The sequence below is a fragment of the Budorcas taxicolor genome, chromosome 3 (genome assembly GCF_023091745.1).
Source record: "Budorcas taxicolor isolate Tak-1 chromosome 3, Takin1.1, whole genome shotgun sequence".
Classification (NCBI taxonomy): domain Eukaryota; kingdom Metazoa; phylum Chordata; class Mammalia; order Artiodactyla; family Bovidae; genus Budorcas; species Budorcas taxicolor.
This window is the reverse complement of record NC_068912.1, coordinates 32,560,743-32,704,921: the sequence shown is the minus strand read 5'-3', so window position 1 is coordinate 32,704,921 and position 144,179 is coordinate 32,560,743. Positions and strand designations below refer to the sequence as shown.

At 39.9% G+C, this 144,179-nt stretch overlaps 3 protein-coding genes across 5 annotated transcripts; 1 reads left to right on the top strand and 2 right to left on the bottom strand.

The window, feature by feature from the left end:
- Positions 1-52,666: 52,666 nt before the first annotated feature.
- DRAM2 (DNA damage regulated autophagy modulator 2) lies at positions 52,667-80,403 on the bottom strand. 2 transcript variants are annotated; one of them, XM_052636946.1, is made up of 8 exons: positions 80,337-80,403; positions 71,706-71,850; positions 67,598-67,665; positions 64,889-65,028; positions 55,540-55,717; positions 54,932-55,014; positions 54,216-54,308; positions 52,667-53,700 (listed from the first exon to the last, which is right to left on the bottom strand). In XM_052636946.1, the coding sequence occupies exons 2-8, from the start codon at positions 71,834-71,836 to the stop codon at positions 53,593-53,595; spliced, it is 801 nt and encodes a 266-aa protein (XP_052492906.1). In that variant the 5' UTR covers positions 71,837-71,850; positions 80,337-80,403; the 3' UTR covers positions 52,667-53,592. The 2 variants fall into 2 exon arrangements, with proteins under 2 accessions (XP_052492906.1, XP_052492907.1); XM_052636947.1 differs by lacking the exon at positions 80,337-80,403 and adding an exon at positions 79,900-79,938.
- On the top strand, positions 80,398-119,495 carry CEPT1 (choline/ethanolamine phosphotransferase 1). 2 transcript variants are annotated; one of them, XM_052636944.1, is made up of 9 exons: positions 80,398-80,578; positions 88,239-88,648; positions 93,846-93,993; positions 96,844-96,985; positions 102,222-102,306; positions 116,657-116,788; positions 117,311-117,469; positions 117,960-118,085; positions 118,781-119,495. In XM_052636944.1, exons 1-9 carry the CDS (start codon positions 80,398-80,400, stop codon positions 118,898-118,900), a joined length of 1,503 nt encoding a protein of 500 aa, XP_052492904.1. In that variant the 3' UTR covers positions 118,901-119,495. The 2 variants fall into 2 exon arrangements, with proteins under 2 accessions (XP_052492904.1, XP_052492905.1); XM_052636945.1 differs by lacking the exon at positions 102,222-102,306 and adding an exon at positions 109,194-109,278 and having other exon boundaries at positions 80,554-80,613.
- A 2,995-nt stretch (positions 119,496-122,490) lies between these two features.
- On the bottom strand, positions 122,491-141,874 carry DENND2D (DENN domain containing 2D). The gene is made up of 12 exons (XM_052637906.1): positions 141,817-141,874; positions 136,804-136,979; positions 135,834-135,946; positions 135,083-135,152; positions 134,324-134,401; positions 132,867-133,007; positions 130,610-130,758; positions 127,201-127,378; positions 124,078-124,119; positions 123,631-123,715; positions 123,060-123,299; positions 122,491-122,620 (listed from the first exon to the last, which is right to left on the bottom strand). Exons 1-12 carry the CDS (start codon positions 141,872-141,874, stop codon positions 122,544-122,546), a joined length of 1,407 nt encoding a protein of 468 aa, XP_052493866.1. The 3' UTR covers positions 122,491-122,543.
- Positions 141,875-144,179: the final 2,305 nt, after the last annotated feature.

The following is a 144,179-nucleotide window of genomic DNA, read 5'->3' as shown; positions in this document are numbered from 1 at the left end:
GGCGTTACTGACAAAATGGAGGCATGGCCCCCAGCTCCCTCTCCTCATTTTGTAGGCACAGACTGCAATTCTGACTTGTAATTCTGACTTGTCTTTCCCTCTCCTCGGCTGAGTTGACTGAAAAGGAATATTAAGGTGCTTATTGTTCTTGAGAGGAACATGAGAAGGCACAAAGCCTTCTGCAGCTGTGCTCAGAAAATAATCCATAAAGTTGATCACTGACAGTGCAGGCAGCTGCGACTGGTGCACCAAGCTCGGCCGAGAGGAGCTACCCCACGTCCAAGGTCAGGGACAGAAGCCGGGAGGACCCCATGCCTGAAGAGCGGTGGCCAAGAGCAGTTACCACATGACCGAGGTCAGGGGCAGCAGCCGAGAGTGCCAGGTTGTGATGGCGCAGGAACAGCTGAGAGGAGCCACCCCGCATCCAAGGCCAGGGGCGGTGGCCAGGAGGAGCAACCCTGTGCCTGAGGCCAGGGGCAGAGGCCGGGAGGAGCAACCCCATGTCCAAGGAGCGGTGGCTGCACAGGCGCAAGAAGGCCTAGAGGAGCCATCCCACGTTGAAGGTCAGGAAGGGTTGTGGTGAGGAGATACCCCTCATCCAAGATAATGAGCAGTGGCTGCGCTTTGCTGGAGCAGCCGTGAAGAGATACCCCATGCCCAAGGTAAGAGAAACCCAAGTAAGATGGTAGGTGTTGCAAGAGGGCATCAGAGGGCAGACACACTGAAACCATATTCACAGAAAACTAGTCAGTCTAATCACACTAGGACCACAGCCTTGTCTAACTCAATGAAATTAAGCAATGCTCAAGGGGCAACCCAAGACTGGCGGGGCATGGTGGAGAGGTCTGACAGAATGTGGTCCACTGGAGAAGGGAATGGCAAACCACTTCAGTATTCTTGCCTTGAGAACCCCATGAACAGTATGAAAAGGCAAAATGATAGGATACTGAATGAGGAACTCCCCAGGTCAATAGGTGTCCAATATGCTACTGGAGATCAGTGGAGAAATAACTCCAGAAGAATGAAGGGATGGAGCCAAAGCAAAAACAATATCCAGCTGTGGATGTGACTGGTGACAGAAGCAAGGTCCGATGCTGTAAAGAGCAATATTGCCTAGGAAGGAATGTCAGGTCCATGAATCAAGGCAAATTGGAAGTAGTCAAACAAGAGATGGCAAGGGTGAACGTCGACATTCTAGGAATCAGCGAACTAAAATGGACTGGAATGGGTAAATTTAATGCAGATGATCATTATATCTACTACTGTGGGCAGGAATCCCTCAGAAGAAATGGAGTAGCCATCATGGTCAACAAAAGAGTCCAAAATGCATACTTGGATGCAATCTCAAAAACGACAGAATCATCTCTGTTCATCTCAGAGGCAAACCATTCAATATCAGAGTTATCCAAGTCTATGCCCCAACCAGTAATGCTGAAGAAGCTGAAGTTGAACGGTTCTATGAAGACCTACAAGACCTTTTAGAACTAACACCCCAAAAAGATGTCCTTTACATTATAGGGGACTGGAATGCAAAAGTAGGAAGTCAAGAAACACCTAGAGTAACAGGCAAATTTGGCCTTGGAATGCAGAATGAAGCAGGGCAAAGACTAATAGAGTTTTGCCAAGAAAATGCACTGGTCATAGCAAACACCCTCTTCCAACAACACAAGAGAAGACTCTACACATGGCCATTACCAGATGGTCAACACCAAAATCAGATGGATTATATTCTTTGCAGCCAAAAATGGAGAAGCTCTATACAGTCAGCAAAAACAAGACCAGGAGCTGACTGTGGCTCAGATCATGAACTCCTTATTGCCAAATTCAGACTTAAAGAAAGTAGGGAAAACCGCTAGACCATTCAAGTATGACCTAAATCAAATCCCTTATGATTATACAGTGGAAGTGAGAAATAGATTTATGGGCCTAGATCTGATAGATAGAGTGCCCGATGAACTATGGAATGAGGTTCGTGACATTGTACAGGAGACAGGGATCAAGACCATCCCATGGAAAAGAAATGCAAAAAAGCAAAATGGCTGTCTGAGGAGGCCTTACAAATAGCTGTGAAAAGAAGAGAAGCAAAAAGCAAAGGAGAAAAGGAAAGATATAAGCATCTGAATGCAGAGTTCCAAAGAATAGCAAGGAGAGATAAGAAAGCCTTCTTCAGCGATCAGTGCAAAGAAATAGAGGAAAACAATAGAATGGGGAAAACTAGAGATCTCTTCAAGAAAATTAGAAATACCAAGGGAACATTTCATGCAAAGATGGGCTCGATAAAGGACAGAAATGGTATGGACCTAACAGAAGCAGAAGATATTAAGAGGTGACAAGAATATAGAGAGGAACTGTACAAAGATCTTCACAACCCAGATAATCACGATGGTGTGATCACTCATCTAGAGCCAGACATTCTAGAATGTGAAGTCAAGTGGGCCTTAGAAAGCATCACTATGAACAAAGCTAGTGAAGGTGATGGAATTCCAGTGGAGCTATTTCAAATCCTGAAAGATGATGCTGTGAAAGTGCTGCACTCAATATGCCAGCAAATTTGGAAAACTCAGCAGTGGCCAAAGGACTGGAAAAGGTCAGTTTTCATTCCAATCCCAGAGAAAGGCAATGCCAAAGAATGCTCAAACTACCACACAATTGCACTCATCTCACATGCTAGTAAAGTAATGCTTAAAATTCCCCAAGCCAGGCTTCAGCTATACGAAACCATGAACTTCCTGATGTTCAAGCTGGTTTTAGAAAAGGCAGAGGAACCAGAGATCAAATTGCCAACATCCGCTGGATCATGGAAAAAGCAAGAGAATTCAAGAAAAACATCTATTTCTGCTTTATTGACTATGCCAAAGCCTTTGACTGTGTGGATCACAATAAACTGTGGAAAATTCTGAAAGAGATGGGAATACCAGACCACCTGCCCTGCCTCTTGAGAAATCTGTATGCAGGTCAGGAAGCAGCAGTTAGAACTGGACATGGAACAACAGACTGGTTCCAAATAGGAAAAGGAGTACGTCAAGGCTGTATATTGTCACCCTGCTTATTTAACTTCCATGCAGAGCACATCATGAGAAACGCTGGACTGGAAGAAACACAAGCTGGAATCAAGATTGCCGGGAGAAATACCAATAACCTCAGATATGCAGATGACACCACCCTTATGGCAGACAGTGAAGAGGAACTAAAAAGCCTCTTGATGAAAGTGAAAGAGGAGAGCGGAAAAGTTGGCTTAAAGCTCAAGATTCAGAAAACGAAGATCATGGCATCCAGTCCTATCACTTCATGGGAACTAGATGGGGAAACAGTGGAAACAGTGTCAGACTTTATTTTGGGGGGCTCCAAAATCACTGCAGATGGTGACTGCAGCCATGAAATTAAAAGACGCTTACTCCTTGGAAGAAAAGTTATGACCAACTTAGACAGCATATTCAAAAGCAGAGACATTACTTTGCTGACTAAGGTCCATCTAGTCAAGGCTATGGTTTTTCCAGTGGTCATGTATGGATGTGAGATTTGGAGTGTGAAGAAAGCTGAGCACGGAAGAATTGATGCTTTTGAACTGTGGTGTTGGAGAAGACTCTTGAGAGTCCCTTGGACTGCAAGGAGATCCAACCAGTCCATTCTGAAGGAGATCAGCCCTGGGATTTCTTTGGAAGGACTGATGCTAAAGCTGAAACTCCAGTACTTTGGCCACCTCATGTGAAGAGTTGACTCGTTGGAAAAGACTTTGATGCTGGGAGGGATTGGGGGCAGGAGAAGAAGGGGACGACAGAGGATGAGATGGCTGGATGGCATCACTGACTCGATGGACGTGAATCTGAGTGAACTCTGGGAGTTGGTGATGGACAGGGAGGTGTGCTGCGATTCATGGGGTCGCAAAGAGTCAGACACGACTGAGCAACTGAACTGAACTGAACTGAGGGTTTTTATCTTCTGTGCTATATGGACGGAGAAGTCTTAAAGCTACTGTAAGAGAAGGAGCAAATCCAGAAGCAGGAGGCTTAACTCCAAAACTTTAGACCATTAGAGAACTCATGACTCCAGGGAATTTTAATAGACAAGAGTTCACCCAAAAGTCTCCATACCTACACTGAAACCAACCCCCAACCAAGAGTCAAGTTCCAGTGCAAGACACACCATGGTAATTCGCCAGGAAAACAGGTGTACAACCCAGAACATTAAAATAATGGCTTCCCAAAGCTATGCCAAACCCATAGACCACCCAAAATTGACTACTGGATACTTCATTGCACTCCAGAGAGAAGCGATCCAGCTTCACCCACCAGAACATTGATGCAAGCACACACCCCCCCCCCCAAACAGGAAACCTTAACAAGCCACTAGTCCAACCCCACCCACATGGAGCAGACTCCACAATTAAGAGGAACCATGAACTTCCAGTCTGCAGAAACGGTACCCCAAACAACAATCTAAGCAAGATGAAATGGCAGAGAACTATCCAGCTGGTGAAGGAACATGATAAAAACCCTCCAAACCAAACAAAAAAGGAGAAGATAGGGAGTCTACTTGGAAAACAATTCAGAATAATGATAGTAAAGATGATCCAAAATATTGAAAACAAAATGGAGTTACAGATAAATAGACTAGAGACAAGGATTGAGAAGATGCAAGAAACGTTTAATTAACAAGGACCTAGAAGAAATAAAGAAGAGTCAATTGATAATGAACAACACAATAACTCAGATGAAAAGCACTCTGGAGGGAACCAACAATAGAATAACTGAGGAAGAAGAGAGGATAAGAGTGGAGGAAGATAGAATGGTGGAAATAAATAAAGCAGAGAGGGAAAAAAAAGACTTAAAAGAAATGAGAACAACCTCAGACACCACTGGGACAATGTTAAACGCCCCAACATTCTAGTTATAGGAGTCTCAGAAGAAGAGTCTCAGAAGAAGAGGCATGAGAATATACTTGAGGAGTTATTAGTCAGAAACTTCCTTAAAATGGGGAAGGAAATAGTCAGCAAGGTCTAAGAAACCCAGACAGTCCCGAACAGAATAAACCCAAGGCAGAACACCCCAAGACACATATTAATCAAACTAACAAAGATCAAACACAAAGAGAAAATATTAAAAGCAGCAAGGGAAAAGTAACAAGTAGCACACAAGGGAATCCCCATAAGTATAAAAGCTAATCTTTCAATAGAAACTATGTAGGCCAGAAGGGAATGACAGGGTATACTTCAAGTGCTGAAAAAGAAAAACCTACAACCAAGATTTCTCTACCCAGCAAGGATCTCATTGAGATTCAAAGGAGAAATCAAAAGCTTTACAGACAAGCAAAAGCTGAGAGAATTCAGCACCACCAAATCAGATCTTTAACAAATGCAAAAAGTATCTTCTCTAGAGAGGAAACACAGACAAGGTTTATAAGAACAAAATAAGTGGTAATGGGACCATACTTATCAATAACTACCTTAAATGTAAATGGGTTAAATGCTCCAACCAAAAGATACAGGCTGGCTGAATGGATACGAAAACAAGACCCCTATGTATACTGTCTACAAGAAACCTGCCTCAAACCCAGGTTCACATACAGACTGAAAGCGAAGGGCTGGAAAAAGATATTTCATGCAAATGGAGAACAAAAGAAAGCAGGATTAGCAATAGTCATATTAGATAAAATAGGCTTGGAAATAAAGACCATGATAAGAGACAAAGAAGGATACTACATAATCAATAGATCAGTCTGAAAAGAAGATATAACAACTATAAATATATATGCACCCAACATAGGAGCAACTCAATATGTAAGGCAAATACTAACAAGTATGAAAGAGCAAGTTAACATTTACAATAATAGTGGGGGACTTTAATAACCCACTCACACCTATGGATAGATCAACCAAATAGAAAATTAGCAAGGAAACACAAGTTGTAAATGATACAATGTACCAGTTAGACCTAATTCGTATCTATAGGGCATTTCACCCCAAAACAATGGAATTCACTTTTTTCTCAAGTGCACATAAAACATTCTCCAGGATAGATCACATCCTGGGCCATAAATCTAGCATTGGTAAATTTTTTAAAAACTCAAATCATTTCAAGCATCTATTCTGATCACAATGTGGTAAGATTAAGATGTCAACTATAGGATAAAATAACTATTAAAAATATAAACATATGAAGAGTAAACAATAAACTACTGAAAAACCAACAGATCCCAGGAGAAATAAAAGAGGAACTCAAAATATGCATGGAAACAAATGAAAATGAAAATATGACAACCCCAAACCTATGGGATTCAGTAAAAGCAGTGCTAAGATGAATGTTCATAGCAATATAAGCCTAGTTCAAGAAACAAGAGAAACATCAAATAAACAACCTAACTTTATGCCTAGAGCAACTAGAAAAAGAAGAAAAGAACCCAAAAGTTAGTAGAAGGAAAGAAATAATAAAAATCGGAGCAGAAATAAATGAAAAAGAAACTAAGGAGACTATACCAAAAATCAACAAAACTAAAAGCTGGTTCTTTGAGAAAATAAATAAACAAACCATTAGCCAGACTCATCAAAAAAAAAAAAAAAAGTTAAAGTATAAAACTAATCAAAATAGAAATGAAAATTGATAAATCACAACAGATAACACAGAAATACAAAAGATCATAAGAGGTTACTATGAGCAATTATATGTCAATAAAATGGACAACGTGGAAGAAATGGACAAATTCTTAGAAAAGTATAACCTTTTAAAACTGAACCAGGAAAAAATAGAAAATCTTAACAGACCCATTGCAAACATAGAAATCAAAACTGTAATAAAAAATCTTCCAACAAACAAAAGCCCAAGACCAGATGGCTTCACAGGTGAATTCTACCAAAAATTTAGAGAAGAGCTAACACCTATGTTACTCAAATCCTTCAAGAAAATTGCAGAGGGAGGTAAATTCCCAAACTCACTCTATGAGGCCACCATAACCCTAATACCAAAACCAGACAAAGATGCCACCAAAGAAGAAAACTACAGGCCAATATCACTGATGGACATAGATTCAAAAATCCTCAACAAAATTCTAGCAAACAGAATCCAACAACATTTTTTAAAGATTAAACATCATGACCAAGTGGACTTTATCCCAGGGATACAAGGATTCTTCAATATTTGCAAATCAATCAATGTGATACATCATATTAACAAATTAAAAAATAAAAACCATATGATTATTTCAATAGATGCAGAGAAAGATTTTGACAAAATTCAACACCCATTTATGATCAAAACTCTCCATAAAGCAGGCATATAAGAACACACCTCAACATAAAAAAGCCATATACAACAAACCCACAGAAAACATTATCCTCAATGGCAAAAAATTAAAAGCATTTCCTCTAAAATCAGGAACAAGACAAGAGTGCCCACTCTCACCACCACTATTCAACATAGTTTTGCAAGTCCTAGCCACAGCAATCAGAAAAGAAAAAGAAATAAAGGGAATCCAGATTGGAAAAGAAAAAGTTAACCTCTCATTGTTTGCAGATGATACGATCCTCTACATAGAAAACCCTAAAGACACCACCAGAAAACCAGTAGAGCTAATCAATGTATATAGTAAAGTTGCAGGATATAACATAATTAATACACAGAAATCCCTTGCATTCCTATACACTAAAAATGAGAAAACAGAAAGAGAAATTAAGGAAACAATCTCATTCACCATTGCAAAGAAAAGAATAAAATACTTAGGAATAAATTTACCTAAAGAAACAAAAGATCTATATATGGAAAAATATAAAATACTGATGAAAGAAATCAATGATGACACAAATAGATGGAGACACATACCATATTTGTGGACTGGAAGAATCAATATAATGAAAATGAGTACACTACCCAAAGTAATCTATAGATTCAACCCAATCCCATCAAGCTACCAACAGTATTTTTCACAGAACTAGAACAAATAAATTCACAATTTGTATGAAAACACAAAAAAACCTCAAATAGCCAAAGCAATCTTGAAAAAGAATGGAACTGGAGGAATCAACCTTCCTGACTTCAGACTATACTACAAAGCTACAGTCATCAAGACAGTGTGGTGCTGGCACAATGACAGAAATATAGATCAATGGAACAAAACAGAAACCCCAGAGTTAAATCCATGCACCTATGGACACCTCATCTTCGACAAACGAGGCAAAAATACACAATGAAAAATGACAATCTCTTTAACAACTGGTGCTGAGAGAACTGGTCAACCACCTATAAAAGGATGAAACTAGAACACTTTCTAACACCATACACAAAAATAAACTCAAAATGGGTTAAAGATACAAATGTAAGTCTCCAGAAAATAGAAAACTCTTAGAGGAAAACATAGGCACAACACTCTCTGACGTAAATCACAGCAACATCCTCTATGACCCATCTCCCAAAGTAATGGAAATAAAAATAAAAATAAACAAGTAGGACCTAATTAAACTTAAAGACTTTTGTACAACGAAGGAAAATATAAGCAAGGTGAAAAAGGCAGCCTTCAGAATGGAGAAAATAATAGCAAACAAAACAATTGACATAGAATTAATCTCCAAAATATACAAGCAGCTCATACACCTCAACACCAGAAAAATAAATGACTGAATCAAAAAGTGGGCCAAAGAACTAAACAGACATTTCTCCAAAGAAGACATACAGATGGCTAACAAACACATGAAAAGATGCTCAACATCACTCATTATTACAGAAATCCAAATCAAAACCACAACGAGTTATCATCTCACGCCAGTCAGAATGGCTGCTATCAAAAAGTCTCCAAACAATAAATGCTGGAGAGGGTGTGGAGAAAAGGGAACCACCTTACACTGTTGGTGGGAATGCAAACTAGTATAGCCACTATGGAGAACAATGTGGAGATTCCTTTTTAAAAAAAATGGAAATTGAACTGCCACACAATCCAGCAATCTCACTGCTGAGCATACACACTGAGGAAGCCAGAACTGAAGGAGACAGATACACCCCAGTGTTCATTGTAGCACTTTCACAATAGCTGGAATATGGAAGCAACCTAGATGTCCATCGACAGATGAATGGATAAGAAAGTTATGGTATGTTAACACAATGGAATATTACTCAGCTATAAAAAAGAATGCATCTGAGTCAGTTTTAATGAGATGGATGAAACTGGAGCCTATTATACAGAGTGAAGTGAAGTGAAAGTTGCTCAGTTCAGTTCAGTTCAGTTCAGTCGCTCAGTCGTGTCCGACTCTTTGCAACCCCATGAATCGCAGCACGCCAGGCCTCCCTGTCCATCACCAACTCCCGGAGTTCACTCAGACTCACGTCCATCGAGTCAGTGATGCCATCCAGCCATCTCATCCTCTGTTGTCGCCTTCTCCTCCTGCCCCCAATACCTCCCAGCATCAGAGTTTTTCCAATGAGTCAACTCTTCGCATGAGGTGGCCAAAGTACTGGAGTTCCAGCTTCAGCATCATTCCCTCCAAAGAAATCCCAGGGCTGATCTCCTTCAGAATGGACTGGTTGGATCTCCTTGCAGTCCAAGGGACTCTCAAGAGTCTTCTCCAACACCACAGTTCAAAAGCATCAATTCTTCAACTCAGCTTTCTTCACACTCCAACTCTCACATCCATACATGACCACTGGAAAAACCATAGCCTTGACTAGATGGACCTTTGTTGGCAAAGTAATGTCTCTGCTTTTAAATATGTTGTCTAGGTTGCTCAGTCGTGTCCAATTCTTTGAGATCCCAAGGACTATACAGTCTGTGGAATTCTTTATGCCAGAACACTCGAATGGGTAGTGTTTCCTTTTCCAGGGAATATTCCCAACCCAGGGATTGAATCCAGGTCTCCTGCATTGCACGTGATTTCTTTACCTGCTGAGCCACAAGGGAAGCCCCCATACATTCTGAAGTAAGTCACAAAGATAGACACACCAATACAGTATATTAATGCATATATATGTAATTTAGAAAGATGGTTATGATGGTCCTATATGCAAGACAGCAAAAGAGACATATGTAAAGAACATTCTTTTGGACTATGTGGGAGAAGGCAAGAGTGGGAAAATTTGAGAGAATAGTGTTGAAACATGTATCTTACCATATGTAAAACAGATGACCAGTGTAAGTTCAATGCATGAAGCATGGGATGGGTGAGAGGTGGGAAGGGGGGTTCAGGATGGGGAAACACATATACACCATGGCTGATCCATGCCAATGTATGGCAAAACCACCACAATATTGTAAAACAATAAGCCTTTGATTAAAATTAATTAATTAAAAAATCAACATTCATTCATTATAAAAAACAAACAGAAAAAAACCGTCTCATCAAAGTTGATATAGAGGGGCTATAACTCAATATATGAAATTGATTTAATGAAAACTCACAGCTAGAATCATCCACAGTGGTGCAGTTAAGATCAAAATCAAGACAAGAATGCTCACTATTGCCACATTTATTCAACAGTGTTCCAAGACATAGCCATAGGAATCAAACAAAAAGAAATAAAAGAAATCGAAGCTGAAAAGGAAGAAGTAAGACTGTTTTTGTTTACAGACAACATGATATTATGGATAGAAAAGCCTTATAGATATTATAGATGTCACCAAAAAACTATTATTTGAATAAGTTACAGGATACCCAACTAATATTTAGAAATCTGTTTAATCTCTGTACACTAACAACAAACCATCAGAAAAAGAAATTATGGAAACAATTTCATTTACATGAAAAAGAAGAAAATATCTACAAGTAAACATACATAAGGAGGTAAAGGATCTATACCTGGAAAAATACAAGATACTAATAAAAGAAATCAAAGATGACACAAACTAATGGAAAGGTACACCACATTCATGGATGGAAGAATTAATATTTTTAAAATAACCATACTAGGGAGTTCCCTGGTGGTACAGTGTTAGAGTTCAGGGCTCCCACTGCCGTGGCTCAAGTTCATCCTCAGTTGGGGAACTGAGATATGTAAGCTGCCTGATGCAGCCAAAATAAAGTTAATAATAACATTACTACCTAAGGCAAACCACAGATTCAATACAATCCACATCCAAATACATATGGAATTTTTCACAGAAGCAAACAAATAATTTAAAAATTTGTATGGAAACACAAAAGAACCCAAATAGCCAAAGCAAATATTGAGGGGGTGAAAATGCCATACTCAAAGTATCATGTGCCCTGATTTCAGACTATATTACAAAGTTACAATACTCAAAATGCTATGGTAGTGGCACAAATCAGAAATATAAATTGATGGAGCAGAAAAGAAAGCCCAGAAATAAACATATGTACTATGGGTGAATTTAACTCAGATGACCATTTTATCTACTACTGTGGGCAAGGATCCCTTAGAAGAAATGGAGTACCCATCATAGCCAACAAAAGAGTATGAAATTCAGTACTTGGATGCAGTCTCAAAAATGACAGAATGATCTCTGTTCATTTCCAAGGCAAGGCATTCAATATCACAGTAATCCAAGTCTATGCCCTGACCGGTAATGCTGAAGAAGCAGAAGTTGAATGGTTCTATGAAGATCTACAAAACCTTCCAGAACTAACACCCAAAACGGATGTCCTTTTCATTATAAGGGACCGGAATGAAACAATAGGAAGTCAAGAAACACCTGGAGTAACAGGAAAATTTGGCCTTGGAGTACAGAATGAAGCAAGGCAAAGGCTAATAGACTTTTGCCAAGAGAATGCACTGGTCATAGCAAACACCCTCTTCCAACAACACAAGAGAAGACTCTACACATGGACCTCACCAGATGGTCAATACTGAAATCAGATTGATTACATTCTTTGCAGCCAAAGATGGAGAAGCTCTATATAGTCAGCAAAAACAAGACCAGGAGCTGACTGTGGCTCAGATCAGGAGCTCCTTATTGCAAAATTCAGACTTAAATAGAAGAAAGTAGGGAAAACCACTAGACCATTCAGGTATGACCTAAATCAAATCCCTTATGATTATACAGTGGAAGTGAGAAATAGATTCAAAGGATTAGATCTGATAGACAGAGTGCCTGAAGAATTATGGAAGGAGGTTCGTGGCACTGTATAGGAGACAAGGATCAAGACCATCCCCAAGAAAAACAAATGCAAAAAAGCAAAATGGCCATCTGTGGTGGTCTTACAAACAGCTGTGAAAAGAAGAGCAGCGAAAAGCAAAGGAAAAAAGGATAGATAAACCCATTTGAGGCAGAGTTCCAAAGAATAGCAAGGAGAGATAAGAAAGCCTTTCTCAGTGATCAGTGCAAAGAAATAGAGGAAAACAATAGAATGGGAAAGACTAGAGATCTTTTCAAGAAAATTAGAGATACCAAGGAAAACTTTCGTGCAAAGATGGGAACAATAAAGGACAGAAATGGTGTGGATCTAACAGAAGCAGAAGACATTAAGAAGAGGTGGCAAAAATACACAGAAGAACTATACAAAAAAGATCTTCATGACTCAGATAATCACAATGGTATCATCACTAACCTAGAGCCAGAAATCCTGGAAAGCGAAGTCACGTGGGCCTTAGGAAGCATCACTAAGAACAAGCTAGTGGAATTCCAGCGGAGCTATTTCAAATCCTAAAAGATGATCCTGTGAAAGTGCTGCACTCAACTTGCCAGCAAATTTGGAAAACACAGCAGTGGCCACAGGACTGGAAAAGGTCAGTTTTCATTCCAATCCTAGAGAAAGGCAATGCCAAAGAATGTTCAAACTCCTGCACAATTGCACCCAAGTCACATGCTAGTAAAGTAATGCTCAAAATTCTCTAAGCCAGGCTTCAACAGTACATCAACCATGAACTTCCATGTGTTCAAACTGGATTTAGAAAAGGCAGAGGAGTCAGATCAAACTGCCAACATCAGTTGGATCATCACAAAAGCAAGGGCGTTCCAGAAAAACATCTATTTCTGCTTTGCTGACTGTGCCAAAGCCTTTGACTGTGTGGATCACAATAAACTGTGGAAAATTCTTCAAGAGATGGGAACACCAGACCACCTGATCTGCCTCTTGAGAAATCTATATGCAGGTCAGGAAGCAACAGTTAGAACTGGACATGGAACAACAGATTCGTTTCAAATGGGAAAAGGAGTACGTCAAGGCTGTATATTGTCACCCTGCTTATTTAACTTATATGCAGAGTACATCATGAGAAATGCTGGGCTGGATGATGCATAAGCTGGAATCAAGATTGCCAGGAGAAATATCAATAACCTTAGATACGCAGATGATGCCACCCTTATGGCAGAAAGCGAAGAAGAACTTAAGAGCCTCTTGATAAAAGTGAAAGAGAAGAGTGAAAATGTTGGCTTAAAGCTCAACATTCAGAAAATTAAGATCATGGCATCTGGTCCCATCAATTCAGTTCAGTTGCTCAGTCATGTCCGACTCTTTGTGACCCCATGAATCACAGCACGCCAGGCCTCCCTGTCCATCATCAACTCCCGGTCCCATCTGCTGCTGCTGCTGTCACTTCAGTTGTGTCTGACTGTGTGTGACCCCAGAGACGGCAGCCCATCAGGCTCCCCCGTCCCTGGGATTCTCCAGGCAAGAACACTGCAGTGGGGTGCCATTTCCTTCTCCAATGCATGAAAGTGAAAGGGAAGTCGCTCAGTCGTGTCTGACTCTTCGCGACCTCATAGACCACAGCCTACCAGGCTCCTCTGTCCATGGGATTTTCCAGGCAAGAGTAGTGGAGTGGGGTGCCATCGCCTTGTCCGCTGGGTCCCATCACTTCATGACAAATAGATGGGGAAACAGTGGAAACAATGACTGAATTTTTGGGGGGAGGATGCTCCAAAATCACTGCAGATGGTGACTGCAGCCATGAAATTTAAAAATTTTGCTGGGAAAAACAGAAGGCGTGAGGAGAAGGGGACAATAGAGGATGAGATGGTTGGATGGCATCACCAAGTCAATGGACATGAGTTTGAGTAAACTCTGGGAGTTGGTGATGGACAGGGAGGCACATGGAGTCACAAAGAGTAGGACACGACTGAGCAACTGGACTGAACTGAATGGGCAATTAGTCTACAACAGAGGAGGCAGACTACATAATGGAGAAAAGACATTCTATTCAATAAGTGGCACTGAGAACACTGGACAGCTGCATGTTAGAGAATGAAATTAGAACACTCTCTAACACCATATACAAAAGTAAACTTGAAATGGTTTAAAGACCCAAATGTAAGACTGGCAACCACAAAACTCCTAGAAAAAAACATAGGCAGAAGACTCTTTAGCATTAATTGTAGCAACACTTGCAGGGGATCTGTCTCCTAAAGCAAAGTAAACAAGACGAAAATTAACAAATGGGATCTAAATTTAAAAGCTTTTACCTAGCAGGGGAAACAATCAACAAAATGAAAAAACAACCTATTGAATGGAAAATATTTGCAAATGATTTGCAATTAAGAGGTAAATACCCAAATTATATAGACAGCTCACATAATTCAACATTTTAAAAAACAATAATTTAAAAAATTAGACAGAAGTCATGAATTGACATTTTTCCAAGAAGACATATAGATGGCCAACAGGCACATGGAAAGATGCTTAATATCACTAGTATCAGAAAATGCAAATCAAATCCACAATGAAATATCGCTTCACATCTGTGAGAATGGCGAACAGCAAGAAAACAAATAATAAATGTTGCCAAGAATGTGAAGAAAAGGAAACCTTCATATACTGTTGGTGGGAATGTAAATTTATGTAGCCACTGTGGAAAACAGTATGGAGGATTCTCAAAAAAGTAAAAATATAACTATCACTTGATCTAGAAATTTCACTTCTGGGTATATATCCCAAAAATCAAAAACACTAATCCAAAAAGACATACACATCCCAAAGTTCATAGCAGTATTATTTACAATTGTCAAGATATGAAAGCAATTTAAGTGTTTAACAAAAGATGAATGAAGAAGACATGGTATATATTTACAGTGAAACACTACTCAGCCATAAAAAGGAATGAATTTTGCAGCAACATTGATGGACTTGGAGGGTATTAAGAAAGAGAAAGGCAAACCCTGTATGATATCATTTATATGTGGAATCTAAGAAATACAATGAACTAGTAAATATAACAAAAAAGAAGCAGATTCATAAATATAGGGTACAAATTAGTGGTTACCAGTGGGGAGAGGTAAGGGGAGGTGCAAGATGGGGTAGAGAATTAAGAGCTGCAAACTAATATGCATTAAGCTACAAGGATATATTGAACAACATGAGGAATATAGACAATATTTATAGTATCTATAAATAGCTTCTAACCTGTTGGTGGAAATGTAAATTGGTATAGCCACTGGTAAAGAATATGCCTGCCAATGCAGGAGATGCAAGAGCCGTGGGTTTGATCCCTGGATTGAGAAGATCCCTGGAATAGGAAATAGAGACCTGCTCCGGTGTTCTTGCCTGGAAAACTCCATGGAGAGAGGAGTATGGCAGGCTACAGTACATGGGGTCACAAAGAGTTGGACACGACTGAACAACTGAGCACACAGGGTTTTTTGTTTTGTTTTGTTTTGTTTTTTGATGAGCTGGTAATGGGATAATTTCCTTAAGCTCCCTTTCTGATCATTCATTGCTAGTGTTTAGAAATGTAACTGGTTCTATATATTAATTTTGTATCCACAACTTTACCAATTTCATTGAAGAGCTGTATAAGTTTTTTGTTGGTGTCTCTAGGATTTTCTATGTATAAAGTTATATTATCTGCAGACACTGACAATATTACTTCATTTCCAATTTGGATTCCTTTTCTTTGTCTTCCCTTATTGTCATAGCTAGGACTTCCAAAACTATGTTGAATTAAATTGGCAAGAGTGGATATTCTTGTATTGTTAATGATCTTAAGGGAAATGCTTTCAACTTTTATCATTGAATATGAAGTTAGCTGTGAGTTTTCATATATGGCCTTTATTATATTGAGGTGTGTTCCCTATATTCTCATTTTCTGGAATTTTTTTTTAATCATAAATGGGTGTTGGGATTTCTCAGACACTTTTCTGAATCTAATGAGATGATCATGATTTTCATCTGTCAGTTTGTTAATGTGATGTATCATATTACATCCCTGAGCTAAATCCCACTTGATCATGAGATATAATTCTTTTAATGTTTGTTGGAATCAGTTTGCTAGTATTTTGTTGAGGGTTTTTGTGTCTGTGTTCACCAGTAATATGACCCAACAATTTTCTTTTCTGTGCTATCTTTATTGGTTTCTGGTATCAGGGTGATGGTCTATCCTCTGTGATTTTTTTGGAAGCATTTCAGAAGGATAGATGTTAACTCTTCTCTAAATGGCTGACAGGATTCGCCTGTGAAGCCATTTGGTTATGTACTTCTGTTTGTTGGGAGTTTTAATATCACAGTTCCAATTTCAATATTTGTGATTGGTCTGTTCATATTTTCTCTTTCTTCCTGGTTCAGTCTTGGGAGCTTGTACCTTTCTAAGAATCTGTTCATTTCCTCTATATTTTATCAGCATATAGTTGCTTGTATTACTCTATTATGATCCTTTGTATTCTGTGGTTTCTACTTTAACTTCTTCCTCTTCCCTTCTAATTTTGCTGATTTGTGCTCTCTCCTTATTTTTCTTGATGAGTCTGGCTAAAGATTTATCAGTTTTGCTTATGTTTTCAGTAAACTTGCTTTTAGTTTTATAAATATTTTCTATTATTTTTGTCATCTATTTCATTTATTTCTGCTCTGATCTTTATTTCTTTCCTTTTACTGACTTTGGGTTTTGCTTGTTCTTCTTTATTTGCTTTAGGTGTACATTTACGTTGTTTATTTGAGATTTTTCTCAGTTCCTGAGGTAAGTTTGTATTATTATAAAATTCCCTCCTAGAGCTACTTTTCGGAGAAGGCAATGGCACCCCACTCCAGTACTCTTGCCTGGAAAATCCCATGGATGGAGGAGCCTGGTGGGCTGCAGTCCATGGGGTTGCTAAGAGTCGGACACGACTGAGCGACTTCACTTTCACTTTTCACTTTCATGCATTGGAGAAGGAAATGGCACCCCACTGCAGTGTTCTTGCCTGGAGAATCCCAGGGATGGGGGAGCCTGGTGGGCTGCCGTCTCTGGGGTCGCATAGAGTCGGACATGACTGAGGCGACTTAGCAGCACCAGAACTACTTTTGCTGCATCCCAATAGGCTTTGAATTGCTGTGTTTTTATTTTCATCTGTCTCTAGGTATTTTTCAAATTTAGTCTTTGATTTCTTCAGTGATACACTGGTTGTTTAGTAGCATATGTTTTAGCTTCCCGTATTTGTGTTTTTGGGTTTTTTTCCCCCTTATATTTGACTTCTAATCACATAGTGTTGGTGGTCAGAAAAATGCTTAAGTGATATTTCAATTTTCTTAAATGTGCCAAGTCTTGCTTTGTGGCCAAACATGTGATCTATCCTAGAGAATGTTCCATTTGCACGTGAGAAGAATGTGTATCCTGCTGCTTTTAGATGCAACACTCTATAGGTATCAATTAAGTCCATCTGGACTGATGTGAGAATGCAATGGCAACCCACTCCTGTACTCTTGCCTGGAAAACCCCATGGATGGAGGAGCCTGGTGGGCTACAGTCCATGGGGTCGCTAGGAGTCGGACACGACTGAGTGATTTCACTTTCACTTTTCACTTTTATGCATTGGAGAAGGAAATGGCAACCCACTCCAGTGTTCTTGCCTGGAGAATCCCAGGGATGAGGGAGCCTGGTGGGCTGCCGTCTGTGGAGTCACACAGAGTCGGACACGACTGAACCAACTTAGCAGCAGAAGCAGCAGGACTGATGTGATATTTAAAGCTGTGTTTCCTTATTTAGTCTGTCTTGATCTGTTGACTGATGTAAATGAGGTGTTAAAAGTCCCCCACTATTATTCAGTTACTATCAATTCCTCATTTTTTATTTGTTAGTATTTTCCTTATATATTGAGGTACTCCTGTGTTGGTTGTATATATATTTACAACTGTTATATTTTTTTCCTGGACTGATTCCTTGATCATTATGTAGTGTCCTTCATCTCTTGCAACAGTCTTTAAGATCTATTTTGTCTGATGTGAATATTGTACTCCATATTTGATTTTCATTTGGATAGGATATCTTTTTCCATTCCTTCACTTTCAACCTATATGTGTTTCCAGATCTGAAATGAGTGCTTTGTAAACAGCTAATATTCAAGTTTTGTTTTTGTATACATTTAGCCAGAATACGTCTTTCGGTTGAAGCATTAAAATCCATTTACATGATGAATTCTCAATATGTATAATCTTTCTGCCATTTTGTTCATTGTTTTGGATTTGTTTTAGAAAGCCTTTTTTCTTTGTTCCCTCTTTTGATTTGATAAATATTTTCAGTGTTATATTTGGATTCCTTTTTCTTTATTGTATATACATCTATTATAGATTTTTGGTTTGAAGTTACCATGAGGTTTTTATATAGCAGTCTAAATAAACACATGATTGTTTTAGGTTGACGATCTCTTACTTTCAAATGTGTTTTTTCAAATACCCTGCATTTGTATTCTCCACCTCTCATGCCTACGAGTTTTGATACCATATTTGTGTGTGGGTGATTTCCTAACTTTACTGTATGTTTCCCTTTGTCATTTCATAGTCTTCTTGTTTCTAGTTGTGACTTTCTTTTCTACCTAGAGACGTTCCTTTACCTTTGGTTTGGTGGTGCTGAATTTTTTTAGCTTTTGCTTATCTGTAAAAATTTTTATCTTTCTGTAAAATATGAGTGAGAACCTTGCTGGATAGGATATTCTTGGTCATAGATGTCTTGCTTTCATAACTTTAAATATATCATGTCACTCCCTTCTTACCTTTATAGCTTTTGCTGAAAAATCAGCTGATGACTTTATGGGTATTCCCTTGCATGTTATTTGTTGCCTTTCCCTTATTGCTTTTATTACTTTCTCTTCTGTCTTTAATTTTTGTCAATTTGATTAATATGTGTCTTGGCATGTTATTTCTTGGATTAATTTTGCCTGGTACTTTACACTTTCTGGACTTGGCTTGTTGCTTTCTTTCTCACGTTAGGGAAGTTTTTAGCTCTTATTTCTTCAAATACTTTCTTGCTCTTCCTTCTGGGACCTCTATAATTCAAATGTTGTTGCATTTAAACTTGGCCCAGAGGTCTCTTAAACTCTCTTATCTTCATTCTTTTTTCTTTCTTCTGTTCCATGGCAGTGATTTCCCCATTCTGCCTTTCAGTTTACTTATCTGTTTTTCTGCCTTGTTTATTCTACTATTGATTTCTTCCAGTGTATTTTTCATTTTAGTTATTTTATTCTTCAACTCTGCTTTGTTATTCTTTATATTTTCTCATTTTTGGTTAAAATTTCTTGCAACTTCTTGCACTGTGCACCCATTCTTTTTCCAAGATCTTGGATCATTTTTATGATTCTGACTCTGAAGTCTTTCCCTGGTAGATTGCCTAGCTCCACTTCACTCAGTTGTTCTTTTGGGGTTTTATCTTGTTTCTTCATCTGGGCCATATTCTTCTGCACTCTCATTTTGTCTAATATCTGTGTTTGTGGATTTGGTTCTTCAGGCTACTGGGTTGCAGTTTTCCTGCTAGTGGTGTCTGCCCTCCTGGTGGAGGCTTGTCTAGAGGCCTGTGCAGGCCTCCTATTTGGAAGAACTGGTGCCTACCCACTAGTTGGTAGAGCTGGGTTTTGGCCCAGTTGGGCAAGGCTGTTAAGGTGTATGTTTAGAGGTGGGTATGAGCTCAGGATTTTTTTGGGGGGGGGGGCTGTGTCATGCAGCATGCAGGGTTTTATTTCCCCAACCAAGGGTTGAAACTGTGTCCTGTGCAGTGAAATGCAGGGTGTTAACAAATCAACCACCAGGGAAGTCCTTCAGGATGTTTGCTGATGGGTGGGGCTGTGTTCCCAGCCTGTTCATTGTTTGGCCTGAGGCATCCAACTATTGGAACCTGCAGGGTTTTTTTTTGGGTAGGACCAGGTGTTGGTCCTGATGAAAACAAGATGTTTGTCTCCACAAGAGTTGAAGTAGCTGACTACTTGAAATCTCCACTATCAGTGTCCATGTCATAAGGGCGAGCCACAGCCATATTATACATCCCCAGGAAACTGTCCAGGACCAGCTTGTAGATTTGACCCAGGCTCCTATGAAGTCACTGCTTTTGCCCTGAGTCTTGGTACACGTAAGACCTTGTGTGTGTCCTCCAAGAATGAAGTTTATGCTTCCTCCCACTGCCCCTGTAGTCAGGTGGAGCTCCTGAAGTCAAGCCCTATGGGCCTTCAAAGCCAAATTCTTGGAGGCTTCTTCCCCTGATGTAAGACTCTGAGGCTGAGATGTCTGATGGGGCTCAGAACTCTTATTCCTACAGGAGAACTTAGATGATTTAATTATTCTCCAGTTTGTAGAACAGCCACACAGGATATATGAGATCTTGATTGTATCACAAATGTGCCCCTCCTACCATCTTGTGGTTCTTCTTTATATTCTATGATGCAGAATATATTTTTGGCAGGTTCTATTCTTTTTGTTGATGATGGTTCCACAGTTAATAGTGGTTATGCATGCTTATGAGAGGAAGTGAGACCAAAGCCCTTCTATCTGCATCTTGGTTTTGATCTCTCTTCAATTGGACTTCTAAACACTTGTAATAATCAATCTGAAAATAAAATTAAGAGAACATTTCATCAAGATGAATATAATACTTAGGAATAAATTTAACAAAAGAGGTACAAAACTTAGACTCTGAAAACTTCAAAATATTGTACAAAGAATTTAAAAACTAAATAAATGAAAAAACATTACCATTTTCATGGATTGAGAAAATATTTTAAAGATGGAAAGGCCCCTCACACAGATTGGCAGATTCATCATAATTCCTACAGAATTGCAGCTGAGTTCTTTTTACTAACTGATAACCCAATTCTAAAATTCATAAGGAATTTCAGGCCAAGGATAGTTGCAACAATCCTGAAAAAGAAGAATAAAACAGGAGAATTTGCTTTTGCTTATTTCAGAACTTACTACAAAGCAACAGTAATAAAGAAAATGCTGTAGTAGAACAAGGACACATCTAGATTAAAATGTAACTGGAATGAGAGTCCTGAAATAACCCCACATATCTAAAGACAACAAATTTTTAAATAAAGACACCAAGATCATTCATTGGGGGAAATAACGCTTCTATAAATAAATTATAATAGGCAACTGGATAGCCACATGCAAAAGAATAAAGTGGAATTATTTAATATCATAAACAAAAATTAACTCAAAATGGGCAAACACTTAAATGTAAGAGTAAAAACTATAACACTCTTAGAGGAAAACATAGGAGTAAGCCTTTGATACCTTGGAATCGGTGAAAGATTCTTACATATGCCAGCAAAAGCACAATCAACACCAACAAAATAAGATAAATTGGGTTTCATTAAAGTGAAAAGCTTTGTACATGAAAGAATATCATCAAGGAAGTAAAAAAGACAATTATAAAATGAAGAAAATATTTGCAAATCATATATCTCAGAGTAAATTTATATTGAAGAAAGCTGAGCACTGAAGAATTGATGATTTTGAACTGTGGTGTTGGAGAAGACTCTTGAGAGTCCCTTGGACTGCAAGGAGATCCAACCAGTCCATTCTGAAGGAGATCAGTCCTGGGTGTTCTTTGGAAGTACTGATGCTAAAGCTGAAACTCCAATACTCTGGCCACCTCATGCGAAGAGTTGAGTCATTGGAAAAGACTCTGATGCTGGGAGGGATTGGGGGCAGGAGGAGAAGGGGACGACAGAGGATGAGATGGCTGGATGGCATCACTGACTCGATGGACGTGAATCTGAGTGAACTCTGGGAGTTGGTGATGGACAGGGAGGTGTGCTGCGATTCATGGGGTCGCAAAGAGTCAGACACGACTGAGCGACTGAACTGAACTGAACTGAACTGAAGTACTCTTCCTGGAGAAGGGCATGGATACCCATTCCAGTATTCTTGTCTAAAGAATGTGGTTGCAAAGAGTTGGACATGACCAAAACAACTTAGCATACCAAATACTTTTCCAGCTCAATAATAAAAAGACAATAGAGTGTTGTTAATGGGAAAATAATTTGAACAGGCAACTCTCATATGAAACTGTGATCTAATCATAGGACTACAGAAACTTTATTTTGGGTTTCTTTTACCTACTATGTCCATTTTTGGGGACAAATGTTACAAAACATTCTAAAAGAAAAAAAAAAATAGGTGAAGCAACATATTATCAAACCAGACTTAGATATGGCACAAATACTGGAATAATTAGACCAAGAAGTTAAAGAAACAAGCGGCTGCGATGGCCGGCGCACTCCTCAGTGCGGCAGAAAGGAGCTACCCCACGTTTGAGGTCAGGGGCAGTGGCCGAGTGCCAGGCTGCAACGGCACAGGAATGGCCGAGAGGAGCCACCCCGCATCCGAGATCAGGGGCGGTGGCCGGGAGGAGCCACCCCAAGTCCGAGGTCAGGGGTAACGGTCTGGAGGAGCCAGCCAGCATACGAGGCCAAGGTCGGGGGCTGGGAGGAGCCACCCCGCGACCGAGGCCAGGGATGGCGGCCAGGAAGATCAACCAACATCCAAGGAGCGGTGGCTGCGCTGGCACAGGAGGGCCTAGAGGAGCTACCCCACGTTGAAGGACAGGAAGGGTGGCGGTGAGGAGATACCCTTCGTCCAAGGTAAGGAGCAGCAGCTGCGCTTCGCGCAAGGTAAGAGAAACCCAAGTAAGATGGCAGGTGTTGCAAGAGGGCATCAGAGGGCAGACACACAGAAACCATACTCACAGAAAATTAGTCAATCTAATCACACTAGGACCACAGCCTTGCCTAACTCAATGAAACCAAGCCATGCCCGTGGGGCAATCGAAGATGGGCGGGTCATGGTGGAGAGGTCTGACAGAATGTGGTCCACTGGAGAAGGGAACGGCAAACCACTTCAGTATTCTTGCCTTGAGAATCCCATGAACAGTATGAAAAGGGAAAATGATAGGATACTGAATGAGGAACTTCCCAGGTCAGTAGGTGTCCAATATGCTACTGGAGATCAGTGGAGAAATAACTCCAGAAAGAAAGAACGGATGGAGCAAAAGCAAAAACAATACCGAGCTGTGGATGTGACTGGTAATAGAAACAAAGTCCGATGCTGTAAAGAGCAATATTGCAGAGCAACCTGGAATGTCAGGTCCATGAATCAAGGCAAATTGGAAGTAGTCATACAAGAGATGGCAAAAGTGAACATCGACATTCTAGGAATCAGTGAACTAAAATGGACTGGAATGGGTGAATTTAACTCAGATGACCATTATATCTACTACTGTGGGCAGGAATCCCTCAGAAGAAGTGGAGTAGCCATCATGGTCAGCGAAAGAGTCCGAAATGCAGTAGTTGCATGCAATCTCAAAAACGACAGAATGATCTCTGTTCGTTTCCAAGGCAAACCATTCAATATCACCGTAATCCAAGTCTATGCCCCAACCAGTAATGCTGAAAAAGCTGAAGTTGAACAGCTCTATGAAGACCTACAAGACCTTGTAGAACTAACACCCCAAAAAGACATCTTTTTCATTATAGGGGACTGGAATGCAAAAGTAGGAAGTCAAGAAACACCTGGAGTAAAAGGCAAATTTGGCCTTGGAATGCGGAATGAAGCAGGGCAAAAACTAATAGAGTTTTGCCAAGAAAATGCACTGGTCATAGCAAACACCCTCTTCCAACAACACAAGAGAAGACTCTACACATGGACATCACCAGATGGTCAACACCGAAATCAGACTGATTATATTCTTTGCATCCAAAGATGGAGAAGCTCTATACAGTCAGCAAAAACAAGACCAGGAGCTGACTGTAGCTCAGATCATGAACTCCTTATTGCCAAATTCAGACTGAAATTGAAGAAAGTAGGGAAAACCGCTAGACCATTTAGCTATAACCTAAATCAAATCCCTTATTATTATATAGTGGAAATGAGAAATAGACTTAAGGGCCTAGATCTGATAGATAGAGTGCCTGATGAACTATGGAATGAGGTTCGTGACATTGTACAGGAGACAGGGATCAAGACTATCCCCATGGAAAAGAAATGCAAAAAAGCAAAATGGCTGTCTGGGGAGGCCTTACAAATAGTTGTGAAAAGAAGAGAAGCGAAAAGCAAAGGAGAAAAGGAAAGATATAAGCATCGAATGCAGAGTTCCAAAGAATAGCAAGGAGAGATAAGAAAGCCTTCTTCAGTGATCAATGCAAAGAAATAGAGGAAAACAACAGAATGGGAAAGACTAGAGATCTCTTCAAGAAAATTAGAGATACCAAGGGAACATTTCATGCAAAGATGGGCTCGATAAAGGACAGAAATGGTATGGACCTAATAGAAGCAGAAGATATTAAGAGGTGACAAGAATACACAGAACAACTGTACAAAAAAAGATCTTCATGACTAGGATAATCACGATGGTGTGATCACTCATCTAGAGCCAGACATCCTGGAATGTGAAGTCAAGTCGCCCTTAGAAAGCATCACTACGAACAAAGCTAGTGAAGGTGATGGAATTCCAGTTGAGCTGTTTCAAATCCTGAAAGATGGTGCTGTGAAAGTGCTGCACTCAATATGCCAGCAAATTTGGAAAACTCAGCAGTGGCCACAGGACTGGAAAAGGTCAGTTTTCATTCCAATTCCAAAGAAAGGAAACGCTACGGATTGCACAAACTACCACACAATTGCACTCATTTCACAAGATAGTAAAGTAATGCTCAAAATTTTCCTAGCCAGACTTCAGCAATACGTGAACTGTGAACTCCCTGATGTTCAAGCTGGTTTTAGAAAAGGCAGAGGAACCAGAGATCAAATTGCCAACATCTGCTAGATCTTGGGAAAAGCAAGACAGTTCTAGAACAACATCCATTTCTGCTTTATTGACTATGCCAAAGTCTTTGACTGTGCAGATCACAATAAACTGTGGAAAATTCTAAAAGAGATGGGAATACCAGACCACCTGCCCTGCCTATTGAGAAATCTGTATGCAGGTCAGGAAGCAACAGTTAGAACTGGACATGGAACAACAGACAGGTTCAAATAGGAAAAGGAGTGCGTCAAGGCTGTATATTGTCACCCTGCTAGCAAGAAGAGATAAGAAAGCCTTCTTCAGCGATCAGTGCAAAGAAATAGAGGAAAACAACAGAATGGGAAAGACTAGAGATCTCTTCTAGAGAATTAGAGATACCAAGGGAACATTTCATGCAAAGATGGGCTGCATAAAGGACAGAAATGGTATGGACCTAACAGAAGCAGAAGATATTAAGAGGTGGCAAGAATACACGGAAGAACTGTACAAAAAAGATCTTCATGACCCAGATAATCATGATGACGTCATCACTAATCTAGAGCCAGACATCTTGGAATGTGAAGTCAAGTGGACCTTAGAAAGCATCACTACGAACAAATCTAGCGGAGGTGATGGAATTCCAGTTGAGCTCTTTCAAATCCTGAAAGATGATGCTGTGAAAGTGCTGCACTCAATATGCCAGCAAATTTGGACAACTCAGCAGTGGCCACAGGACTGGAAAAGGTCAGTTTTCATTCCAATCCCAGAGAAAGGAAATGCTAAGGAATGCTCAAACTACCGCGCAATTGCACTCATTTTACACGCTAGTAAAGTAATGCTAAAAATTTTCCAAGCCAGACTTCAGCAATATGTGAACTGTGAACTCCCTGATGTTCAAGCTGGTTTTAGAAAAGGCAGAGGAACCAGAAATCAAATTGCCAACATCCGCTGGATCATGGAAAAAGCAAGAGAATTCAAGAAAAACATCTATTCCTGCTTTATTGACTATGCCAAAGCCTTTGACTGTGTGGACCACAATAAACTGTGGAAAATTCTGAGAGAGATGGGAATACCAGACCACTTGCCCTGAAGTCAGGAAGCAACAGTTAGAACTGGACATGGAACAACAGACTGGTTCCAAATAGGAAAAGGAGTACGTCAAGGCTGTGTATTGTCACCCTGCTTATTTAATTTATATGCAGAGTACATCATGAGAAACGCTGGACTGGAAGAAAACACAAGCTGGAATCAAGATTGCCGGGAGAAATATCAATAACCTCAGATATGCAGATGACATCACCCTTATGGAAGAAAGTGAAGAGGAACGAAAAAGCCTCTTGATGAAAGAGAAAGAGGAGAGTGAATAATTTGGCTTAAAGCTCAACATTCAGAAAAAGAAGATCATGGCGTCTGGCCCCATCACTTCATGGGAAATAGATGGGGAAACAGTGGAAACAGTATCAGACTTTATTTTGGGGGGCTCCAAAATCACTGCAGATGGTGACTGCAGCCATGAAATTAAAAGACGCTGACTCCTTGGAAGAAAAGTTATGACCAACCTAGATAGCATATTCAAAAGCAGAGACATTACTTTGCCGACTAAGGTCCGTCTAGTCAAGGCTATGGTTTATCCAGTGGTCATGTATGGATGTGAGAGTTGGACTGTGAAGAAAGCTGAGTGTCGAAGAATTCATGCTTTTGAACTGTGGTGTTGGAGAAGACTCTTGAGAGTCCCTTGGGCTGCAAGGAGATCCAACCAGTCCATTCTGAAGCAGATCAGCCCTGGGATTTCTTTGGAAGGAGTGATGCTAAAGCTGAAGCTCCAGTACTTTGGCCACCTCATGCAAAGAGTTGACTCACTGGAAAAGACTCTGATGCTGGGAGGGATTGGGGGCAGAAGGAGAAGGGGACGACAGAGGATGAGATGGCTGGATAGCATCACTGACTCGATGGACGTGATTCTGAGTGAACTCCGGGAGCTGGTGATGGACAGGGAGGCCTGGCGTGCTGCAATTCGTGGGGTTGCAAAGAGTCAGACACGACTGAGCGACTGAACTGAACTGAACTGAACTGATGTTAGAACTCTAACAGGATAATTTACAATAGGTTAGAACACATCGGTAACATAAGCATAGAAAGTGAAAGTGAGTGAAGTCGCTCAGTCCTGTCCGACTCTTTGCGACGCCATGGACTGTAGCCTACCCGGCTCCTGTGTCCATGGGATTTTCCAGGCTATAGTACTGGAGTGGATTGCGATTTCAAAGAAGTAACCAATGAGAAATGCTAGAGATCAAGAGAACTGTAATGGTAACTTAACTTTGATAGTTTCCTTAGTAGATGAGACATGGCTGAAGAATACCTGATATTTAGAATGTATCAACAGAAACTTCCAAAAATTAAAAAAGCAAAAGAATACACTAGGAAAAATAACAGAATGTCCAAGAACTTTGGGAAAACCACAAAAACTGAAAGGTACACATGATAAAGGTACCAAAAGGAAAAGAAAGAAGAGAAAAGAAAAAATATTAGGAGCAATAATACAAGACAACTTCCCCAAATTAATGTTAGACAGCACATCATAGGTCCAGCAAGATTAGAAAACACAAAAGAAAATTAATGCCCAACTAAACATAAAACCCTAAAGGCAGGCATCTTGTGTTCAAAGTGTAGAAACATGGATAAAGAAAAAAAAAGTTTGAAACAAAACACAGAAAAAATTACAACTTACTTTTCCTCAGAAACCTTACAAGCAAGAAATGAGTATTCTGTATCCTGAAAAATTATCCGTCGCCATGAGGGAAATACAGTCTTCTAAGAAGATGGCAGAGCAGAGAACCAGAAAACTGTGTCTCCACCTAGCCAACTGCTTGGCAGAATGTATCTGGTTCAACTATGAGTGAGTGAGTGAAGTTGCTCAGTCATGTTTGACTCTTTGCGACTATAACTATATTGGTACTGTTTAACTATAGGTTTAACTATATTGGTACTCTGAAGTGTGGTGAAGACTCAATTTTCAAGAGAAGTCATGGATGAAAAATTGCAGTTAATATTAATTTCATTTATAACACAGCGGAATTTATCCATCACTCAACCATCAGTCAGTGAATGGCAGTTGTGAAAGTGTTCCTGGAGGAACTTACACAAAAATTTCAGGAGCCAAGGTCAGCAAAATGAAACGTGTCCTCCAAACGTTGGGCATCCGTGCTGTGATCACTGATTGCTGCTTCTAATCACAGAAATGTGAAGAAAAAGTTTGTAGTCATAGTTGTTGCAACTCCCTCTATTGTTGTAAGCCCCTCCTCTTCTGGCTGAATTGAACTAGAGGGGAATTAAAGGTCAGGATATTCCTATCCCTTTCTTTTTCTATTTTCCTATTTTGGCAGACATTAAAAACGTTAAAAGCAACCATATATGTGAGGAAATTAGAAAGTCACGATGTATGTTCAAAGGAAGGCACAGGCTCAGAAAAGACCTTAACTTTGCAACATAGAGACAGACTAAAGCAATAAAAACAAAAGCTAAAAAACTGTGGGGGAGAGGGAAATTTTGGTTTCCAGAGTTACCATATTTTCAGATTTAAATGTCTGCTTTTCAACAAGAAAATCATCAGTCATACAAAGAAGCAGGAAAATTCAAAGTAAAAAGAAAAACCGAAACTGTCCCTGAAAAAGATCTCATGGTGGACCTACTAGACAAAGATTTAAAACAATTATCATAAAAATGCTAAAAGAACTAAAAGAAGATGTGAAGAAAGTCAAGAAACAATGTAAGAGCAAAATAAAGTATCAATAGAGAAAAATCTTAAGCAGTAATTAAAAAGAAATGCAAGAGTTGAAAAGTAAAATAACAGAATTTAAAAAAAATCACAGTGGAATCTGAAGGTCAGTTGAATTAGTCAGAAGAAAGGTGACCTTGATGATAAAACAATGGAAATTACCATATATGAGGAGGCAAGGAAAAAAAAAAAAGAGATTGAAAAAAGTGAACAAAACCAAAACCAGTACAACACCAACAAGAAGACCAACATATGTACTGTGAGAGTCCCAGAAGAGAAAAGAAGAATCAATTCAAAGAGATTGACACTGAAACAAAATATAATCAATCTGTCAAAAGTCAAAGACATAGAGAATTTAGGAAATGCAACTCTTTACATGTAAGAGTTCTTCAATAAGATTGCAGCAGATTTCTCAACAAAACTTTGGAGACTATAGCCTGGTATATCTAAAGGGCTAAAAGAAAAAAAACATACCTGCCAAACAAGAAATCTAGATCTGGCAAAACTCTTTCAAAAGTAAAGAAGAAATTAATAAATTGCCAAATAAAAAAAGTTGAACAAGCTCAATTAGAATTGCCCTGAGAAATACTATAGAGAATCCTGAAGGCTGAAACAAAAGGAAATAGACAATAATTTAAAGCCATATTAAGAAAGATTTCAGTAAAAGTAAATAAAGTGAAAGTGAAGTTGCTCAGTCATGTCTGACTCTTTGTGACCCCATGGACAGTAGTAGCCTGCAACAGGCTCCGACCCCATGGACAGTAGCCTGAACCAGGCTCCTCCATCCATGGGATTTTCTAGGCAAGAGTACTGGAGTGGGTTGCCATTTCCTTCTCCAGGGAATCTTCCTGACCCAGGGATCGAACCCAGCTCTCCTGCATTGCAGACAGACACTTTATCATCTGAGCCACCAGGGAAGTTCAGTAAAACTAAATACATCGGCAATACAGTATTGTAAAGCAAAATAAAGTAAAAATAAAAATAAAATTAAAAAGTATTGGGATTTCCCTGTTGGTCCAGTGATTAAGAATCTATCTTCCAATTCAGGGGATGTGGGTTTGATCCCTGGTTGAGGAACTAAGATGCCACAAGTTGGGGAACTAAGATGATGTGGAGCAATCAAGCCTGTGTACTGCAACTAGAGAAATTTGTGCACTTCAAAGAGACACTTTATGCCACAGCAAGAGAAGTGCACACACTGCAACTGAAGAGAAACCCTCACACTCTGCATCTAGAGAAAGCCTGTGTGCCACAAGGATCCAGTGTAGCTAAAAATAAAAAAATAAATTAAATAAATAAATATTAGTATTATTGTAACAATGGTATATAACTCCACTTTTTATGTTAAACATGATTTAAAAGTCAATTGAAAATCATTGTCTAAAAGCTAGCTTTATCATAAATTTGGATTGTAACTCCACATTTTCTTTTCTACATAGTTAAAGGGACTACTGGATTTAAAAACTCTTTTGTTTTGGCTACGCAATGTATAAAGTTGTAATTTTGTGACACTAACCAAAAGACGTGGGGACAAAGCTGTTAAAGAAGCAGAGGTTTTGCATGTTATTGAAGTTAAACTGGTATAAATTCAAATTAAGATAACTTTAGGATGTTAAATGTACTCCCCATGGTAATTACAAAGACAATGACCAAAGAATATACATAAGAGGAGATTATAAAATAATTTAGCAATTTCACTATAAAAAATCAACTAACCACTGAAACTGAAGAGTAGTACAGGAAATATGGGATAAAAGAGCCACAAGGACTATAGAAAACAAATAGGAAAATGACAGAAGTAAGTACATCCTTAATTTTAATTTATACCTAATTAATTTAGGTATAAATGAATAAGCTTTGCAATCAAAAACCAGAGACTGGTGGATAGATTTTAAAAATACATAAATAGGTTAAAAGCGAAAGAACAGAAAAGGATATCCCATGTAAATAGTAACCAAAGGAGTTGGGGTGGATATATTAATATCAGACAAATAGAATTCAAATTAAAAGAGGTAACCTGAGATAAAGAAGTATATTATATATTAGTAAAAGTTTCAATACATCAGTAAAATAGACAGTTATAAGCATTTACATATCTAATAACAGACTATCAAAATATCTGAAGCAAAAAGGCAGAACTGAATGGAAAATAGACAGCTGTACAATAATACTTAGAAATTTCAACATCTCATGTATATTAGAAAATCCAGACAGAAGTTAAAAAAACAAAACATAGAGGACTTGAGCAATACAACAAACCAGCTAGATCTAAGAGACCTGTACAACACATATGATGCAATAAAAATGGAATACATATGCTTCTCAATTATTTAGTACATTTTAACCAAGTATAGACCAAATGTTAGGCCATAAATTGTTTCTATTGATTCACGAATTAGTGGTAACTTAACAACACACTCTTCTAAAAAAGATGGGTCAAAGATATAATCACAAGAGTAATTAGAAAGAATTAGAGATGAATGAAAACAAAACACAAGTTACCCAAATTTATGTGGCATAGTAAAAGCAGTCCTAAGGGGAAATTTTATAGCCATAAATAATTATACTAGTGACAAATATGTCAAGACAACAAACTAACATCACAATTTAAGGAACTAGAAAAAGAAGAACAAATGAGACAAAGCTGCAGAAATTAGGTCAGAGATAAACATAAGAGAGTAGAAAAATAAGAGATAATAAACAAAACCCAAATTAGTTCTTTGAAAATTACAATAAAGAAAGGACAAATGTTTAGGTAGATGGGACTGAAAAAAAAATTTCAAATTACTAAAGTCAGAAATGAAACTGGGGGCATTATTACTGATTCTCCAGAAATAAAAAGAATCATAATAGAAGATTATTGGCAATCACATGGCAATAAATATGAAAACCTAAATGAAATGTTCAAGTTTCTAAAAACATAAAATCTACCCAAACTGAGTCATGAAGAAATAGAAAATTTAAACACACTGATAGTTAGGAGAGTAAGTCAGTAATCAAAAATCTCCTTACCAAGAAAAATCCTAGACTTGATGGCTTCACAGGTGATATCCATCAAACATTTAAAGACTTAACAATAATCACAGTGATTCCAACAATTTGGTAAGAATATTCTCTAATTTTACAATATCGCCATTACAGTGATACTAAAGCCAGAGAAAAGCACTATCAGAAAACTATTCACCAATGGCCATTGTAAACACTGATGCAACAAGTCTTAACAAAATACTCACAAACCAAATTCAGCTACATATTTAAAAGATTACATGGCACAAGAAAATTAAGCTTATGCCTAGGACATAAGGATGGTTCAACAAACAAATATCAATGAATGTAATACAACACATTAACAGAATGAAGGGAAAAAGCATGATCACCTCATTCATTGATGCAAAAAATAATCTGATAGAATTGAACACACACATTCATACTGAAACACTCAACAAACTAGAAATAGAAGTAAACTACCTTAACATAATAGAAGCCATAAATAATAAACTCACAAAAAATATACTAAATGTTGAAACACTAAAATATTTTCACCTAAGACTGAAACAAATCAAGGATACCCACTTTTTGCACTTCTATTCAACACCATACTGGATGTTCTAGCCAGAGCAGTAAATAAATAAATAAATTTAAAGTATCTATATTGGAAAGGAAAAATTAAAATTATCTTTGCACACGTTATAATCTAATATATAGAAAACAGAAAATCCTAAAGACAGCAAAAAAAAAAAAAACACCCCTTAGAATTGATAAATTAATTCAGCAAAGAAGCAGAATACAAACCCACACACAAAAATAAGTTGCATTTCTATTCAGTAACAATGAACAATCTGAAAACTGCAAAAATATTTCATTTGAAATGACATTAATTTAATAGAAATAATTAGCCAAGGAGATGAAAAACTTGTACAATGAAAACTATAAAATACTGCTGAAAGAAATTAAAGGAAACATCAATAAATAGAAAACATATCCTATGTTCAAGAATTGGAAGACTTACTATTGTTAAAATGTGAATACTGTCCAAAATGATCTACAGACTCAAAGTAGTCACTATCAAAACTCCAATGAAATTTTTTTCCAGAAATCAAGAAACTCATCTGAAAATTCATATGAAATCTCAAGGAACCACAAATAGCTAAATGAGCTCTGAAAAGTAAGAACATTGGACTACTCACATTACCTGAATTCAAAACTTAATACAACCTTACAATAATGAAAAGAGTGTTGCACTGGCACAAGGAAATACAGACTCACAGTAAAAAAGAGTCCAGAAATAGACCAGCATAAAAATAGTCAAGTGATTTTCAACAAGGATACCAAGACCATTCAATCAAGAAAAGAAAATATTTTCAACAAATAGTACTGAGAGACACTGAGTATCCACAATGCAAACAAATGAAGTCAGACCCTTACCTATCACCATATATAAAAATTAACTCAAAATAGATCCATGACTGATCTAAATGAGACTTAAATCATAAAATTCTTAGAAGGAAACACTGGAAAACAACTTCATGGCATTGACTTTGGCAAAGATTTTTGGCATATGATACCAAAGGCACAGGTATCAAAAGAAACAACAGAAAATTCAACATCCATTAATAATAAAAACTCTCATCAAAGTTTGTACAGAGGGAATATATCTCAACATAATACAGGCCAATTATGACAAAACCAAAGCTTACATCATATTCAATAGTGAAAAGCTGGAAATCTTCCTCTAAAGTCAGGGACAAGACAAGGACGCCCACCCTTCCAACTTCTATTCAACACAGTCTTGGAAGTCCTAGCCACAGCATTCAGACAAGAAAATAATAAAAATATCTAAATTGGCAGAAAGGAAGGAAAACTGTCACTGTTTTCAGATAATATGGTATTATTTATAGAAAACCCTAAAGTCTCCACCAAAATACTAATAGAACAAATAAATGAATTCAGTAAAGTTTCAGGATACAAGATTAATATACAGAAATTTGTGGGGTTTTTTGTATACATTAATAATGAACCCGAAGAAAGAGAAAGCAAGAAAACAAGCGATTTAAAATCTCATCAAAAATAATAAAATGCCTAGGAACAAATTTAACCAAGGAAGTGAAAGACTTATACTCTGAAAACTATAAAACAATGATGAAGGAATTTGAAAATGATACAAAAAAGTAGAAAAATATTCCATGCTTTTGGATTGGAAGAATTAAAATTGTTAAAATGATCATACTACTCAAAGTGATCTATTGATTTAATGCAAATTTGGTCAAAATAACCATGAAATTTCTCACAGAACTAGAATAATTCTAAAATTTATATGGAACCATGAAAGACCCCAGTCTGTCAAAGAAATCTTGAGAAAAAGAACAAAGCTGGCGGTATCATCCTCCCAGACTTCAGGCTACACTACAAAGCTACAGTAATTAAAACAGCATGGTAATGGTACACACACAAAAACAGACAGATCAATGAAGCAAAATAGAGACCTCAAAAATAAACTCGCTCAGTTATTAGCAATTAATATAGAACAAAAGTGGCAAGACTATACAAAGGAGAAAAGACAGTCTCTTTAATAAGTGGTTCTGGGGAAAGTGGACACTAACATGTAAAAGGAAAAAAATAGAACATTTTCTTATATCATATACAAAAGTAAACTCAAAATGGATTAAAGACCTAAATATAAGACTGGAAATCACAAAGTTCTTAGGAAAAAACACAGGAAGAACACCATTTGAAATAAACTCCAGCAATATTTTATTTTGGGATCTGGCTCCTAGGGCAAAAGAAAAAACAACAAAAATGAGACTTAGTTAAAATTGAAAGCTTTTCACAACAACAAATATAACCATCAATAAAACAAAGAGACAACTTACACAAAGGAAGAATATATTTCAAGTGATATGAACAATATGGAGTTAATATCCAAAATATATTGTTTAGATCAAATAACTCAATATTAAAGAAACAATCAAATTAAAAAATAAAAACTGGGCAAAGAGTTGAGTAGACAGTTTCCAAAGAAGACATACAGATAGCCAACAGGCATGTGAAAACATTCCTGATATTACTATTCATCAAAGAAATGTGAATCAAAACAACAAAAAGGTTATCACCTCACTCTTGTCAGAATGGCTATAATCACTGTGTCAACAAATACCAAGTGTTGGTGAGGGTATGGAGAATATGGAAAACTTTTTACACTCTTAGTGGAAATGTAAGTTGGTGTAACCACTATGAAGAATAGCACAGAAGTTCCTCAAGATACTAAACATAAAGCATACTTTATGATACTAAACATAAAAACATTATATGACCCAGCAATTCTACTCTGGGGTATTTATCTGAAAAAAGATGAAAACAGTAATTTGAAAAGATACATGCACCCCCATATTCATAACAGTATTATTTACAAAATATGGAAGCAATCTAAGTGTGCAAAAAATACAAGTCTAAAGAAGATGTGTTTACATATGTCAGTTCAGTTCAATCACTCAGTCGTGTCCGACTCCTTGCAACCCCATGAATTGCAGCACGCCAAGGCCTCCCTGTCCATCACCAACTCCCAGATTTCACTAAGACTCATGTCCATCGAGTCAGTGATGCTATCCAGCCATCTCATCCTCTGTCGTACCCTTCTCCTCCTGCCCCCAATCTCTCCCAGCATCAGAGTCTTTTCCAATGAGTCAACTCTTCACATGAGGTGGCCAAAGTACTGGAGGTTCAGCTTTAGCATCATTCCTTCCAAAGAACACCCAGGGCTGATCTCCTGCAGAATGGACTGGTTGGATCTCCTTGCAGTCCAAGGGACTCTCAAGAGTCTTCTCCAACACCACAGTTCAAAAGCATCAATTCTTCGGCATTCAGCTTTCTTCACAGTCCAACTCTCACATCCATACATGACCACTGGATAAACCATAGCCTTGATTAGACGGACCTTTGTTGGCAAAGTAATGTCTCTGCTTTTCAATATGCTGTCTAGGTTGGTCATAACTTTCCTTCCAAGGAGTCAGCGTCTTTTAATTTCATGGCTGCAATCACCATCTGCAGTGATTTTGGCACCCAAAAAAATAGAGTCTGTCACTGTTTCCACTGTTTCCCCATCTATTTCCCATAAAGTGATGGGACCGGATGCCATTATCTTCATTTTCTGAATGTTGAGCTTTAAGCCAACTTTTTCGCTCTCCTTTTTCACTTTCATCAAGAGGCTTTTTAGTTCCTCTTCACTGTCTGACCCTGGTGGTGTCATCTGTATATCTGAGGTTATTGATATTTCTCCCAGCAATCTTGATTTCAGCTTGTTTCTTCCAGCCCAGCGTTTCTCATGATGTACTCTGCATATAAGTTAAATAAACACAGTGATACTATATGGCCTTGACGTATACCTTTTCCTACTTGGAACCTGTCTGCTGTTCCATGTCCAGTTCTAAATGTTGCTTCCTGACCTGTATACAGATTTCTCAAGAGGCAGGTCAGGTGGTCTGGTATGCCCATCTCTTTCAGAATTTTCCACAGTTTATTGTGATCCACACAGTCAAAGGCTTTGGCATAGTCAGTAAAGCAGGAATAGATGTTTTTCTGGAATTCTCTTGCTTTTTCCATGATCCAGTGGATGTTGGCAATTTGATCTCTGGTTCCTCTGCCTTTTCTAAAACCAGCTTGAACATCTGAAATTTCATGGTTCACGTATTGCTGAAGCCTGCCTTGGATAATTTTGAGCATTACTTTACTAGCATGTGAGATGAGTGCAATTGTGTGGTAGTTTGAGCATTCCTTAGCATTTCCTTTCTTTGGAATTGGAATGAAAACTGGCCTTTTCCAGTCCTGTGGGCACTGCTGAGTTTTCCAAATTTGCTGGCATATTGAGTGCAGCACTTTCACAGCATCATCTTTCAAGAGTTGAAATAGCTCAACTGGAATTCCATAACCTCCACTAGCTTTGTTTGCAGTGATGCTTTCTAAGGCCCACTTGACTTCACATTCCCAAGACGGGCAGTTCATGGTGAAGAGGTCTGACAGAACGTAGTCCACTGGAGAAGGGAATGGCAAACCACTTCAGTATTCTTGCCTTGAGAACCCCATGAACAGTATGAAAAGGCAAAATGATAGGATACTGAAAGAGGAACTCTGAAGCTCAGTAGGTGCCCAATATGCTACTGGAGATCAGTGGAGAAATAACTCCAGAAAGAATGAAGGGATGGAGCCAAAGCAAAAACAATACCCAGCTGTGGATGTGACTGGTGATAAAAGCAAGGTCCGATGCTGTAAAGAGCAATATTGCACAGGAAGGAATGTTAGGTCCATGAATCAAGGCAAATTGGAAGTGGTCAAACAGGAGATGCCAAAAGAGAATGTCGACATTCTAGGAATCAGTGAACTAAAATGGACTGGAATGGGTGAATTTAACTCAGATGACCATTATATCTACTACTGTGGGCAGGAATCCCTTAGAAGAAATGGAGTAGCCATCATCGATATAAAAGAGTCCGAAATGCAGTACTTGGGTGCAATCTCAAAAACGACAGAATGATCTCTCTTCATTTCCAAGGCAACCCATTCAATATCACAGTAATCCAAGTCTATGCCCCAACCAGTAATGCTGAAGAAGCTGAGTTGAATGGTTCTATGAGGATCAATAAGACCCTTTAGAACTAACACACAAAAAAGATGTCCTTTTCATTATAGGGGACTGGAATGCAAAAGTAGGAAGTCAAGAAACACCTGGTGTAACAGGCAAATTTGGCCTTGGAATGCAGAATGAAGCAGGGCAAAGACTAATAGAGTTTTGCCAAGAAAATGCACTGGTCACAGCAAACACCCTCTTCCAACAACACAAGAGAAGACTCTATACATGGACATCACCAGATGGTCAACACCAAAATCAGATTGATTATATTCTTTGCAGCCAAAGATGGAGAAGCTCTATACAGTCAGCAAAAACAAGACCAGGAGCTGACTGTGGCTCAGATCATGAACTCCTTATTGCCAAATTCAGACTTAAATTGAAGAAAGTAGAGAAAAACACTAGACCATTCAGGTATGACCTAAATCAAATCCCTTATGATTATTCAGTGGAAGTGAGAAATAGATTTAAGGGACTAGATCTGATAGATAGAGTGCCTGGTGAACTATGGATGGAGGTTTGTGACTTTGTACAGGAGACAGGGATCAAGACTATCCCCATGGAAAAGAAATGCAAAAAAGCAAAATGGCTGTCTGGGGAGGCCTTACAAATAGCTGTGAAAAGAAGAGAAGCAAAAAGCAAAGGACAAAAGGAAAGATATAAGCATCTGAATGCAGAGTTCCAAAGAATAGCAAGAAGAGATAAGAAAGCCTTCTTCAGCGATCAATGCAAAGAAATAGAGGAAAACAACAGAATGGGAAAGACTAGAGATCTCTTCAAGAAAATTAGAGATACCAAGGGAACAGTTCATGCAAAGATGGGCTCGATAAAGGACAGAAATGGTATGGACCTAACAGAAGCAGAAGATATTAAGTAGAGGTGGCAAGAATACACAGAGGAACTGTACAAAAATGATCTTCACAACCAAGATAATCACGATGGTATGATCACTCACCTAGAGCATATGTAACATAATATTACTCAACCACAAAAAGGAATAAAATTCTGCCATTTGCAACAACATGGATGGATCTGGGGGGTATTATGCTTAATGAAATAGAGAAAGAGAAATACCATAATTTGTACTAGGTGTAGCTGTTAGGCTCCTCTGTCCATGGAATTCTCCAGACAAGAATACTGGATTGCATAGCCGTACCCTTCTCCAGGTGATCTTCCTGACCCAGGGATCAAACCTGGGTCTCCCACATTGCAGGCAGATTCTTCATTGTCTGAGTCACCAGGGAAGCCCAACTCAAAGGACATGAATTTGAGCAAACTCTGAGAGATAGTGAAGGACAGAGGAGCCTGGCTTACTGCAGCCCATGGGGTCACACCGATTCAGACATGACTTAGCAGCTGAACAACTAAAGAATAGTGTTGTTGAGCACTTTCTCATGGTTTATTGAATATACCATATATCTTCTTTTTAGAAATGGTTGTTCATTCCTTTTCTCATTTTTGAATGGAAAATTGGGCTTTTGTTATTGTTTTAGGAGTTTTCTATATATCCTGTATATTAACCCCTTATCAGATATATGACTTCCAAGTGTCTTCTGATACTATGTGGGTTGCCTTTCTACTCCATTGGCAGTGTCTTCTAATGTATCACTTTTTAAAATAATTTTTTAAGAAACACAACTTGCCTATTTTTTTCTTTTGATATCTGTATCTTTGCTATCACGTTCTGGAAACCATTGCTAAAACCAATGTTTTAAAGGTTTCGTGCTGTTTCTTCTAAGAATTTCATACTTTCGGTCTTACATTTAGGTTCCAGATACTTAATAATTTTTGGATATATTGTTAAGGGTCTAACTTTTTTCTTTTACATAGGGATACCCAGTTTTCCCAGGACCATTCATTGAAAAGACTGGCCTGTACCCACTGGATGGTCTTAGTACCTCGTCAAAAATCATTTGACCATATATATAAGGATTTATTTCTGGGCTCTCTCTTCTACTCTATCAGTCTATATAAGTCTGTCCTTATGCCAACACAACACTTTTGGATTACTGCTACTTTGTAATAAGTTTTGGAAACTCTGACTTTTTTATTTTTCATGACTGTTTTGGCTTCTCAGGTCCCTTGAGATATATGATTTTTAGGTTTTTCTATTTCTGCAAAAAAAAAAAAAATACAACGTCATTTGCATTATGGTAGGGATTACATTGAATCTGTAGATCACTTTCAGTAGTATCAACAATTCAAAGTAGTAAGTCTTCCTTCCAATCCATCAATATAGGATGTGTTTCCATTTATTGACATTTCCTTTAATTTCTTTCAGCAGTATTTTGTAGTTTCAGTATACAAGTCTTTCATCTTTTTTTGCTACATTAATTACTAAGTAATTTTTTGTCCTCTAAATTTTTTATTAGTAAACTTTAATTTTTAGAACAATTTCAGATTTACAGAAAAATTGAGCAGATAGTACAGAGTTTCCATATGTCCCATCCTGTGTATTATATTTCCAAATTAATTACTAAGTATTTTAAAATTCAATTTCAAACTGCTTTTATAATATCCCTTTCAGATTGTTCATTGTTAATATAAAGAAATGCAACTGGCTTTTGGGTGTTGCTTAGCATCCTGTTCCTTTGCTGAATTAATTTATTAGTTCTGAGTTTCTGTTGAATGTTTAGGGTCATTTACATATACATTAAATCATGTAATATGCAAAGCCATGATTTTAATTTCTTCTCTCCAATTTGGATATCTCTTATGTTTGTTTGTTTTTTATCTTGCCTAATTACTCTGGCTAGAACTGCCAGTACTGTTTTCAATAAGATGGGTTAAAAGGGCATCCTTGCCTTGGGCCTAGTCTTATAGGAAATGCTTCTCTTCTTTCACCGACAAGTTTCACAGTGAATTTTTCATAAATGGCTTCCACTTTGTTAAGGTAGCTTTCTTCTGGGCTTCCCAGGTGGTGCTAGTGGTAAAGAGCCCACCTACCAATGCAGGAGACATAAGAGACTCAGGTTCGATCCCTGGGTTGGGAAGATCCCCTGGAGGAGGGCATGGCAACCCACTCCAATATTTTTGCCTGAAGAATCCCCATGGACAGAGGTGCCTAGTGGGTCACAAAGAGTTGGACATGACTAAAGCAACTTAGTAGGCATGCACACAGCTTCCTTTTACTCCTAATTTGTTGAGAGGTTTTATCATGAAAGGGTGTGGAATTTTGTCAAGTTCTTTTCTTGCATCAAATGAGATGTTCATGTGGGATTTTCCCCTTTCAGCCTATTGATATGGTGTATTACATTGATCAGTTTTCATATGTTGAACCATCCTTGCTTTCCAGGAGTAAATTCCACTTATGATGTCCAATCCTTTAAATATGTAGCCAAATTCTGTTTCTTAGTATTTTGCTGAGAATTTCTGTGTCGGTGTTCACAACGAATATTGGTCTAGTTTTCTTATATAGAGTTTGTCTTGGATATAAGAGGGATGGGGGCACAGAATAAGTTAGAAGTGTACTCTTCTATTCAATTTTTTTTTTAATAAGTCTGAGAATTGCTGTTAGTTCTTCTTTAAGTGTTTGGTAGAATTCACCAGTAAAGCAAACCATCAGGTCTAGGGTTTTTCTTTGTTGGGAGATTTTGATTACTGATTCATCTACTTAATACTTTTAGGTCTATTCAGATTTCTTATTTCTTCATGGTTTAGTCTTGGTAGATTTTGTGTTTCTATGAATTTGTCCATTTCTTTTCAAAAAAATTTAATTGGATTTTAGTTGATTTACAATATTGTTAGTTTCAGGTGTATAGCAAAGTAAATCAGTCATACATATAAATATATGCACACCTTTTTTAGGCCATTACAGAGTATTGTAATGTATTACAGAGTATTGAGTAGAGTTCCCTGAGTAAGTGATGAACTTGGATATTTAACTGAGATTTCTACTCAAAGTGTTGAAGTGGGCTGGTTCCTCTTTATAGCTTATGGTAAAACATGAAGAAAGGGATAAAGTGAAGATGAAGTTGATAAGCAAAAAGTAGCCAGGACTTGATAATTTTGAATAGTCTCAGCTCATCCATAACTTAAAAAAGCAAAAACAAAAAAAGCAAACATGCTTTGACAGAACATTAAGAGTGTGGCTGAACAATTATTTGATAAAGAGGCTACATGTGTGCTATAGACTAAGTGTGTCATTCCAACTCCTATGTTGACTTCACATGATATTTGGAGATACAGCCTAAAGGAGGTGATTAGGTGATGAGGATGGAGCCTTCATAATGGGGTTGGTGTCCTAAAGAAGACACTCCAGAGAGACCCCCTTCATTTTCCTGCCATGTCAAAGTGTCAGTTGCTCAGTCGTGTCTGACTCTTTGCAACTCCATGGACTGTAGCCCACCAGACTCCTCTGTCCATAGGATTGTTAAGGCAACAGTGGAGTGAGTTGCCATTTCCTGCTATAGGGGATCCTCACCACACAGGGTTCGAACTCTGGTCTTCTGTATTGCGGGCAGATTCTTTACAGTCTGAGCTACCAGGGAAGCCATGTGAGGACACAACAAAAAGACAATTATTAATCAGGAAAAGGATCCTTGCATGCACATGTGCTAAGTTACTTCGATTGTGTCCAACTCTCTGCGACCCTATGGATTGTAGCCCATAAGGCTCCTCTGTCTACGGGATTATCCAGGCAAGAATACTGCAGTGGGTTGCCATACCCTTCTCCAGGGGATCTTCCCGACCCAGGGATCACCCATATCTCACATAGTCTCCTGCATTAGCAGGCGGGTTCTTGACCACTAGTACCACCTGGGAAGCCCAAAGAGGTCCTTCAGTTCAGTTCAGTCGCTCAGTCGTGTCCGACTCTTTCCAATCCCATGAATTACAGCACGCCAGGCCTCCCCATCCATCACCAACTCCTAGAGTTTACCCACTCATGTCCATTGAGTTGGTGATGCCATCCAGCCATCTCATTCTCCTGTCCCCTTCTCCTCCTGCCCCCAATCCCTCCCAGCATCAGAGTCTTTTCCAATGGGTTAACTCTTGGCATGAGGTGGCCAAAGTATTGGAGCTTCAGCTTTAGCATCAGTCCTTCCAATGAACACCCAGGACTGATCTCCTTTAGAATGGACTGGTTGGATCTCTTTGCAGTCCAAGGGACTCTCAAGAGTCTTCTCCAACACCACAGTTCAAAGGCATCAATTCTTCGGTGCTCAGCTTTCCTCACAGTCCAACTCTCACATCCATACATGACCACTGGATAAACCATAGCGTTGATTAGATGGACCTTCGTTGGCAAAGTAATGTCTCTGCTTTTCAACATGCTATCTAGGTTGGTCATAACTTTCCTTCCAAGGAGTAAGCGTGTTTTAATTTCACGGCTGCAATCACCATCTGCAGTGATTTTGGAGCCCCCAAAAATAAAGTCTGACACTATTTCCACTGTTTCCCCATCTATTTCTCATGAAGTGATGGGACCAGATGCCATGATCTTCATTTTCTGAATGCTGAGCTTTAAGCCAACTTTTTCACTCTCCTCTTTCACGTTCATCAAGAGGCTTTTTAGTTCCTCTTCACTTTCTGCCATAAGGGTGGTGTCATCTGTATATCTGAGGTTATTGATTATTTCTCCCAGCAATCTTGATTCCAGCTTGTGCTTCTTCCAGCTCAGCGTTTCTCATGATGTACTCTGCCTATAAGTTAAACAAGCAGGGTGACAATATACAGCCTTGACGTGCTCCTTTTCCTATTTGGAACCTGTCTGTTGCTCCATGTCCAGTTCTAAATGTTGCTTCCTGACCTGCATATAGGTTTCTCAAGAGGCAGGTCAGGTGGTCTGGTATTCCCATCTCTTTTAGAATTTTCCACAGTTTATTGTGATCCACGCAGTCAAAGTCTTTGGCATAGTCAATAAAGCAGAAATAGATGTTTTTCTGGAACTCTCTCGCTTTTTCCATGATCCAGCAAATGTTGGCAATTTGATCTCTGGTTCCTCTGCCTTTTCTAAAACCAGCTTGAACATCTGGAAGTTCGTGGTTCACATATTGCTGAAGCCTGGCTTGGAGAATTTTGAGCATTACTTTACTAGCGTGTGAGATGCGTGCAATTGTGCGGTAGTTTGAGCATTCTTTGGCATTGCCTTTCTTTGCGATTGGAATGAAAGCTGACCTTTTCCAGTCCTGTGGCCACTGCTGAGTTTTCCAAATTTGCTGGCATATTGAGTGCAGCATTCACAGCATCAGATACCAAAAATGCTGGTCCTTTGATTTTGGATGTCCCACCCTCCAAAATTGTGAGAAGTATTTATGGTATTTTTATAGCAGCCAAAATGGACTAAGAACACCAGTATTATTCATGGAAGTAATTAGCTGTCTCAGCTTAAGTCAGGAATAGAGATGGATTATACTCATTACTCCTAGCTTGGACTAAGGGGAGACAGAGATGAGACAAAATGAAAGCAGGCTATTAGACTTCTGTTCTGGGGTACTATAGAATTGAATGGCAGAGTTGTATATCTGTCAACATGATTTATCCTTCAAGAAAATAGAAGAATTACTTTGAAGATAATTCAGAGATCAGTACAGGGCTGCCTGACACTGCCACTGTTGTATCATAGGGCACAGGTCCAGGTGTCAAGATTGTTTCTTTTTTGATTCCAAATGGCATAGCCACCTCCATGGTTTCTGCAGGCCAGATTGCTGCCCAAGGTTGTAAGGAGAAGACTGACACCTAGGCGTCAGGTTGGACAACCTCCCCAATGGGCTTGGAAGACAGAGTACTGAGCCAAACAGAATTATTCTCCTGTCTTTAAAAAATCTAATGGAATGTTACTTGCTAGGTTTTCATCTCATTTGGAAGCAGTGACTTCTGTCTTGATTTCTCCTTTTTAGAATAGAAATGTCTATCCGATGTCTGTTCCACCATTGCATTTTGGAAGCAGATCTTATCTGATTTCACAGGCTGACAGTTGGATAAGAACTTTGATTCAGAGTGAATTAGACTTTGAGTCTTGCTAATCTGATTTAGATGGTATTTAGTTAAGACTTGAGATTTAGAGTTGATGATGGAATGGTTAAGATGTTTGGCTGTTGTGATGTGGACACATGTATTTTGCATATGAGAACGTGAATTTCAGAGGTCTAGAAAGTGGAGTGCTATGAGCTGGACTGTGTATCCTCAAACTTCATATGAGCTTCCCAGGTGGCAACAGTGGTAAAGAACTCGTCTGCCAGGGCAGGAGACGTGAGACACAGATTCGATTCCTGGGTTGGAAAGATCCCCTGGAGAAGAACATGGCAACCCACTCCAGTGTTGTTGCCTGGTGAAGCCCAGGGACAGAGAAGCCTGGTGGGCTACAGTTTATAGGGTCACAAAGAATCAGACATGACTGAAGTAACTTAGCAGGCAAACTTCGTATGAAATCCTAGTCCCGTTCCACCAAACATGACTGCTGTTGTTGTTATTCAGTCGCTCAATTGTGTCTTGGAGAAAGAAACAGCAACCCACTCCAGTATTCTTGCCTGGAGAATCCCATGGACAGAGGAGCCTGGCATGGGGTTGCCAAGAGTCAGACACAACTTAGTGACTAAACCACCAGTTGTGTCTGACTCTTTGCAACCCCATGGACTGCAGCACACCAGGCATCCCTGTCCTTCACTACTTTCCAGAGTTTGGTAAAACTCATGTCCATTGAGTCACTGATGTCATCCAACCATCTAATCCTCTGTCATCCCCTTCTTCTCATACCCTCAAACTTTTCCAGCATCAGGGTCTTTTCTGATGAATAGAATCTTTCCAAGAGGTGGCCAAATTATTGGAGCTTCAGCTTCAGCATCAGTCCTTCCAATGAATTTTCAGGGTTAATTTCCTTTAGGATTGACTGGTTTGATCTCCTTACTGTCCAAGAGACTCTCAAGGGTCTTCTCCAGCACCACAGTTCGACAGCATCAATTCTTCAGTGCTCAGTCTACTTTATGGTCCAGTTCTCACATCCACACATGACTATTGGAAAAACCATAGCTATGACTATATGGACCTTTGTCAGCAAAGTGATGTCGTTGTTTTTTAATATGTTGTTTAGGTTTGTCATAGCTTTCCTTTCGAAGAGTAAGCATCTTCTAATTACATGGCTGGAGACAGCAACCACAGTGATTTTGGAGCCCAAGAAAATTAAGTCTGTCACTGCTTCCATTTTTTTCCCCATGTATTTGCCATGAAGTGATGGGACCAGATGCCATGATCTTAGATTTTTGAATGTTGAGTTTTAAGCCAGCTTTTTCACTCTCCTCTTCACTTTCGTCAACAGGCTCTTCAGTTCCTCTTCTCTTTCTACCATTAGGGTGTTGTCATCTGCCTGTTTGGGGTGGTTGTTATTTCTCTTAGAATTGTTGACTCCAGCTTCTGATACACCAGCTGGCATTCAGCATGATGTACTCTATGTAGAAGTTAAATAAGCAGGTTGACAATATTCAGCCTTGTTATACAGCTTTCCCAAACTTGAACAAGTTCATTGTTCCATGTCCAGTTTTAACTACTGCTTCTTGACCTGCATACAGGTTTCTCAGGAAGCAGGTAAGGTGGTCTGGTATTTCCATCTCTTGAAGAATTTTCCACTTTGTTGTGAACCACACAGTCAAAGGTTTCAGTGTAGCCAATGAAGCAGAAGTAGATTTTCTGGAATTCTTTTGCTTTTTCTATGATCCAACAAGTGTTGGCAATTTGATCTCTGGTTCCCCTGCCTTTTCTAAATCCAGCGTGTACATCTGGAAGTTCTTGGTTCACATGCTGTCAAAGCCTAGCTTGAAGGATTTTGTGCATTACCTTGCTAGCATGTGAAATAAGCATAGTTGTGTCATAGTTTGAACATTCTTTGGCATTGCCCTTCTTTGGAATTGGAATGTAAATTGACCTTTTCTAGTCCTGTGGACACTGCTGAGTTTTCCAAATTTGCTGGCATGTTGAGTGCAGCATTTTCACAGCATCATCTTTTAGGATATGAAACAGCTTGGCTGGAATTCTGTCACCTCCAATAGCTTTGCTCATCATAATGCTTCCTAAGGTCCACTTGACTTTGCTTTCCAGGATGTCTGGCTCTAGGTGAGTGATCACACCATCGTGGTTACCTGGGTCATTAAGACGTTTTTGACACAGTTCTGTGTATTCTTTCCACCTCTCAATCTCTTCCGCTTTTATTATGACCTTACCATTTCTGTTTTATTGTGCCCATCTTTGCATGAAATATTCCCTTGGTATCTCTAATTTTCTTGAAGAGACCTCTAGTCTTTGACATTCTATTGTTTTCCTCTATTTCTTTGTTCACTTTAGAAGGGTTTCTTATCTCTCCTTGCTATTCTTCAGAGCTCTGCACTCAGTTGGGTATACCTTTCCCTTTCTCCTTTATGTTTTGCTTCTCTTCTTTTCTCAGCTATTTCTAAGGGCTCCTCAGACAATCAATTTGCCTTCTTGCATTTCTTTTTCTTGGGCATGGTTTTGGTCATCACCTCACATACAATGTTATGAAACTCCATCCATAGTTCTTCAGGTACTCTATCAGATCTACTCCCTTGAATCTGTGTCACTTCTGCTGTATAATCATAATAAGGGATTTGATTTAGACACCTGAATGGCCTAGTGGCTTCCCTAGTTTCTTCAATTTAAGTCTGAATTTTGCAGTAAGGAGCTCATGATCTGACCCACAGTCAGCTCTTGGTTTTGTTTTTATTGACTGTATACAGCTTCTCCATCTTCAACTGCAAAGAATATAGTAAATCCGATTTCAGTATTGACCATTTGGTGACATCCAACTGTAGAGTCATCTTTTGTGTTGTTGCAAGATGGTTTTGCTATGACCAGTGTGTTCTCTTGGGAAAACTGTTAGTCTTTGCCCTGCTTCATTTTGTACTCCAAGGCCTAACTTGGCTCCAGCTGTCTCTTGACTTCCCACTTTCACATTCCAATCCCCATGATGAAAAGGACATCTTTTTTTTTTTTTTTTTGGGTGTTAGTTACTAGAAGGTCTTATTGGTCTTCATAGAACTGTTTGAAGTCAGCTTCTTCATCATTAGTGGTTGGGGCATAGACTTGGATTACTGTGATGCTGAATGACTGTAGATCATATTAATTAAAATGAGGCTGTTAGATTGTGACCTAATCTGAATGGTGTCGTTATAACGAAATTTGGACACATTAAGATATGCCAGTGATGTAAATGCACAGAGACTATGGGTGAAGACATAGCAAGAAGGCACCGAACTAGAAGCTAAGGAGAGGACTCAGAAGAAATCAAACCTGCTGACACTTTCAACATGAAATTCCAGCCTCCAGAATTGTTAAAAAAAAAAAAAAAAAATTGCTATTCAAGCCACATAGTCCATGGTATTTTGTTGCAAAAGTATTGGTAAAGTAATATAGATGTATACCTCACACAAAATTGTAGTTATTTTGTTTTCCTACCAATTTACACATAATGTTAACATTCTCTAATCTTTTTTTTTTTTAACATTCTCTATTCTGTGGAAATTGGTTGCTTTAAAATTTCTATTTCAGATTAAATCAATTTTGATAAACTACATATTCTTGAGAACTGCTGAAAATGTCAAATTTATTTCTATAAATTCATGCAAAGTATTCTCATTAACATTTTTGCTTTTTCAATTATTTTTCCTGAACAGTTCTCATTTTGTACGTTTTAATATTTTTAAAAAGGTTAGCTAAAATTTTATGTATTTTACTAATTTCTCCCCACAGCACCAGCTAATTGTCTGTTCTTCTATTTTCTTCTTTTATCTTTTCTTATTTGAAATAATAGTTCAGTATGAGGAACTGATAACTGTATACACCTATCATACCATCTACTTCAAGATGGAGAATGTTTGCATCATCCCCAGTAAAAAAAATTTATATTAGTTTACTGGGATTGCCATAACAAGTATCACAGACTAGGCAGCTTCAACAAATTTATTTTTTCAGTTGTGGACACTAGCAGTGTGAGACCAAGGTGTTGGAAGGGTTGGTTTCTCCTAAAACCTCTATCTTTGGCTTGTGGATGGCCATACTCCCCCTGTGCCATCCTATGGTCTTCTCTCTGTATATGTCTTTGTTCTAATTTCTTCTTATAAAAATGTTAGTCATATTGGATTAGGCACACCTTAATGACCTTCACTTAATTATCTCTTTAAAGACATTCTCCACATAGATTATCAAGTCTGAGGACTTCAAAGTTAAAAATAGAAATTGTGGAGAGACACAATCAATCTATAACAATCTTCTAAACCTCTTTCTAGTAAATTTTTCCCATAAGGATCACTTTCTGACTTCTATTTACCATAATTTCACCTGCTATTTTGCTTCAAATAAATTATACATATTTGTGTCTGTGTGTAGTTTTTCTCCATACAATGCTTTTGTGATTCATACATGTCATTGTACATATCTGTAGCTTATCTCTTTTTACTGCCAAGCAGTATGCCATTGCATAAATATACCTCAACTTATTTATCCATTTTCTTACTGATGGTCATTAAAGTTATTGTCACTCTTTAATTATTATTGATTGGTGGGAAGATTCTTGTTAGTTTTCTTGTGAACATATGAATGGATTTTTCAGGTTCACTAAGTAGATTTAGTTTAACTTTAGAAGAAACTACCAAAGCATTCTCCCAATTGGTTTACCAGCAAGACAAGAGGTCCAGTTTCTCAGTCTTACCAAGATATGGTACTGTCAGTCTTTTTTATTGTAAGCATACTAGTGGGTCTATAGCAGTTGTGACATTTATTTTCATTACTCTGATGTGTGCATCCTTTTCTTGTGTATTCATGTCCTTTATTTCATGAAGTATCTTTCTGTCCTTTACACATTTAAAAAAAACTGAACATGCACTTTTTATGTTCTCTATATATTCTGCATACAAGTTCTTTGTAAACTGTAAATATTGTGAATACGTTCACCCAATCTGTGGTTTGCCTCTTCAGATTCTAAGTGGTATCTTTTAAAAATATTTATTTTGGGTTGTGTCAGGTCTTTGTTGCAATATGTGGGATCTTTTGTTGTAGTGGATGGGCTCTGCTGTGGCGTGCGGGCTCCAGAATCCTTGGGATCTGTAGTTTCTGGCATGTGGACTCTCTAGTTGAGGTGCCTGGGCTTAGTGACTGTGATGCATGGGCTAAGTTGCCCTGCAGCATGTGTGATCTTAGTTCGCTGATCCAGAATTGAACTCTCATCCTCTGCATTGGAAGGCAGGTTCTTAACCACTTGACCACCAGGGAAGTCCCCAGGGGGTATCTTTTGATAAACAGAAATCTTAAATTTTGAAAAACATCCTTCATATAATTTTCTTTTGTGTTGCTAAGAAAGCTTTGCCTCCCCTGTGTCACCAAGATATTTTCCTAAATTATCATCTAGAAGCTATACAGTTTGGACTCTTTCTTGTAGGCCTGAAATAAACCTTGATATGTCTGTACAGGACCAAGAAAAATGTTGTAGCTCACTGTTTTCTACTTGGATATTCTGGTGTAAGATCATCAGTTGTTGAAGACTTTTTTCTCATTACCTTTTCTGGGACTCCATCTAAAAATAAACTGACTATGTAGGTATGGTCTATTTTAGGATGCTATCCCATTTTACTGGTGTATTGGTCTATCTTTATGTCAATAACTATACTGTTTTATTTAACATTATAATACATTTTGAAACCAGGCAGCCCAAGACATGCAATTTTTTCAAGATTGTTTTGACTATTTTAGATGCTGTGAATTTCAAAATTTTACAATCACCTTGTCAATTTCATCATAACTTATTACATCTGAAATATCCTATTTCCAAATAAGGTCATATTCTGAACTTCTGGATGGACATGACTTTGCAAGAAATATCATTCAATACAGTGTATCAGTCGGCCTAGGTGTTTATCAATTTTATAATTTCCGAAGTCTCACTTTTGATTTTGTTGATTTTCTGTTAATTTCCATTAACTCTGCAAATGTCCTCAGTCAATACCTTTCAAACATTTCTTCAGTACCATTTTTATCTTCTGAAACCCAATTATAAGATTAAGATCATATAATTTTGCCTTCAAAACTCAGACATTCAATTCTTTTTATTTTTGCTTTTTTCATTGGTTTCCAGGTTTTATACTTTCAACTGCCCTATCTTTTAGTTTACATCCTTTCCTCTGCATAGTCATATCATACTCTAGAATTATTTTGCTTTCCAAATGAACATTTCTCTGCTGAAATCCCCCCTTTTCATGCATGTTTTCTACTCTTTTTACTAGCTCCTTCAGCACTTTTATCATAGTTATCTCCCTCTGATAACTGCAACACCTGAGCAATCTCTGAGTTTGCTTCTATTGACAATTTCCTGTCTGTATCAAATTTTTCTGCTCCTTTGAATGATTGTATAAGTTCTGACTATATGCTGTATATATTCTATAAAAGAACAGTAAGTATTAAAAATGGCAGTTGCCTCCCAAAAGGGGAATGCCTATTTTGTCAGGTATATAGAATGGAAGGTTAGTTAACATGATTTACAGTTGAGGTGGAGATGAGCTTTGTTACTGCTAGTTTGATTCACATGATTCTACTGGAATCTTTGTGCTTTTCATTTGAGCTGCCAGTTATCCAAACATGGGGAATTTTTCTCTGCCCTACATTCTGACTATATTTTAGAATTTCTGAGGCATTCTCTTCATATTCTGTTCAAGCCTTCTGAGTAGGTGAATTCTCAGATAAACTGTATTTCAAATTACCACGCCTTGTGGAGGATACAACTGTTTACGTTGCTAAGACCAATAATGCCTCAGAAAGACCTTTCCTTTGTCTTAGATCTATTCTACATTCTTACCTTTCTAATAAATACACTGTTTTAAAAACCAGCACTCTGGCTGGTTGAAAAAAAGACAATATTAGGGCAGTAATCCAACATTTATTCAATTTCATTTCATGGCAAGTCTGTATAGAACACTGCACAAGAAAAGTTGTCTTTCTCTTTCATAAATCCACTGAGTATTTACAGCATGACACTATTCTAGAAATAGATAATCTTGGTAAGCAGGATAACTAAAAAGAGTTCTTACATTATATTAGATATCTAGGCTGATATTCTAAAATCTGATTAAAAGAGAATTAGTTCAGGCTCCTATATGTTAGTCTGCCATCTCCTAAAACCCTGTTCTCATCAATAAACAACTGATGTAAGGAGAAAAAGTTGGGAAACAGCATTCTCGTTTTTTAAAATCATAATGCTGAAATAGACACATCCATTTCATTTACATTTCATGACTAAAATTCATTCTTCTGCCTATACTTAACTAAAAGGGAAATGTTGTCTTGCGTGTCTTTAAGAACACAGGAAACAGTATCTGTTGATTTTGTCAGCTTAACCTCCTATTCTCAAAAGTCTACATGCAAAACAAAATTCATTGAACTACCTTACCCATTCATTCAAGTTATTAATACTACTATCTAACAGTGTTGGCAAGGCACACTTTGAAGGAGGGTATGGTTAGCTTCCATTACTTCAGGCTTAAGATAAGGGATGAAGGCAAATTCAAAAATTTCTATTTATAATCTCTTTTAAAACATTCATATTTTCAGCCCATGTTATTTCTAAGGGTAAAAGTTAAATAATGAAATTAAAATACTATTCAAGTAATATTTTTTGTTTTTAAAATAATTTAAAGTTGTTAATGTACCTCTAAGTTCTAATATGGAAGCACAAGTCCATGTTCTTCCTTGTGCCATCTTGCCCCCTATAATTTTATCAACTATAATTTTATGAACTTTATCTGTTTCCTTCTTACCATACTGTGGTCCTTCACAACTTAGATTACAGCCTCCTTGAGGGACAGCAGTCAGGACTAGATACTGTTTCACAGATACGGTTGCACATGATGTGGTTGCACATGATGAAAATCAAGATTTTCAGAGGCATGAAAAAGATGTTTTATGGTTTGTACTGAAAATTTTTTTCAGTGATGTCAGATTTCAATCAGTGTTTACTGAAATGTTTCCCATGTTCACTGTTGCTGTATATAGCTAAACAGTATTGTATTCCATTTTCTACAAGTACAGAAGTCTTCAGAAACATTTACCATTTTATAACCAGAAAGCTTTTCATAATTGAGATCTATGGTTCTACTATATAACCATCTTCCCTTAATTGCACCCTTTTACACTTTAAACTTTTCCTTACCATCTTTTATTCTGGCTATGGACCCACTTCTAAAAAGAAAAACTTTGTTAATCTTCTTCAGAGATTCTTTTGCAAATCAGTTGATCACTGGGTACCTTCCAGATGAGTGTTTTCTTCTTCTGAATTTTATCTGGGATCTGTAAACCATTCTTTATCTGCACAGATAAGGATTCAAGTAGAAGTGCTCCAATTACTTGCATGTCCAGAGAGAAAATTATTCTGGTGGGTACATGTATCATAATTACTCTACACCTAGTTTTTCTGGATTGCTGTTTCTATCCTTTAGAATTGGGGTTCTACAAAGATCACATCCCATTAAAAAAGGTCCAACATCTGTTCAAGGTTTCTTTTTCAAATAATTATAATTTGCTATAAATGAAATCTTAAGAAATTCTTGAGTGCAGTTTGAGGTGACTTTTATATTAATTATACTTGCTGTTATTCACAAACTTCTCAGCCTCGTGTAGGAACATTGACCACTGTTCTATACAAAACGCAACTGGAGTACATTTACCTACAGCTATTTTTTCTATTCATTAGTAATTAAAATTTCACATCAGAGACTAAGCTTCATGAAACAAGTGTGAGCGAGCATGTGTGATAGACCATTTAGCATAATATCTGGCCTTGTGGCAGGAATCAAATCAATATCCACAGAATATCTTGTGCAAAGCTTATGCAATTAAAGTGCTCATGTGAATTCAGGTCTACTTCCCTTTAAAGTTGGATTCCAGAAGAAACAAATTTTATAAAGACTGTATGAAATGTATTAACATGGTAAAACTATTACTTCAAAACCCAATTCTAAAGGAGCTGTTGAGCATTGCTGATTATTTGGGGTCCTGAAACATTTCTCTTACATAAGTGCTCCAAACAAAACATGAGTTTTAATGGTTTTAAAAATGTGAAAAATTGGATTTTGCAGACTGCTTGGTGCAGTTCTGGTTGCTTCTCTTAAAAAAAAAAAGTAGAAAAAAAATATACAATTTTGTAGTCCTTTGGTTTTACTTTCTGGGCTAAAAAAGTATAGGCATAAATGTTTTTACATGATCCTCTTGAAGATGTCCTTTAAAATAACATCAAATGTCTTAATTCACGTCTCTTGATTATCAGGATTCTTTCATGTCCCAGTCAGCCTTGATTAAATGGTTGAAAACTTCAGAGCAGAATAAGTAACTTTCACGAACATCTCCCCAATCCCTGAGAATCATAATCACGAAAGGTATATTTTCTCGTTTCATCATACATCTCTGGAAAGTAGCCATGTTCGTTCATTGTTAACAGGGCAAGGAGCAGTGTCATAAAGGGTTAATCCATGTAAAGTGGCTTCGACCCGTAAAGAAATTTTCTGGAACAGAAAAGAAAATTACATATAGAAGTTTGCTCCTTAAAGACAGATCACATGTTCAGTATATTCTGGGAATATCTTGGGATCCAGAATGTAAACCAATTCTAATGAACAACAAGAGAGAGATGGCTGTTGTACTGCCAAAAGTATCATCTGTAGTACAAACAGAATTGTGAAAAATAAGCTTCTTTCTTCAGAAGTTCCTTGGTTTTCTCTGGTTTCTATGAAGAATCAATAAAACTAAATGTTGAGGATGGCCTATATAAATGTAGCCTGAGTTGATAAAAACTCTGAGAGAATATCTGCAAATTTAATTGTTTTACAACCCTATTTTCAAGGCTTAACCTTGCTAAAACTATTTCTCAAAGCACAGAAACAAATCACGTTAGAAGCTCCTCTTCTGGCTCACTCCTTAAGAAGTTAATTTTTGAAAAGGCGAGAGAGTTGCCTATAGAAAGTTTCTTATTCCACCAAAGGAAGTTTGACAGCATATATCTAATTCTACATTTTCTTACCTGAAAATCACGAATGTAAGTCAGGAAAAAACCAAAGAAGGAAAGTGACATAGACCATTCTGCTGCCGTAGTAATCATGTGAAGCACATAACCCTTAAGTGACAACAACAAAAAAAGAGAGTTCTGTGAAATTTCATTCATATGACCTCAAATAAAAAACCTGTAATATTTATAAACCAATCAGTATTCTGAAATATCAACCCTTGATTTATTTGACATATCTCTAGAATTAAAGGTGGACATTAAAGACATCCTAAACGACCTATCACATTTTCATTTATAGCAAGTAAAATTTTCATTCAAATAACTAAGAACAGGAGAACTTAACTCTACAACCAAGAAGTTACTGCCTTTTCCAAAGTCATGAGCCATTAAATGCCACTAAAAAAGTTTAAGTAAACAATGCTCAGGTTAATAGGTGGCTCAGTGGTATAAAGAATCTGCTTGCAATGCAGGAGATGCAGATTCGATCCCTGGGTCAGGAAGATCCCCTGCAGAAGGGAATGGCAACCCACTCCAGTATTCTTGCATGGAAAATTCCATGGACGGAGAAGCCTGGCAGGCTACAGTCGATAGAATCCCAAAAAGTTGGATATGACTGAGCAACCGAACATGCACACATGCAAAAAATGCTCATGACAAACTTGATACTACATTTTGAGCATTAAAATATGGATTCTGATTAGGAGTATCTAGTAAATTATTTCAGTTCTTACTTTGTCCTCAGGGTTCCAATGGAGTTTCTGTACTATATCAGCACCAAAACTGCCATTGTACAAAAGTGATGAGCAAGTCAGCACTATTAAAAAGAAATAAGTCAAGGAAGAATCTCAAGGAAGACCTGTAAGTTTAAGTTAAACTCAAAATTAAAAACAAATATCTTCAAAGATCTAAAAGGATCACACGTGTATTTGTTTCCAAGGCCCAAAACCATTTTCTTAAAGACTTCATATTACATGGCATTAGTAAAATTTAAAATGTGCCCAGATTATTATGAAATGCTTTGCAGAGTCAGTTTCTCTTTGCTCAATAAATTCTTAGTTCTATCATAAGCTTTCGCTACACAATTGTTCTTAAGGAGGAAATCAACTCATCTTTCCTATCTTTGAAGTGAGTATGATTAGGCTAGACATTATCTTTGCTTCTCACTCAGTTACCATGTCCCAAGTAAAAATTTGAATTTCATGATTCAAATTAATTTAGGATTTAGTAAACCAAGAAGCTCACCCACAAAAGGCCTGTTTACAACATGTCAACAGTGTTCACTTAAATGTTGTTGTTCAATTCCCTTTCAAGGATAGCCACATTTTACAGCAAAGGATACTGCTAAATGCACTTACTCCACACCAGATAACCAATAACAGTCTGATCCAGAAGACTTGTTTGCCATGAATTTTGGGCTGCATTTGGTAGGAAAGGATAGTCTGAACAAACATATATAACGAGCCCATACCAAATGTGAGCACAGCTCCACACACATGTACAGCAAAAAAGGTGGTTTTCTGAGAGGTAAAAGGAAGAAATAAGTCAATAAAAGAAACTACAAAATCACAAACACAATATTTAAAAACACAAGTCCAGCAAATTCAACAGGACATTCACTGAGTAGGAAAGCTATGTAGAATCTACAGATTATTTCCTGAGATAATTTTCTCTCAGTACTCAGCATAAACCTGAAAATTACAGTCATCCAAATTACTTCATATGCCACTAGTGAAAACATGACAGTAATTACTCATTTACTCATGCTTATTTGGGTGCCACTTATGTGTCATGCTACTGTTCTAAGCATTCAGATAAATGAGTAAACAAATCAGATAAGAATTTGGCCCTCACAGCTTACATTCAAGTGAAGGAAAACAAACAATAAAAAATAAACTTCAGAAATAATTCCATATATGTTAAATAGTGATATGGGTTATAGAAAAAGAGTAGAACAAAGTAAAGAGAACTAGGATGGTTGGGAATGCAGGAGGCAAGGAGTATCAACTTAAATTTAAATAAAATCTAAATACAATTTAAAGGTTCAAGAAATTAAAACATTCTTCCTTGTTTCTAGTTTGACTTGTTTTGGTAAATTATACAATTAGGGATTAGCATAAATTGCAAATTTTTTCTGTTGCCTTACTCTTTGTTTTTGAATTAATTTATTGTTTTCCTTTGCCTTACTCTCATTAATATCCCCTTACATTTTACTTTTTACTATATATGCCCCCATTTAAATGTGATGACAGTAACTCCCCAAAAATTCTATTATCAAAGCCTTTGGTTGAAGTATTAGGTTGGTGAGAAAGTAATTATGGTTTTGGACCACTGCAACTAGGCTCAAACATATCTTTATTAATCAAAATAAGAACCATCACGATGACACATTTTTACCAATGAGAAATAAGTTTGTTTATTCCTGTAGCATAAAAATTCTTGCCGTGAGATTCAGTGAACTCTTGGAAAGCATTTTCTGCCTCCTGCTAGTTGTGGAAGCATTTTCCCTGAAAAAAGTTGTCGAGATGCTTAAAGAAGTTGTAGTCAGTTGGCAAGAGGTCAGGTGAATATGGCGGATGAGGCAAAACCTCACAGCTCAATTTGTTCAACTTTTGAAGTGTTGGTTATGCAATGTGCAGTTGGATGCTGTAGTGGAGCAGAACTGGGCCCTATCTGTTGACCAATGCCAGCTGTAGGCACTGCAGTTTTCAGTGCATCTCATCTATTTGCTGAACATACTTCTCAGATGAAATGGTTTCGCTGAGATTCAGAAAGCTGAAGAAGTTCAGCCAGGCAGCAAGCAGACCACCAAACAGTGACCATGACCAAGTCTGGCTTTGGGAAGTGCTCTAGAGCTTCCTTTCAGTCCGGCCACTGCACTGGTCATTTCCCATTGCTGTATGAAACCCACTTTTCATCGCACATCACAATCCAATTGAGAAACGGTTTGCTGTTACATAGAATAAGAGAAGACCACACTTCAAAATGATGACTTTTTTTTTTTTTGCAGCCAGCTCATGAGACACCTACTTACTGAGCTTTTTCACTTTTCCAATTTGCTTCAAATGCTGAACGACAATAGAATGGTTGGCACTGAGTTCTTCGGCAACTTCTCGTGTTGTTTTAAGAGGATCAACTTCAGTGATCCTCTCAATTGGTTGTTGTCAACTTCCAACAGCCAGTTACAGTGCTCCCCATCTTCAAGGCTCTCGTCTCCTTTGCAAAATTTCTTGAACCACCATTGCAATGTATGTTCCTTAGCAGTTCCTAGGTGAAATGCGCTGATGTTGCAAGTTGTCTCCACTGCTTTACGACCCATTTTGAACTTGAATAAGAAAACTGTTCAAATTTGCTTCATCTAACATAATTTCCCTAGTCTAAAATAAATATAAAAATAAACAACAAGTACTAAGTCATTAGCAAAAAAAAAAAAATAGTGTATAACATAATCACATTTACTTAAGAATGTATTTCAATATCAAACAGCAAAGTTCAACAATGCAAAATCACAATTACTTTTGTACCAACCTAATACAGTTTTCTAAACTGATGCCGCCTGTGTCAGTTGGTTGACAAGATACCACACAGCAGGAGGTATGAGGGTATGACTCCCCAGTATTCACTGCAGCACTATTTTCAATAGCCAGGACATGGAAACAACCTAAATGTCCACTGACAGATGAATGGATAAAATATGATACATATACACAATGGAATATTACTCAGCCATTAAAAGGAATGAAACAGGGTCATCTGTAGGGACGTAGATGGAATGAGAGTCTGTCATACCAAGTGAAGTAAGTCAGAAAGAGAAAAACAAATATCATATATTAACACATATATGTGGAATCTAGAATGGACATGTAGACACAATGGGGAAGAGGAAGGTAGGACAATTGAGACAAAATGGGATTGACATATATACACTACCATGTGTAAAACAGACAGTTAATGGGAGCCTGCTGTACAGCACCGGGAGCTCAGCTTGGTGTTGTGATGACCTAAATGGAAGGGATGCGGGGTGGCGGGGGCGGGGAGGAGAGGTGGGAGTGAGGTCCAAGAGAGAGGGGATATGTTCCCTGGTGGCTTAGATGGTAAAGAACTTACTAGCAATGCGGGAGACCTGGGTTTGATCCCCAAGTTGGGAAGATGTCCTGGAGAAGGGAATGGCAACTCACTCCCATATTCTTGCCTGGAAAATTCCATGGACAGAGGAGCCTGGTGGACTACATACAGTCCATGGGGTCACAAAGAGTGGGACATGACTGAGAGACTACACTTTCATAGCTAATTCACTTCATTGTACAGCAGAAACTAACACAGCATTGTAGATTAATTATATTACAATTGAAAAAGTAAAATTTACATTAAAAGAAAAAAGAGGGTATGACTTAGGTAATAGAAGAGAGATTAGGTTAGGGGTTGGTTCTCTCCTTCTATAAACAACTATGCTAATTCACATACAGTCTTTTTTAAGCTGAAGGTGTAAGAAGTCTGAAGTATAAAGAAATAAAGATAACAAGTCATTTGGATTCCTTTGGAGAAAGTGCTACTTTGATAAGGTTTGGGATGTTCTAACTGGCAGTAAGTTACAAGCACTGGGAAGGGAAAAAAATCGTTACTATCACCTTGGGTCACAAAAAAAAAATTCAGCACCCATAAAACAATACAAAATGGTAGTATCTTCTTGGTTCATGTGAATTTACCAGTATATATGGATACAGGCTACAAAAATGAAATTGATTTAGGGCTAAGAGCAGGATTTTTCTCCTTAAAAATATTCTCACATATATTTGTTGACTGAAAAACATGCACAAGATAAAAGTTGAGTGTGTGCTGTGTTTAGTTGTTCAGTCATGTCCAACTCTTTGTAACCCCGTGGACTGTAGCCCACAAGGCTCCTTGTCCATGGGGATTCTCCACGGAAGAATACTGGAGTGCCACACCCTCCTCCAGCATCTTCCCAACCCAGGGATCGAACCCAGGTCTCACTGCAGGCAGATCCTTTACCATCTAAGCTACCTTGAGAGTTACATTTTATTTGGAAGACTTTCTGAAGACTTCAAGTCCAGGAGGTAGCCTCTCAGATAGCTCTAAGAAACTGTCCTGAAGAGGTAAGGAAGGAGCCAGATACATGTAAGTTTTGCAACAAAGATGACTACTATTAATTAAAGAAAACCAGATATCTCAACTTAGTTTTGTGCTTTTCTATATATGGAAAGATGCAAGAGCCTGGGCTCACTGAAATCATTCCTTTGATAAGCACCTTAACTATCTAGGTCCAGTATCCAGTCCCCATCCTGAGTCCCCTCAGGGTACACTGCTAGGCGGTGGCTGCAGTGGCTGAAGGCTTGGCAGCTGGGAGCCCATTTGTCTCCATCCTGAGTTTTCTCAAGGCTCACTGTTGGGGACGGCTGTAGTGGCTTGATGACTGCGATATCCTTTGTTTACTGACGTGGCAGGCAACATTTTTCATTCACATATTGATGAAGCTAAATACAGATAAGTCTGATCAATGCCCACGTGATCAGCACACAGTTCCATCAACAAAATCCCACAGTTATAAGAAAAAGAATGGAGAGCATTCACTACTATGTTTATAATCAGAATGGAGGTGTATAAAGCTGGTTTTAACTGACAGTACTTCAGCTTAATCCATTTAATTTTGTCATTTAGAGACTAGGGAAACAGCAAAAGATCTTGAAATGGGCAACAGATACCCTTTCAATAGAATGCTAGAGCCTGTGGGAATGATTCTATAGAAATGTTAATTGTTCTTGGCTTTGATTAGGCTATTTTGCAGAGAGAACTGGTACAATGATAGATATTATGTGTAGAGATAAAAGTTAACTTATTGAAAATGCATAGTAACACAAGTAATCAATGTGAATAGAAAGGCGTACTGTGTCCCACTGAACGCAACTGACTTTCACTTTGTGAATAATGACCAGTTTTGTTAGTTTAGAATCTATTTGTAAATTCATTTGAGCATTTCTTTTCTGACTTATAATTATATGGCACTTTGACTTCTTTTTGAAGTGGTTTGCAGTATCGACTATTCCTCTCATTAATTAATAAATTAAATGCAATCTTTGACACATGTACCACAACAGTCACAATTTTATCTTCTTTAAAAATATATTCAGGACTTCCCTGGTGCTCCAGTGGTTAAGAATCTGCTTGCAATACAAGGGATACTGGTTTAACCCCTGATCCAGAAAGATCCCACATGCCACAGAGCAACTGATTCCGTTGGCCACAACTACTGAGCCTACATGCACCCTATAGCCCATGCTCCACAACAAGCGAAGCCACTGCAATGAGAAGCCTGTGCACTGCAACTAAACAGCAGCCCTCGATCACTGCAAGTAGCGAAAGCCCTCACACAGCAACAAAGACCCAGCACGGCCAAAAAATCAATCAATCAATCATATATATCTATCTATATATATAGATAGATAGATAGATAGATATCGGAGAAGGCAATGGCACACCACTCCAGTACTCTTGCCTGGAAAATATATAAAATTTAACAAAAACAAAAACATACTCCTTGACAAAGACAAGACAAATTATAGAGGTATGTGTGTGATCAGGGGCAAATGTTTGCCACAGAAATTATAAACCCTGTAATCTTCACCTAAAAGTTTTAATGAAACTTAAAAACTAGTCATGTATGGATGTGAGAGTTGGACTATAAAGAAAGCTGAGTGCCAAAGAATTGATGCTTTTGAACTGTGGTGTTGCAAAAGACTCTTGAGAGTCCCTTGGACTGCAAGGAGACTCAACCAGTCCATCCTAAAGGAGATCAGTCCTGAGTGTTCATTGGAAGGACTGATGTTGAAGCTGAAACTCTAATACTCTGGCCACCTGCTGTGAAGAGCTGACTCATTTGAAAAGACCCTGATGCTGGGAAGGCAGGATGACGAAGGCAGGAGGGGAAGGGGACGACAGAGGATGAGATGGTTGGATGGCATCCCTGATTCAATGGACATGAGTTTGAGTAAACTCCAGGAGTTGGTGATGGATAGGGAGGCCTAGCGTACAGCAGTCCATGGTGTCGCAAAGAGTTGGACACGACTGAGTAACTGAACTGAATGATATTCCTTCCAAAGTCTCCTTGAAGATAAATTTTCTAGGAAATAAGAATGCCATGTGATAACAGAGGCATAAATTAGTTATGCCGCCACAAGCCAAGAAATGCCAAGAATTACTAAAAGCTGAGAGAGAGGCATGAAATAGATTCTCCCTCTGAGCCCCCAAAAGGGAACCAACTCTACTAACATCTTGATTTCAGGTTTCTGGCCTCCTGAACCCTGAGAGAATAAATTTCTCTCATTTTTTAATATCCAGCTTGTGGTATTTTGTTATGACAGCTCTAGAAAATCAATATAGATTCCTGCCTAGTTATCCCTTCCAAGTTTCCTTGAGGATAAAGTTTTCTAGGGTCAACTAAAGAATGTCACTCACCATCTGGACCTACAGGGATTAGCCCTGGTAATCACTCATCTTCAACACACTCTGAACAGAGCTCAGGGCAGAGATCTGTAATGAGGCACTCTGTGTGCTGGGAAAAACTGGCACAACAGGCCTTCAGAGATAATTTTCAAGAGATAATTTTATGAACCCAAATTCTTGCATCCTCTCATACTTAGAAAAGCACTAACTTAGATAGTCCTGCCTTATGACTAGCAGCAACTTTCTATGAGACGTGTGTTTGACTGAATATACTCTTTTTCCAGTATCACATATATGCTGATGGGAGCCCCCTTAACTTCTCTGGAGCAGTTCCCCATAGCTACCTCAGAGGATGCCTCCAGGCTATCGTCCTCAGTGAAAGTCGCTCAGTTGTGTCCAACTCTTTGCGACCCCGTGGACTGTATAGTCCGTGGAATTCTCCAGGCCAGAACACGAGTGGGTAGCCTTTCCCTTCTCCAGGGGATCTTCCCAACCCAGGTCTCTCGCATTGCAGGCAGATGCTTTACCAGCTGAGCCACAAGGGAAGCCCTCATAAGTTCCCAAATAAAACTGCAATTCACATCTCTCACATCTCTCACATGGTATATTTTTATTTCAGTTGACACACTAGGATGGGAAAAATTCCTAAACACTGAGGACACATATTTGTTTCACTGCATTTTTTTTAATTGTTTGGCTGTACGCTTGCAGGATTTTACTTCAACCAGGAACTGACCTCAAGCCCTCTCAAAGAGAATCTGTCTGCCAATGCAGGAGACGCAAGAGACGTGAGTTCAATCTCTGGTTCAGGAAGATCCCCTGGAGCAGACAGTGGCAACTCACTCCAGTATTCTTGCCTAGAAAATTCCATGGACAGAGAAGCCTGGCTGGCTACAATCCATGGGAGCGCAGAGAGTTGGACATGACTGAGTGACCGAGCACACACATATAAAAACTTTGGCAGTGAAAGCACAGAGTCCTAACCACTAGACCACTAGGGAATTCCCTTGCTGGATCCTTTTATACACACTTGTTTTCAGAGAAATTAAATAATGTATTTTTTTAAGTCAGAGTTTTCAAAGGCCATATTGTTATTATTAGGTCTCTTTAAATGCAGATGATCACAGTAATCACAGGGAATTTTTTATCTATCCTGCTTAGTTCCTTTAGCCTCTCTCAGTAAGTTACTAAATATTAATACTTAATACAAAAGCATGTCTGTGCTAAGCACTATGTTAGGTGCTGGGTATACAATGGTGAATGAAACCACTGAGCTATACTTAATGGAGAAATATATCAACTTAAAAATTAAAAATAAATTTTAAAAAACATAAATAAGAGATTATACTACCAGAAGTACTGCAAAGAATTAGCTTCCAGAGGATTAGAAAACACAAAGAAAGAAAACCTGAAATTTACAAGAGGAAATCTACTGACAAAAAAAGACTGCCCTGAGGAAATAAGTCTGCCTACATCTATCTAGGCTTGGTTTGTAGCATGTGCAACAGAAGAAACAATGTATGAAACACAGTTAAGTAAACCTTATTTAAGGAACAGAAAGACTCCTGCTATGTATAATATAAGGAGGTGCAATGATGCAGCATGAGGCTATACAGGCAGACAGCAGTCAGATCTCACAGCACCTTTTGGTTAATTAAGCAGCTTGGCAATTTAACAAATTATTTTTTTTCCCTCTCTTGATTTCATCTCTTTTCACGTGACCTTGGACCTGTGAGCTTTAAGCAGGGGTACAAGGAAACAGGAATGAGGTGTACATATATTTCTAAAAGATTACTTTGGCTGCAGTATCAAATTAAAGGGATGTAACACTGAATGCAGAAGAACTATTAGGGAGACTATGGCAGTAATCCAGAGGAGAGGTGGTAAAATCTAAACTGGTTGAGAAGGAGATGTAGAGACAGTTGGGAAAAAAATGGAGAAGCAGATGATTTCAAGAAATATTTAAGAGATAAAACCAACAAGTCCCTATTTTAAAATAAAGTGTTTGTCTCTCTTCCAATTTAAGCTCTGCACCTATAAATCCTTTGTAGACCTGGTTTGTGTACAATTTTTCCTATATGAATCAACTAGTTTGTCTCTGCAAGAGAGAAGTGGGGAGAAGAGAAGGAGGCATTTAACTCACCATTTTAAATAAGCAGTGAAAGTTTACATTATAAAGGAAGGAAGGAGAACTGTTTGCTATGTGAGTAATGCTACAGGGTTTGCTTATAAACAGGCCATGAAGCCATAAGTAAAAGATGTAGAGCATATTCATTCAACAGGTCCAAAGCTGCATGAAAACAGGTATTATCAGAGAAAAAGTAATTTGACTCAAAATTACAAGGTCAAAGAGACCCTTGTGATGAATGTGAATTAGAACGGAAGCTGAAAATAAAGAATGTATACAAAGATAAACTGTTTTAATGGCTGAATGAGATTAAGGGAGAAAGGCAGTTTTGCATGGATGCTATTAGGAACTCCCACTGGAATTCACTGGGCTGTGTATAAAAGTATTAGCTACTAAGAGAAGTAGCTATGTTAAATGTAAAGGTCACTTTGCAATCCATTTTTACTATACAGTGATTAGAGAAATATTGTTAAATTGATCAAGGGATAACTGGAGCAAAGAATCACTATCCAAATACTAAAAACCTCCAAACACATTTTTAAACACTGAGCTATACAAACCGACTATACAAGGCAGGACCATATTTGTGGTACACAGCTAGCTAGCTGTCCACACAAATTTCTGTATCCCTTCCATAGTATAGAGTTGCCCTGGAAACTGCTGCCCAGCAAGATTTTACTTTCCAGCCTTTCTTGTATCTAGCAAAAATGAATGTGAACAGAACCATGTGAGTCACTGCCAGGTCAAAGTTTTTAAGAAGCAGGTGTGAATTTTGCATGTTCTCTTTGTTTCAGGCAGCTAGATGCAGAAGGCAAAAGAGTCTTAAGGATTTGCAAGGCCCAAAGATGGGCAGTGTGTGGACTTAAATCACTGTGGAAGATAAGCCATCTACCAACCAAAAATACCAGCATGTGATGCATCTATGTAAAAAATAAACTTCAATTGTGTTAAGATACTTAAATTTTGGACTTTGTTATAGCAGCAAGCATTACTCTAATATCTGCTTATGTATTATGGATTATGTAACTGGATGTTTAGGTTTCCTTTTTTAGCATGTATTTTTATGTACTTCAGGAAAATACTTATGCTAGGCTAAAACACAAACCTGGAAGTTTGCCACAAGAGAAAGTCCTAAACAACTCAGTAATCCAAGTACAAGGCCAGCCTTGTTTAATCTGATGATTCGATTCTCTTCCGGATTCAGTGCATGAACTTGCTTATAACGAACATAAATGGTCGCAACACCTGGGAAAAGACAATCGGAAAAACAAAAAAGTAATACATAACTAAGGAATAAAGTTGCCAATAAAGAGCTCACAAAAGTCAGTGGTATCTAGAAACATGGAGTTACCCCCGCCCCCACTCCACCCCTTGACCCCACTGCACGTGGGATCTTAGTTCCCCGACCAGGGATCAATACCATGCCCCCTGCACTGGAAGCTCAGTCTTAACCACTAGACCACCAGGGAAGTCTCAAGAAGCATAGTTTCCTTTTAAAGATAATCTGAGAGAAGAAAAAACAAAACAAGCAAAGAACCAGCTGTAGTTTCTAAAGAACTTTTAAGATTCTACTGTAGAGAAATGCAAATCAAAACCACAATGAGGTACCATTTCACACCAGTCAGAATGGCTGCGATCCAAAAGTCTACAAGCAATAAATGCTGGAGAGGGTGTGGAGAAAAGGGAACCCTCTTACACTGTTGGTGGGAATACAAACTAGTACAACCACTATGGAGAACAGTGTGGGGATTCCTTAAAAAATTGCAAATAGAACTGCCTTATGACCCAGCAATCCCACTGCTGGGCATACACACCAAGGAAACCAGAATTGAAACAGACACGTGTACCCCAATGTTCATCGCAGCACTGTTTATAACAGCCAAGGCATGGAAGCAATCTAGATGTCCATCAGCAGATGAATGGATAAGAAAGCTGTGGTACATATACACAATGGAGTATTACTCAGCCATTAAAAAGAATACATTTGAATCAGTTCTAATGAGATGGATGAAACTGGAGCCGATTACACAGAGTGAAGTAAGCCAGAAAGACAAACACCAATACAGGATACTAACACATATATATGGAATTTAGAAAGATGGTAACGATAACTCTGTATGAGAGACAGCAAGAGAGACACAGATGTATAGAATAGTCTTTTGGACTCTGTGGGAGAGGGAGAGGGTGGGATGATTTGGGAGAATGACATAGAAACATGTATAATATCATATAAAAAATGAATCGCCAGGCTAGGTTTGATGCAGGATACAGGATGCTTGGGGCTGGTGCACTGGGATGACCCAGAGAGATGGTATGGGGAGGGAGGTGGGAGGGGGGTTCAGGATTGGGAACACGTGTATACCTGTGGTAGATTCATACTGATGTATGGCAAAACCAATACAGTATTGTAAAGTAAAATAAAAAAATAAAACCAAAAAAAAAAAAACCTTTCAGCAAATAAAAAGATTACCTCAAAATTAATTTAAAAAAATGGGAAATGTAAAAAAAAAAAGATTGTACTGTAAAACTACTATTATCTCTGTGTGACTGAGCAAGTTCTTTGCTTCCTGTGGGCCTCATGGTAAAAATACTTTGGAAAAATTTAGGAGGTGAGTTTGATGTTCTCTGAAAATCTCTAATAATACATGTTATATAAAGCACAAACTGGGGGTTTCCCAGGTGGGGCTAGTGGTAAAGAACACACCTGCCAATGCAAGAGATATGAGAGACATGGATCCCTGTGTCAGGAAGATTCTTTGGTGGAGGGGATGGCAACCATGCCAATATTCTTGCCTGGAGAATCCCATGGAAAGAGGAGCCTGGCAGGCTACAGTCCTTGGGGTCCCAAAGAGTCAGATATAAGTAAAGCGACTTCACACAAACTATTACATATGATTAGCATTAAAGTCTAAAGTAATTAGTTTGAAGAATATGGATAAGATAGACACAGGCAAAAAATACCAAAGGATTATTTGCCTCACTCTCATTTCATTTCAAATTGCTACAACTTGGCTCAATCAGATACAGTAGTCAGTAACACAGGAAAAAAAAACAAAACCCCACTTGACTGTCCTTACTGGTTAAGAAAGGGCCAAATTAAACCTTCCATTGCAAAAATATTGCCAAAGAACTAAAAGTGTAGGAAACATAACAGAGATAAACTCTTACAGAGACATATTTCTGAAAACTTTAGTTATAAGATGAACTTCTGTACACTGAAATAATTTAACTTTAGTGTTTGCCCTGAGCAAATAATAAACATGATATGGAAAAATGCAAATATTTAAAACAATCACAATCGGTGGAAAAAGCATTATTTTAGTAAACCATTAATTAAAAAATTAACTCAAAAAATAATGAAAGAAATGTAAAATAGTATGGTAGAACTCCATTTCTATGGCATTAGAATATCACTCAAAAATCAAAACAGAGTTTCATAGCTATGCTCAAACTTCTCAATTGTTTATCTTAAAGGAATTTTGTTGAGGTTAGTTGTGGTCAGTGTGTTGATAGCTCTTTGTCCTCTACTGGTTGCTTAAGAAATCCCCTTAAGACCTCAAGGAATATTTGGTTATACTTTACAGCTTCTATTTGCATGAGTAGTCAAATAGTTCTATAGATATTTTTAAAAGATTTATTTCCATAATTTAGCATTTCTAGACATTGTTTTTACTTTAAAAGAAACATATCTGCCATCAATTATTTAGTGATGATAACCTTCCTTCAACGTAACTAGCAAGTAAAACAAGTAACCCAACAGTAAAGGGCAATTCAGCTATAAATTTTGATTCCCAAAATCATTCTTACTACTTACATAAAACTGCAGCGATATTTAACATTGCCCCAAACAAGCATTTTTCTGGAGCCACTGTACCAGTGTCACTAGAAAAAGAAAGAAGAAAAAAAAATAGGTATGAGGATTTCTCATATTAGATTTAGATATACACGTGTATTTCTTCTAATGGATAAGAAACAAAAGAGGTTATTTCAAATCCTTTATCTTTTTATAAATTCCATGACTCAACCCTTAATTTTATAATGAGAACATGACAATTTCAGCTCTCAATATATGATGTTCACTTTTTTCTCATATCACTTAAGGTTATTTCTTTTTCATATAATAGAATTCACTATAAATTGATAAAATAGCTATCCTTGTCATGTTGAGGTTGCATCTGCATTACTAACTTACATCAGCCAGGCAACATGTTTATCTGTCTCACCTGAATATTTCCTAAATACCAAAGATCCTTTCAGATCCTTTGGGCATCTGTTGTTCTCTGCCTATAAATAACACCTAATTGTTTCTTGATTACTTTTTAAAAATATTTATCAAGCACCTAACAGGATTGTCAGACAGCATTTTAGGGACAAAAACACTGTGGAAATAAAAGAGACAAAGCCCTTGCCTTTGCCCTTCTGGAGATTCCACTCAAGGCCAGTGTTGAGTTCTCTCCTCTCTACAGCCTAGGTGACTCACACAGCTTCCACTCCAGACTTCTATTAAAATCACAGATCACACTGTATTGCAGTGTGTCTGTTTACATGCCCGTCTTTCAGTGCAGGATGAAATGCATAGATCCTGATTAACACCCCACCATTTACTAACCCGGGAACCTTGAGTATGTTCTATGTATACCCACGGTTGCCCCCTATCTAAAAAACGAAGCTAGCAATTCCTTCCCAGACTCATCAGATCAACGTAAGGAAATGAAACTGTGGTCATGCATGCAAAGTATCATGCAGCATAGCTGCAGGCACACAGAAGACACTCTGTGAATGTTAGTTCCTTCCCATTTCCTCAAACTACTGAAAAGATTAAAAAGACAAAGTTTTTATCCTCAAATTGAAGTAATATAGGAAGGAGATAAGAAGGATCTCAACCCTGATAATGTTAATCAAAAAAAAGAGGAAAGTCATATCCACTAAGGAATCAATAATAAATATCTGGTGAATATTTGGATCAGGTTTAGGAAAGTAAAGTATCAAATACTGATTCAAAGGACTGCTCCTTCCCGCTCTACAATGTTTCTTAAGACACAAAAGATTTTGTTACTCTTTGATCATCTTCAGAGAGTGGGGATTGTCTTTGCTTCTACCTTTCAATTTTTCAAGAATAAATGCATATGTATTATTCTTATAATCAGAAAAAAATTCATGGAACTTCCCTGGTGGTCCAATGGTTAAAACTGTGCTTCCAAGGCAGGGGGCATGGGTTTGATCCGTGGTTGTGGAACTAAAATCCCACAAGCTGCATGGTATCACCAAAAAATAAAAGTAAATTAGAAAAAAAAAATCCATAATTTTAACTGTGGTATTCCAAATGATGCTCCTGTTTTAGATTACCCATAAGTAAATAACTTATGGGGCTTCCCAGGTGGCTCAGATGGTAAGGAATCTGCCTGCAATGCAGGAGACATGGGTTCAGTCCCTGGGTCAGGAAGATCCCTCGGAGAAGGGCATAGCAAACCACTCCAGTATTCTTGCCTGGAGTATTCTATGGACAGAGGAGCCTGGTAGGCTACAGTCCATGGGGCTGCACAGAGTCAGACACAACTGAGTGACTAACACTTTCACTTTCAAGTAAATAATAGCATGCACTTCCAAGATGGCTGGCTAAGTGTGCTCTGGATCAGAATGACAAACTGGCCTACAAATAAAAACAGCCAAGCCCATCACCTCATCAGCATCGCATTTCAACCCAGTGGTCATTATGCATCATTAAAAAAAATTATCTGATCACTATTATGTTATTTATATTATTATGCATATATTAAATACAAGTTCTTTTCTTTTTTTGGCCACGTAGCGTGGTTTGTGGGATTTCAGTTCCCCAACCAGGGATCAAACCCAGGCCCTTGGTAGTGAAGTGAGGAGTTCTGACCACTGGACCACCAGGGAATTCCCAAATAAAAGTTTAAATATTTTGAAATATAAAATACATAGACATTCTAACAATTTCTTCTTATACCCCAGTGGCTAGTCTCATGCACCCTACCTACACATTCATAACTTGAACCAAGAGAACACCTGAAGCACACTTGCAGAACTGTCTCTGAACTGTGAATTATCCCTGAGGTGAAATTTGTATTTGGTTGTATGTCGTGTGGGGAGTGTAACAGTGAAGTCTTGCAGGTGGGGTCTATGAGCTGAAAGGAACTTTGCAGAGTATCTAGTCTAACTCTATCATTTTTCAGACGAAGACAATGAGCCTAGGAGAAGTAAACTTAAGTACCACTGAGTTTACATACATTAAAATGTGGGAGGAAATTCTCCAGATAATACTACTAAGTTCATTAGCAAAAAAGAATTAAAAGGCAGCAGAACAGAGACAGAAAAGGAAGTGTCTAGTGTTCTATCAGAAAATCACACGCAGCACCATCAGAGAACTGAAACTCATAAAGAACTCAATGGCCTCAAATTATAAAGAGCTCTTTGAAATGAAAAGCAAATTCTCTAAGGGGAAATAAAAATGACGGAAGACTCTCAGGAATATGTATGCTCTCTTGGGGTTACTAGAAAATAAACTGGCTCTTTAAGCTACAGGTCCTTAGATCAGAGTGGTGAACAGTGGTGACTTATCAAAATTATTCCTAGAACTGGAAACTTTATTCTTTGGATTTTATAAATCTTCTTAAAGTAGACTCAATCTGTTGGTGACCTGTGTGCTACACCATACCATTGTGGAAACAATAAATGAAATGGCACTGCCCTGATCTCTTCTTGACATTTAAAACAGATAAATTTAGCCTTTAAGTCTATCACCTTTAAGAAGTGCTCTATTTTCTGTGTTGGAAAGGTTATTTTTCAGAGGGTACACAAACAAATGAAACAAATGAAACAACTACAACAACCAACCAAACTGGGAGGAAATCAACCAAGTCGTTAATCACTCCTGGAGGAGCAGAAACTAGAGGGAGGCTGGAAAAGACTTTGAATTTCACTTTTACAATCACTCTAGTACTGTTTAAAATGTGTTATAATAAAAACATATTGCCTTTATAACTGGAAAAAAAAAAAAGATTATGGACATAGCACATGTAATCAAGTACCCATATTTAAATCACAAGTAGTTTTGATATTTCAAAAACATTATCAGCAAATGTAGATACTTAGTGTGTCAGAAAAATCTAGGCAACATGTCAAAGAGTAAGATCATAGTCTCTAGAATCAAACGGCTCGCCTGGTCAAACTGAATCTTGGTTCCATCAATTACTGAGTCATATGCCCTTGAACAAACAACCTCCTTGGACCTCTTTTCTTCCTCTATCAAATGGGGGTAATAGTTCCTAACTCAAAGGGTGGCTGTAAAGATTCAATTATTTAAGACCTATTTAAGAAGAATGCTTAGAACATTACCTTGCACACAGTAAGCAAATCAACTGATGTTTGCCATTACTGTTATCTTTGAAAGAAAGTGAAACTGTCAGTCACTCAGTCGTGTCCGACTCTTTGAGACTCCATGGACTGTCGCCTGCCAGGCTCCTCTGTCCATGGAATTCTCCAGGCAAGAATACTGGAGTGGGTTGCCATGCCCTTCTCCAGGGGATCTTCCTGATCCAGAGATGGATCTCGAGTCCCCCACATTGTAGGCAGATTCTTATTACTGTTGTTCTAGTATTTTTGAATTGTAAAGGGAAAACAATTTCAACTCTATCTCCTGAAACCTTGAATACTTATTTGGAAAACAGGCATTGAGGTGTCACAATTCACTAACTAAACCTTAATCATCTGTCTCCATATTTCTCTATGACACAGGAAGAACCAAATACAACTTCCTTTTTCTGCTTTTATTATTGTAATATCAAACATAAAATTTGAATTTCAAAATGTTAAAATTAAATGTTGAGTTCAATATTAAAACATGAATTCGCCACATAAGAATACATACCATTTGCCACAAAAGAATACATTTCACTGACCTGATATAAGGCAAAACAGGGTCAACATGGTGAAGTGTGATAGCAGTGATATATGAAAATATGAAAGCAGCCGCCGTCCAAATTACAAGGGCTGAAGGAAGGAAACTGAGGCCTTGCTGAAACCACCACATCTCAAACAGGTCTCCTGAGGCAGAAAAAAAAAAACAAATTAGGTAAGATTATTCAAGAGTATTTCATCTATTCTACTTCAGCCATCCCATCCCACAAAATTATACTTTTCATCCTCAGCTGTTTCACTTCTGATCAATTCCCACACCATCTACTGACACCTATTCTCCTTCAGTTTCATAGTAAATGGAACCAGGAATCAACCACTTTCTGCATCCAGACACTATCTCTCTACCCCATCTTTCCACACATAATCAATTACTAAGGACTATTAATTTCACCTCTTGGATTTCCTCAAATCTGCCCCTTCTCTCTATCTTCACTGCTACTACTCTACCTAAACCACCATCATTTCTTGACCAGATTATTATTATAACCTTCTAAATGGTCCTCCTTTAGTCTGGACCACAACCAACCCAGACTCTACTATATTTTTAAAAAAGCATTCTAATTCTAAAATACCAATCTGACCACTTTATTCTCCTCCAGAGAACCTTTCAGTGCCTCCCCCCATGCCCTTACAAGTTTTCTTTCCTTCTTAACATGGCCTATGGTCTTTTTATTGCCTGATCTCTATTTATTCAATACATTCCTCTCTGGCCACTTCTCTGTCTGCTCCCAGTTCCCTGCCCTAGCTATCATCATCTTCACCATCAATACAAAAACAGTGCTTACTGTGTCAGCAAGCCTACTAAGTACCTTAAACATATGATCTCCTTTATTCCTCAGAACAGAATCACAGAAGTTAAGAGAACTGCCCAAGGTCATAGGGCTGCAGTAGAGACAATATTGAAACTCAGGCAGTTCCACTCTAACACCAATCATGATGCAAATTTCTTTCAGGTTGCCAAGTGTGTCATGCCCTCTTGCACACCTTTGAACCTTTGTTTTGTCTGGCTACAAATACTGTCACACCTCCTCCTCCACTACCACACATTAATTGCTATACATTTCAAGTCTCAACTCTTCTAGCTTCATCTGAGTATTCCTGTTTTGTTTCCAACAGCACCCTTACTTTCTCAACAAGGACACTGCCTGTTTGGTTTTCTTTCTCACTTAACTTTAGAAGGCCTATCTACACTTATACCATACATCACCACTTTCTCCCTTAAATTCCTGACTGAGGATGTTGGTGAGTAATAAGCTGTCAATAATATGAATTAGGAAATATTAATTTATCTCCATGCATTTAATTTTTAAAAATATAGAAATACTTTCAAATTATAAGAAATTACTATTACACATGTGAAAATAATTTCATATTTGAAGGAGTATCTTCTCATAGTGTGACAGACTGCAATTCAGTATTTCCCATGAACTCTGTAAAAACTTACTCTTATCTCCACGATCCTTGAACATGCTCAGCTTCCTCATCTCTGACTGACCTTCCAAATAATGAAACATCAGCCATTTTTGACTTGTACTTCTCCTTAACTCTGATCATCTGACTTGCTACTAAATATGTACATCTAAACCTTGCTAAATAAGTTTCTTTTCCTTTATCCCTAGAGTCACCATTGTACACCCAATTTGAGTAATTTCCTGTCTGAATCATCATAATCTCTTTTCTGTTCTTTCTTCCTGTCATCCCTTAACATTCCATCAATTTTAATCCTCTATTTAGTTAATCATGCTAGTTCCCTGGGGCTTCCCTCGTGGCTCAGGTGGTAAAGAATCTTCTTGCAACTAACACTTTCACATTGGGTGTCTTGCTTGGGAACTCTTCCTAGGCAGTAAATTAGAGCCATTGTTTCCCATCTCTCAGGGATCACTCCCAGTCCTTCTTCACCTGATGCCAATTCCTTGCGAAGTTCCTATAGGACTTTCCCCAGCATGTTTCTGGACAATAATTCTTACTTTCTCTAAATTTTTAGTAACTTCTAAAAATTTGAATTTAAAATCTTTAGGAGTCTAGTTTCGAATTTGTTGGTTCTGATAGTCCTTGCACACATTTTTTTTTTCCAATTTTTGACTATGTGCTCCTGTTTGAAGTGAAAGTGAAATCGCTCAGTCGTGTCCGACTCTTTGCGACCCCATAGACTGTAGCCTGCCAGGCTCCTCTGTCCATGGAATTCTCCAGGCAAGAATACTGGAGTGGGTTGCCATTTCCTTCTCCAGGGGATCTTCCTGATCCAGGGATTGGACCCAGGGATCGAACCCGGGTCTCCCGCATTGCGGGCAGACGCTTTAACCTCCGAGCCACCAAAGAACCTGTTTAGATTATCTTAATTGGGGGTATTCTAAAAGGCTTAGATTAAGGGTGAATCATTCCAGAGAGTGTGTATTTTTTCCAGGTACTCTGGCACATTATGAACCTGGGTTGACTTTAATTTCTTGGCTTCCCAGTTTTTCAGATCATGTATACAAGTGAATTTAAACTTTGAATCTGAGTGATGACAGGCTCTATAGTTTTAAGTTCTTATGTGGTATCTTTATTCCCCCACCTGGAGCTGTGATAAAAGGAACAAATTTGTGATCCCTCTCTGCCAGGAAGGAGATATTTCTTCCTAGCCCATCTTTCATTGAATATGTAGATTTTTGAGGCTCCTGGTTGATTTGAGGGAAGAGGAGGTTCTCCAAGGCCACGAGTTGTACAACTGCAAATGGGAATATTTACACTTTTTTTTATGAAAAAGTCATCCCCTGACACACAGGCATCACCTACACAAACTATATAACATGAATGGTGTCTCTGGAAGTTATACATCCGGGAGGTCAAAGGGTTATGAATTCTCTCTCTAACTTGGGTGGTAACAGGGGTAGCCTATCATTTATCTGTAACTGTACTTTATTTCAAAGCCCCCTCAAAAGACACACTACTAGTTTACGACCCTGGTGTCAACTCTCTTTGACTTTTTAGCCCTGGGAATTTTCCCTTCTTTCCTATAAGGACTGCTATACATTTACAAGGCTAATATAATTTATTCAGCATTTGGGTATTTTGGCATAAGGGATTTTCAAAAGATTTTGTCCACCCTATTGCTAGAAGCATGACCTCTTAAAAACAAACAAACAAACAAACACCAAAACTCCCAGAATCCCAAGGGCTGTGTTAATCTCAGGTATCTTGGAGGCTGTGGTCCCAGTCAAGTTCCAGAATATGGGATAAAGTCAGAGAAGAGAGTAGGAGTGCTGGAGATAGATGATTCATTTTGTTCAAAGTTAGGGAAAGCACTGTCTTTGTCCAGGGAGAATGGGAAAGCCTATTTTATTTTACTTTTTCGGCCTTGCCATACAGCTTGCACGATCTCAGTTCCTGGACCAGGGACTGAACCCAGGCCATGGCAGTGAAAGCCTGGTACTCTTAACTACTGGGCCACCAGAGAATTCCCACATGACCTCTTCCTTTAATTGTTTGTACATGCCCAGATCTTTCCTGTTCTTCAAAATCGCCCTGAGATACCATATCCACACAACCTTCCCTAATCCATTTGGATCTGGAAATAAACATTCCTTCTTCTGAGAACACCTGACTTGCACATCTCTTACAGCTCATTTTCTTTGACAGTATAAAAATTGGGGAGGGTGTCTGAAGTGGATAAAATCCTTGATGAGGAATTCCCCTTCTCTACTCACAGAATAGGGACTTGCCCATAAAAAGTACTCAATAACCCAAACCAGGTGCTCATAAACCCCAAAAAGGTTCACGAATTTTCTATTTCAGTTAACAGTACTAGCGGTCCCCAACTTACAGTAGTTCATCTTTACGATGGTGCAAAAGCAATTTACATTCAGTAGAAATCACATTTCAAATTTTGCCCTTTTCCTAGCCTAGTGATATGCAGTACAATATTCTTGTGACAAGATGCAGCTCCTGGTCATTTGCAACCATTCTTATTCCTAGTTACCACTGCTGCTGCTAAATCGCTTCAGTCGTGTCCAAGTCTGTGCGACCCCATAGATGGCAGCCCACCAGGCTCCCCCACCCCTGGGATTCTCCAGGCAAGAACAGTGCAGTGGGTTGCCATTTCCTCAATGCATGAAAGTAAAAAGTGAAAGTGAAGTCACTCAGTCGTGTCTGACTCTTAGCAACCCCATGGACTGCAGCCTACCAGGCTCCTCTGTCCATGGGATTTTCCAGGCAAGAGTACTGGAGTCGGGTGCCATTGCCTTCTCCACCAGCTACCACTGTAAACACTCAAGTAAGATTCTCATTTCTTTTGGCCTGTGTTTTTCCTTCCCCTCCATCCATTCTACATGCGCTGCCAAATTAACTTTCCTAAAACATATTTCTGCTCAAAAACTTCTTTAAATAAAATCGTGTGAACTTGGGCAAGCTCCATTAATTTCTCTGAACCAGTTGCTCCTTTGAAAAATGACAATATTATCGGCAAAGGCTGTACTGTCCAATACAGTCAGTACCAGCCACAGGCGAAGAGCTGACTCACTGGAAAAGATACTAATGCTGGGAAAGACTGAAGACAAAAGGAGAAGGAGGCGGCAGAGGAGATGGTTAGATAGCATCAGAGACTCAATGAACAAACTTGGGGAGACAGTGGAGGACAGACGAGCCTGGCTTGCTGCAGTCCATGGGGTCACAAAGAATGGAATAACTTAGTGACTGAATAACAACAACAAAGCCACATGTGACTATTTAAATTAAAAATTTCAGTTCCTCAGTTGTACTAGATGCATTTCAAGTGCTCAGAAGCCACAGCTGTAGCTACCATACAGGATGGTGAAAACATGGAACATTTCCATTATCATGGAAAAGTTCTGTTGGACAGTGCTGGATTACTATTACAGGGATTACACTGACATAGCACAAGTAAAGAACCTAAACACTTACTGATACTGGTACCTTTTAGTATTAACTATTAAATGCTCTAAAAGAATACCTGCTTCAGAGAGGTTTACTCAAGAAGTAAATGAGATAATATATGTAAAGATGCTCTCACGGGTGGTCAGTAAACATTTGTTCCTCTTTTAGAATGTAAAAGATGAAAGTTCACAAAATACCAGTCTTCAAATATGCCCAAACTTGCACCTTTTTGTAAATCCTGAAACTCACATATTCTTTAAAGAGTTGATATGTGTGTATTTTATAATAATATAATATATAGAATTAAATAATATTTTAAATCTGGGATTTCAATTTTCTCATTCTTTCTCACATTAGACACCTTTCACTGATCTCAAAAAGGATAAAATTAAATGAAGAACACTGAGTTCCCTTCCACAGAAGGAAAAACAATAATGAGGAAAAAAATGATAGCTTATTATTAAGCCAAATACAGCATTGACCAGTCCCTGAGATGCAATGGGAAGAACACAGTTTAAGATCAGATTTACGTGAGTGCAAATCTCAGCTTTATCACATCCCAGCTGTACAATTTCAGGCAAGTTACTTAGCTTCTCTGAGTTTCAGTATTCTGATTTGTAAAGTAGCTATTCCTTAGAGTAGTACAAAGAAAACATACAAATAATCATGATGCTCCTGCTCAATCACTAAGTCATGTCCAGCTCTTTCTGACCCTATGGACTGTAGACCACTGGCTCCTCTGTCCATGGGAATTTCCAGGCAAGGATACTGGAGTAGGCTGCCATTTCCTCCTCCAGGGGATCTTCCTCACCCAGGGATGGAACTTGTATCTCCAGGGTTCCCTGCACTGGCAGGCGGATTCTTCACCACTGAGCCACCTGTGAAGCCCCATAATAATGATAGGTGATTTATCAACTCTGTACAACCACAATTAGCCACAGGGATGGGGAACGACAATTCTTAATTCCTTGTACATGTGAATCATCTTAGATTCCTATCTCCTTAGGTTTTGAGAGTTCTAGTTATCTAAATTGACAATTTAGAGGAAAAGCAGCAGCAAATGGTTGTTGTTCAGCTCTCAGTCATATCCAACTGTTTGGGACCCCATGGACTGCAGTATGCCAGGCTTCCCGGTCCTTCGCTATCTCCTGAAGTTTGCTCAGCTCATGTTCACTGAGTCGGTGATGCCATACAACCATCCCATCCTCTGTCACCCCCTTCTCCTGCCCTCAATCTTTCCCAGCATCAGCATCTTTTCCAATTAGTCAGCTCTTCGCATCAGCTGGCCAAAGTATGAGAGCTTCAGCTTCAGCATCAGTCTTTCCAATGAACACTCAGGTTTGATTTCCTTTAGGACTAACTGGTTTGATCTCCTTGCTGTCCAAAAGACTCTCAAGAGTGTTCTCCAGCACCACAGTTTGAAAGCATCAATTCTTTGGCACTCAGCCTTCTTTATGGTCCAATTCTCACATCCATACATAACTACTGGAAAAACCATAGCTTTGACTATACCGACCTTTGTTGGCAAGGTGCTGTCTCTGATTTTTAATACTCTAAGTTTGTCATAGCTTTTCTTCCAAGGAGCAAGCATCTTTCAATATCATGGCTACAGTCACCGTCCACAGTGATTTTGGAGCCCAAGAAAATGAAGTCTTTCACTGTTTCCATTTTTTCCCCATCTATTTGCCATCAAGTGATGGGACCAGATGCCATGATGTTAGTTTTTTGAATGTTGAGTTTGAAGCCGGTTTTTTCACTGTCCTCTTGTACCTTCATCAAGAGGCTCTTTAGTTCCTCTTGGCTTTCTGCCATTAGGCTAGTCTTATCTGCATATCTGAGGTTATAGGGCAAATGGTTTACCAGTTTGCAAAGGTCCACTGAGAAATTTAAGTGCACCGAGGTGAGGAAGACTACTGTTGCCTGTGTATTATCACACTGAAAAGCTGGAAGCACTGCCAACCAAGCAAAATTGGAATTTTAATGCTTAATAATTTAAGAAACCTTTCAAGATTCTTGAAAATATGCAGGAATAACCTTCACATAGCAATGACAGAAACATTTAACAAAATGTTCTTGCATTTCTCATCTATCTTATCTCTGCTTTCCTTGAAGACCCCTGAATCAGAACTGCATCTACAAGTTTTAAATTCTGCAATATTTAAATGCTACCAGTAAAAAGATGAATTCTTTATGCTGTCTCCTCTAAGTGGTGACTGCTTAGGGACAATAAAAAAGTAAATTCTGGATATTCCAAGTGAAGAAAGCAAGCCACGGGTACACAGAATCATGCCCAAAGCAAAGCATAATAGTAAATGGTTATTTTTCTAAACTCTAATTTGGCCTTCTAACAAACATACTATTCTCGTAATGATTAAAAATTAAATAGAAATTTAAGTAACACTTTTACAAGTCAGATCAAACATTACAGGGAGAGAAGTCGAGGGAGAATCTGATGGTGCATGGCAAATTAGAGCTGTATTTAGTATTCGTTTATAAATTTAAATTTGGGAGAACTGGAAAAATGTGGAGTTTTACGAATGTATCCTAATGTAAGCACAGTTGTGAGGATACAAAGGACTAGGTATTAACCTTTCTATACTGGACTTTCCTGGTGGCTCAGACGGTAAAGAATCTGCCTGCAATGCAGGAGACCCGGGTTCGATCCTTGGGTGAGGGAGATCCCCTGGAGAAGGGAATGGCTACCCTTATTATTGCCTGAAGAAGTCTATAGACAGAGGAACCTGGCGGGCCCCGGTCCAGGAGTCCCAAAGAGTGGGGCACGACTGAGCGACTAACATACACACCACACGAAACACACACACGCAACACACACACACACACACACACACACACACATGTCCAGGAGTCCCAAAAAGTGGGGCACGACTGAGCGACTAACATACACACCACACGCAACACACACACACACACACACACACACACACACACACACACACACACACACACTACTCTGCTCACCCCAGGGCAGACAGGAGCTTCGGGTAAACACAAAATGAAAGTGAAAGTGAAGTCGCTCAGTCGTGTCCGACTCTGCGACCCCATGGACTGTAGCCCCCAGGCTCCTCGGTCCATGGGATTTTCCAGGCGGGATACTGGAGCTGGTTGCTGTTTCCTTAGCAAGTCACCACAAAAACCTTCCTCCCCTACCCCACCCTTCCAAGGAATCCAAGCCCGGGAGTGACAAAGGGAAGGTGTACTCAATCACAGTTTTTTGTGGGACTGGGGCAAAGGTTCTCGATAACCGCTTAAAACAAATAAAACCAAGGAATTATTTACACCCACCGCTGCCTTCTTCCGGAGGCGCAAAGAACTGGGACGAAGAGCTCGATTAACCCGTGCCTGAGGCAAAGAAAAGACGTGGGAGGCGGAGGCTTGGCAGGGCTTGGGGCAAGCGAGGCATGGAGGAGTGCGGGGGAGGGGGAAAGACCAAGAACTCCCACAGAAAGGTGAGGCGAGGAGACCTGAACCCAGCCTGCACCCACTCAAGACCCCTCCTCCCCACTCGGACTCCCAGCAGTCCGTCCGCGCTCCGGCTGCCATCTGGTCCCTCTCCCGCAAGTCGCACAGCGTGGTCCCTGGAAGCTGGACGCCTCGCACGCCCGCCACGGGGTTGTGGGGCTCCTGGCAGCATCCCCCTCTCTGACCCGCCCGATCCCATTCTCTAATACACCCCTACTTAGCTGGGGCTGGAGCCGGCTCTCATCCCCTATTTGGCCTACCTCGCTCAGACGACCCTGCCAGTACGGACCGCCGGGTCGGGAGGCGGCCGGCTGAACCGAGATGGGGCAGGGCCCCGAAGCGCGCTCCCGAGCAGCCAAGCCGGTCCCGGGGCGCGCTCACTACTCGGAGGTGCGCGCTCGCGCCGCCGCCTGCTCCGACACTGTATCCCTTTACGGCAATCGCGAAAGTGTCGTGAACGTGCTGCCGCGGATCAGAGTCACCCAGTCGGCTGGAGTCGCAGGTCTTAATTCTAGCGGTGTGCTTTTGCGGGCCGTGGTAAGGTTGCGAGGCTCGGTCCTGGGGAAACAGCCAGAGTATAAAGAATGTGTCGGGGGCCACGATCTCAAAAGGGGCGGAGAGAGGGCTGCAAGTTGTGGGGTGGGGCATTGGAATGTATCTCTGTATGGACTCGCGCGAGGTGAACGCAGTTTCTTCCTCCCGCAGTTAGCCTCGCCCGCGGGTTTGTGGGGAGGGCGAGGGGCTAGTGCTCCTCTGACCCTGGATGGAGAGATTGAAGTGGCGCATTGCCAGCGCGAGAGCTCGGGGGCTACTGTGCTGGGTGTAAGGCTGGAGAAAACCTCGGCGGCCCGGGCTGGGCGGGCCGAGGGCTAGGGGCGCTGCCTGCGCGGAACCGACCTTGCCTGTCAGGTCCACACCCTCCTGCTCAGGTGTTGCTAAGTCCACAAACCGTGTTGAATCCTGTGCCGAATTTGCCTTCCGTTTGGAATACGGTGCTGGTGATTCGTGGCTGGGGCCACACTTCTTGGTCAGCAACTTTTCTAGAAATCTCAGAGTATACTGACGATCTCTAAGGTTGCCACCTAGGATTTATTTCAGAAGTATTCTTGGAAGGACGGAAGGGTTTGCTTGCTAGTCTTTGCCGGTGTCCCTAGAACACTAGATGAATGGGATCTTTAAATGTTGCTGTGTTTAACTTGTTTTTACTCCAGTTCGGTGATTGGCGTTTTTGTGTCATTTATGACATTTTTCATCATTGGTATTAATATATATGTATGATTTTGCTTTAAGTCTCTTAGTTCATTGATGAATCCCTGTTAACGGTAATAGGCAAGTTCATAATTATCTTTAAACAAACGATAGGGTCGTGTGTGTAAAAAAGGAATAAAGATTCTGTTTCTACTCTCGTACTGCTGGGCATGTGTTCAGTGGAGGTGTTGAATTGAGAGCATTTGGACCATAAGAACTTAAGAACCATTGGCTTTCACGTAAAATTCCAGATGTTGAAGTTCTAAAGGCATTTTGCTACCTATTCATTTCGTGCTGAGCAAAAACTATTTGGAAGCCCCTTGTGCAACTTGTCTTTACAACCCTTGCATTTAGGAAAAAAGCCAGATAAAGCTGCCTCTTGTATTAACCTGTTCTGACAGAGGTACCTTCATTTGTTGTCCAGCTATTAGATTATTATTGAATATTTACAATTATGGTTTCATAAATGCATTCTTCTTCCTCTCCCATACCCAATCTCTTAAAATTTACTTTATAAACACTATTATATGTTTAATATTTAAATATAAACTTGTTTTATAACCCCCGTTAGATATTACTGCATAGTCAGTGTGTTTTCTAGGCAGCAGTAGACTTGATAAGGCTAAAAGTACCGGTGACATTCTTTTTGAGGGTCATGCTATGCTGTCTCTTTTAAGGGAATAGGAAAATAATCCACCAAATGTTAAGCTTTGGCTTTTTTTGCTTGTTTGTTTGTTTCTGAAAGAAATTGTTTCCTTTTGTTTTTTTAAGGAATGCAAGGTTTCACTTCAGCAAAGCAGTAGATCTAAATTGTGTTACACAGTACTGTTTTAGCTTCCAAGTATTCTGAAAAGGCTTTTGTTTTTGGTAACTTGTTCTGTGTATCACTTGTTAAATAATGCTGAATGTAATCCTGTGATCCTTTTAATTTTTTTAAGCTTGATTTTTTATAGTTTGCTCTGCCTCCCAAATATTGTTCACCATTGGTATTTTCCTTTAATAGTGCCATAGAAGTGGAAAGAGCTGTGTAGTCACCAATTCCTGTGAAAGGGTTGTAAACATACTGCTGAATCAGTGCAGCTCAAAACTTGGCACTCTTAGACAGAGGGGGGATGGGAATTCTGGAATTTCACACTACAGGTTGGATATTGTGTGAGCTTACCTTATGCTCTGCTGAGTGATTGGAGATTCCTTTTTTAGTGTGATACTTGTCAGATTTTCACCAGTGCTGAACACTGGAATATTGTAGGCAGCATGTTATTATCTTTAGAGCTATAAGCACAGATGTTTTGCATCACAGACTTAAATATTAAGGTCTACAAATTGTGTATAATTTTAGTAAAGATACTTATTAAATGTCTATGATTTTATTTTTGTACCTTCATTGGACGTTTCACATGAATACATGTCTATGCAAAGAGGAATTTTGTTAGACCATATGTGCACCCTTCCCTGAACTCCCACAGCAGTTTGTTCACAATATGTTATAGCTTAGTTATTTACAAGACTCCCCACCACCACTTTGAGCTTGAGGGCATGGATGGCATATTTCAATCTTTCTGTTTCCTCAAAGATCTAGAACAATCCGGTGCTATTAAATAACTAGATGTATCACATTTGTTCATTGTCCCACAAATAAGTACGGATCACCCACCTAGTGCTAGGTATGGTATAAGATTTTGGGAAAAGAATGTTAAGATACGCATGGCTCCTGCACTCCTGTGTCTTACATATCAGTGTGGGGAAAAGACCAAAAAACCCCAACAATTAACAAAAAAAAACTTCAAAATGTGTTAAGTGCTATGAAAGAAGTATCATGTTCAAGCCAAGTTATAGCAGAGGAGGGAAATTTGCTGATTACAACTGGAGAAGTTACACAGGACAGTGATCAGTATTATTGTAATCTGAATTCCAGGTAATGAGGATTTTAAAACATTTAAAATGTTCGCTTTTATTGTTATAATTTGTTAAAACACTTTCTCAGTTAATAAACTGGCTGTGCTGCAAAATTATAGATTCCTTTATAGGTTAATTGATGGCTTTCTATAAGATCAGAATAAAATATTAACTCCTTGCCACAATCTATAAACCTCTGCATTGTTGGGCTTTTCATACTCTCCTTTATCTCACTCTTTCATATGGTTTACTATGATCCAGCTATAGTGATCCCACAGATATGAATAAGAAAGATAAGCTGGATTTTGCCTCAGGGTCTGTTTTCCTTTCTTGAACTGTTCTCTTGCTCTTGGAATGGCTCTCTTCTTTTCCTCTGAATTTAGTGTGTGAAGTGAAAGTGAAGTTGCTCAGTTGTGTCCTACTCTTTGCTACCCCATGGGCTGTAGCCTACCAGGCTCCTCGGTCCATGGGATTTTCCAGGCAAGAGCACTGGAGTGGGCTGCCATTTCCTTCTCCAGGGGATCTTCCCAGCACAGGGGTCGAACCTGGGCCTCCTGCATTGCAGACAGACACTTTACTATCTGAGCCACCAGGTATAAATGCTTCTTTTTCATGGTCTTCAACCACCTCATCTACAATGTTCATCTTCAACTATTTTCTGACTCCACATCTTGTTTTCTTCATACTGCCCACCACAGTGTGTAAGTGTGTAATGTCATTTGCTTATTTGCCTTTTTTTACTTATTTTTCCATTGGACTTGGGAACTGGGATCATGTCTATCTTGTTTACTGCACTCAGATATTGGCTGAATGCATTTGAAACTCAGAATCCATTTTCTCATAAAAACTTATCAGTGGTGGCTGGGTTTCTAAGCTAACCAGCACTAGTTTTCATTTCTTGCATTAATTTTTTAGTTCCTTGTAGTGTGGGTAGAAAATGATGTTTTCTCCTCAACCTTTTGGTCATAGGCTTGACTCTAGATAAAAATCTCAGGTAGCTAAAATAATTTTTGTAATGTTTGTACCGTCTTTCCATACTCCTATCTCAGATCCTTTCCCCTTTCTCTCCATGGAGTCTCCTCTTCTATTGTAGCAACCTTCACTGTCTTGCTCCCTTGATATGCTTGCTTTTCACTTGCTGAAATTCAGAAACTCCTCTTTCTTTTTTCCTGAGATGGTTTTCCTGGAAGTTGCCTCCTGGTCTCAGGTGTGATGGGAGGAAGGAAGAGTGGAGCTGGATCTGTGGCAGTGTCAGCAGCCTCTTTGGCTACCTGTGTGTGGAAAGCAAAGGGCAGCGTGCATCTGAATTTTTATTTGCAATCTTGTTGCTAGTAAGCTTCACAGAGATAGTGTTGCCAAATTGAAATATTCTTTTTACATGTATGTATTATATAATAAGTAGGTCTAGGAAGGTTGGTCAAAAGGTAGATTTTTCTTAAATAGGAGGACAAAAATCTAGGTCAGAAGGGGAAAACACTTAAAAGGAAGAGTATCCAGTTTATCATATAGTCCTGCCAGATGCTCAGACTTAAAACCATTAGGATCAGAAACTTGTAGCTGTTTAGTGCCAAAAGCAGGCCAGCATCCTCAATGTGTCACTTTTTTTTTTCAAACTATGGGAGAATGGGTCACTACAATAATAAAATATAAATTGAGTTGGCCAAACTTTTTATTCCCATATAAGTGGAAATCTGTAAGAGCTGATTGATTATAGCTCACCAAATATGAAAATACATCATTCAGTTTGACTTCTGAAAATTTGGCCACTTGATAGTACAGTATTTTGGTGGTCATTGGTCTGTTATTTCATCATCTAAAATGATTTTGTAACCAGATGTTTGACATTATATAGATATTACTTTAAAACACTTTAAATCAGTTTCTTTATGATACAATTGAGTGTGTGAAAGAATTCTTTGAAATAGTAGAAAATTAACTTTGGTTTGTCTTGGCTTGAAATTATTTTGTTATTTTTATTTCAGAGCACTTGAGTTAGTTAAACTGGGCTACCAGTGATTCTTTCACAATTTCTGAAAATGTAAGTCAGTTAATAACTACAGTAACTATTCTCTAAACCAATTATTGAGATACAGGATTAACTGAGGTTTGGGATGCCACTTTAGATCATTAGTGACACTGGAATTTATTTATGGGAATAGAGAGAAGTTGTGGGCATATTTTGATACTAAGTTCATTGCTGAGTTGTCCTAGACCCTGTATCACATTCTGTATTCCCATAGTGCAGCATTTCTGGGAATTTCGTACTGTGTTCTGGATAGCTTTCTGCCAGATCAAAGTACACCTGTGTTGCTCAAATGCCACTACCCTTTTAGTTCTGTTAAGATTTTTTTTTTCTTTTTTAATCCTTTAATGGTTTCTCTTCCTGCTCACTAACCATGAGTTTCTTTTTCTCTTCATACTTAATCCTTTTAAGAAATTTTCTGCTTTCCAATCTTCAACTAGGCGTTAGCTTCCAAGTTAAAAAATTGAAATTTTGATATCTCACCCAAACTCCAGTCATTTGACTTTTGTCTAAAACATCTCTACATAAAAGTTGCATGTATGTCTTTCCTACTTTCATTCCGAGATCCGCTCTCATCTCATACGTCCCAAAAGCCAAAATAACTGATTTTCCTTCTAAACTCTCCTAAGTATTTCCTCTTGATTCCTCCTCCTAATTACTTACAGATTTGACTGTCTTCATATTTCCATTTTTACCACCCTACTGTAGGCCCTCACCACTTCAAACCTTTGGTGTCACCATACTAATTTTTATATGTTATCAGCTTCTCATTGTTTTCTTACATTGGTTAATAACTTACGGTAATTATATTATTTCTGATCCTTTCTAAGTCAGGTACAAGTACTTCATGGGTTTAAATTTAGGGTTTACAAAAAACCTTATGAGGGACAGGGAGGCCTGGCCTGCTGCAGTGCATGGGGTCGCGAAGAGTCGGACATGGGTTTGTGACTGAACAACAACAGCATAAACAGTCATCACTGAATGCACTTATAACTGTTTTTTTACTGCCTCAGTTTATCAGTTCACTCTGCTAACACATAAATGCTGTCCTCTTAAAGTTAATTTTTTTCATTGTTGTTTATTCCCTCATGGAATATTATCTATGTCCCTTTCCACTAAAAAGTTCTGTCTTTTAATTTAAACAGAAACCCCTATGATCCACCTCCCAGAATTCTGGAAATAAAAGCAAAAATAAACAAATGGGATCTAATTAAAATTAAAAGCTTCTGCACAACAAAGGAAAATATAAGCAAAGTGAAAAGACAGCCTTCTGAATGGGAGAAAATAATAGCAAATGAAGCAACTGACAAACAACTAATCTCAAAAATATACAAGCAACTTATGCAGCTCAATTCCAGAAAAATAAACGACCCAATCAAAAAATGGGCCAAAGAACTAAATAGACATTTCTCCAAAGAAGACATACGGATGGCTAACAAACACATGAAAAGATGCTCAACATCACTCATTATTAGAGAAATGCAAATCAAAACCACAATGAGGTACCACTTCACACCAGTCAGAATGTCTGCAATCCAAAAATCTGCAAGCAATAAATGCTGGAGAGGGTGTGGAGAAAAGGGAACCCTCCTACACTGTTGGTGGGAATGCAAACTAGTACAGCCACTTTGGAGAACAGTGTGGAGATTCCTTAAAATATTGCAAATAGAACTCCCTTATGACCCAGCAATCCCACTGCTGGGCATACACACCGAGGAAACCAGAATTGAAAGAGACACATGTACCCCAATGTTCATCGCAGCACTGTTTATAATAGCCAGGACATGGAAACAACCTAGATGTCCATCAGCAGATGAATGGATAAGAAAGCTGTGGTACATATACACAATGGAGTATTACTCAGCCATTAAAAAGAATACATTTGAATCAGTTCTAATGAGATGGATGAAACTGGAGCCGATTATACAGAGTGAAGTAAGCCAGAAAGAAAAACACCAATACAGTATACTAACACATATATATGGAATTTAGAAAGATGGCAATGACGACCCTGTATGCAAGACAGCAGAAAAGACACAGATGTATATAACGGACTTTTGGACTCAGAGGGAGAGGGAGAGGGTGGGATGATTTGGGAGAATGGCATTGTAACGTGTATACTATCATGTAAGAATCGAATCACCAGTCTATGTCCAACGCAGGATACAGCATGCTTGGGGCTGGTGCACGGTGATGACCCAGAGAGACGTTATGGGGAGGGAGGTGGGTGGGGGGTTCATGTTTGGGAACGCATGTACACCCATGGTGGATTCATGTCAATGTATGGCAAAACCATTACAGTATTGTAAATTAAAATAAAGGAAAAAAAAAATAAACAGAAACCCTGTTTATATGAACCTCATATAACAGCTGTGTGAACTTGGACAAGTTAATTAGCCTCTCTGTGCCTTAGTTTAATTTTCTGTAAAAACTGGAGTAATTAATAGTATTTAGCATCTATGGTGGTTGTGAAGATTAAATGAGTAAATATATAAAACTTGCTTAAAGTGTTTAGTACATAGTAAGTGCTCAATAAGTATTAGCTATTCACATTAAATAAAAATCTAGTTTAAGACCCATTCTATTTAAGTCATTTATCCAATATTAAGACTGGTTTACTAGTTGTCTTTGAGTGTGTCTTGGACCTCAGTTTCTGCATATGTGAAATGATCAGGTCATTATTAGGTTTTTTCCAATTTATACTGTGATAGTAGTGTGAAACTGAAAAAAAAAAATGATGAGCTTTGAAGTCAGATAAGCTATAAGGTTACAGGAAGCATATTATTATTAAAATTCTTAATATTTTTCACATAAAGATGAGGTTATGTGACTTCTTTTGGCTTTACACCAGTAAGAATTAGAACTAAAAGCAGATCCCTGTTTTTCTGATCCCTGTTTAATGTGTATTATTTTATTGCCAGTTCGATTTTTAAAAATGTACTGACATTGATATAAATAGTGGCTGATAAATATATCTTTTTTTTCCTACCCCCAGGGAAAGACCATCCACCAAAAGCTATAAAACAAGATAAAGTATTCTCCTCAAATAAAAGAAAGCCAAGATCCATGAGTGGGCATCGGTCGACAAGGAAACGATGTGGAGATTCTCACCCGGAGTCCCCTTTGGGCTTCGGGCATATGAGTACTCCTGGGTGTGTATTAAATAAGTTGTTCCAGTTACCTACACCACCATTGTCAAGACATCAACTTAAGCGGCTGGAAGAACACAGGTATCAGAGTGCCGGACGGTCCTTGCTTGAGCCTTTGATGCAGGGGTATTGGGAATGGCTCGTTGGCAGAGTTCCCTCCTGGATTGCTCCAAATCTGATCACGATCATTGGATTGTCAATAAACATCTGTACAACTGTTTTATTAGTCTTCTACTGCCCTACAGCTACAGAGCAGGTAAGAGGAATTTCTTTTATAACAGATATAAACATTTATTGCATGCCGGAAACACTATAATTGGGATTTTTAGGTTATTTTAGCTAAAGGTAAGATAATGTAACAGCTGTTTGTCAGCTGTTTTAAAGTATCCTGTCATATATACTATTAATAACTCTCATAACTACAACCTACTTTACATACACTATGCTTATGAGAAACCAGAAGCAAAGTGTGGACTCTGATGCCAGTGGATAAATTAATGTTAGTTGAGATTAACATGTAAAGTGTTCCTTTAAAATCAGTACAAAAACAATTTTATCCCCCTTTATTATGGCTAATAAAGTCTTAAAGTCAAGTCAAGTCAAGTCGCTCAGTCGTGTCCAACTCTTTGCGACCCCATGGACTATAGCCCACCAGGCTTCTCCGTCCATGGGATTTTCCAGGCAAGAATACTGGAGTGGGTTGCCATTTCCTTCTCCAGTAAAGTCTTAGCAAGGTTTAAAATGATCAGAGAGGAAAGTCTCTGGTAGGAAGATGGCACAGCTATAAATTAGTCATATTGAAAGTGTTCTCTTGATTTCCAGTGAGAGTTGTTGAATATCCCTTTTCTCTTCCTGTAAACATATGTGCCTGATAACCCCAGGTGTATCTCTGTTGTTCTGTTATTTTAACACAGCAAAAGAAAATAGAAGAAAGAAACGATGTAATGTATTTCCTGCTCTGTATCTTGCTGTGGCTGCTGTTAAAAAAAGGAAATATGGTATTGCTGGGCATTCTCAAATACAAATGTCTCTGCTGCTCTTGCGCTTTTACCTTCCCTCTGCTGCTGAGTCGCTTCAGTCGTGTCCGACTCTGTGTGACCCCATAGACAGCAGCCCATCAGGCTCCCCCGTCCCTGGAATTCTCCAGGCAAGAACACTGGAGTGGGTTGCCATTTCCTTCTCCAATGCATGAGAGTGAAAAGTGAAAGTGAAGTTGCTCAGTCGTGTCTGACTCTTAGGGACCCCATGGACTGCAGCCTACCAGGCTCCTCCATCCATGGGATTTTCCAGGCAAGAGTACTGGAGTGGGGTGCCATTGCCTCCTCCCTACCTTCCCTCTACTGACTACTTAAAACCAAAACTGAAACTCAGCGGGTAAATTGAAGTTTATTTGGCTTCAAAATGTCCTTCAGTTCAGTTCAGTTCAGTAGCTCAGTCATGTCTGACTCTTTGCGACCCCATGAATCGCAGCACGCCAGGCCTCCCTGTCCTTGTCAAAAAGTTAACCAAGGTAGTTAGGTAGATGAAAGAGAATCAAAACATTTACTGTGCCAGAATGATCAATACAGATAAGCCAAGAAGATAGAAGGTGATCCTCAAGTAAAGCTGTTGAAAGTGACTGTGTAAATCATAATGGCTACAATGCTCCTTGTCTTGTTTTAAACTTGAAGTAATTTTTTCAATGTAGTCTTTTTCAGCTGGTTTTTTTTTTTGAGGTAAAATTATCACCATTTAATCCCTTATCCCTTTCTGTTTTCATTAATTCATTTGTTTCCACATATAGCTCTTAATGTAAACAGATACTGAGGGTCACAGTTACATATAAAACATATTTTTGTTTTTTATCTTTTTCCAAATACTTATTTTCCCCTCCCCCTTGATTACCTTTAATTCCTCTTTTACTATGCAGATATAATTCATACAAATTATATGGGTATATTTCTGGTTTCCCCTCATTTTTTTAACTATCTTGCTTTACGTCAATCTGGAAACAAAAATAAACACCAGTACAATTGTTTAAATATATCTTGGGATTCTTTATCACATTTCCTTGGTGCTGTTTTTCCTGTGGATCACTTGAGGCTCTGACATCTCCTTCCAGAGGAATCTGGTCCAGATCTCACACATCCTTAGAGATACAACAGGGAAGTGGGTTGGTTCCAGTTGAAACCTTCTAAGTTCTAAACTAATTCCAGGAGAAAGATCAGGGAATGAGAACAAGTTCAAGATTAGCTTGGCCACTAATAGTCATTTTTTGAACACCTAGATGGCAACCCATTCCAGTATTCTTGCCTAGAGAACCCTGTGGACAGAGGAGCCTGGTGGGCTGCTGTCCATAGGGTTACACAGAGTCGGACATGACTGAAGCTACTTAGCATGTGTGCATGCATTGGAGAAGGAAATGGCAACCCACTCCAATATTCTTGCCTAGAGAATCTCAGGGACAGAGAAGCCTGGTGGGCTGCCGTCTGTGGGGTCACACAGAGTTGGGCACAACTGAAGCAACTTAGCAGCAGCAGCAGCAGCAGCAGACTGTACCAGGCACCATGTTCCCTGTAACACTTTTCTTCAGCCTCTTTTCTTAAGTGATTTGGAATTATTAGAGTAACCCTGGCATTAGTTAAATCCTTGGGAAACTTCCAGAATAGGAACTACGCTCATTTCAGAATGCTACTGGGAGAAATCAAGGTAGATTATGACTATAATAGTTTCCTGACTTAAACATTCAGTGTATCAGACTCTTAACCCAGCTGAGACCGTACTTGCTCCTGAATGAGAAGGCTTTCTTCTTAAAACAACTCTGTGAGTTGTGAAATAATGGAAACAAAGAAGAAATAGATAAATATTAAAATGTTGTACATATTCACAAGAAAAAAGAAAAGTCCAAAGATAAGAAGGCTTTGCTTCTCTCTCTTATATATGTAATTACCATCTTGCTATTCTCTAGGAGGTTGTTATTTAGTCACTAAGTTGTATCCAGTTCTGTTCCAGGGTAACACGTTTCCCCATTAAAATCCTAAACCGCCCCCTCCCCCAAGAAGTTCCTTGTTTTTCTAGTCCCCTAAAGCAGTAGTGTTCAGTAGAATTTTCTGTGATGATGATAGTGTTCTGTGTCTGTGTGATCTGATATGGAGGCCATAGGTACTTATGGCTATTGAATATTTGAAATGTACCTAGCAGCTGAGGAACTGAATTTTTGGTTTCTTATAATGAATTTAAACTAAAATAGTCACAGGTGGGTGGCTAATGGCCATTGTATAAGACAGTGAAGCTCTAGAGAATTACTGGGTTCCTCTAGAAATAAGCAGTAAACCCAAGTTTAGAAGGGAGAGTTCTTAGTCACATAAGAGTAATCACTTAGTGGACTTTCCTGATGGCTCAGTGGATAAGAATCCCCCTGCCCATGCAGGGGACATGGATTTGATCCCTGGTCCGGGAAGATTCCACATGCCTTGGAACAACTAAGCCCGTGCGCCACAATTGCTGAGCCCACTCTCTAGAGCCCATGGGCTGCACCCACTGAGCCTCCATGCTGCAGCGACTGACGCATGCACACTCCAGAGCCAGTGAGCCACAGCTCCTAAGTGCACATGCTGCCGCTGCTAAGCCTGGGCGCCTAGTGCCTGCCCTGAAATAGAAGACACTGCAGTGAGAAGCCTCTGCAACACAACTGGAGAGGAGCCCCTACTCTCCACCACTAGAGAAAGCCTGTGTACAGCAGTGAAGACCCAGCACAACCAAAAGTAATAGTAAAAACTTTAAGAAACAAATACGTTTAAAAAAAAAGATGAACCACTTAGTCCAGTGCTGCCATGTAAACGTGGTTACAAAATCACAGTTATTCTTTTCCAGGTTTGTAACTCGAGCTTGGGGGAGGTATATATGATGATCTTTTTATCAGCCTCAGTGTTTTAAAGTATGAGATGCCAAAAAAAAAAAATTTAAGAGAAGATCTTTACCTTTAGTAACTGAGTCTAAATAGGTCTCTGGGCTTCCCAGGTAGCTCAGTGGTAAAGAATCTGCCTGTCAATGCAGGAGATGTGGGTGAGTTTGATCCCTGTATTAGGAAGATCCCCTGAAGAAGGAATTGGCAAGCCACTCCAGTATTCTTACCTGAAAATTCCCATGGACAGAGGAGCCTGGCAAGCTACAGTCCATTGGGCTGCAAGAGTTGGACATGACTGAGCACCCACTCACAAATCGATCTCTCTCAGGGAGATACCTCTTTGTAGTGCAGCATATACTGAATATTTTGGGCAGCTCTGAGTAGTTTACTTTGCAGCTCTGAGCATTTATTACAGTTAACTTGAAAACCAATATCTGAGAAAATATCTTGTGGTTATAAAATTGTTTTCATGGCCTAAGCATAGGAAAATAGGAAAAAATGATGCAAAAAAACTCTTTTACTTTCTTACAGAGAACAGACCAAATAGAAGCTCCCTTTTTTAATGCATCACATTTAAATTCAGTGTTAGTGGTTTAGTTTCTGTCTGACAAAAGAGAAATTGTTTCTTGAAAACGTGACCATAATAAGTATTTGGAAAGTAATGTAAGCACTCTGTCTAGTAAGTAGATCATTATTTCCATAGTGTTGCTTCATGAAACAGTGAAAAAAATAAGTCACATGCTCAAATACATTTGGGAAATGGCAGCATGTTGCATCCTCCTTGAACATGCACAATACGCGTTAGCAGTCTTAAGGCCTGGAAGCAGTCCTGCAGTGGAAAAATCGCTTTAACATTGTTTAATCCAGTGTTTTCCAACTGAGTTTAACATGGAAATTTTCTTTTTGTGTAATACCTATGCTGCTGCTGCTGCTAAGTCACTTCAGTTGTGTCCAACTCTGTGTGACCCCATAGACGGCAGCCCACCAGGCTCCCCCATCCCGGGGATTCTCCAGGCAAGAACACTGGAGTGGGTTGCCATTTCCTTCTCCAGTGCATGAAAGTGAAAAGTGAAAGTGAAGTCGCTCAGTCGTGTCCGACTGTTTGCGACCCCATGGACTGCAGCCTACCAGGCCGTCCATGGGATTTTCCAGGCAAGAGGACTGGAGTGGGGTGCCATTGCCTTCTCCAGTAATACCTATAAACATCTTCAAAAATACAACTAAGGAAAAACCTTATTAGCTATTCATTAATTGATTCTTAGAGTCTAAATGTTAGGAGGAACCTTACCCAAGTTGCCTAATCTAATCTCGCATGGCATTTCTGTATTACCCCTGTGAAGTAGTTACCCAGCATCTGCTTGAGTATCCCTGCAAAACAGGGAATTTAATCCTCTTATAATTCTGATTGTTTTGAAAAGTTTTTCATTATGTAGCACCTGGATCTTCTCTCCCATAGCTTCCAACTTCTCTGGAGAATGAATATAACATATCTGCAAGTAAAGATATATTTGCCAAACATAATATTCATATGTCTTGTTACTCTTGTTTTTTAAATTTTATTTCACAGGCACCCCTGTGGGCGTATATTGCTTGTGCGTGTGGCCTTTTCATTTACCAGTCTTTGGATGCTATTGATGGAAAACAGGCAAGAAGAACTAATAGTAGTTCTCCATTGGGAGAACTTTTTGATCATGGGTGTGATTCACTATCGACAGGTATTGTTGGTTTTTTAATGTTAATGATTAATAGTGTTAAAAGGAATATGAAAACAATGATAAGATAAATAACAGGCTTGTGATATTATAGTAGTTATCAGAAGAAGTGATTTTATATTAAGTTTCAATATTGTCAAAAAATATAAAGCTGGTTAATACTTGTTCATTATTTGATGATATCAGGAAATTTAGAAATTAATTTCTACCTAAGTTATTTTTAACCCTAAATGTTATTGTTTTGGCACCTGTTGTTTTTAAATTCTTAGGGCATAATTGTTATCATGAAAAAATTCTCATAAATTATAGATGAGAGTTCAGTAATGGGAGACTAAGAAATTCATAGTCTTTGTATTTTTGTTTTTGCCTTTTTAAAGTTTTTATTAAGATATAATTCACTTACTATAAAATTCATCCTTTTAAAGTGTACAGTTTAGTGACTTTTAGTGTAGTCACAAATTATGCAACCATTACCATTATCTAATTCCAAAGTGAAAAGTGAAAGTCGCTCAGTCGTGTCTGACTCTTTGTGACCCCATACAGTCCATGGAATTCTCCAAGTCAGAATACTGGAGTGGGTAGCAGTTCCCTTCTCAAGGGGATCGTCCCAACCCAAGGGTCGAACTCGGGTCTCCCACCTTGCAAGCGGATTCTTTACCAGCTGAGCCACCAGGGAAGCCCTCTAATTCCAAAACATTTTGTCAGATGTCAATTTTTTCCTTTCCACTCCAAAAGGGAATCATTTGCTAGTAGTCACTCTGCATTCCCTACTTCCCCCAGGCCCTGGTAACCACCAAGTTACTATCTCTATGAATTTGCCTGTTTTAGACATCTCGTATGAACACTTAGTAGACTCAGCCATTATTTTAACTCTAAAGATATTTCTGAATTCTGATTCTACTCCAGGTTATATTAGTTATTAATTTTGTACTGGTAGATAAATGTTGATCAGTTTTATAAGATAGTCTTTAATTTAAATGGATATTATACAGACATTTAAAATTTCATTGTAGACTTGGACTGTAACTGTGATAGTGGGCTTCGATGAAAAGACTAAAAAAAAAGTACACTAAGGTGCTAGCAAAAGATATTACTATAATTAGATTATATGTGGTATGTCTTTATTTGTACCATTTAAAGAATAATAATTTAGTACTTCTTTAGAGGGGAAAAAAGAGATTTAGAAATTAAATGACAGTTTCTAACTAGTCTTCTTTTCAAGAACTCTGTTCCCCCGACTCCCCACCTTGCCACATACTCCTCCCAACACACGTATTTTGTTATTTAGTTCTTCAGTTGGTTTCTTGTCATTTGGCACAGCGTTTAAAATATTTTTAAAGAGGCAAAAAAAAACCCTTGATGGTTTTACTTTGTGAACTCAGATTCACAAATGTAAGCATATGTTAAAATCATTGTTTGATTGTATCCTGATAGCAGCTTGCTTAGCACAGGGGAGGGAACAGATAAGTTCATGTAAATCTTAAGAAAAAGCTTTTACTGAAGATGCTAGTTGGGCAGCTTGAAAAACTATTATAATTTAATTTGGTAACAGCAGAATGATAGTTCTGGATTTTTTTCTAAGTGATAGTCATTTTTGCATTGTAGTTTAAGTTCAAAACTTTTATAGGCAGTCCTTTTTTTGTTTTTAATGTATATTACCCATAGTGAAATCTGCTAAATAAAAAAGATTGCTATCTAAAGCCAGTGAATTATCTAGGCTTTTGTCTTTCTTTCTTTTTGACTTTCTGCCTTGTAATTTTTCACTGCTCACTAGTACTGTATCATTGAGTTGAGGGAATACAGACATACCTCAGATGCATTGCGGATTCAGTTTCAGACCACTGCAATACAGTGAATATTGCAATAAAGTGAGACACAAGTTTTTTTGATTTCCTAGTGTATGTAAAACTTATTTTTACACTACGGTTTAGTCTGTTAACTGTGCAATAACATTATTTCTGAAAAATGTACGTTATTTAATTAAAAAATATTGATTTAAAAAAATGCTATCATCTGAGCCTTCAGCAAGTTGTAATCTTTTTTGCAGTAGTAACATCAAAGATCACTGATCAGAAATCATGACAAATGTAATAATGGAAAAAAATTGGAAGTATTTTAACAATGACCAAAATGTGACACAGAGATACTAAGTGAGCTAAAACTGTTGAAAAGAAAGTGGCACTGATAGACATGCAATGCAAGGCTGCCACAAACCTTTAATTGAAAAAAAAAAAAAGCAATATCTGGAAGCACAGTATCTGTAAAGTGTAATAAAATGAGATACGCATGTACTCCAAAAAAATGCTAAAGTATTTTAGTTGCTTTCAAGAAGTTTGTTTTCACCTAGTGGTATGGTGAAATAACAGATCGAAGTTACAGGGTAAATGTTAATATAAAAGACTATAGCCTGCTTTCCTATTTACGTAGATGACTGAAAAAAGATTAAACATTCATATCTTTTTGCCTCATCTAAAATCATTATGGAAATCAGTCCTGGGTGTTCTTTGGAAGGACTGATGCTAAAGCTGAAACTACAGTACTTTGGCCACCTCATGCGAAGAGTTGACTCATTGGAAAAGACTCTGATGCTGGGAGTGATTGGGGGCAGGAGGAGAAGGGGACGACAGAGGATGAGATGGCTGGATGGCATCACCAACTCAATGGACATGAGTTTGAGTGATCTCCGGGAAATGATGATGGACAGGGAGGCCTGATGTGCTGCAGTTCATGGGGTCGCAAAGAGTCGGACACGCCTGAGCAACTGAACTGAACTGAACTGAAAATCATTACCAGCTTAGTTAATGTTTGTTAATCAGATTGTTTAGTTTTTTCACTGTAATCTTTCTTTTTCAGTTTTTGTGGTTCTTGGAACTTGTATTGCAGTGCAACTGGGGACAAACCCTGATTGGATGTTTTTTTGTTGTTTTGCTGGGACATTCATGTTCTATTGTGCGCACTGGCAAACATATGTTTCTGGAACATTACGATTTGGAATGTAAGTAACAGTTAATGGTGTGTGTTTTTTCTCTCTCAGATATGAAGAATGTTGCTCATAGATGTTTAAGTATTAGAAATTGGTCAAATCACTAGTTTAGTAAATAAAAGAAACTTTCATTATTTTATCATGTGTCCTTCTGTCACACTGTTTAAAAGGAAATATTAGAAATTGCCAACCAATATTTTTAAAGTGATATGAAAAATAATAGCCCCTTCACTCATATCCAACTGTTTTTCCCTCAAGTTCATTTTTCTTTTTCCCCACTGTTATTCATCTTAATACTGTGTTTTATTTTGACCTATGAAGTTGTATTTTCAGGAAAGAAAAGATAGTTTATGAAAGCTAAGAGCAACTCTTTAAATATCATAGCTTAATTAGATTTTTCTCTCTTCATGTTATTTTTATTTATGAATCTATAAATATCTAAACTCATGATACTTTAGAGGATATGAGCACAACATATAGATTATTACTGCTAACAAAATGCCTAAGAATTTAAAAAATGAAATAGGAACTTTCTTTAAACTCCAAAATGAATAGTTCCTACTTGATAATTAGTGCTTTTCTGTAAATATTTTGTGTGTGTTTGTGTAAATATTCATGAGTAAGCCAGTCTTGAAAAGGTTAAGGATGGAATTCACCAACTGGTGTTTAATTAAGTATCACAGATCTGATTTACACTACTGTAGTCTTTTAATTTTTTCCTGGTGTAGGTTAAATGAAAAAGAGCGTGAGAAAAGACTCTGAAAACTTCATGGAATATCATAATAAAAGTCTCTGATGTGAAGTGATAGGAGACCGTCTTAACCAAGTCTTTCATTAAGACAAATCATTAACGGATTTTAAAATTTTAGGTCACTGATGAACTTAGGTTTCTAGTCCTTGAAAAAGCCAGAAAGCATAGAAATTTAGCTGTCCCCTACAAGTTCTCTTCAGGTGATTTTTGCTAACCTTATTTAAATAGGATTTAAGATGTTCTTATGACAGTAAATGAATAATTAATAATAATTTGAATGTTAACTAAAAGACATGTCTTGGAATGACTTAAAAATAGAGGGATTTAGAGAATGTGTTTAAGGCACAGCTTAAGTGACAATAGTTGTCATGAGTTTCTAATTGAAAACTGTTCTGTGCATTTATCAGCAGTTTATAAAATGATCTATGGTCAGAAAATATGGAAGATATCAAATACTTTAAAAAAAGCAGTAATCAAAAATATTGTGTACAGATTTTTTTTCAATATTTTCATAGTTTCATTGTAATCTCAGTAATGTTTTCATAGTCTTTATCTGCATTAGGTAAAAACCACAAAATATAAAGGACTTCTAAGATCACTTGATTTGCTCTAATTCAGTTTTAATTGTTAGTGACGTTATTGTTTTCAAAAATAGCAGAATTTGTAGTACTTGGGTTTCACATAGTTTATGTTTCATTGGTTATTATGTTAGGGTTAACTTTCAAACCCTTATTTTGAAAGCTTATTTATCACTTAGCCCTAATTTATTTTCTTTCCCTTTCAAGTAAAGCAGCACCAGTCTTAATGGTGTGGGAAGTGAAGAAAGGAAAGCAAATGAACCATGGAACAGGGGAAGAGTTAAATAGACAGTATTTTTAGGGGTGATTTGCTGTGACTGCTTTCTTTTTGCCAGTCTTGAAATTTCCCATGTGGTATATTCCTTTGATGAAATACATACTTGGAGAATTGCAAGCAGTTCTATATTGTTAAATCATAAGATGCCCGTAGGGGTGTGATAGGAGATAAGGCTGGAGAAGATCCAGAAAATCACAGGCCTTCTGTGTTCTGCCAATAACTGAGGCCTTTTCATCCTCAATCAATGGAGAATCTTTGCAGGAAGTGAGAAAAGATCAGTCTGGCAACAGTTTGGAGGGTGAATTGGAGTCGGCTATGACAGAAGTTAGGTCCTTTAGGAGGCATTAACATAATTAAATATGAGGAATGATGAAATCTGAACTAGCAGTCACAGTGCTATTGTAGAGAAAGGGGGAATTTCTCTGACCATACAGTGTTTGGTACTTTGCCTTCCAGTGCAGGGAGTGTGGGTTCAGTCCTTGTTAGGGAGCTAACATGCCACATGCCTTGTGTCCAAAGAACCAAAACATGAAACAGAAGCAATATCATAACAAATTCAATAAAGACTTTAAAAATGGTCCACATCAAAAAATCTTTAAAAAAAAAAGACAAGAAAGGGATATGTTAGAGAGAAACTTAACAGGTAGAAACTATAGGCCATAGTCTGTATTTGAATATGAAGAATGAATGAGAGAGCAGAGGTTGGAATGAGTCCCATTTCCCCTTCTAGGGTAGCTGAATGAAAGATGGGAAAAGGAATCTATTTGAAGGAATAGTTTTCTCTAGAACACGTATGTGACGGATTTTAGACATCTAAACAGAATGAGAATAGCAGAAAATGTAGAGAGCAAGCCTAGAAAGAAGCCTGTGAAAATTATTGAACAGCTAGAGTAGGAGGAGGCATACCAGAAAGAAAAGCCAGAAGAGAGATGAATTTCAAAAGAGAACAATGCTAAATGCTGCCAAGACTCAAAATGAGGCCATACCGTAGGGAATAGAAGTGAATGGAATTATGAGCTGTATCTTTGCTCTGATCACTGACATCTGATATGCTGAAAGCTGCCTTGCACAGAGTATCAATACCTTTCACATCTAGACAGACCTCTGTCCTTTAGTGCTTCTGGACTAAGCAAGTAGAGATCTGATGGAGATAAGTACTGCTAATTGGGACCCTTCTTGACCCAGTTTATACCTTTGGAACTTTTCCTAGCCCTGGATATGAAAAACTGAGGGAGGGATGTGGCCTTAGATGTTAGAACTTCATAGAAGCATAAGTTAGGAGGAAAAGAAAAATTATGAGTTGAAGCTCATGGGTAAACATTTGTAAAATAGTCTTTTAATTGTTCATGGATTATATTAAATGAAAGAGTTCATATTTCTTAAGGCCTAAGCCTTCTATATCTAGATACTTTTAAATATAACTTGTATGTATAGAAACATTTTTATAAATTAAATGCTTAGAAACCCTAAACAATCTTTAATAAAACTATATTTATATAAAATGAAGGCCTTAAAAAATCTTACACATTGTAAAAGGTAAAACCATTAAATTACTATTTCAGGAAAAAAAATGACTCAAGTTGTCTTTTCAGAAGAGAACAAAAGAAAGAAATTGTAATAGATTGAACTCATGCCAGTGTCTTTCCTCAGGTGTTATCTCCATATTATCTGCATATCAGCTTTGGCAAGGCCCATGACTTTCGTGGGCCTCATTTCCCAACTTGTAAGAGTTTGATATCTAAGGTTCCTTCTGTGAGTCTGTTACTTTTACAGATATTATTTCAGCTTATGGCATTTTTCAGTTCATATATCTAGGGTTTCACATTTACATTAACCAAAAACCTGGCCACCAGCATTTATTCCTATGTAAATAAATAACTTACGACTTTTTCCTTTTATGTAGTTAATTGAAAAAAGTTAATAGGCTGTGTATTTACTGGTAGTCTGACAAATCAAGTTCATCTTCTTATCCTGATAACCTCTAAAGAATAAGTGCTCAGAGACCTCCTGCCTCCAAGTAATTAAAAATTGTTGTCTGTTGATACATAATCTACTTTCTGTGGATTAAGAATTAGGAAATTTCCTATATATAAAATAGATAAACAAGATCCTACTGTATAGCACAGGGAACTATATTCAATACCCTGTAATAAACCATAATAGAAAAGAATATAAAAAAGAATATGTGTATTATGTATATAACATATTTTATATATATATATAATGTTATATCTTACATAACTGAATCACTTTGCTATGCAGTAGAAACTAACACAACATTGTAAATCAACTATACTTCAATAAAAAATAAAAGAAGGAAATTTCCTATTGAATGCCTGTATAGGATCTACCTGTCTTTAAATGTTTAAGATTTATCACATTAATTATTTAGTACCAGAGATTTTCCTTTTAGTTTCTAGTTCCTGTTTTTTTTCCCCTCAGTAATAATTAATTCAGTTGGACTTGCCCATTTACATTTTACCAAATTATTATAGGTAATACTTTCTGGTGGCTCAGACGATAAAAGGTCTGCCTACAGTGCGGGAGACCCGGGCTCAGTCCCTGGGTTGGGAAGATCTCCTGGAGAAGGAAATGGCAACCCACTCCAGTATTCTTGCCTGGAAAATCCCATGGACAGAGGATTCTGTTAGGCTATAGTCTATGAGGTCGCAAAGAGTCAGACAAGACTGAGCGACTTCACTTTTATACTAAAATAACTATCTATATTAATGTAAAACCTAGACTGTAGTTTGACTCTCAGATCATCAGGTAAAATCACAGACTTCTTTCTTATTCTCATTCCTCAGTTCTTAATTTTTATTGTGTAGTTTTTATTGAAGTCTCTTCTATACTGCCTCTCTTTTTCTGTCACCATGTGTTCCAGAACTTCTTTAGTGATTATATTGGATGTTTTAATGATTTTTATGACTAATAAAGTAATCCCATACAGTAGAGAGAGATAATGCTTATGAGGAATTAAGGGAAGAGAGAGGAAGAAGAATAAGATTCTAGACTAGAGATTATCGGGAAGCAGGATAGATAAATGGCCAATTTGACTTTTGCTCTGACTGTATTAAAAGAGGTCACACATTCACTCTGCTACTTGCCCTTTCTACATCCATGTGAGAATTCTACTGAGCTTGCAAAGGCAGGAGCAGGATGAGGTATGGAGAAGTAAAGGGGTGTCAGATGATGAGTGGTTTTGCAGACACATAGATGACTGTCCATTGGGGCTCCTGGGAAGTATTTTTATCCACCGGGAAGTCTGGGTAGGTTCTGGCACTGAAGGGACCTATGTCACAGACAGTGTGATTATTTTTGGCAAGCAGTATTCAACATTCCTAGGTAACTGAGCATTGACTATATTTTTAGTTCCATTGTTTCCAACTGCCTATTTGTAAGTCATTTGTTCAGTGTATTAGTTTTGATTTTTAAACTTCTATACTATTTTGATTTGGGTAAGAATACCTGTATGCATAAGGATAATAATAGTGCCGTATAAATTGTATCATTGAATCTTTAGATGTCTTTATAAGGAGAATGCTACATTTTAAATCTGTTTTTGCTCCCTTGTTTTCGTAGGGCTATTTAGCAAAAGTTCTGAGTAAAGTTACTTTGAAATGTTTGTTTCCTTATGCATAGATTCGATGTTACAGAGTCCCAGATCATAATTATAATATGCCAGCTTCTCACAGGAACCCTGGGACCTTGGTTCTGGAACTTCACGGTAACTGCTAGAATATTCATGCTGTCCAATGAACAATGGCGTGAACTCAATAAAGACAGCACCTTTGTCATGCACAGAGTAATTAAAAAACAAAAATTCAAAAGTCTTCCTGGTGGTATTTCACAAACAGGTCATTAGAAAACAAATAATTTTAATATATAATAGGGCAATAAAAATCCACCCTATTAAACAAAATTTTTTGAAATTAATATTTCTGGTGATTTGATGCTAAAAACAGTTCTTTCCCATTTACCTGATATACCTTATATTATTTTTGCTCTATGTAATATTTTTGAAACAAATACCTTTCCACCATTAAACAGAACTTTTTGGTATTTATATTTTGGAAAAAATAAGCCAAGCAGAGTTTTCCTTAGATAGGTAATTTGAGAAGCTTCTTTATAATTATATAGAAAAGATTCTGTTTATTCTCTTAATATTCTTTAAGATACCTGGTACTAGTTCTTCTGCTTCTATTAAATGATCTTGGTTTAAAAAAAATAATGCTAAAAGCTGTTGTCACTTCTGTTTGTTTTGCTTACTGTTTTCCTCTCTTAGTTGTGCTTTAAAAACTAAGTATTCTTAGCTTTTCATGTTACTATCGGTCGTCCTTTGAATACCTTCTTTTTTCTGTTTTGTTTTGGTAAATATTATTTCCTTAATGCTAACAAAGTAAGTAATGATCTTTTGCCCCCCTTCATATTAGAATTGTAATTTTGGCCTTATAATTTTTAAATGTTCAAAAAAACTTATTAGGAAATGGTTTCCCAGTGAAATTTTCCAGAATCCTTTACACTTTAGTCTGAAAGATTTTATTTATAAGAAAAACAGTTTTCAAAAAAATTTTTACAGTTTAAATAGTATTGGGAAAAAAATAATATTGGGGAACTGTTCATATTATAGATCATTCTAGCAATACACGGCTGCTGCTGCTGCTAAGTCGCTTCAGTCGTGTCCGACTCTGTGCAACCCCATAGACAGCAGCCCACCAGGCTCCCCCATCCCTGGGATTCTCCAGGCAAGAACACTGGAGTGGGTTGCCATTTCCTCCTCCAATGCATCAAAGTGAAAAGTGAAAGTGAAGTTGCTCAGTCGTGTCCGACTCGTAGTGACCCCATGGACTGCAGCCCACCAGGCTCCTCCATAATACAAGGCTAGAAGGCTGCATTAGGTTTTGTGCATTGAGTCCCCGTATCCAAAAATGCTTCAGTAATATGATAGAAATAATGAGTCTCTGATAGCAGAGTGCTTTCTGAAAAGTATCTTGCAGCATTGTAAATCCATTTATTCAATGGTGGTAGTGGTGGCTGTGGGGACAAATTAATAGGGATCTCCTACACCATTTTTTCAAATTAACTTGGAATATGGAATATATTAAGAAGTACTATAGGCATGTTTTAGAAGCAAAACTGGAGCCATTTTCAGTTGAATTACAACATATTGGCATAGTTATTTGGGAGATTCCCTCCCCGAGCAGAACAATGTGCATAGTTCAGGATGTGTCATTCTATAGCTCTCCTTTACCTTTAGCCTGTTTCTAGTACTTTCTCCAAAGACCTGAAGCTTTGTTCTCACTGCAGTTGTCTAGATTTATAATTTTTGATAGCTCATTTATTAATATTAAACTTACCAAAAGTTTTTTCCACTAGTGTTCTTTATTATATTAATAGGATATTTACTCTTTTACCTTCACTTTGTCTGTCTATAACAAAGTACTTTCTGTTTATAGAGCACTTCCTATTAAAATGTTTTTAAAAATGCATTTTAATTTTACCATCATGAAAAATGTTTTAGAAATACATTTTTTTCTCCAGATATATTGTCTTCACTTTTATCAATTGCTAACTTGCCTAGATTTTCCTTTGCTTTTAATGTGTGTTGCTTTAACTGATTTGATCATAGAAATGAAATTGTCAGATGTATTTTCTTTTTTATTTACAAAGTTCAGAGGAAGTTCTAAGCTTCAGAAAGAGTTGTTCTTTCTAATTTATTTCCAACTTATTTCAGTTTATTAGTGTCTAAACCTGTATTAGCTATTGCCTGTTGTATTCTGCCATTTTAGGGAAAATTGTGTTAGAATGTGAGAAGTGTCATGCTAAAACATACAGACATCTTAAAGACAGCAAGTTAAAAGCATATGTCAGATGTTTGTCCCAGATGATTAGTAGACTGAAAATTAGAAGAATTTTAGCACTCTTCTAATATGGAGGAACAACATTAATTTCTTTCAAGACTCTTCCACTTATCATTCTATAACCTTGAAAAAGTCACTTACCATATCTGACCAGATTTTCCTCATCTATAAATGGTGGTAATGTTTCCTACCTCCTAGGATAGTTGTGAAGGTTCAAAAAGTAAAAAACATGCTATGTGCTGACTACAGTGCTTATCATATATGTGTCTATGACCTCTTTATTTAACTCTGAGATTATTACTAAATGAGAGAAGAGTCCTCTCTTCTAATTTTTCTGTTTCCAAAGGTGATAGGAATAGGCTGCCCCTTAAATTTGAGACCTAAACTTTCGTTCCTCTTAGAGGACTTGTTCTGCTCTAGCCTTTGCCTATTTTTCTCTTATTCGAAGTCACTGAATGGGTTGTTTTGTTTTAGTTTTCTCAGATACTCTTAAAGATCCCTATAGTCGTTCATGTGGTAGATAGTACTGTTTTAAATATTTCAAAGATAGAGGCTTAGGCTTTATATATAACACTTGACTTTAAAATACTCTTAGTTGTCTGTTAGCTATATGTTTAATGTTATTAACATTAAATTTGTCATGCCCAATTTTCCCCTTATCAAGGGTAGAAAGTAAAATATTGGAAGGCAATATGTTGAATTTCTAGGTCAGTCCTCAGTCTACCAATACCAATACAGCCACTAAGTCAAATCTGACTCTTTGCAACCCCATGGACTGCAGCACACTAGGCTCCCTGTCCTTCACCATCTCCTGAAGTTTGCTCAAATTTATATCCATTGTCGATGATGCCATCCAATTCTGCTTATATATAAGTTCCCTAGAACATCAGATTCATTTACAAATAATTGCAAATCTGTAATTAATAACAATCTAATCCTTAACTAGGACTCCAGCCCGCTTCAGTGACTTCTAAGAAGAATGCTTCTTTTAAAATAACTGACAAGTCAGATTATACAAATCAGAATTTCTGTGACATTGTGAATTTAACGCTAGTGCACAGTCTCTGTTTACCAAGTTAATAGCCAACCCAGTTAAAACAAAATCATATTTACTATATGTAGTTTAACAGAAAAATTAATTTCCAAATTAACTGCAAGTAATACATATGTTATATGTAGAAAAAAACTAGATTAAATTGTCTTATTTCTGATATTAAAAATTCTAGGAAATGATGATTAACATACTTATCGATGTTCACAGAATGTCAGTTAAATCCCTTCACATCCCTCAGTTAATGCTGAGTCTTGTTGGAATTCAAACCAAATGCATAAAATGAAACATTCAGAATAGAAATTTTCTTTACAATTAGGTAACTTAAATAATTTGGAGTTGTTATATCCCTTAAACACTTTTAAAAGCTGTACTTCTCATGTAATAATTGTCCTGATCAGGGAACTTTCTAAGCTGCCTTTCTCTGGTGATGAATGCTCCCTAAGATCGTCACTACAACTAGAAAATTTCTATTTCCTGTTCAGAAGTTTAAATTACTCATATTTATTTAGGACACCCTGATATCTTTACCTCTTAATCAATAGATCACTAGGATGCTGTAAGGAGTGATGGACTAAGGGATTTGCTCTGAGTGTCTAAGGTTACTTTGACTCAGGACTGCCACACTTGCAGCCTCCCAATCAGAAAAATGAGAGAGCTGTCTCCACAACTAGTTTGCTTTTTTCCATCTTTCTTCTGTGACAACCACCAGGATATTGTTTGGTTGGCTTGTTGTAGTAATTTTTTGTGTTCTGACCAGAGCACTCATAGATTTATCCATAGCATTTGGGGAGTTTTCTTTTGTTCTTTGACAAAACCTATTCTAAAATAAAGTAGAAGTAAGAAATTATTAAGCAATCCCAGTCAAGACATTTAAATACTTTCATGGTTATAGAAAATTGTATTTACTATCATCTAGTTCCCCCCTCTCTGAAACTCTTAGGCTGTAGAACTCTAATCCTACAGATATGAGATTTGTTTTCCCATGTCTTTTGAAAAAATCACTGTGGTGTTTTACGTGGTTTTCTACCCCATAGCCTTTGTACTCTGAAGGGTTTATTTTTTGCTGGGGTTGTGGAGATTGATTTTTTTGTTGTTTGCTTTTGTTTTAGAGAAATAGTTCCAGCACTTGGAAATATTATCACCCATGTTGTCATTTTGAAGAAAAAATAATAAGCAAGTGGCTATAGAAATGCCAAATTCCTGCCTTTATATAGAATTTTCCCTCTAGATAATTATGTCTTTCCTGTATAGCCAAAAAAACTTAAGATGAGCCCCCTCCTAATATGTGTCACAGTAAATTCACCCCATACTGAGAGACTTCCTAGTGGAGGATGAAAAAATGGACTGTCAGGTAACCAATTCTCTTCTAAACAGAATTATTAATTCTTGTTCACTGTTAATTGTTTCTGCCCCGTGTCCCTCTTAGCTTGCTTTTTCTGTCTTTGGGGATAGCCTCACACTGCACCCTTTTTCATGAACAGTCAGTGATTAGACTGATACTCATTAGAATGATTAGAGCCACACATCCAGGAGTGGTAATAGCCAGTTCTCATGATTGAGAGTAGGAGGGAGTACAGAGTATTCCCCTAAATCATATAATCACATGGGAAAAAATATTCTTAACTAATTACCAACTGGTAAGTAAGTTTTCCTTGACTCTCCTTCCTAACATTAAGACATTGTTGATCTAAATTCAGTGATATTATCTGAATGGTTTACAAAATTCTGTCTTCCAAAGTTTCCAAACAAGTTATAAAATCCATTAAAATTTCCCTAGGAATCCCAGTTTGGGGCTTTGTAAAGATCATTCATGTTTCCTAATCTCTTACATTCATCCAAGGTACATAGATTAATTGCATGAGGTTCCCTCCATTTTTATTTTGTAATTCTATACTTCTGGCCCTTCCCCTCCCAGAAGGCTACTTCATATATCCAGCAAAATGTTGTAAGATGTCTGCCCTCCTCCACCCAAGACAGAATCGATCATCTTTGACACCTGCTCAGTCTCCTGAGTCTGCTACTGAGTGTAATTCCCCTTATTGGCAACATCACTCACCAGGTCAGCTCTACAGATTCTTTTTAGCCTAATTCAGTCCATTTTTCTTTCCAATAAATGTGTGTATCAAGATAACTACATCACTATGTTTGCAGCTTAATACGCTTCTGTTTAAAAAACATTCTTGAGCAATCAAAGATCAGTTTCTTCAGTTTTGAGAGACTGGCTTCAGTCTAGTTGTTTATTATGAGCATAAAACTCACATTTCTTAAGCTCACATTATAGATTGTCTGCTTGAAGTATCAATTTTAGAAATGGGGACTCTGTTTTGCTCTAGAATTTGAACCTCCTTGCTGTTGTTGCTGTCCACTTTCTTAGACTAATTTTTTTTTAGTTTATCTTAAAAGATAAATTATTCACTTTGTTTAAAAACTAACATTATAAAAAAGTTATGCAGTGAATAGTCTCTTCTCATCCTCATTTCCCAGCTGTCCAGTTCTCACACTGCCCTCTCCAGTAGGTACCCACTGTTCTTAGTTTGTAAGGTATCCTTCCAGAAATTTGTTATGTAATTATTGGCAAAAATTAAAATGGAATATTATTTTTCTTCTTTTTTTTTTACACAAAAAGTAGCATATACTTTTCTGCAACTTTTTTTTTTTCACCTAATATAACTGATATTTTTCCATATCACCAGATAGAGAGCTGTCCCACTCTTTTTTTAAAAAACTACCCAATAGTCCCTTGTATGGAAGTACAATACCATACTTTCTATAACTATTCCCTCATTGAGAGATATTTTTAAAGCTTTGCTACCATGAATAATGCTGTGATAAATCACCTTGTACAGACATTCTGTGTGAGCGTACCGTAGGGTAAATCATCGAAACTGAAAGGCATTTGGACCCAATAATCTGAGAAGGACAGTCTCAAGATTATATAAAGTGCTGGTTTATAGAGGGAAAGGAACACCACTTTATGCTTTACTTCTCAGTCTTTTTGCCCATATTCTTTTTTCAGACTCTCAGACTTCTAATTTCTACTGCCCTGTTTTTGTACCAGGTTTGTCTCTTCTTAACTGTAAAGATCATTTTCAACAACCTCAAAGCTAATTCTTGACTGCTTTCAGTATCTTCTTTCTGGATGTCTTAGAGTAATTGACCTAATTAGCATAAGAATTTGAAAATTGGGTGAATTTTTTTCCACACCCATACCATGGAAGGCATTAAATGAATAAAAAGGACAGTAAGTTTTGCATCTGTGATTTAGGTTACTTTAGTAAAAGCTCACCATTTCTTCCATTTGATACTACAAAGCACTTATTTCAAGATCTCATATACCAGTACAGTGTAGTCCTCTGCTTGACATTCAAAATTTAATACACACACTTATTTTTTTCTTTTTCTTTCTTTTTTTTTTTTGGTGAGAAAGGTTAAGCTATAGTTTCAACCCAACTTCAGAAATTTTCTTTAGAAAGGAGGGGTTTTTATTGCTCTGTGAAATTGATTAAATTAAATGAAAATGCCCTGGATTTTATTTGATTTTGCTCATAACAAATTTTTGACACCTCCTTTTCCCCTTTCCTCAATATTTGAGATTTTTTTTCTATTGTGCATGATAGAGGAATGCTGCTAAGCTTGCAAGTAATTAACTTGAAATTGTTTTGAGTAATTCTGCTTTTTTGGCTTTTTGTACCTAATCAGAATTGATGTGACTGAAGTGCAAATCTTCATAATAATCATGCATTTGCTGGCAGTGATTGGAGGACCACCTTTTTGGCAATCTATGGTAACTCTTCACATTGTGTATCCCACGTAATGCATGTTGTCTTTTGCTTGTGTTTTTCTAATCCAGTATAATCCAGTTAAAAGGTGATATGTCAAATTATTTTGTTCTTTCCGAAAACAAAAAGTCACAGCAACGTTAAGACACAAGCTTCTCTTTAGGGCATAGTGAATTTTACTATTTGGAGTTATGTGGTTCAGTAGGTCCATTTCAAGGGTATTGTTAAAGGCTTTCAGAATTATTATTTGTTATCCCATTGTATAAGTGAGGGAACAGCAGGTAGTGTATCAAGTTAACCAATGACAAGACTAAGTCAGACCTTTTATTCTCCAGCTGAACTACAGGAGTCTACTAGTTTGTCCACTGTATGCTTAAAGCTGAATAATGAATTTTGGTAGTAAATTAATTCTGACCCCAGAACAGAATAAATGCTTATTGAAATAAATGCTGTAGGATTGTTTCAACAAGCTGAGACCCTGATTTTCAACCTGACCTGAAATATAGTCATCCCCAAGAAACACAAGTTCCTTCCCACAAACTTCTGGAGAAAGAATATAATATATATAATACAGGGGCGTCAAGAACACAGGCTAAGGAACCAGACTGCCTGAGTTTGGTACTGGCTTCACTGCCTACTGAGTGAACTTGATCTGTTGTTCAACTCTCTGTGGCTTAGTTTTCTCCTCTTATAAAATGAGGACAATAATAGTACCTGTCTGATAAGGTTATTTTGTGGATTAAATGAGTATGTGTAAAGCACTCAGGAACAGTCTCCATCAAATGATAAGCCCTCAAGAGAAGTTGTGGCTGGTCTTACATTTGGAATTTTTCCTACTCCTAAACAAACACAGGATGAGATGGCTGGATGGCATCACGGACTCGATGGACGTGAGTCTGAGTGAACTCCGGGAGATGGTGGTGGACAGGGAGGCCTGGCATGCTGTGATTCATGGGGTCGCAAAGAGTCGAACACGACTGAGCGACTGAACTGAACTGAACTGAAACAAACACAGTTCTTAAAAGTCAGATTAATATTTAAGTATAAGGGAAATTTACTCAGCAAAATTTTCCCTTTACCTAACTCATTTAATGATGGTGAATTTGATACTCAAGGAAGTATAATTAACATGTTTCCCTAAGTATTTATTACCAGAAATTGCATAATGGCTTTTGTTGACAGGATAGCCTTGTGAGGAGGGAAATAAAAGAATAAAAATAATCGTTAGTCAATCAGGAAAATTCTGAAACTGTTCATGCATAGTATCATTCAAAATCACATCTTTTTTACACATTAGTCTCAAATGCCAGTACTGTCTCTAGTGAAATCCAAGATCTATAGATACATAAACATGTCCTATATATATGTATCTCTCTGTAGATCTTGGATTTCATATAGTTATTTCTTATGCTCTCTTGTAGGCTAAATAGTAAACAGTTATAAGTAGCTATAAAAATGTTAAGTAGGTAATAGTTTTAAACAATTTGGCTGTAGAAGAGAAGTTAAAGTAGTCTTCTCCTGAAACTATTTTATAAAGCCTAAAGCTTGTCTCTCACTTAATTTTTTTTATCGCTTGACTATATTATTTTTTTCATAGGCTTTGTGTTTTATACCAAAATATCTCCCCCTCCAAATTTACTTTGCATCTCTTATACACATATAAATTACCTGTAGTGTTTCAACATATCAATAGCAAAAAATAGAATTTCTGGCTTAATTGTCTAGAAACAAGTCAACATCAAGTATATATACCTAATTATCCATATCAGCATGGAAGTACGGAAAGCATTGTTGTCAATGTAGTTGTGTATTCACGCAGGCTATACACATATCCTTAATTTTTAGGTGATACCTGGCAGTAAATTTGCTTCAAGTAAACATGTTCCCTTTATTAGGATTTATATACAGAATCTGTACATGTGCATAACAGAAATTATTTTTCTTTAAAAGGATCAAATATTTTGTCCTGTCTTTATTGACAAGATATATACAATCATTCTTTTTTATTATATGTTTAAAGAAGTAATCTGAGGAACTCTCAGACCCAAGACTGAATTGGAGGTCCCAGACCCAGCAATTCAATTCCAGGATTAGTGAGGTTAGGTTGCAATAAGGAAACAGATTCCCAGACCCATGTCTTATCATTAGTATCATTGGTTCTACTGTTACCATCATTAAACTAAAAGGAAAGGACTTGTCCTCTCTGGTGATATTCAGAGGCTTAGAGAAATATTTGTGTTCTTTGAGCAGTTTTCAGTACAGATTCCCATAATTGATTTCAACCACTCTTATTTCTTTTTTTGTTTATACATGACCCCATGAGCTCATGGCTGAATAAGGTGTTTTGAAATGCATTGTCTTAGTTCAGGAAAGACTATACTTCCAGTGCCCTGATTTATTTGTGTGCCAAAGTGGAGAGGAGATATTTATTTAGGGCCCAGGAATGAATTTTTTGTCTTTTGAGCCTGAGGACATAAAATGGAAATTGCCTTCCAAATCCTCATTTAAAGACTTTTATTGATATTTAAGAAAGCAGTTTTATGGTGAAAACAAATAAAAACAGTGCAAATGTCTTCTTAAAGCTGATTTTAGAAGATCAGCTGTTTTGCAAAGGTAAGTGATTTCCATCTACTGCTTATTGATCATCTACTTTTTGTTTTTTTTTTTTTTCCTTCAAAGAGATTTTGTTTGTTTGTTTTACCAGAGGTTGTAGTTAGTTTTTGTTTGTTTAGGTTGGTTAGGATTTGTGTGTGTGGTTTGTGTTTCTTTTCCCCCGTGTTTTAAGAAAAGAAATTATTCTCATGCACAAAAGTGACTGCATAGTTTATACATTGCAAGAAACAAGACATTTTTTGGTGTATTGCTTCTCCAAAAGAATATATCCTTTTGGGATGTCCTGGAACTATCTTCTATCATATATATCACTCTTGAAAAAAGGAATATTACTTTGGAAGGGATCCACATAAAATCCCCTGCTGGTTACTTTCACTGACATTTGATTATTTAAGTAGCAGTTGATGTGTGTTAAATAAATGTGTGTTAAAATAGGAGACACCTTCTAGAATCCAGTTTAGGCAAATGGTGGGTTTATTACAGGTGAGGGGTTTTACAGGAGAAGAGCTTCCCAAGTGGCGCAGTTGGTAAAGAATCCACCTACCAATTCAGGAGACACAAGAGATAGAGAATTCATCCCTGGGTCAGGAAGATTTCCCTGAGAGGAGGAAATGGCAACACACTTCAGTATTCTTGCCTGGAAAATTGCCATGGACGGAGGAGTCTGGCGGTCCACAGCCCATGGGGTCCCAGAGTCAGACATGACTGAGCGTACACACAAACATTACAGGTGAAGTTTCAGAATTCATTAGGTAGAATTCATTAGATATCTTACTGATAAACTGAAAGACTTCAGGAGTGCCTTTATACTTAAGTAAATCAGACATTCAGTTCGGTCGCTCAGTCGTGTCCGACTCTTTGCAGCCCCACGGACTGCTGTGCGCCAGTCCATCACCAGCTCCCGGAGTTTACTCAGACTCATCTCCATTGAATCTGTGATGCCATCCAACCATCTCATCCTCTGTAGTCCCCTTCTCCTCCTGCTTTCAATCTTTCCCAGCATGAGGCTCTTTTCAAGTGAGTCAGCTCTTTGCATCAGGTGGCCAAAGTATTAGAGTTTCAGCTTCAACATCAGTCCCTCCAGTGAACACTCAGGACCGATTTCCTTTAGGATGGACTTGTTGGATCTCTTTGCAGTCCAAGGGACTCTCAAGAGTCTTCTCCAACACCACAGTTCAAAAGCATCAATTCTTTGGCACTCAGCTTTCTTTATAGTCCCAACTCTCACAGCCATACATGACTACTGGAAAAACCATAGCTTTGACTAGGTGGACCTTTGTTGGCAAAGTAATGTCTCTGCTTTTTAAAATGCTGTCTAGGTTGGTCATAACTTACAAACAGACATATCCACATTCTTTGGAAGAAAGTATCTAATCTCAAAATTATACTTTCTGCTGAAATTTACAAAGCCTATAAGAGTGTTTTATTAGTAACTGATATTTTGCTTTAATCTGAGCAATTCAACCAAAACCTGTGTCTGTTTTAATCTGTAAACCTGAGAGTTTAAGATTTTTTTCATCTCTGGAAAATGAATTACATTAGATTGGTATTATTTGGTTGTATAATTTATGGCATGAGTCCAAAGGATTTTGGGCTTCCCAGGTGGCCCAGTGGTAAAGAATTTGCCTGCCAAGCAGGAGTCAGGGGTTAGATCCCTGGGTCAGGAAGACCCTTTGGAGAAGGAAGTGGCAACCCACTCCACTAGTCTTGCCTGGAGAATCCCATGGACAGAGGAGCCTGGTGGGCCACAGTCCATGGGGTTACAGAGTCAGACACAACTTAACAACAACCAGACTAAGCAACAACTTGAGGATTTCACCCTAGCTATAGAGCAGACACTGTGACCCAAGTGAGTTTGTATTCTTTCCAGCCTCAGACTGAGGACACTCTTAGTAGGCCTGAGTAGGCCTGAGATGAAGGTGTCTTTAATACAGCTTTCTGTCAGTGTCTATAAAGTGGATGCACTTTCATCACCTTGAACACGTTCCAGGAAGATGAGGACAGAAGGAGAAGGGTTGAGAAAGACAGAATGTGTCCACCCTCCTTGATCTTGAGTGAGGTGAAAGTGACAACTCTTTTAGTACTTTTTATAGGTGCTTCAGTTGGGCTGATCTTTAAGGAATCACATGGTAGGACTTGGGATTCCTTTGACTTCAGCTTTTCCTTCACGTTGCCTCATTTTCTTGTAGCTAACTTCCTTTTTCCTTCTTAATGAGGGGGCAGGATGTGTCTGCATAGCATCTCAAAAAAGTTCTACATGGAGAGTAAGAGAAAGGGAGGACATCTTAATCTATTTGACAAGTTTATATTGAACACCTACAATATCCAGGGTTCTAGAGAATATAAAAATCAATTTAAGCATAAACCTACATTCAGGAGTGAATGTTTTGGTGTATATAGCTATCATATATGACAGAGGTGAAGAGGGCCCTAAGAATGTTTATGATTCTTTGCCCCTAAGTCTGTAGCTTGGTTTGTGGCCCAGGCTTTGGCTGGCTTTTGTAATATTACTGTTTGTTCTTTCAAAGAGCAAAAATTTCCATGATCCTAAACCATTTTCACCAAATTTTAAATACAGTTGTGATGCTATTCTGGAGAAGGCAATGGCACCCACTCCAGTACTCTTGCCTGGAAAATCTCATGGATGGAGGAGCCTGGTGGTCTGTAGTCCATGGGGTCGCTAAGAGTCGGACACGACTGAGCGACTTCACTTTCACTTTTCACTGTCATGCACTGGCGAAGGCAATGGCACCCTACTCCAGTGTTCTTGACTGGAGAATCCCAGGAACGGGGGAGCCTGGTGGGCTGCTGTCTACGGGGTCGCACAGAGTCAGACACGACTGAAGCGACTTAGCAGCAGTGATGCTATTCAGTTCAGTTGTGGCACAAATTACTGCTACACTCTCATTTAGTTGTGGCACTAAGTCACTGGCACTCATTTAGTACCCTGGCCCTAATAAAGGCATGCCGCTGTAATGGATTAATGCTTTGCTTCCTTTGAAATCTGAAAGAGTGTAGTATTTCCTCCTTTGCCAGGCAGGTCCTTTGTCTAGAGGGAAAGGGGAACTAGCCAGAGTATTGAATTTCAGCCAGGTGCATCAGATTTAGATTGTGATATCTTTAGTTTTCTGAATGAGAGCAAAAAAAAAAAGAAGAAGAAATCTCTTGGAGTTCAGAGCAACCTGTGGTGTTGATTTTCTCCTTTATTGGAAACAAACTTTGAATTTGGACTGTAAGAGTTTGGAGATCAATTAGAGAAAAAAGGGGACAATTTAAGGTGCTCCATAAAGTTCTGGGCTTAATTTTTTAAGTTGACCTATTTCATTTTAGAAAATTAAACACTGCCACAGTACAACTTGAAATTTGAATAGTTGATTTTCCCCTGTTTTTTAGACTACAGTTTTGCAAGAGGTCATAGAGTTGTGTAAATAAACTGAGTTCTTGAGAGTTTTAAAGAAACAGAGTATCTAAATGTTTAATTTTGTATCTATCAATCTTCATGGGGTTTTAAACACAAAAAGAATGGGCAATTTCACATTTATTTGATTTTTAAAATACGGGCAGATGGCAGCCCTGAAAAGTATAAATAGCCCTGATTAAAATGTCTTCATCGTAAGAACGCATTACCTATTAAACCATTGTTTTGGAATGATTGCTATTGGAAAACCATAGCTTTTGGGATCTTATTTCTAGAACCATTCTGTTTCTCTTAATAGAATTTATCATTTTACTGTTGCTTTCTTTTCCTTCCATACTGGACAAAATTGGAGACTTCAGAAAAGCTAAAAAGAGAGGTGTAAAAAGGAAATTTAAAATGATTTTTAAGATTTAGTACAAGTGTGTTTTGTTTTAAATGAGGTTATTGTGTTTGCAAGGTTAGATACCTGATCTCAATCTACTGAGCCGCGCCCCCCCCCCACCCGCACGCCCTTACCTTGGGTAAATTGATTCATATTTTCCATACACTACAAAAATTTATTACTTACTTCTTCTGAAAAGTAAACTTGTATGTTAAAATTTTGGATACACAATTATAGAGCTGTAGCTGCTTGGGTGTGTATCATGTATTTTTCCTCCTGTCCCTGAGTTTTCTGTCCTCCAATGAGAACCTCTTGACATCAATATGGGAGCTGTTTTTACTTTTATGTGAAGCTACAATTTGAGATTATCAGAAGCTTCTTGAATATGAATGCTTTCTTAGTTGCTCTCTGCTTTTGCTAGCAGCTTATATTCCAACAGTTTGGAACTGGGACCTCTTTTCAGTAGAACTTTTGTCTTCCATTCTCAAGTTTGGAGATTTTTTTTAATCTTGTTGCACATACTTCTAGTTCTTTGTACTCTATGCTTTTCTCATAACAATTAATAACTAGTTACAGATTTATCAATAGAGTTCAAAAAATGCACAAAGAAAAAGGCAAAGCATACTTCTTTTATAAAAAGGCTAGAGGATAACCTGATTCAGTGTTGCCAGACTTCTGGGATGTGTTAGGTGAACTTAGCTATGACACAGACTAATAAAGTTGAATCCGTTTTTTTTTTTAAGTTGTATCAGAAGCAAGATTAATTTTTATGTAGTCTCTCATTTGTTGAGACTTGTTATGTTGTTTATAATGGAAAGGCTAGGGAAACTTCCATCAGTTTGAGTATTTACAAACTATAGAAGGAATGGAGAATATATCAGAATATGAATCAAGTATATGTTTTGTTATTTTAATCTGTATATGTGTATATATATATATATTAATTGCTCTCTCTCTCTACCTGTTAAAGATTCCAGTGCTGAATATTCAAATGAAAATTTTTCCTGCGCTTTGTACTGTAGCAGGGACCATATTTTCCTGTACAAATTACTTCCGTGTAATCTTCACAGGTGGTGTTGGAAAAAATGGATCAACGATAGCAGTAAGTATTTCTTAAGATTTCCGGTGATTGTCTGTGCTCAGACTTAGTTTTGTAATCTCTGTGCTCGGACTTAGTTTTGTAATTGCTTTTTCATTTGAGTTGTTATTTGAATTAATTAAAAATCACTTGTTAATTGAGAATTTGCACTTAGCGTTAAAGAAAAAGGTAGTGTCTGAAACTTCTGTTTTATTTACACATGTAAAGATTTATATGCTCATATTTGCATATTTTTGTGCACGCACATATACTCACACACACACTTTTAAAAACATGTATCTTTTTTAGAGTGTAATCTGCTTTGTAAAATATGTCTGGCCTCTTTACGTAAAATCAGTTTGTGCCTAACCAGTCCACACTGCTACTTTTCCCTAGTAGTTCTGGTATTCAGTTATAAAAATTGCTGGCTTTCAGACACCATGAGGTTCTTAGAAGTTTCGTTGCTGTCTTACATCAAGCAGATCCATATAGTATCTTATCAGTATAGAATACCACTAATTCCTCACTTCTTTTTATTCTAAACAGGGAACAAGTGTCCTTTCTCCTTTCCTCCATATTGGATCAGTAATTACATTAGCTGCAATGATTTATAAGAAATCAGCAGTTCAGCTTTTCGAAAAGCATCCCTGTCTTTATATATTGACATTTGGTTTTGTATCTGCCAAAATCACCAATAAGCTTGTGGTAAGCACCAGTTTTGTTTTTAACTTTCTTATTTTGGTTTTATGGCCAGAGTTTTTTATTTCACAGTTTCTTAAGCAATTCTAGAGTTTGCTCTCCTCCAGTCAAAATCTCTTGACATCAACGTAGGAACTGTTTTTACTGTTACATGAAGCTACAATTTGAGATTAACAGAAGCGCCTAAAACCTCTGCAACTCTTCTATCCACAGTTTAATTTGATTATTTAGTTTGTGTCTATTCTTCATTCTCATTCTGTACACTTAAGGCTCTTTGTGAAGAGCTTTTGGGGGGATTTAGTTGTCATGGTACATACCTTCAGTGTATAGCTCTCAAACCCACTCTGTGTTGTCATCTTAGTTTTGAACATTCAGTAGATACTGCTAAAGGATTCTTGAAACATGATATTTGATCACAATACTGATTACTGTGTAGCTCACAATTGCTGTAAAATGAAAATGGCTGCCGACATCACTGATTCTCTTTTATTCATAGGTGGCACACATGACTAAAAGTGAGATGCACTTACATGACACAGCATTCATAGGTCCAGCACTTTTGTTTCTGGACCAGTATTTTAACAGCTTTATTGATGAATATATTGTACTTTGGATAGCCCTGGTAAGTTTTGTACTGTGTTCTATTTCATGATTTGGAGGCTGCTTGTTTTCTTGTTTCAGTGGGCCAGTCCTGAGAGAGAGATCATATAATGATTTAGGGACTTCCCTGGTTATCCAGTGGTTAAAACTCCACCTGCCAAAATGAGGAACTTGGGTTCTGTTCCTGATCAGGGAACTAAGATCCCACATGCCATGGGTGTGGCCAAAAAAATTTTTTTTTAATTGTAATGATTTAGAATACCAGAAAACATTTATGGGACTTCATGAGAGTTCCTTGTGACTTTGTCTTTAGTCATTCTTTTGTATTATTAGTCCTGCCTACATCCTGGCTCATAAATTCCGTATTTCCGACTATAAAGCAGTAGTTGGCAGACTATACTGTGTGGGCCAGTGGTCAGGTTTTGTAAATAAAGTTTTCTTGAATGCCCTGTCATTTATATCTTGTCTGTGGTTGCTCTTATGCTTCAGAGGCACAGTTGAACAGTGTGACAAAGTATGGTCCACAAAGCATAAAATATTCACTAAGTTTGTTGCTCCTTGGTATAAAGGAGATCTGTGGGGAAATTGAGTTATTAAATCGTATGGAATTGAAGATGGATTTCAGGAGAAGAGAAAGTTAGAAGCCTCTCCGGCTTTAGGGATGGCCTGAGCAGGTGCTGAGAATCTAATAATCTCTCTTTTTTTTGTATTTTCCAGGTCTTCTCTTTCTTTGATTTGATTCGCTACTGTGTCAGTGTTTGCAATCAGATTGCATCTCACCTGCATATACATGTCTTCAGAATCAAGGTCTCCACAGCTCATTCTAATCATCATTAATGATGTAACTGATGTTACATAGGAAGCTAATGTTTTCTGCAGGAAAGAATCCGAACATATTAAGGAGAATGGGGCGGTTAAGACCAAGAATAATTTATAATAATCAATGTTGTATAACTTTTATTCTTTGTTATTGATAACACTTCTTAACTATCCCTGTGTGAGAATGGGAATTTCAAGTTCCATCCTGTAAATGTACGTGTTTTCATGCAGGGTTGGCCCAAGAAAGCATGCAAGAAAAAAATACCATGTGTTTGTAATTATCCTGGATTCAGAGTAAAATTGTCATGGGGGGCAGATCCCCAGTGGTGGAGATTTCTGATGTAGAATATTTCCAGGCCAAAATTCGTTGCTTTATAATTTTAACAAATCATCATCTTTTTAGTGACATCCTTGTTTAGTATCTTCTCAAGCTTTCTTTACTAAGGAGCTCAGCTTGTGGCACAGATATATTCTACTAGCTTATGAGGTGGAACTTGATAAAGATTTTGAATTTGGATTGAAAAGTTTCCTATCTTTACATTGTTGAGGAAGTCATTTTTTTATTGCTCAAGATATGGTATCTCATGGGCTTGGGAAATCCTGTTAGCATGCATAATAATGTGGTAACTTTGTCGATCCATTTTATTTTTTTAAATAAACATATAATCCGAAAGCCAGTCTTTTTTCCTCAGTTTTATTCAGTGGAAGATAAACTAAGTTTTAATGTCACTTTTTAAATTTTTAAACAAAATTTATTTTTGTTCTTTAGTAAATAAGATTAAGTCAGCTACATCGTCAACATGTGTCCTGTGACCTTTCTATTTTGTATAAAACTGTTTAACTTAAAACATGGGAGTGCTATGTTTATTTTCCCTCTTGGAAGGTTTTTTGTTGTGACAGTTGTCGCCCTTGAGATTATGTCTTTTTTCCCTTTGTAAAAAGAGAACCATAATCTTAAAAGTCCAGAGGAGTTTAATAGGTCTTTGTTGTTGTTCCTCAGCTGCTAAGTCGTGTCTGACTCTGTGACCCCATGGACTGCAGCACACCAGGCTTGCCTGTACTTCACTGTCTCCTGAAGTTTTCTCAGACTCATGCCTATTGAGTTGGTGATAACATCCAACCATCTCACGCTCTGTCATCTCCTTCTCCTCCTGCCTTCAGTCTTTCCCAGGATTAGGGTCTTTTCCAGTGAGTCAGCTCTTTGTATCACATGGCCAAGCTATTAGAGCTTCAACATCAGTCCTTCCAATGAAAATTCAGGTTTCCTTTAGGATTGACTGGTTAGTAGCTCTCAGAATCTCAAGCCCTTGCCCCAGATTTAAAATAAGAGAGGCTTGTGCCTCTCTTGGCAATTATTGAATATTTCCACTCTCCTTTTCTGGCTACAAGTTTGAAACAAAAAACAGGTGTCCTCAGTAACTATAAACCAGATCTGTTTCTATTGTGTGTAGTTCAACTGCTTGAATGAAGAGGCAAACAGCAAAAGTTTAAACTATTGACTAAAATGAGGTATCTTACTATTGATTCTTATTTATACCACTTCCATAATCATGGATACACATAGCTGTGCTGCTTTGCCTGGCATCCAGAACTCTTTCTTGCACTTTTGATGATTCCATCAATTCCATGTAATCTTGCTTAGCAGTGGTAGTGAAACCTTTCATTTCTTTGCTAGAATGTAGCAGGAAAGGGAAGTTTTCACTATCTTTGCTTGCTAGCAACTTCTCCAGCATCTGGGGTAGAGAAGTTCATACAAGAAAATGCTAGGGTAGATCAGATGTCACAAGGTAGGACAAAGGAAAAAAGAAGGAAAGATAATTAAATTTGGCAGAGTTACATCATTGTCTTATGAGATAGACACAGCAGATGTTAACTGCCTACAGTGGAAACTGAGGTTTGGAGAAGCTAAATGGCATACCAGTGTCACAACAGTTGTTCCTTTTCCAAATGGAGACTAGAATCCATATCTTCTGAATCCTGGTCCAGCCTTATCTTCTACACTATACTAGGTTTTAGTGAGTTGAAGCTACAGACTCAGGTGCTAGAATCTTTTTCAGCATAATGGAAATCTGGAAGACATCTAGGTCAACTCTACATAACCATCAACATGAGATCAAGTTATGTTTATAGTAAACCTCAGTTGGTCCTGATTCTTGTGAGCATATTATATACCCAGTTAGGGGTCAGAATCAGCGGAAGAAGTTTTAAAAATACAGGTTCCCGGGTCCTATCTTTAATGATGATTTGGTAGGTTAAAGATGGAGCCTTATATTTTCATAAGCTCCCCAGGATTCCAGTCCTGAGATACAACTAGGATTAGGAACCACTGGCATAAACTACCTAACAAAGTGCACTAACTCCTGAAAGCTGTGAAGAGTAGCAGCCTAGTTTGGGGTGGCATGTGGACAGTAGGACATGCGCCACCTGCAGTAGGTCTCTGTGCCCTGAAATGAAAGTATATTGACTTTAACTTCAATTCGGTAACCTCAGCCTCCTATTCCATCCTGCAACAACATTTGTGTTCTCTGTACAGAATCCAGGGGCCTCTGAGGGCCACGCACACATACATTAAAAAGATGGAATTTTTGAAAAACAGGATGCTTCTAGAAGTTTCCATGTCCCTTACAGTATTTAAACAGAAGCTGTCAGTAGAGATACAGAGGGAAGAGGGACCAGGTGACTACTAAACTTTGGACTTTTAAGATGATGATTCTCTTTTCTTCCCAGAGAAAAAATATCAATGTGGAGATCCCTCTGCCCTTAGCCAAAGAGTTGAACTGGCTTCTCAAAATAATGAAGTTGGAAGTAGGATGTCTAAAACGGAAAGCTCCAAACTGGAAGTGATGGGCAGACAGACCTATTGATGGAAACAATGTAGTGTTCTTCACTGACTTCTTCAGCTGAGATTCCTACTGTCAAGTCACTCTCAACTTCAAATATTTCACAAAAGGCTAGCAGCCTTTCGTCCCAGGATTCTGGAAAGCACACCTAACTTGAACCAAGAACCACTGCTGTATCGTCAGTACAGCTGCTGTTGTTACCAGTATCCCTCACCTCTTCTAGTAGAAGGCTCTCCTGGTGCCCATCATTGCCAGACACAGCACCAGAGTTCTGGGCACTGTTGCCAGTCCTCCACATCTAGCCCAGTTTATTCTCACATCTCTCGCCTTGTTTTGCTGGTTACCTCTCCATAGTGGAAGCCAGAGATACACATGTAAACAGCAAGAAGATTTTCGTCTTTATTCTTACCCTCACATGTCCACAGACCTCTGTTTATATGTGAAGAGACTGAGTATTTGGGCGACAACTTGTTCCTCTGTAGAGGATTTTGTAATAGTGCTTCCTGGGAGAGGGCAGTTCCAGAAACTTCTGGGGCTCTACACCACCTCTACTACTGTTTCTTGTCCTGTGTCACCTCTGCAGAAAAGGCAGCTATGTGCCCAGCTCTGTGAGCACAGAGGTCTGAGCCTTCCAAAGTCTTGAGAAAGCTGATTTCAGGAATCCCAAACTCAAGACACCAACTTGAAGCAAGACCTGGTTACCAGGACTCAGAAGAAGGCTGTGGATTCTATTGACTGAGAGCTTCACATCATACCATGCTGGCAGGGGTCAAAGTCCACTACTGGCCTATAGGTCTAGGCACTCCTGTTCACCACAACTCTTATTTCACAGTCTTTTCCTTTGGTTTCTTCTGTTTCTTCTGTTCCTCATATTCAAGTATTTTCTTTTGGAAATAATCTGTGGTGTTAGAGATACAGGTATTAGAGGCAGCTAATCTGGCCAGGCAGACTAAGATGAGCTCAAGAACAAGGATCAGAGATACTCTCAATGTTTGCTGCCCATGCTCACCCACTATACCCACATTTCCCATGCCATCCTAGGCCTTTGTAGATCTAGGTATTTGATTAGGCTCCTAAGGGGTCCTAAAACAGAATAATTAGTAGAAATTAGCTCTAGACTAAAACAAAGCAAAGGTCCTCCTACTGGCTGGTGAAACAGAGCAACATCTACAAAACGTCAGCCTTGGAGGCATTTTCTTAGGCTTCAGAACCTTTCTTTCCAACCCCATTTGATAAGATCACAGCTGTTTTTGTGAACCTCTCAGAAGTGCTCTTCCCGCCCCTCCTAGGACCACACCTGACTTGGAGGCAGTTGATAGGAAGCTTTCACTGCATACCTGCAGGAGGGTTCTTGCTCTTTTCGGCTTCCTGGATGAAAAGGGAGAAGAGCTGTGTCTTCACAAATTTCTTCACAAACCGGCGGTTGGCCTTGGAGGTCAGAGCCTTATAGAAGGCCCGTTCTTGGAAGCGGCCTTGCCCGTTCGCCTCCCGCTTGATGTAGGAAGCATAGTGGCCCACAGTCTTGACAAAGAACTGTACAAAAGGCCTTGAAACATGCTCATTGATTTGTTCAGAAGCTGCTGGGGATATAAAGAGACCATCTCAGAGGTAGCAGAAGGATGAAAACTACCCACCCTTACCTCCAAGTGGCTTTCATTGCAGGCTGAAAACTCTTGGGTGGGGTGAGGCAGGGTTCATAATTACTGGTTGATGAAAATGTGAGACTGGAGATGGGTTTGCCATTGCTTAGGAAGAGTAAAATCTCATACTTGCCCTTTAGGATCAAGGCCTCTGGGACTAGCTCAGGACTGTGGAGTGAATTCCTTTTAGTTCTAGAAGGGAATTGTTGGGAATCATGCCCTTAAACTCTTTGGAGAAAGCCAGGAATAAGAGGGACCTGGGACTTACTCTGTGACTCCTTGATGCCCTGACTAAGAGATTCTAAGATGTCATCCTGAAGCTTGGGTGGTAGGATGTCTTTTTCATCACCAACCTAGGAGAGGACAGAGTCAGCTCAGAGGTCAAGCAGTCAGGGAGGAGGTGTGAAGTGTTGGCAGAGAATGTGAGGCATGAATTCTACACCCCATTCCACACCCAAATAATTGGCCACATACAACAGAGAAACAACAGAAGCTTCAAATCTAAACACTAGGAAGTCTCTGTCCCTCTGGTACTCGGTCTATGTCCTTGCTCTAAAAGCACTAACACCGACTGCCTTGTGAAGTCACACTCTCCTTGAGAGAGGTGAAGTCTTGTTAGCATACTTAGAAGTTTGTTAAAGTAGTGGAACTTGGATGAGCCAAGAACAATTGAGTTGGTTGTGGGTCTGCAAGGGATCTGAACCCAGACACTTACTGACATTAAGAAGGTTCCTTCACAAAGATCCACCAACAGGACCTGAAATAAAAACGGGACAGCTTGGTTTCTTCCCTTTTCTCTGTTTCTTCCTGTTGCTGTACCTTTCAGCCCAAGTAACAACAAAATCAGCATCTTCAGTTCTCATTTCCTGTCTGGTACACTCCTTTCTCACCACCCACTCTTTCCTGAGAAAAGGGTATGAGGGTATAGGAAGCAGAAAATGGGAGAGAGCTAAGGAAGATGCGGTATACAATATGGGTAAATTGAAGCCAGTCACTCTCTTAATAAAAAAGCATTGATCGTAGTAATAACTTCTATGTACGAAGCATTAAATGGCATACACTGTGCTTTGCACATCTTATCTCATTTAATCTTCCCCCATGCTCCTGTAGAGGCAGATACTGTGTCTGTTAAGGTGAGGAAATACCCAAAGAAGTTAAACTGCCTGAGGTGATACTGCTATCAAAGAGTAGAGCCAGTTTCCAAGCCTGGGTTGTGCTGTCCTTGCTAGTGTATCACTCTTCCTACAGTTCTTCAGTTCCCTTCCCTCTGGTGAGCTTTACTACAGGGATGGGCATCTTTTGATTTTTTTAATGCTTACAACAACTTTATGTACAATTGCCTAGAATTCCATTTTTAAAACTCCCACAGGCTTCCCTGGTGGCTCCGTGGTAAAGAATCTGCCTGCCAGCACAGGCGACACGGGTTCGGTCCCTGATTCAGGGAAGATCCCCCATGCCACAGAGCAACTGAGCCCATGTGCCACACTACTGAACCCAGGTGTTGTAACTACTGAAGCCTGCACGCCCTGGGGCCCATGCTCTGCAACAAGAGAAGCCGCTACAGTGAGAAACCCATGCATCACAACTATGGAGTAGCCCCCTCTCTGCAACCTCAAGAGAAAAGCCCACACAGGAATGAAGACCCAGCACAGCCAAGAATATATAAATAAAAACTATTAAAACTCCCACAAGAGCTTTGGACCTTCCAGCAGAGAAGAGCGAGAGGAGAAAATAAGCCTGGGGACAAAAGGAGGAGGGACGGAAAGGCAGTAATCACATGTTTGTAGGGTGCAGGTAGGACAAGCACAGGGCTGGAACTTGGGGGACCTGAGTTCTAGTATCAGCTCCATCACTGCCTAAGGCGCCTTTAGTCTAGAATGGAGATGACCAATACACATCTTGCCGGTTAGATTCCAACCTACAGACCTGTTTCTTTGAGACTCAGAGGATTTTCAAATCATTGAATTAGTTTCCAGTATTTAAATTAAAAAATTTCACACAGAATTTGGATCTAGGGCTTCTCTGGAAAAGTCAGGAGCTCTAACAGTGATCCACATTCAGAGGGAACTGAGTTACAGCTGCCTCCTTTAGGCAAGGCAGGTGCTCAGCAGTTTATCATAATCCCCCAAAGCCTGTGTTGGCCATTTAAATGCCTGCTCGGTCCCTCTTTTCAGTTTGTGACCTTGGTCTCGACAAGAGGGTGAGTGATCCCTCCATGCACCCTTCTCCCAAATAAAAAGAAGAGAGAAATAGGAATGTGTGCCAAAAGACAGAGCAGGCACTGTAATTATCCATCATCAGGGGAGAAAAGTTGAACTAGTTCAGGCGTGAAACCACTTGTATACATAGGCTCAGATGCCTTCATTTAGGGCAGGCTGTTCACTTTGTGGGCTGAGAGGTAAGACTGTGTGTAAAGAATTTCTTTCTGAAGTTGTTCCCAGAAATCTTTCTAGTACTTGAGTATATTACTGTCTGTCCAAGGAGCCCTTCCAAAGAGCTGACCTGGGAGTCAAGGAATGCCCCATCTCTCTTCCTGACCCCTAGCCCTCTCCCATCCCTATCCCCTGCCCATTTCATCAGCTGGGGCTCTTGGACAACACAAGCTGGAGTCTGACTAGCCTTGGGGTGTCTTCTCACCAGGCCACTGGGGGAGGAATCACAGCATCCAAGAAGATGGCGCTGCAGCATCAGGAAGTTTCATAACTTCTGGGACTGGGACACTTATTGAGTCGTATTACTAAACATGGGGCTGATACTCTGTCCCAGTTAGTCACAAGGCAGAGGTTGGCTCAAAGGGCATGTGTACTCAGCAGTTCTGAGGAGGGCAGGGCGGGGGAGACAAGGAAGAGAAACAGCCTGCTTCTTTACTTCCCAGCAGCACTCTGCGGAAGAGGTGCTTTCCTTCTATCTCTGCTAGATTCCGGGATTGCCTGTGTGGCCTTGATAAGTGGATTGAGCTCTCTGGACCTTGGTTATTTCTTATGTAAAAGGAGGAAGTCCTCCCACTAGGGCTGGTCACGTGCCTCCAGTAGCTTACTCTGCCTCTTCCCTTTCTGTCTACACAGAGGGAGTCGATGGTTAGCCAGACCAACCCAAGTGGCTCTTTTGGCTTGAGATTATAGTAATGTGCTATTTCTTGAAAGTTTCTATTGACAACTCAAGCAAAGCAGAAGTCGCTCTTCCAACACTGGAGGTAGGTTTATGTTATTAACACCCATTCTCACCACTGAGCTCTTTGGTGTATCTGGGGGTACTGCCAAGACACAAGAGGCTGACAAAATCAAAGGGGATTTGAACCAATATCCTCATTAACCAACTGAGCTCTAAGCTCATTGGAAGGATGACCTCTACTACCAAAAAATATCTGCATTTTCAAGACTCATTGTTTCCAGGAAGACTGTTAGTTCAGTTCCAAGCAATGTGAATAAATTCCAGTGGGGTGTGTGTTGTACAGACCAGCTGCGCTTGTCCATTCAGAAGAAAAATGGGACACCCAGGGCCTGCTCACTAGGACTAGCTGGCCTAGTACAGTTGGGTGAAGCCCAAATAAGCCATGTGTTGCCCCTTAAGTCCAAAGGGAAATCATTCAGAGAAGGGAGCAGACACTTACTGAGTATCAGCTATATGTCAGGCACCAGGCTAGGTGCTTTATGCTGATTTTTACCCCTAGGATCCTTAGGGTCTAAACGTTGCCATTCCAGTTTTACAGATGAGGAAGCTGAGGCTTAAAGAGGTTAAGCAACTTGCCACAAAATCACACAGCTATTAGCAGCAGAGGTGGGATCTGAATCCAGGTCTGCCTGGCTCCAAATCAGGCCCCCTTCTTGCTGCATCGTACCTCTTCCATGGGGCTGTCCAAAACCTCCTGCCGGAAGCGCATTTGGACTCCAACCATGAAGGGAGTGGGGCAGCAGACAGTTCCCAGCAGGCTCTCGGGGACCACGGGGATGTAGGTGTGGGCCCAGCTGAAGGGGTAGAGCAGCGCAGCAGTAGCATGGATGCACTGAGACAGGGTGCTGGGGACAGGGCACAGAAAGTGAGTCAGAGGGGCCTGCCCAGGCCCCCACCCCCACGCCACCTCCCCACCGCCCGCCACTGACAGCAGCTGCCCATGCTGGCTGTGCCGGAGCTATAGCAAGTCTGGGAGCCATGCCGGTCACAGAGCTTCTGGCTACCCGAAGCTGGGAGGGGAGAGGTAGAAACCAGAAGAGGCTGAGGCTCCTCTCGTCAAGTATGGGGCCTCTATGTGATTCTTCTTTTCCATTGGGGGTGGGGGTGGGGTGGAGGGAGTACCTTTAAAGAGAGGAGGAGGAAGAAGAAATGTCTTCCATCTATGAGGTCATTGATCATTGATGGAGTCCCTTCTCTATGCTCACTACTGGGCTAGGGATGTGGATGCCAGGAAGCAAAAGACCAGCCTTGCTTTTAAGGCACTCAGTGTAGTTAAGGAGACAAGCACGTAAACACTGGGGTGCAGCAGAGAGGCCAAGTCTATTTCCTCCTTGTCTCTCATCCCCAGGCTTTAACTCTCAGGGCTCCCTCTGACCACTCATGGTTATTTAAACTTATCAGGTTGGTGCCTGAGCCTGCTTGGGAAATTCCTGGATTCCAGGAACCTCTGACCAGGAATTCCCACCCGGAAAGTCCCCCCGAGAGGACTCCTCCACCCTTTCCAAGGAAGCATTCCCTGTGTAATTACTGCCTAAGTCACAACTCAGACCCAAGTCCCCTCATGCCCCCCTCCCCCTAACCCCCTCAACACACACACCTTCCCTGTCTTCTCTATTCCCCACTAGCTTTAGTGGCTCTTCATTTCTCCAAACTGCCCCAAAGCCAAGGCCAACAAAAACACAGATGCGGAAACCTTGTTTCAATTCTTGGTATCAAGCTAGCACTTCCTGAGTTAGATGGAGTCTCTGAGAGTCTAGCGGAGGCTTAGGCTGACTGGAAGTCCCTTTCCTGGCTGAGCGGCAAAGATCTGAAATACTCAGTGTAGGAAGGAAGTGGGGAGTGGTGGGGTTTCCCTGAAGAAAAACGCCTGAGAGGTGAGTCCTGCCAACCTTTGCCCATATCCAGGCCAGCTGACACCTGGAGTCCCCTTCACTTTCTAAACATTGATCCTAGGCGGCAAAAGCCGGAATCCCAGCTCTAGCCACAACAGAAACTTCTCAATTCCCTACAGCAGCTGTCCCCAAACTTTTTGGTACCAGTAACCAGTTTCATGGAAGACATTTTTTTCCACAGACCGAGGGCTGGGGTTGCGGGGGAGGGGTGGGATGGTTTCAAGATGATTCAAGCACATTACATTTATTGTGCTAATGATAATCTGTATTTGCAGCAGGTCCCCAGCATTGACATCACTGCCTCAGTTCCACCTCAGATCATCAGGCATTAAATTCTCATGAGGAGCATTCAACCTAGACCCTTTGCCTGTACAGCTCACAGTAGGGTTTGTTCTCCTGAGAATCTAATGCTGCCGCTGCTCTAATGCCGCCTGAGCTCTGAGGCAGAGCTCAGGTGGTGATGGGAGTTGATGGGGAGCAGCTGTAAATACAGATGAAGCTTTGCTCCGCTGCTCACCTCCTGTTGCGTGGCCCAGTTCCTACCAGGCCATGGACCAGTGCCAGGGGGTTGGGGATCCCTGCCCTACAGGGCCAAGAGTGGAAGAGCTATGTCTAAAGCAAGAGATTTACACTGCTTCCCACAAGGATTAGGCCACAACTGGTGCCTTCTGGGGCTTCCCAGGTGGCGCTAGTGGTAAAGAACCCACCTGCCAATGAAGGAGACGAGAGATGCGGGTTCTATCCCTGGGTTGTGAAGATCCCCTGGGGGAGGGCCTGGCAACCCACTCCAGTATTCTTGCCTGGAGAAGCCTATGGACAGACAAGCCTGGCAGCCCATAGGGTTGCAAAGAGTTGGACATGACTGAAGCAACTTTGCATGCACACACGGTACCTTTTTGGTTATCACTGATTTTTACAGAATTTTCAGCCCACAGACCCCACTGCCTGCCCAAACTTCCTTTCCTTGAAAACCCATGACATTCACCTGACCCTCTGGTCTAACATTCGGGCCCCTAAAGTCCTTTCCTTCTTCTTTCCTAAAAGATAAAACCAGGATTGTCAGCTCAACATAAGCAGTTTTCTCCATTCCCAGGCATAAACGAGTCAACCTTCTACTGTCTTAAAATTTTTCTCCTGTCTCCATCTGTCACACATCTCCCCATGTCTCAACCAGACTTGAAGCCTCTAAGAGGCAGAGACCAAGACATGATAGTATTCTGCCTCAACTATACACTATACAGGGATATACTCAACTATGAAACTATTAGTAAGAAAAACAACTGGCACTTACCAGTGCAGGCCTGGCAGGGTGCTAGGTACCTAAAGTGCATTACTTCATTTAATCCTTACCATGCTCTTATGAGGTAGGTACAGTTGATCTGTCCAATTACAGATATGGAGATCACAACTTCAAAAAGTTAAGAAACTAGGTACTTCCCTGGTGATTCAGTGGTTAAGACTCTGCACTTCCAATGCAAAGGGTACAGGTTCGATCCCTGGTTGGGGAACTAAAGATCCCACATACCCATGCATCCAAAAAATAAAAAAAATAAAAGTTAAGAAACTAACCTAAGGAACACCATGTTGCTAAAGTAGAAGAAAAGAACTTGAATTGTTCTGCTGATTTCAACACCTATGCTTCCTTTCAATCAGGAATTAAGTCTATATTCCCTTTAGGTCTAGGATCATCTTTTGTTTGTCTGTATCTCCCTGATGCTTGGCATCTGGTTAACAGTTGACACACAATAAGTATTTGTTGAATGAGTAAATAAATGGACAAATGAGGTGTGTTTGCCACTAGGATAATGGGTTTGACCTCCATACCTTTATACATACACCTTCCTGCCCTGTCCTCCCTTAGCCTTTCAGGAGCAGAATCCTCTCTGCATCCACCCTAACTGGTTTTCTCCTAGGCTGTCACAAGAATGCTTCATGCCCTTCTCAGAGCTAAATCACAAACCTCCTTCAGGCTTAGGCGGCGATCAAGTTTGGAGGCAAGAACAGGGAATTACAACAGCTATGACAGCAGCTATTTTCTAGGCTTTAGTGCAGATCAAGACAGTGTGGAGGAAAGGTGAGCACACAGGTCCTACAGCCTGAGTTCCTTGGAGAACCGTCTTGTCTGTCTCCTGGAACCTAGGGATGCCGGTCAGTTCAGGTGACCTGCTTAGTGACTGCACCAACCTGAGACCTTCTGCCAAGAAGATGATTCTTCTTTCCAGCACTGCAGAGGCAAAGATCTGAAGAATCTGCTCAAAACTGAGGCAACACATGAGAGAACTAAAATCCACGTGCTCTAGGTGGGAATCCAGGGGCCGCGTCAGGGAAATGAACTGCCGGGAAACCAGAGAGAGAGGGTGTTACCACACTGAAAAATCACACAAGCCCCAGAAAGCTCTACCTACCTCTACGCTATCCTCCCCGAAAGAGTATATCTGATCCTACCTCCCCGCTACTAAAAATCCACCCGTGGTTTCCATCTGCTCGGAGGGTGATGTTGCTGTAAACCTCTGTGTGGCTCACAGCACCCTGCCTCCCTCACCACCTCCACCACCTTGCTTCCCCACATCAGCTCCCTTCTGTTCCTTCAGTGTGCCTTCCTTGTGTCCTGCCTGAGGTACTTCCCTCCTCTAGGTTGCCTTTCATTTAAAAAAGTATTTATTTTGTTTTATGTATTTATTTGGCTGCCCTGAGTTTAAGTTGCAGCATGTGGAATCTAGTTCCCTGACCAGGGAATGAACCTGGGTCCCCTGCATTGGAAGCATGGAGTTTTAGCCACTGGACCACCAGGGAAGTTCCTCATTCTTTTTTCTTTTTAATTAGTTAACTAGTTTTTCATTGAAATGTAGTTGTCTTACAGTATTTTCTCTCTTCATTCTTATCCTCCTTTATCTCTCAGAAGCCTTCCTTAGCCACCTAACGCAACACATGTTTCTCATCATTTTCTCATGGAGCATCCTGTTTTCTTTTCCTTCTATCAATATACTTTTCAATGATCTATTTATTTGTGTGTTTATTTATTTAAGTCTGTCTTCCCCACTAGACTTTTAGCTCCATGAGGTCAGGGACCACATTCATTTTATTTACCATTGTGTAGCCAGAAAACAGCTGGCTCAAAACTCAACAGTTTTTGAAAAACTGAGATTGTGGCATCCAGTCCCATCACTTCATGGCACATAGAGGGGGAAAAAAATGGAAACAGTGACAGACTTTATTTTCTTGCACTTCAAAATCACTGTGGATAGTGACTGCATCCATGAAATTAAAAGACGCTTACTCCTTGGAAGGAAAGCTATGACAAACCTAGACAGTGTACTAAAAAGCAGAGATATCACTTTGCTGACAAAGGTCTGTATAGTCAAAGCTAGTAGTCATGTATGGATGTGAGAGTTGGACCATAAAGAAGGCTGAACACCAAACAATTGATGCTTTCGAACTGTGGTGCTGGAGAAGACTCTTGAGAGTCCCTTGGACTGCAAGGAGATCAAGCCAGTCAATCCTAAAGGAGATCAGTCCTGAATATCCACTGGAAGGACTGATGCTGACGCTGAAACTCCAATACTTTGGCCACCTGATGGGAAGAGCTAAGTCACTGGAAAAGAACCCAATGCTGGGAAAGATTGAGGCCAGGAAGAGAAGTGGGTGACAGAGGATGAGATGGTTGGATGGCATCACCAACTCAATGGATGTGACTTGGAGCAAACTCAAGGAGATAGTGAAGGACAGGGAAGTCTGGCGTGCTGCAATCCATGGGCTCGCAAAGAGTTGGACATGACTTAGTGACTGAACAACAACGAGCCAGAAAATAGTACAACTTGGGGCCTAGCAATCCTTTCACACTCATTTTTTGAGTAAGTGAAGATGTCTAACCCCTCCCCTTATTCTAATATGGGAAAGCCAAAGTTCAGAGGGACACACAGAATATCCAGAATACCAGGGGTCAAGACTGGGATTCTTAAAACAATTTTCTACTTGCTGCTTTGTCTGTTTAGTGTCTTAAAGCAATAGCATCCCCAGTATCAAATGGGTGGGGACTCAGGGGTGGGGATGGGTGATAAGAAAAAGACAGGTGGAAGCCATAGGTAGAGATACAGGACAGACACAGGGAGAAAAGGGAGGTAATGGTGAAGAGCAGCAGTTTGGGAACTGGAGGCAAAGGCCATTCTAGTACTGGGAGCCTCCACTTACATAGTTTATTATATTAAAAAAAAAAAAAAAGATCTCGGTTACTTGAACAGTAACTAGGTCTTTGTGAGTATCAGGTTGAGAAAATTAGAGAACTGGGGTTTAAGTTCTGCCAATAATTTTAGCCACGTGCCAGTCCCTGCCTAGCTCAGTTTCTTGGAATGTTAACCTGGTAAATGGGCACACTGTGATGGGAGGTGCTGCTGGAACCCGCCTCCTCCACCCAGGGAGGGTCTCCCCCAGTTTGCTCACCCACCTCAGTGCCTGAGTCAGGGATGAAGCTCTTGAGGGTGACAGTCTTCCCAGGAGCGGGGAAAGCTGCCTCTCGGAGGCCCTGCATGAATGGGTAGATGATGGCCATGGAGATTTGATGCCTCTTTTCCACTTCATCCAGGATCTGTATGGAAAGAACCACAGGAGACATGACTCGAGGGATGCTCCCGGGCTGCCAGCCAAGATCACATGTGTAAGGTTGCTCCAGCCAATCCTTAACTGGGTTCTTTCCTCTTGGCAGAAACCAGTCTACTGTTTTTCTCCTGCACAAGACCTGATGTTTTTCCTAGCCTTCTTCTTCTCATCCTCTTTCTACCACTTCATATTCCTCCCTTCTCCTAACATCAACCTGAACTACCTTCCCCAGGAAGTCATCCTAGAGTAAATTCCTCATTCATGATGGTACCATGTTCATCTGTGCTAGCTGAGGCCTAGAAGCTGGGCCTTTTGGGTGCCACTCTGACCTCCAACTCCCACTGGAGACGCCCCAGGGCCAGGGATGGCCTCCATCTGCAGAAACCATCCACCCAAGCAAAGGCTGATGGAGTTTATTGCCTTCATCCCCCAAGGGGTCTGTCTGGGGCAGAGCACACTGATGCCCTTTCTTGGCTACTAAGACATGCCCCATGGGCTTCCCTGGTCACTCAGCTGTAAAGAATCCACCTGCCAATGCAGAAGATGCGAGTTTGGTCTCTGGGTCGGGAAGATCCCCTGAAGAAGGAATGACAACCCACTCGGTATTCTTGCCTGGAAAATCCCATGGATAGAGGAGCCTGGAGGGCTACAGTCCATGGGGTTACAAGAGAGTTGGACACAACTTAGCAACTGAAACAACAACAAAGAAGAAAAAGACATGCCCCATCCATCCTGAAGGACTCCTTTCTAACCCCGGGTCAGGTGTCCTGGCACAAGAAGACCTCAGCTTCCCCTAACCCCAGCTCAAGTGTACTGGCGCAAGAAGACCTCAACTTCCCCTCTATCCTGGAAGGAATCAGAGGGAGTCCCCCAAGCCCCATTGTATAATTGTCTTTATAGTTGTTTAGCATTCTGTCTTCTCCATATATCATGTCATCTGCAGCTCACATCAGCCCATGAGACAGGGAGATGAGGCATCATTACCTGCATTTGACAGAGGAAGCTAAAGCTCCCAGTTTCTAACCTGTAGCTCTTCTCATGTCCTACTTCAGCTGCTTTCTTACCTTGCCTAGACTTGGGGGCAGTGAACTCTCTGCAGGGGAGACAGTCTACCAGGTTCACTTCCTACTTTTCTCTAAAGCCAGGTGAAGCCCACTCCCCTCTCTGCCTGAGTGTCTCCAGAAGGCCTCGCCTGACCCCGACTGTGGGGGAGGAGCGCCAGGAGTCCAGGCAGGGCAGGCAGCCAGGGCAGAGCTGGAGGCCAAACAGGCCTGACAGGCTGGAGGAATCCCGTTCCGCCCCTACCTTGGAGAACAAGCCGAAGCAGCCGATGCAGCTGACGATGCAGTACACCCTGGGGAGGCGAGGACCATGGCCGGCGGGCTGCGGAGGGGCAGACAGGCTCCTTCAGCGTCGCAGCCTCTCCAGGGCCTCTGCCCAGCTGGGGTTGATGGGGCACAGGGCTGGGGGCTGTGCTGGGGGATCCCACTCCTGGGACAGGCAGCTGGGAAGGCCAAAGCAGTCACAGAAACCAAAAGACCATGGCCTTGAGGGGGCTGGTTGGCTTACGGGCAAGCACTGCCTCTGTTAGCACCAACACCCTCTGGGGTTGACAAGGAGGGAGCAAGTGTGTTGTAGAGACATGAAACAGCTAGGAAGGGTGTGCTACAAAAGTGACTTGGGGAGACCCAAGGATTGAACCTCATGGTCCCAATCCCAAGCTAGGCTCTGGGAGGGCCCAGGGGCCAAGGCAATAAGGCCGAGATAGAGATGGTGGAGAGCAGATTAGAATGAAGCATCCCACAGAAGGGAATGGTTGAAAGCTAGGCAGAGTAAAGACCCAACCCCAGAAGCAAAGGTGTCCTGTAGGTGAGGAGGGGTGTGTGTCTCCGTTCTTGTGAGGTTGCACAGGGCACTAACATGGCAGCAGATGCTGGGGTGTGCTCTCTCTTTATAACCACCTCTGCCAAGGAGCCTTGGCTTTTGCAACTGAGGCTGGAGCAAACCCAGCTGTGGGGCAAAATAGGATGCAGAGAGGAGGGGGCAGTTCTGAGCTGTACAGACCAAGAGGCGCCTGCAGTATCCAATCTTCCTGCTCCCGTCCACATTGGTCAGAACAAACGAGAAGGTCTCCCTGAGGAAGAGCAAACAAGGACCCGGTTTGCACTAGGTTCTAAAGCAGGAAGGTGGTCGGCATCAGGGGCTGAGTGGGGAGAGCAGGGCCAAGGGAGCTGCTGATGGATCCTGAGAGTAATCATAACACCAGTCAGTTTACGTAAAGTGCTTACTGGTGTCAAGCTCTAAATGCATCACCTCATTTAATTCTCAAAACAACTCTTTTGAGGAAGGTTCAATTACTAACCCTACTTCAAAGATGAAGAAACTGAAACTCTAAGGGAGTATTTCTTATCCAAGGTCACTTAACTCATAGTGGTAAAGCCAAAAATTGAGCTCAGGCAGTCACATTCCAGGACTCAAAGAGCTTTGCCATGTAAGGATCTCATTAGTGGCCAAAGGACTTCTTTGGTGTTCATCTTCTGCCAGAGGCAATCAAAACACAGTGACAATCACTTCTAGGACAGGAAGGAGAACCTCACCCTTCTCTGGACAGAAGGGACTGGTTAATCTGTTTAGTTAACCTCTCTTGCCTTGAGAGACCCCAGGCAAGATATTCAAAAACAAATCAACTACAGTCCCTCCACAACAGGAAGAAAGCTGGTGAGAAATCCAGATGAAGGGGGCACAGGAATCACGTGGTTCACACCGTTCCCTTCTCCTCCAATCTCAGCCCCCTGTCCCAGAGCCAAGCCATTACCTGGGACACTCAGTGAGTGGGGCCCGCTCATTCCCATCTGGGAAGCAAAACAAGGGGATGGCTCCAAGCAACCGCTCCTCCTCCTCTTGTTGACCCCGAAGCAAGTTCTCTCGCTACAAAGAATAGGAAAAGAGACAGGTTGGTGTGGAGTAGGAGCAGGTGGAGAGGGCTTAGGGTCTGGCGAGCTTCTTTGGAGGCTCCTAAGCAGTCTGAGAAGCTTTTCTACTGGTGTGGGACTTAAAGCTTGCCTCTGTGCCTATCACTGCACGCAGACTGCATTCTGGGTCAGGCTGGAACAATCCCACGGCTGAAACAGCCACTCCTGGGCCAAGTCTACATGAACCTAAGTTGGACTTCAGTATCCTTGATGGTGTTAATGGTCAGGAAGGGGGCCAGGACCACACTGAATACAGAAAGGCCCAGAGACCGCCCAGCTTCCTGGAAGGACCACATCAGAGAGATACCACATCTGAGAAGAGAAGCGGCCAGCTCAGTTGCCTCACCGTCAGAGTTAATGAGAAGGGTGCCCTGACCCCACCCCTTCACCTGCCGCAGGACCAGACAAGAAGGAGCCTGATGCTTGGGCTGGGGCCTGCCTGCCCTTCCCTTCCCCTCCCACTCACCCCAGGGAGGGGATTCCTGCAAGGACCTCCGGCAGAAGGTAAGCTTCTCAACAGGGTGGCTGAGGATGAAATTGGGAAATACTAGAAGGACCCCCAAAGGCAGAAGAACTAACCTAGTTTCCGGGCTAGGGAACCTAGGTCTGTTCCCCACAAAGAGGCCAGACCTAGATTCTGTGGATGATAATGGAAAACAGGGCTGGGTCTGAAGGAAATGGGAACAGTGAGTTCAGGGCAGCTCCAGCGGAGCCCAGGCAGGGTGGGTAGGGGAGGGAGAGGGCACACCCCTCCCCATTGCCCCTCAAACATCTGAACCCTTGGCCTCCGTTGTCCCTTCCTTCAGTCCTTACCTTGGGAAACTGGTAGATGATCCTGGGCTCATAATCTTCCCCTGAGTGCTTTTTTTTGAGAGAAACCACGAGGAGGTATTCAAAGAAGTGCTGCCCTCCAGCAAAGCTGGGTAGACAGTGCTCCAGGGCTCTTTCGGGTTCCTTCACTACTTCTCCCAGATTCTCCTGGGAAGGTCCTAAAATCAAGACAGCAGGGCCCATGGGTATCTCACTGATCCGGGGTCCCAGTGGAGGCTGTGGGGTTCTGGCAACTTCCACACCTCCAGGCGGCCATGCCCACGCTGAGGTCTCTGGAGCCGGCCCAGCGCCTCACATCCCAGTATGGGCTCAGAGCTAACTGGGCAGTTTCTGTGCTTCCCTGCGACATGTGGAACCACCAGGAGTCGAGAAGGAAAGAAACCACTGATTCAGAAGCCAAGGAAATGTACCGGGGAGGCCATCTAGGAGGCCTGCAGGCCCAGGGTAGTAGAGATTCTGCCTACCTTAAGCAATACATCCCCCAAGTCAACCTGGACTCAAGCAATCAGAACAGGCCAAGGGCCACGTGGCTGTGACCACACCAACCCCCACAGAGGGCATGACCGGCTCTAAAAACCAACAAGGGAAACCTCCCAGCTCAGTCACATGGGAGAACCGAGCGGAGGATGAGATATAAAAGGAAGAAGAAAAAGAAGTATTTCAAGGGAAGAAACAGCCCAGCGAAGAGGGCCATCCTGGAAAAAAAGGAAGTAGGTAATCTAGTCCAGACCTGCTCGGTGTAGAGGCAGTCGTTTGCGGAAGCGACTGAGGATCCCGCCTCCCGCTTGTCTTTCCATCTTCTTGGGCCGGTCAGGCATGGAGTGCCCTCTTTCCTCCAATATAGACAGGCTAGAGAAAGCCTGAGAAACCCCCTGCCGTTTCAGTCTCCAGAAATGACTCTATGCAGCAAAGCCACGTGCTGTCTTCCAAATAGGGGAGCGCTGTTTCCATCCTGTGCACCCAATGGTTGAGCAAGAAGACTGCGGCGGGACCCAGGAAGGCAGCAGAACGCCTGCACTGACAGAGGCAGCATCCTGGCACTGCAGCTCAGACCTCAGCTCCTCCCAAGAGCCCCAGGGTGTGGTGAGAGAAAAGGTCATAGGCAAACACCCCCAGAGCCCAGCTGCTTCTGGGCTAAGGGCTTTTAATTCCGGGCTGAAGGTTGTGCAATGTATTTATGTACAACCTCTGGACAAAGAAGAATGCCTGATAACATCAGACTGTGAGCACCGGACCTCACCAGCCCCAGGACCAGGATCATAAATCTCCAAAACTGATCCCTGATCCTTCGCTTCTTAACCTCTGCATTGCCCCCTGCTGCACCCTGGGACATCTAGGACTTCAAGACTGCAGGCAAGAGCACGGATCAAAGACTCCTCGCAGCAAGGTTGCCACGGCCTCCCCTGATTAACACCAATAGACTTGACCTCATCCATTATCTAGGTGGAGAAATTGTTCAAGCAAGAGCAATCCCTAGATATTAGCACACACCTACAAGCTTCCTCTCCTGGTGGGGAAATAGAGAACAAAGTCCATCTCTGGGCTGGAGAGTTCCTGATATCTCAGCAGGATCTTCCATGGTGCATCTCTTACCCCCTGCCATATGTCCTAAGGCAGACTTGTCTCACTGGGACCTGTGCCAGGGATCCAGCAAAGAACCCCTCCCCCAGATAGAAAGCACCGACTTAGGACATTCTCCCTGGCCTACAGTCTCCCTGGACAGTCCCCTGGAGGGGACTGGTTGCATCAGCAGCCTGAGGGGCACTCGGTGGGATGGAAAGCGTCTGGGTGCTGTCCTCCCCACCCCTACTCCTGCTACTGCTGCTGCTAAGTCTCTTCAGTTGTGTCTGACTGTGCGACCCCATAGACGGCAGCCCACCAGGCTCCGCTGCCTGGGATTCTCCAGGTAAGAACACTGGAGTGGGTTGCTATTTCCTTCTCCAATTTATGAAAGTGAAAAGTGAAAGTGAAGTCGCTCAGTCGTGTCCAACTCTTAGAGACCCCATGGACTGCAGCCTACCAGGCTCCTCCGTCCATGGGATTTTCCAGGCAAGAGTACTGGAGTGGGGTGCCATTGCCCCTACTCCCGCTGTTTTTTTTTTTTTTTTTTCCCAGATGGTCCAGGTCAACAGTTCTACACAAGCTAAAAGCAGAACAGCTGGTCCCTGGAGCTCCAGTGACGCTGTGTCTGGAGGTTGGGGAAGAGAGACAGAATAGCAATCCATCACCTGGGATTCTCACATAAACCCTTGAGTGTGTAAATATACACGGTAAGAGAGAAGGACTTTTGCCAAGATGCGGTCCCTAAGAGAAGCCTGGCAGCAAAAGGGTTTGATCCCAGTGTCTGCCACTCCTGCAAAGAATCAATAGCCTTCTGGGAGAAAAGTGGGGTGCTGAAATAAGGGAGACAGCTGCTTGCTCTTAATAGCTCCAGACCTGACTTCTGTGGACTAGTAAAATCTGGTGTTCAGTGGCCCAGCCATAACTGCAGGGGAGAACGACAGTCACAGTAAATAAGAATGTAACAGTCACTGCAATGGTGAGAACAGTGACCCAGAACACTCAGACCTGTCACCACACATTACTTGCAATCTGTACAGACAGGCTGCACAATACTCACCACCAATCTGAGGAACAGGCATCTCCAGATCAGATGGGCAAACTGAGGCACAGAGTAATTCAGGGACTACTTGGGGAATACAACAGAATCTCTTTGGGGGTGGGACTTATGAGAGTTTCATGTTCATGCTCCTACCTTCTGGATGCAGCACACACCAAGCATCTCACAGATGTGGGATGCCTCCTGTTTGCAAAAGACCTTGGGAAGCAAACTCTTTTCACTGATCATTCTGGAACCTAAGGAAATTATTTCTTTCCCTAAATTGTTTGGGTTGCATTTTCAGCCCATTTCTTCCTGCTTTATCAGAAAAGCCAAGAGAACAGCAAAACTCATGAACTCAAACAGAAAAAGGATTCTTGGGCTGCAGACCAAGAAATCCAGAAAAAAAAAAAAGATTGCTTCCTTCTCCCTTTCAAAGGGAGTTAACAACAGAAGAGAAAAGGTCCATCAAACACAGGTTTATAATGGGTCATCTCATTTAAGGGCTTCTCACTAAACTACAAAATCTCATTTAATCCCCAGTGCCCTGGAAAGGAATTATTATCCTGAATTTTAAGTACAGGAGGGAGCCACCCTTTCTAGAGAAGTCAGGAGTCTGGTTACACTTGTTCCTCCACCAGGAAGCCCCTCCCACAGCCCTCTGAGGAAAAGTCCCAGAACCAGCTGGAATATAGGTGAGGAGACTTTCTGGGACCTCAGTCTTGAAAGCTTCCTCTTCTAGCTCAGCCGCTCTCAACCCAGGACCACTGCCACTCTTCCCCAGAGGATGATTTATACTTGCCCCTGTGTGCGCACGCACATACGCACATCCTCCTACCACACAGTTGCCTTGGAACCAAAAGAGGGAGGGGAAACTTCAGGGAAGGTGGAAAATAGTACAGAAGATGAAAAGAGCACACTCTCCTGCAGGCTGCATGCCAGACCTCAGATCAGGTAATACTGGCTGTGCATCTTACAGTTCCTCACTGTCCAGGAAGCTGCTCCAGTCACAATTATCAGCCTTGTTCTGGAAACAACTGGAATGTTTCCTCTGGGTTGCAGAAGTAGCCATTCACACAGGTCTCTCTCGACCCTTCCTTTCACACAGGTGTCTGAGGATTGAGAGAGACCAAGGAGACACCAACACAGTGTTCTGCAGAGAAGAGAGGCCACCAGCCCCACCCTGCCTCTGCTCCTGCCACCACTCACATGCAGGGCTCTGTCCCCTCCTATGGTCTCTGACCTCTCTGCCTCAGCACAGGTGGAATGACCAGACAGATAATGGAAACCTGTGTTCAGTGAGAACAGCCAGGGCTGGGGGTGGGGGGCAGGGGTAATGGCAGATGGAGCACTGATTTCCCCCTCCAGGTCTCCCCAGCTCTGGGGCTTGGAGTAGAAGGAGGTCTCACTCACTCTTTTCACTGCAAATGTTAGAAGGGGTGGGTTGTCTGGGAATGACCCCCACTTTTCCATTGCTTCCCTGCTTCTCAAAAGCTGGGACCTCTGGACAAAGTAAGTTGTGGCTGCTGAGCCATAGGACCGGCTAGTGGCAAGCAGCAAAAAAAAAAAAAAAAAAGTTTGCCGAATGTATAAAAAAAGAAAATGAATTCTGAATTCCCTTCCTTCCAAAACCCAGCGCTCCAGCTGAGAAGAAAGGAAACGAATATTGACTTCTAATTTAATCCCTACAACCCTGGACAGAGGAATCCTTCTCCCTTCTCTAATGGGGGATCAGGGATAAGGGAGGTTTGACTTGTCAGGTTCCCAGGCTCTATGGAAGCAGCTGAGCAGACTCTACCCCGGCTCTGCTCGAGGTCACACTCTACAGGTCTCCTCGTCGCCCTTGGGTGCGGGTGGGGGGGGCGGGGCGGGGGTGACGTAGCCGGGAAGAGCGGTTTTGTAGTCGGCGGCTCTGCGCGGGGCAGAATCGCGGGCTCCCACGAGGGGAGTCCAGGGTTGGGGAGAGGCGGGGCGGGGCGGTGGGCGGCCCGGGGCAGAGGCAGGGTCTTCCCGTGAGGGCGCCGCGGCCCCGGCGCTGCAGGCACCCTGCGGTTGCCCCACCAGCTTCCTGGCTGGAAGGACACGTGGCCCCGGGGCCCCAGAGCGGTTTCCTTTGGCTGACAGCCTCCGCTTCACCCCGCTGGCGTGGCTTCTCCTCTGACCTCCTACCCCTTCCTTCCCCATCCGCCCGTTTCCACCTCTACCTGCGCCCCTTCCCTCTAGCTCGCCTGACCCCTGTCCAAGCCCCCGGAATGCCCCCCAGACTGCTCCCCGATCGATCGCGACCCTCTGCAACCCCTGCCCTGGTCCCCCGCCCCCGTCGCCTCCCGTCCCGGTCTGCAGTCCCCCGGCCGTCCCCGCGCCCTCGCCCGGACGCGCCCCGGCCCGGCACTAACCCCAGCGGCCGCGCTTCAGCCTCAGGCTGGCTCGGAGGCGGCGGCCGAGCCCATCCATGGCCCCTCGGGTGCCGGGCGCCCGCTCCCAGGTCCGTGGCGGCCCCGCCCCCCAACGCGCGACCTCCGCCGGCGCGACACTTTCACTTTCCCGCGGGGGGAGGCCGAGGGGACCGGCCCGGGGCGGGGCGGCGCACCTTCCGGACTCCGGCCCAACCCCCGGCGCACCTGGGCGGGCCCGCTCTTCCCTGGGCCCCAGTCGGGGCGGCGTGCGGTGACAGAGGGCACCCGACGCGCGTCCCGAGGGGCGGCACCGCCTCGCCCCACCCTTCGTGGGGCTCCCCGGAAAGTTTGACTTTCCCAGCCGCGCGTCTCCACGAAGTCTCCCTCCACCTCCGCGGCAAGCGCTGGAGTGCCCACTCGGTGAGCGTTGGTGCACCTTCCAGGTGGCTCGGGCACGTACCCCAGAAGGAGTTTTCAGCGACCGCACACCTCTCCAACCCCTTCACCTCTACCGCCTGCAAGGGCTTTAGCCTCTGTCCAGTTCCAGATCTCTCTCTGTGTTTGTCCTCCGTGGGACACGTATCCCTGCGTTGCTCTTTTCCCTATTCCACTTCAATTAAAGGACCGGAGCCCTGTGGGCTCCTGAGGAGGGGCTGGAGAAGAGGCTTAGGGCCTGGACCCTGCCCTCCATCCGGCCTGTTCTTGGGGAGTTCAGTCAAAGGAGGGCAATCCCCACCCTGCCACGTGAAAGTCAAGAATAGAACGCTCTTTGTAAACTCTTCTGTGATGTAAATTTAAGGGATGGTGATAATAAAATTATGCTAGTGATGATGACAGCTGCAGCTAGCCACACTCCCCTTCTAATCCCACGACCAAATACAGCCTTTCAGCTCCTCCTCTGTGCCGCTCATCTTTGTTAGGTTCCATACATACCTGGAAAAGTGAGTAGAAAATCTCCTGATGCTGGGAAAGATGGAAGGCAGGAGGAGAAGGGGACGACAGAGGACAAGATGATTGGATAGTATCCCGGACTCAATGGACATGAGTTTGAGCAAGCTCCAGGAGATGGTGAAGGACAGGGAAGCCTGGCATGCTGTGGTCCATGGGATCACAAGGAGTTGGACACAACTGAGTGACTGAGCAACAACATACACACCCAGATTTCAAGTTTCTGCTGTCAGAAATGAAAATTTGCATTTGATAAGCTCCACTTGCTCCCAGAGGGGTCTGCTCTGGTTCCCCTCTGCTTCCCAGGATCTTTAGGGAAAAGATAGAGAAGTACAGAGTCCATCTGAAATTTCTCCATTCACAGAGGTTTTAGCCTCATTTTAAGGTATGGGAGATGGGGAGAAGAGGACACTGTGCAAGAAATATGTCTGGGATCTATAGCAATGACTCCCAGACACATAGCCCCTATCCTTTTCATGCATGGCCTCCAGGTGACTCTTCTGTCACAGACTGTGTGTGAGCAGGAGTGAGCCCTGGTATTAAACTGTCTAGCCTTAACCCGGAGGTTCTAAAAGTTGCCTCTTCTCTGGGCCTATGCAATTTTGTACTTAATTACATGGCCTGTTTCTGTTCCCTATTCTCTGGGAATTCCCACACACAAGGACACATGTCTTCATCAAGTACCTTCTCTTGGCTGCATTTGTGTCTTAGGCCTCTCTGTGTAAGTACAGTAGTTGTTCATGATAAACTTGTCCAGTTGGTTGAACATAACTGTGCCTCAGTTTTCCCAATCTATGTTATGGTAGTCTTACCCAAACTACTCCCTTCCTTTAAAAACAGATGAAGAAATTTGTGTGTAAGTATACCATAAAGTTGGAGAAGGCAATGGCACCCCACTCCAGTACTCTTGCCTGGAAAATCCCATGGACGGAGGAGCCTGGTGGGCTGCAGTCCATGGGGTTGCTAAGAGTCGGACACGACTGAGCGACTTCACTTTCACTTTTCACTTTCATGCATTGGAGAAGGAAATGGCAACCCACTCCAGTGTTCTTGCCTGGAGAATCCCAGGGATGGGGGAGCCTGGTGGGCTGCCGTCTATGGGGTCACACAGAGTCAGACACGACTGAAGTGACTTAGCAGTAGCAGCAGCATACCATAAAGTTATGTACAAGGATGTTCATGTCGAATCTTTTTTGAAATATCCTTGAACTAGAAATAACATCACACACCCATAAGTAGTGACATGGATGAATCACAACATAGTCATACAGCAGTAAGAATGGATAAACCACTACTGCATGCAATAGCATGGCTATGTCATACAAATATAATGTTGAGCAGAACAGCCAGATACGATAGAAGACATATTTTAAGTTTCCATTTATGTAAAGCTAAAAGCAAGCAAAATTAATATA

Bases quoted from the DNA above. Each gene is read 5' to 3' on its own strand.
- DRAM2 (XM_052636946.1), bottom strand. From the start codon at position 71,836: ATGTGGTGGTTTCAGCAAGGCCTCAGTTTCCTTCCTTCAGCCCTTGTA. The intron at 67,666-71,705 runs GTCAGTGAAATG...TTCTTTTTCTAG, and splicing joins CCTGTTTTGCCTTATATCAG to TGACACTGGTACAGTGGCTC. The intron at 55,015-55,539 runs GTATCCTTTGCT...TCTTTTTAATAG, and splicing joins TGGAGTAAGTGCATTTAGCA to TGCTGACTTGCTCATCACTT.
- CEPT1 (XM_052636944.1), top strand. From the start codon at position 80,398: ATGGGGCAGGGCCCCGAAGCGCGCTCCCGAGCAGCCAAGCCGGTCCCG. The intron at 96,986-102,221 runs GTAAGTAACAGT...CCTTATGCATAG, and splicing joins GGAACATTACGATTTGGAAT to ATTCGATGTTACAGAGTCCC. The intron at 102,307-116,656 runs GTAACTGCTAGA...TACCTGTTAAAG, and splicing joins CTTGGTTCTGGAACTTCACG to ATTCCAGTGCTGAATATTCA.
- DENND2D (XM_052637906.1), bottom strand. From the start codon at position 141,874: ATGGATGGGCTCGGCCGCCGCCTCCGAGCCAGCCTGAGGCTGAAGCGC. The intron at 135,153-135,833 runs GTAATGGCTTGG...GCTCTTCCTCAG, and splicing joins CCACTCACTGAGTGTCCCAG to GGAGACCTTCTCGTTTGTTC. The intron at 124,120-127,200 runs GTACGATGCAGC...TTTTTATTTCAG, and splicing joins TGGACAGCCCCATGGAAGAG to GTCCTGTTGGTGGATCTTTG.